At 41.3% G+C, this 113,228-nt stretch overlaps 4 protein-coding genes across 7 annotated transcripts in view; 1 reads left to right on the top strand and 3 right to left on the bottom strand.

The window, feature by feature from the left end:
- The first annotated feature begins 5,587 nt into the window (after positions 1-5,587).
- On the top strand, positions 5,588-23,869 carry LOC120517868 (PSMC3 interacting protein). 2 transcript variants are annotated; one of them, XM_039740372.1, is made up of 9 exons: positions 5,588-5,782; positions 8,661-8,777; positions 16,413-16,513; positions 16,859-16,948; positions 17,050-17,161; positions 17,682-17,827; positions 20,050-20,103; positions 22,800-22,859; positions 23,491-23,869. In XM_039740372.1, exons 4-9 carry the CDS (start codon positions 16,874-16,876, stop codon positions 23,545-23,547), a joined length of 504 nt encoding a protein of 167 aa, XP_039596306.1. In that variant the 5' UTR covers positions 5,588-5,782; positions 8,661-8,777; positions 16,413-16,513; positions 16,859-16,873; the 3' UTR covers positions 23,548-23,869. The 2 variants fall into 2 exon arrangements, with proteins under 2 accessions (XP_039596306.1, XP_039596305.1); XM_039740371.1 differs by lacking the exons at positions 5,588-5,782; positions 8,661-8,777 and adding an exon at positions 13,639-13,823.
- A 741-nt stretch (positions 23,870-24,610) lies between these two features.
- mlx (MAX dimerization protein MLX) lies at positions 24,611-44,889 on the bottom strand. Of its 3 annotated transcripts, none has more exons than XM_039739885.1 (8): positions 44,790-44,889; positions 41,480-41,516; positions 37,682-37,771; positions 34,934-35,082; positions 34,167-34,263; positions 31,815-31,914; positions 27,356-27,557; positions 24,611-26,099 (listed from the first exon to the last, which is right to left on the bottom strand). In XM_039739885.1, exons 1-8 carry the CDS (start codon positions 44,829-44,831, stop codon positions 26,043-26,045), a joined length of 774 nt encoding a protein of 257 aa, XP_039595819.1. In that variant the 5' UTR covers positions 44,832-44,889; the 3' UTR covers positions 24,611-26,042. The 3 variants fall into 3 exon arrangements, with proteins under 3 accessions (XP_039595819.1, XP_039595820.1, XP_039595821.1); XM_039739886.1 differs by having other exon boundaries at positions 34,934-35,043; positions 44,790-44,888; XM_039739887.1 differs by lacking the exon at positions 34,934-35,082 and having other exon boundaries at positions 44,790-44,882.
- Positions 44,890-54,180: 9,291 nt separating this feature from the next.
- On the bottom strand, positions 54,181-67,986 carry si:ch73-141c7.1 (coenzyme Q-binding protein COQ10 homolog, mitochondrial). Its single transcript, XM_039739888.1, has 5 exons — positions 67,790-67,986; positions 61,055-61,213; positions 59,432-59,624; positions 57,148-57,249; positions 54,181-55,022 (listed from the first exon to the last, which is right to left on the bottom strand). Exons 1-5 carry the CDS (start codon positions 67,888-67,890, stop codon positions 54,846-54,848), a joined length of 732 nt encoding a protein of 243 aa, XP_039595822.1. The 5' UTR covers positions 67,891-67,986; the 3' UTR covers positions 54,181-54,845.
- A 23,882-nt stretch (positions 67,987-91,868) lies between these two features.
- coasy (CoA synthase) overlaps positions 91,869-113,228 on the bottom strand; it is a 29,865-nt gene continuing 8,505 nt past the window's right edge. Inside the window, exons 3-10 of the mRNA XM_039739884.1 lie at positions 112,755-112,969; positions 110,939-111,070; positions 109,694-109,883; positions 109,497-109,561; positions 101,260-101,344; positions 99,452-99,549; positions 99,205-99,351; positions 91,869-92,548 (exon numbers count right to left, since the gene is read on the bottom strand). Coding sequence (XP_039595818.1) covers positions 92,483-92,548; positions 99,205-99,351; positions 99,452-99,549; positions 101,260-101,344; positions 109,497-109,561; positions 109,694-109,883; positions 110,939-111,070; positions 112,755-112,969 — 998 coding nt within the window. The 3' untranslated portion in view covers positions 91,869-92,482. The remainder of the gene's footprint in view (positions 92,549-99,204; positions 99,352-99,451; positions 99,550-101,259; positions 101,345-109,496; positions 109,562-109,693; positions 109,884-110,938; positions 111,071-112,754; positions 112,970-113,228) is intronic.

The raw sequence follows: 113,228 nt of genomic DNA on the forward strand, positions 1-113,228 counted from the left end.
AGTGTACAAATTTTATTCCAATTTTTGACTCATCAGCGTAGCCACTGATTTAACAGCCAAACACACACACACACACGTGCCATTCTTTCTGTAAGGGAAGTTGAATATTGATCAGAAAGATCTTCCTAACGCCGTTACAAACGTTTCCACAAATGTGTTGCACTTGTAGGTTGGTTTCCTTTCACCCTTCTGTCCAGTTCATCTTAGACTAACTCATTGTGGAGACTGCTGGCCAGTCCAGGTTCTGAAGTGGACCTTCTTGTTCTTTTAAGTTAGTTCTGACATAGCCTGGAGGTTTGTGTCATTGTCTAGCTGTAGGATGAACCCCAAACCTACTAGATGCAGACATGAAGGTATTGTGTGGTGCTGCAAAATACTTTGCTAACCCTTTTCATTCAGAAAGCTGGTCACTCTGCAAGTCTCCAGCAAAAGAACCCAAGACCATCACTCTTGGACAGTTGGTGTCGCACACTGAGGAGCCATCCTGTCACCAACTTGATGGCATACAAACACCTTGCGTGATGAACCGAAGATTTTAAATTTGGATTCGTTGGCCCATAAGACTTTTTCTTTCTTTCTATTTCAAGGTTATATTTTGTTTAAGGAATGGCTTTCTTATTGCCACTCACCTTGTCAGACCTGCAGCACAAAGTCTCCTCTTCACGTTAGAAACTGACTCCTGCGTATCTCAGCCTGCACTGTTAGGCTGTGCTTGAAGCTGTTGTGATGTGAGGCGTCTGTGATCACGCAAGCTGGTGACCCTCACAAACTTGTCTTCTTGATTGGCTTGTGACTTTGGCTCTGCCAGATCTCATCCTATTAGAGTTTCTTCCAGTTTCCAATTTCCTTTGGATTGCGTCGGACACCACTGGACTCACTGGCACTTGGATTTTTTTGCAACTTCACTAAATGAAAGGCCTACACTTCTAAGGGTAATAATGCTCCATCTCAATTCATTTGCTAATTGCCATTTTCTTGCTATTATCACCTGAATATTGTCCAAGTAGTATTTCAGAGGGTGTAGTAACACAGTCTGTTTCAACTCTGCTTTAAGACGGACAAAAGTTTTATTTTTTTTTTCTCTAAGTAATCAACAGAAGTTTGGACACCTGTGTAAATTGCTTCAACTTGCTTAATTTACTTTAATTGCTGCAGAACATCTGTAAGTTGTAACGTATTAGTTATTCCCTGAAGAAGGCCCATTTGTTATATTCTGAAATTCCCTTTTTTCAGTTTTTGCTAACCTAAACTTTAAATTTAAACCTCTGGCAGTCTACTGCTTACCTTTTCACCATTTTAGGTCATTCATTGCATTTCAGCTCTGAAGAAAAACTGGAAAAACAGCTGACCGGTAGTGTATACAGTGGGATGCAAAAGTGTGGGCAACCTTGTTAATAGTCATTATTTTCCTGTATGAATCGTTGGTTGTTACGATAAAAAAATGTCAGTTAAATATATCATATAGGAGACACACACAGTGATATTTGAGAAGTGAAATGAAGTTTATTGGATTTACAGAAAGTGTGCAATAATTATTCAAACACAATCAGGCAGGTGCATAAATTCGGGCACCACAAAAAAGAAATGAAATCAATATTTAGTAGATCCGCCTTTTGCAGAAATTACAGCCTTTAAACGCTTCCTGTAGGTTCCAATGAGAGTCTGGATTGTGCTTGAAGGTATTTTGGACCATTCCTCTTTACAAAACATCTCGAGTTCATTCAGGTTTGATGGCTTCCGAGCATGGACAGCTCTCTTTAACTCACACCACAGATTTTCAATTCTATTCAGGTCTGGGGACTGAGATGGCCATTCCAGAACGTTGTACTTGTTCCTCTGCATGAATGCCTTAGTGGATTTTGAGCAGTGTTTCGGTCGTTGTCTTGTTGAAAGATCCAGCCCGCGCAGCTTCAGCTTTGTCACTGATTCCTGGACATTGGTCTCCAGAATCTGCTGATACTGAGTGGAATCCATGCGTCCCTCAACTTTGACAAGATTCCCAGTCCCTGCACTGGCCACACAGCCCCACAGCATGATGGAACCACCACCATATTTTACTGTAGGTAGCAGGTGTTTTTCTTGGAATGCTGTGTTCTTTTTCCTCCATGCATAACGCCCTTGTTATGCCCAAATAACTCCATTTTAGTTTCATCAGTCCACAGCACCTTATTCCAAAATGAAGCTGGCTTGTCCAAATGTGCTTGAGCAGACCTCAAGCGGCTCTGTTTGTGCTTCCTCTTCATCACTCTCGCATACAGCATCTCCTTGTGTAAAGTGCGAATGGTTGAACGATGCACAGTGACTCCATCTGCTGCAAGATGATGTTGTAGGTCTTTGGTGCTGGTCTGTGGGTTGACTCTGACTGTTCTCACCATTCGCTCTTCTGTCTATCCGAAATCTTTCTTGGTCTGCCACTTGAGCCTTAACTTGAACTGAGCCTGTGGTCTTCCATTTCCTCAATATGTTCCTAACTGTGGAAACAGACAGCTTCAATCTCTGGGACAGCTTTCTGTATCCTTCCCTAAACCATGATGGTGAACAATCTTTGTCTTCAGGTCATTTGAGAGTTGTTTTGTGATCCCCATGTTGCTACTCTTCAGAGAAAATTAAAGGAGGAGGGAAACTTACAATTGACCCCTTAAATACTCGGATTCACCTGTGTATGTAGGTCAGGGGTCACTGAGCTTACCAAGCCAATTTGAGTTCCAATAATTAGTTCTAAAAGTTTGGGAATCAATAAAATGACAACGGTGCCCAAATTTATGCACCTGCCTGATTTTGTTTGAACAATTATTGCACACTTTCTGTAAATCCAATAAACTTCATTTCACTTCTCAAATATCACTGTGTGTGTCTCCTATATGATATATTTAACTGACATTTTTTATCGTAACAACCAACGATTTATACAGGAAAATAATGACTATTAACAAGGTTGCCCAAACTTTTGCATCCCACTGTATACTGTATGTGTGTGTATATGTATGTATGTGTGTGTGTATATATATATATATATATATATATATATATATATATATATATATATATATATATATATATATATATATATATATATATATATATATATATATATATATATATATATATATATATATATATATATATATATATATATATATATATACACACACACACACACACATACATACACACACACACACTTTGGTCTGAATACACACCAGAATGACTAAAAAGCAAGGAAATTAAAAAGAAAGAAAACTTCTGAATTGGCAGTCGCAGTTAGCCAGTGATGTGTAAACTGTGCATCAGTAATGAGCACGGATTATATAAACACCAGTAACGACACATTGCACGAATACACTTACCTTGAGTATTCCTAGTTTCCATCCTCTTTCTTTGTACGTTTACCATTCGTTTGCTCAGAGGTTGATGCGCTTGCTGATTCCTGAGCAGCTCTTCTTTACTCCACCCTAGCCGCCCGCTTCTTCTTTTCTTTCCTCGCATCTTTTACCGTTAAAACTTAATGAATTCGGTGTTTGTGTTACAATTATTTAATACGTTTTCTTTCATTTTTCCACTTAAGCTGGCACCTAAATCTTCAATCTGCCTCAAGAATGACTTAAGATATGAAGAGGTAGGGAAAGTGACGGCAAAGGTAGTAGGGATGAGAATGGCGCCCATACGCATGTGCCGCCCTGCTGAGCGCTGCCACGATTTGATTCTACAAAAAAATAAAAAGGAATAACTTTGGAGGTCACTCATCATCCCAAAAGCGGACAGTAGTGGTCATGCAGTACTGTATATGTGTAACAAATTTCAGGTCAATAGTTCAAACGGTTTGCGAGCTACAGGTGATTTAAAATCCCGAACAGACAAACTGACAGCCACAGGTAGTGTATTGTATAAGACGATCTGCAATGGATTGCCTGTTAGTGGAATTAAGAAACGTTTTAACCCATTTAACCTTTTTTTTTTTTTTTAAATGAGATAAAAGTCGTACTTTTGATTTTTTTGGAAGTCCTGTGCCTGTAATGCTTCTTGCCTTGGAGCCTTTTGCTGTACTAATGTTTAAACAATTTCTAAGCTTCATGTAACTGGAATGCCGCTGTAGTTTCACAACCAATTATCCCGATTACTGAGCTTAGATGTGATGGGTTCAGATGGAGCTTCAACTTCACAGCCAGCCTTTTCAGCCCTCATTTATCAAATCTCTGAAAACACAATCCAAATGTATTTTAATATATAGGGGATATTGCGACCCCTTCACTTTCTGCCCACTTCATTGGGTTGTAGATTTAATTCTAATTGGAGAAATTTGCCATCAGTCTACACTCTAACCCATGATGACAAAATTAAAATGCGTTTGCAGAAATCAAAAACTGAAATATTCTGACACCCTTAAATCGGTGCTTTGTGGGATTCCAGCTTCAAGTCTGCTTGGCTAAGTCGATTTGGGCAGTTTGCTCAATCCTTTTTGAGTTTTCACACTCGGGCTTGTCCTGAAGCCACTCCAGCGTTGTCTTGGCTGTATGTCATGCTGTAAAGTGACCCATCACTGTAATCTGAGATAGTTTGCACTTCAAAGCAGGTTTTCTTCAAGGACCTCTTACTGTATTTGGCGGCACTCCTCCTTCCCTCAATCCTCAAAACCAGTCTCAATGTCCCTACACCCTCATAACATGAAGCTGCCGCCACCACCACACTTCACTGTAGGGATGGTATTGGGCAGGCTGTACCACTCATCGAGCCGGCACGATTAATTTATGCGCTGCTGTCATAGAGCGGCCGCAAAGAAAAAATAAAGATTGCGGGGCGCGAGCGACCAACACCACTTCCCTACTACACCACCCCAAATACAGAAACACACCAGTGAAAGCAGAGTTAAGTTAAATTTGAATATTGTAAGAAATTATACACACTTAACAAAAACTCCTATATACATATTATCGCACTGCTGCGCTTTCCACACTACACAAATCACGGCACAAAACACTCAGCCACATATGCCACTAATACATAAATATGAGAAAGAGAAAAAGAAAAATTGAATGCATTCAGATTGCTTTAAATATTCTCCGTTAGGGATGACCATAACACTACATCTGTGGTGGGAATGATGTCCCGAACCATACCTTCTGTCAAGAGCGGCGGGTCATCATGAAAAGTAGCAAAAGACTAATAATGATAACATCAAATAAATTTGTCCATTGGTCTGTGCTATAAATTTGTTTTCTGTATGATTCCAATTATTTTTGATCATTTTTATACCGCTGAATTTGCGCATTTCCTGTTCCAATACAGGGGAGAAACACGAGGTGCGACAGCGACGAGTCTCCCCTCACCTCGGACTGCGCTCTCCTTCACACACTGGGTTGATGCTTGCGATTGGCGCGTGCCTGTCGCTGTCTCTCTGTATGTCGCCAATAAAAGGTTTGCACACACATTTATTATACACCCTGACTTTCTAATATCTTTAATGAATGTGTGTGACCTATTTAGTCTTGCTGACATAAAACCGCACTGAAAAGGCACAAGGTGAGGAAGACAGTACCGTGGCGCCCTGAAGGGGGCGCATGTGAGCCCAACAGGTGCTCGTTGCTGCTGACGCAGAGGCGCCAATAAGATGTCGATATCAGAAAGTCGAGGGCACTGCAGGGGTCCGTTTATTTTTTATTTTTGTTCAAACTGAGTGCCAAAATGCAAGATTACGACTTTTAAAACTAAAGGAAAATAAGGAGGACTTTTACAAGAAAGTGGCGGAGATTTTCGTAGAGAAGAATAGGCACATAGATCAATAAAGGTAAGACTATAAACGGTTTTCAATTTTATAAAAAATTGGATCAGCAACAAAAAACAAAAACTCCAATATCTAAGAACTAAATTTTGACAGTAAAGTATTATTTTGTTTTCTTGTTATCCTTTTGTTGAACAGTCTATTAAAATTGATCAACGCATCCAAATTTAAAAGCTTTTAAAAACAACCAAATATTTCATTTTAAGTCAAAATTGAAATCCGTTTTTTTTTTATTTTATTTTTATACACCACTCTGTAATTTCATTTGTATTGGAGGAGTATGAATTGTGGAATTGCAACGGCAAATTTAGAACACGTGGAGGTTGAGGTGCAAATGCGCTCTCTCTCCCCGCTATAAATGTAACGTTCTTTCTTATCCGCATACAGTATGAACCTTACCTATGGGAGTGTAAAGAATGCTGATGAGATATGAAACATAACCAATGTGCAGGCGGCCAATTGAATAGCGAATAAGCGACTCTTTCGGGTTCATATATTTGTAAATCTGACTCTGAAGGAGTCACCAGCCATGAACGTCACCGCACGTCAGTGGTTTGGGGGTGGCAAGTGGGACTATGGAGGCCCCGCTTTTGAGGTCCGCGCGTCCCGTTCCAGCGGATTTGTCAAGTTATATTTTCCAGTAAATATACTGTATATACATTTGAGATGCTTCTAAGAGGAACCCTATTAAAATCCCTCTTCAACGTCAAATTCCACACGTCTTTGAAAACATTCAATTGTCCACCTCCATCGCCCGAAAAGGGTCGCCAGTATAATCCCATCCTAAAATAAGTATAGCCCATTAGTCGCTGGGTTGGCTTCTCCTATCTATAGAAAAAGACATTGCAGATCCTGATTAGACTACGAAGATGCCATCAACGACTTTTCCAATCGGAAGGCAAGAAAATTGGATTTTCGTCTCTGACCCTGGAAACTGGTAAGAGATTTCATGATGATAGTTCTACGTTAATTTCACACTTCCTGTCAAAACACTGAAACTCACATTTTATTTGTAGGCCATAAACATGTCCGAATATTAATGCACCAAAACATGATAACCGGCTGACATGACATCAAGGTGAGTTATGACTGTGACATCCTGCATATTAGACTCAAAGTATTTGGGTACTTTCCTAGTTGAGGCCCTGGTAATTTCCGCATGACACCGCATTTCGCACTCTGGTGGTATCGTCATAAATTATGAATTGCACTTTTTAAATAGATTACATCGTTATATTTTGATAAAGTTCATGTGTTATCTTGCATAAATTTAGCTGAATACTGTAATGAGAAAATCCGGTTTATGTTAACATTATTTGTATTAAATTTGCGCGCAAGTTTATACAGTCCACATATACCGGTAACAGAGTTTGGCGTAACCGGCCCCGCGTGGGGTTGATCAGCCCTAAGCACCCCGCACACCCCTAAGGCCGCTGTATTAATAAACAGTCCCTTGTGCTGGCCCGTCAGGTCCTCTCCCGCATGCCTTCACCTCATTCACCAGAAAAAGGAAATTAATGTGTCCAGACATGAACCCGGGTTCACCCGACTTTTTTTCCATGCGGGGTGAATAGTTTTCCCTCTTGCCTTTTCCTTTATATGGCGTCTGCTTCTCCTTTGGCTCTGCGCAGACATCTCTCCCCTCACCTTTTTCCCGCCACCCATTGACATACAGCTGGCTTCACCCTGTACAGTCCGTTGGGTCCTTCAAGCCAGGTGCCCCCCTCCCCATGTACCATTAGCCGGCCTTACAAATTAAGTAGTGATGGGAAAATGAAGCTTTGAGGCTTTCTTTCTATTTGTGCCGATGCTTTGAATCCTCAGCCCCAGTATGAACAGCGACATCTGGTGGTTAACTGAGGTCAAGGCAAGTTCTAAGGAGCGCAAGTGAAGCAGCACTTACTGTTTCAACCTCCTGTCACCAGTAAAAGATCAGAAAGGTCTGTGTTAATTTTATTCTGCTAAGGTCCTTGTCCATTTATACTATTTAAGTTTTGAATGCCGTTTTTTGTGCTGTTAGTCGCCATCTGTCACCAAAGCTCTCCAAATCTCTCTCTCCTCACAACCCAAACTTGTTGAATGAGAATGATGCATTTTATATAGGCTACCTGTTAACTGAGCGCCAAAGCTGTCAAACTGACGAAACGCGCCGTGAAACACTGATGACGTTCGAAGCTGCAAACGTCACAGGTCACGTGACAGCGGTGTTTTGACCCAAGCTTCGACACAGTGATTCGACTCACTACGCTACAGATTGACTGACACAAGCTTCGACGCTTCGGTAGCATTGTCCCATCTCTAAAATTAAGCCATTCCACAATAATCAGGAATGGGGAAAGGTGTAAACTCACAGTGACACACACACATATTACAAGGTAATAATGCGCAGTGCCTGGTCTTCACCAGTCATAGTGCTTACAAGAGAACAGTTTTTGTCTCATCAGACCAGAGAATCTTACTCCTCAGACGCTCGAGGTCCTTTTAAACTGTCATATGCCTTTTTCTCAGGAGTGGCTTTGTCTGGCCGCTCAACCATAAACACTCAAATTTTTGTTCAGGTTTCCTTCTGAAAAGTTCTTTCATCTCAGCAGAGGGCTTCTTCTGAAGCTCATTAGAGTGACCACTGGGTTCTCCATCACCTCTCTAATCGAGGCCCATCCTGTCAGGTTACTGGGTGGTCATCTCTGTCTTAAGAGTCCTGGTGATTCTAAACTTCTTTCATTTCACAATTCTTGAGGTCACTGCGCTCCTACCAGTTCTACCAGGTCTAAAGAAATGTCTTTGGACTTCATGACTTGATTTTTGTCCTGACACGTAGTGTGAGTTTAGGGACCTTATACGCAGGTACACGTGTGCCTTTCTAAATAACATCCAACCAATTTAGTTTGCCACAGGTGGACCCCATGTCAGTTCTGGACACATCTCTAGGAGAATCGGAGCAAACGGGACGCACTGGAGTACAATTTGGAGCGACACGGCAAAGGGTCTGAATACCTCCCAGGTATGAGAGATTTTAAGTTTTGATTTTTAATAAATTTCCATACCTTTCTGAAAAACACACTTTCACTTTGTCATTATGGATTATTGACGGTAGACTGAGGGGCAGAAATAGAAAATATATCCATTTAGAAACAAATCTACAATACAAAGTGCATTTGCTTTTAGGGGAACATTCACCTTGTGTAAGAATGGGTTTTTGGTGCTGCCACCAGATTGTTAATTTTTGTCACTTTCGTCAACAGCGAAGCCCTTTCTGCATTCATCTTTTTTCCCAGAAATCACCCTGTTTTCACGTAGAATTCCAATGCCCTTTCGTCTATAGGTGTAAGTCGTTTGCCATTTGTATTCATATTGTTTATTGCAGGGTCTCCTAGATGATGAGCCCCATGAACCCACTGAATCTGAGGACTTTTTCCTCATTATATCTATTAGGTAGTAATTATTATCCACAATAATAAACAACAGGCCAGCAACAGCTTGTGTTATTTTAATTCTTGAGCTAGGACGAGAAGTAGCCGTCACAATTTTTGTTTTAAAATTCTACTATCACGGGGCCACTCAAATGAACGCAGCAGGAAATCGAAAAGGGTGGCACTCATAAAATTAAGGGTTGGTTCAAAGACATAAACTAATTGTGAGAAAGCAGCCCCCAGTATGCAGCTCTCAGCAAATCAGAAGTAAGGAAATTACCATGGGGTCTCGTTTATAAAACTCGCTGTACACAAAAAAGGGGCTTGAAATGTGTGTACAGAACATTCCACGCAAATGACAGGATTTATAAAAGTAAATTTGATGCAAACGTTTGGGTAGATTTTCGGCAACTCTGACCATGCATAGCGCCACATATCGGAGAAACTGGGAAATGATGACAATCAGGGAAATGCAGCCAAATCAGCTAAATGACGACTCTCACGTATAATAATTAACATCATCGAGACCGCTTCCTGGGTCCTCCCTGCGTGGAGTTTGCATGTTCTCCCCGTGTCTGTGTGGGTTTCCTCCCACAGTCCAAAGGCATGCTGGTTAGGTGGATTGGCGATTCTAAATTGGCCCTAGTGTGTGCTTGGTGTGTGGGTGTGGGTGTGTTTGTGTGTGTGTCCTGCGGTGGGTTGGCACCCTACCCAGGATTGGTTCCTGCCTTGTGCCCTGTGTTGGCTGGGATTGGCTCCAGCAGACCCCCGTGACCCTGTGTTCGGATTCAGCCGGTTAGAAGATGGATGGATGGATGGAGTCGTTATTATAATGTGCATTGACATGCAAACATGTTAAACCTCTGAATTGATGACTACGATATTCAGACCGTATTTTAATTATTTTTAATTATTTTTTTCCGTCAGTTTATATAAATTAGAGATTGTCAATTCTAAGGGAAACCCGGCTTACAGGCCAGGGATATCTCGGCCAACCTTTAGCTCCATCGTGCCCCCTTGTGTTGGAAGTCATTAACTGACCGGCTGAGGATGTAGGTGCACACATATAAAATATTACATGTTTTTGCCAACATTAAAATGGAATTTGCAGCAGCAGCCAGTTCTCCCAATGTAATCGGGTAATTTTATTGCAATAGGGGCATCTAATGAGAAGGAAGCTGTTTTTGTAAGCAGTGCCATTAAATTAAAGCCCAAGTCATTTGTGATGCCAACATGAGACTGACAGATATCATGTCTCGGTGGCCTGAGCCAACCTGTGATTTACTGATTTTGAGACAAAGTAGCTCTGAGTGACGTGACGGTGCCGTACGTGGTAGCTGGTTTGTTAGTCGGGTAACCGGCTGTACCCCCAGTGTTTCATGTGGCCTGTACTATTCGATTTTATCAGCAATTGTGTTCTAATATGTGCCAGGTAATTGTGGCTACCCATTATGCCAAACACCCGAGAATGCTATAGTGCTGCGCAGGATCATATGTGCTCAATTGCAGAGCAAAGCCAAGTGAGCTTGAATGCAGGGGGCGGGGTCTCTGCACGTCAGATGGGAAGCTGCTTTATCAGCCAATGAAGTTTCTACAGCATCGCGATGCATATGTATGAGGTATGATGCATATGTATGAGGTAGCATCAAGGCGCGTTCACGAACGCACATTTTACAAGATGCCTATGATTTATAAAGGCGAATTGTGTCGAAATGCGAATACGCCAAGTTTTATAATTCTGATATGTACAGTATATATTTTTGTAATCGCATGCGTTTTCCTGTTTTTGCCGTACGCATTTTTCACGTTCAAATCGACGCAGTGTTTTAAATGCGGCCTCAGCACTGCTGGCATCAATGTGTAGACAACATGTGTTCATATTTACAGCATTATTTGCAAAATTTTCTTTTTGAATAAAGCGGAGCCTCCTTTGAATTTACCTTGGGGGGCGGGGTGGGGCTGGCGGTAACTTCGTGACATTTAACTCTTCTGCTAGCCTATAGTTTTGTGATGTGTCTTCTATCATCTGTGCTTAAACGTAAAGTTGCCTGTTAAGTCATTAGAACGTATAATATTTAATTAATGTAACCTATTTCCATCCTGGCTGATGATTATACAATACAAAAAAATCAGCTCCAACTCTGTGTCCACTTTATTAGGTCCATCTGCTCAAACAGCCCATTATATGGCTGTAGCTCAGTATAACAAGACATTTAGTGTCTGACCAAATCTTAGAATGAACAAGATGCCAGTTTGACCAGGGTATGACGGATGGTTCCAGCATCTGAGAAACAGCTACTTTACCGAGATTTTAGAGTTTAAACTGCGTGGTTTCTTAAAGAAAAAGCTATTCCGGAAGCAGCAGTTCTGTGGGTGAAAACACCTTTAAAGGTCTTAGGAGAATGGACACACTCATTCCAGGGCACTAGTGATCAAATAACAGGTTCTTGCATTAGTGGTGTGCAGATGGACATCTGTAAATGAAGAGGAAAAGCCAGCTTTGGGACCCGTGGCTTACAGCAACAGAAGTTCCACTCATTCTGGCAAGACAACTAGAAGCATAATGACGTAACCTGGTCTAATCAACTCCAACTCCAGGCCAAAATGGTAATGGTGCATTGTGTGATTAAATCTTAAAAACCCAGCATGTAACAGTATACCCAACAGCAGGGCTTGCGTGTTAAATAATGAGTGTGAAGCCAGTAACAGTTAACAACAGAAGAAGAGAGCTTTCGCTGGTGAGCTTAACAATCGCAATAGTTTTCGTAATACCACCTGAAGGAAGATGCATTTTTGTTGCCATTTTGCCACCAAACCCTATACATCCTTACTAGCTGTGCTACGCGTTGGTTGAACTATAAGTAATCAATGTACACCTCTGCATTAATGTTTGCAGTGCCCCATGTATTGGAATGCATTTTGTAATGCGTGTAGTAACAAAATATATTGTATGTGTCATTCCAACAGATGGTGCATCACAAACATTTGTTGCAATTCCAACAGATGGTCATCTGTTATGGCATTTGGTATGGGATTAGCACAAGCAGTGCTATTGTCTGTGATGTTCCATCTGTTGCTTAACAGAGACACAGAAAATGGATGGACACACAGATACTCAAACTCACAGACACTTGTCCTTTTATTAAGGAAGATTAATCATGAGATGATACACACTTCACTAAATAGTGCATTCTCTTAACATTGGACAGAATTATATATAGTTTTTGCAAAGAGTGTAAATCAAATACTTAGCTTTAAAACAATAAAACAGAAAAAGCCAATATTAAAAGCAATATAAATATATAATAAGGAATTGAATGCAAAACAAAAGTCATTCTGCACGCAGCTCTGAATACGTCCGCTGTTTCTTACTGTCCTGCAAGCTACAACTAAACGCGCGGTGCAAATTTAAGAAACGTTTAATAAACATTGTGACAGACTCCTTAAACAGATTTCAGAAATAAACAAAATGATATGGAGGGGAGAATTAGCTCGGCTAAATGACCCCCTGAAGCCAGGCATGGGTTCTGATGAATCTTGATTTCTGCTACGAAATGCAGAAGGCAGTGTCAGAATTTGTCATAAACAGTAAATAGCTTCCATCGGAACAAGACAGAATACATGTGTGTAAATGAGAGGGAGGTCAGTGGAATGGTGAGGATGCAAGGAGTAGAGATGGCAACGTTTAAATACTTGGGATCAACAGTACAGAGTAACGGGGATTGTGGAAGAGAAGTGAAGAAGAGGGTGCAGGCAGGTTGGAGAAGAGTGTCAGGAGTGATTTGTGACAGACCGGTATCAGCAAGAGTGAAAGGGAAGGTCTACAGGACAGTAGTGAGACCAGCTATGTTATATGGGTTGGTGACGGTGGCACTGACCAGAAAGCAGGACACTGGAGGTGGCAGAGTTAAAGATGCTAAGATTTGCATTAGGTGTGACGAGGATGGACAGGATTAGAAATGAGGGCATTACAGGATCAGCTCAAGTTGGACGGTTGGGAGACCAAATAAGAGCGGCGAGATTGCGCTGGTTTGGACATGTGCAGAGGAGAGATACTAAGGATAGAGCTGCCAGGCAAGAGAAAAAGAGGAAGGCCTAAGAGAAGGTTTATGGGTGTGGTGCGAGAGGACATGCAGGTGATGGGTGTGACAGAACAAGATGACGAGGACAGGAAGATATGGAATCGGGTAGCGACACCCCCTAACGGGAACAGCCGAAAGAAGAAGAGTAAATAGCTTCTATCAACTAAAAACTGACTGTTGATGTTACAAAAATGAAAAATACTTAAGTTATTATCTTATGATATTTCGCCCTGATCCAAATCTTATATTTTTAAAATAGTTTGCAATTCCGAAGGCAGCTAAACGAGCCCTTTGCACCACTGCTATTACCAGGCCTGAGACTCCACAAAGTACTCCAAATCAAACAAAGGGGCGTGGTTATGACATCACACCATTTCCCACTGGCCCTTGTTGATGACGGAAACGGTGCGGGAGATGAAAATGTATCCCCATCTGAGAGGAGACGCTGCTAGGAAAGTTTCGCAGTAGCTCCACAGTTTGTTAAATCAAGTAAGGTGGCTTAATGCCGGCGTGACTGAGAAAGAGCCACAATGAGCAAAAATAAGGAGGCAGCAGGTAGGAGTCTACTTTGCTGAATGTGTTCGGTTTGGGCGCGAAGTTGTCAGCGGGATGCGCAGCTTTGGGCGTCGCGGGGCTCCCTGACTCCCGCCTTGAAACAAACCACGATGTGCGGGACCAAAGCAAAGTCACCGCTGTCCGTCCGTCCGTCGCTCGGTGCTTGCGCTGTGATTTGAACGACTCTCCGTTTTGTGCTAATGATACTCGGGCAAAATAGCTGGTTAAGTTTGTTGATAATATCTAGAATCTGTTGAATTTATTTAAGAGTTTAGGCTGCATGCAGGTTTGTGGCAGATAAAATTTAATGTAACTAAGTGTAGCCTTCTTCATGTAGGATGCAGACATATCAGATTTGACAACACAATGGGAGGTCTGAAATTTAAAGTACACCTTATGAGAAGGCCATAGGAGCTGTAGTGGACAGGTCACAGTCGACCCCCAGACACTGTACAGAAGGCTAACAGAATGTCAGGTTATATAGCGCCCTGACGTGTGCAGTACAAGTCCAAGGAGGTTCTGCCGAAGCTTAATAACACAATGGCGATACCTCCTCTGGAGGTATTAAGGACATGGACAGAATGCAGTTACTAAAAATAGACACAGCAGCGATCCTGATTCCAGGGCTGCAGAGGATGAGTTGGGAGGAAAGATTAAAGGAGTTAAACCTCTTCAGTTAAGCTAACGGGGATTAAAAGGTGACATGATTGAAGGGTTTAAAATCGGTAAAGGAACTGGTACGGTGGATCGAGACTTGTTTTAAAATCAGTTCAACAAGAACACAGTTGGAAACTTGTTAAGCTGAAATTTCATAACAAACAATACAGTAGGACGTTACAGACCTTCGAAACTCGACTTGATGTTGCTTTGGATAAGGTGGATAGGACTGGCAAGTTTTGTTAGGAATTCTTTAATGTTCTGATTGTAAAGGCCAGGTACGAAGGGCAGTGTGGTATGGTGGTGAAGATACTGGACCTCTATGTTGAGGTTATGGGTTCAAATTCCACTATTGTCACTGTGTGACCATGAGCAAATCCCTTCATCTGCTTAGAAGAACAAAAGACATTTAACCTGTTGTAACCCAAATGCAGTAATTCATCTTCAGCCAAATATATAAATGAAATAAAAGGCTGCATTGTGTGTTTTATTTATGTAGAGAGGTTGCCATTTCTACATATACAGTATACTGTAAGTGGTGAATGTGTTTATGTGTTCATGTGTGGGATCACAGGTTATGTGATTTTATTTTATTAGGCACGACCAAATCAAGGCTTGTTACATAGCGAAAAATGATCACAATGTAGTGTCAAATAAACAAATAAATCTGTGCTATAGCTTAAACAAAACTTTGAAATTCTTGGCTTGGGAGTTTATCTGCTTGATCTTAAAAGTACAGGGCAATCGAAAGAAATTATTGAACTCCATTACATTTTATGAAAGTTTGAGGTAAAACAGAAGACTAAGTTACAGTTTAGGAGCAAAGTGTCCATAGTGTCAAATTTTGACAGCCAGCTATCTGGATCAATGTGCAATATAGACATGTCACTCACATTACAGTTTAAAAATTTATGAACAAAAGGAAAATCAGAGAAAAAATTACATTTGAGCATTTAGAACCAAATATAGACTGAAACAAACCTAGGAAAAAAAAACTTGGCAAAAGTAGAAGGTGCAACACTGAGGGAGTATGGCTTGAAAGGTGCTTATTGGGGTTTATGGGGCAGTAGGGAGTCTGACACTGGAGACCCTGCTACCCCTAACAGGTAGGTCCTGTGCACAGAAGTGTTTTGGACGTTGGAATAAACTGCTTATTTAGTTCAATTTATATTTTGTATTGAACATTTAAATAATCACAAATTTAGTACAAGTCAATTTATTGTGATTTACATGTTAAATGTCTGTGCTACAGTTTATGCTTTATTTTTATTATGCATACACAACCACTCAAAAGTTTATATTTTGATCGGAAAAAGACATATCAGCATATTTAGATAGCACTAAAACTGGGGATCTTAATTTTATTAACATCTGAAATTAAAACTTTATATATAAATAATATTTGTTTTTCACATTAAGAGTGAGGAAGTCTTAATTAGAACAGTTTGTTACTGACAGGCGTTTCCAATCCATTTTTTTTTTTTTTACATTGCACTTTTTGAACTTGCATATTAGTTATTTATTTTAATAACTAATATATGAACACATTGCATTTGTTTTCAAATAATTTACTTAACATTGCATTCTTTATTAGTTTAATGCTTTATAATCTTAAACTGAATGGACAAATGTCAACTTGCTTGCAGAATTTTAGGTTTGCAACATTTATTTTTATAGAACAATTTGATGCACAGAATGGTCACAAGAAAATTAAAAAATAAAAAATTTAAAATTAGTTTGGAACCTGTATTTGAACATTTTTTTTATATACTGTAATATAATAAAAACCAATATTTGTTTCATACAAGCCTTGCATTTTTCTGTAATTGGCATGTATTCATCTTAAATTAATTTTGGATATTGAGATTTATCTTGTGACTTTATGGTTCCCTTAACTCCTTTAACAGGTTACATTGTATCTTCTGTTTTCAGCTGCATCTATAATACTTAGTTATCTAAATGAGAATAATCGACCCTACAGTACACAGGATGTGTTTGGTAACTTGCAGAAGCAACATGGCTTTGGAAAAACGGTAAGATCAACGCTACACTTAAGAGATGGATCCCAACATAATGCTGCAGCATTGCTTTATTCTTTACAGTCTGCTTTAATTGAGTCACATTGGCTTATTTTGCATTAAGATATGTCAGATTGTTCTTTTGTCATTTATAGTATTTGGATCATAGCCATGACTAGTTGTTTTGGGCTTTTTCCCTTGTCAACCTGTGCAGACACTGGCAGTGGTGGTTTACTTTTCTGTTTGGTCCTTTATTTAATGTAAGCAGTGCACCCTCCATTATTCACAAGGGACCAGTAAATGCATTATTTATGCACTGCTTTTTAATTTTTGTTTTTAATTCTCTCCTGTTAATGGAAGGCTGTGGTAAAGGTGATGGAAATGCTGGCAAGTCAAGGAAAAATAACAGAGAAGGTATACGGCAAACAGAAAATCTATTTTCCAGATCAGGTGAGGTCTCAGGTTCCATACCAATTTAAAAAAAAAAAAAGTAGTGTCTGAATTAGAGAGGTAAATCCATTCTTCTCTCATTCTCCCTTTCTTATATGCAGTCACAGTTTACAGATGTGAGTGATTCAGAATTAAAAAACTTGGACAATCAGATCTCTGAACTAAACTCTAAATCACAGTCTGTTCAGCAGAACTGTCGGCAACTGGAAACCGGTAAGTAGTAACGGAAGAATATGACCTGTCTGACCATGAGTTTCAAACAGGAGTTTAAAAAGTTGTCAAAAATTAGATTGGTGCTTTTTAAGGTGGGGTTTTTACTGCAGATTATAAAATATTTAATTCATGATCCAGTGACTGTGTATGATTTCTGCATTCTGTCCATGTCCTTAATTAATGATTTTTTTTGTGTACTTCTCTGTGTACAAATCACAAAGATGTTAACTGTTAACTATGTACACCTGGTATGCAAGAGTATATGAGTGTATAAGCAGGGGTGATTTGTGAGGGACTGGTGCTTCATCCTGCATTGTTTTTTTTTGCTTGCACCTGATATGTGGCTGTAGCTCCCTGTCAGCCCAGGATACTTGTAGGCTCAGAAAAGTCATTTTGAAAGGAGCCCTAAGTATAAATGTAATAAGATTTGTTTTTAGCAAATTAGACTCAAAAAAGTTGGCAAGCGGTAAATGCAGACAGACTGTTTTTACTTTGTGCTTTCTGTACTGACCCATTTCAGAACTGAAGGAACTAAACAGCTCCATGACAACTGAGGAGTTGATTTCAGAAACGGAGCAACTGAAAAAAGAATGTAAATCTTACCAAGAGAGGTTGCAGAAGATCAAATTAGCAAGTAACCATGTCACCCCTGAAGAAAAGGAGAAGGTGAGATTGATATGATTTCTTGTGACAGCCAGTTAGAGGCATTCCATTAGAGAAATTTTAGAAAGTTTTAAAATGGAAGATGCGGGCCTTACCTGAAATTAGGTGGGTGCACTAATTGGCAGTCAGGCTATGAGATACTGCTTTATTTAGGAGATGCTTGCCCATTTATCACATTTTTGTGTTTTAAATATATAAAATAGATTAAAATAAGGTGATCTACAATATTGTTTTTAAATAACATGGTTGAGTGCTTTTATTTATCATAGGGATTTATATATACTGCTCAAAAGAATTAAAGGAACACTTTTTAATCAGAGTATAGCATAAAGTCAATGAAACTTATGGGATATTAATCTGGTCAGTTAAGTAGCAGAGGGGGTTGTTAATCAGTTTCAGCTGCTGTGGTGTTAATGAAATTAACAACAGATGCACTAGAGGGGCAACAATGAGATGACCCCCAAAACAGGAATGGTTTAACAGGTGGAGGCCACTGACATTTTTCCCTCCTCATCTTTTCTGACTGTTTCTTCACTAGTTTTGCATTTGGCTACAGTCAGTGTCACTACTGGTAGCATGAGGCGATACCTGGACCCTACAGAGGTTGCACAGGTAGTCCAACTTCTCCAGGATGGCACATCAATACGTGTCATTGCCAGAAGGTTTGCTGTGTCTCCCTGCACAGTCTCAAGGGCATGGAGGAGATTCTAGGAGACAAGCAGTTACTCTAGGAGAGCTGGAGAGGGCCATAGAAGGTCCATAACCCATCAGCAGGACCAGTATCTGCTCCTTTGGGCAAGGAGGAACAGGATGAGCACTGCCAGAGCCCTACAAAATGACCTCCAGCAGGCCACTGGTGTGAATGTCTCTGACCAAACAATCAGAAACAGACTTCATGAGGGTTGCCTGAGGGCCCAAATGTCTACTGCGCCCTGTGCTCACTGCACAGCACCGGGAGCTCAATTGGCATTTGCCATAGAATACCAGAATTGGCAGGTCCACCACTGGCATCCTGTGCTTTTCACAGATGAGAGCAGGTTCACCCTGAGTATATGTGAAAGGCGTGAAAGGGTCAGGAGAAGCCGTGGAGAATATTATGCTGCCTGTAACATCATTTAGCATGACTGGTTTGGTGGTGGGTCAGTGATGATCTTGGAGGCATATCCATGGAGCGACTCACAGACCTCTACAGGCTAGACAATGGCATCTTGACTGCCATTAGGTATCAGGATGAAATCCTTGGACCCATTGTCAGACCCTACGCTGGTGCAGTAGGTCCTGGTTTCCTCCTAATGCACGACAATGCCCGGCCTCATGTGGCAAGAGTATGCAGGCAGTACCTGGAGGATGAAGGAATTGAAACAATTGAATGGCCTTCACGATCCCCTGACTTAAACCCAATAGAACATCTGTGGGACATTATGTTTCGGTCCATTAGGCGCCGCCAGGTTGCTCCTCAGACTGTACAACAGCTCAGGGATGCCCTCATACAGATCTGGGAGGAAATGCCACAAGACACCATCCGTCGTCTCATTAGGAGCATGCCCGACGTTGTCAAGCATGCATACAAGCTCGTGGGGGCCACACAAGATACTGAAAAGCATTTTGAGTAGCAGAAATTAAGTTTTTGAAAAAATGGACTAGCCTGCCACATCTTCATTTCACTCTGATTTTAGGGTGTCTACACAATTGAGCCCTCTGTAGGCAGAAAACTTTTATTTCCATTAAAAGACTTGGCATCCTTTTGTTCCTAAGACATTGCCCTGTCGTTATTTGTATAGATATCCAACTTCATATTGAGATCTGATGTATCTAATGTGTTTCTTTAAAGTGTTCCTTTAATTTTTGTGAGCAGTGTATTTATTTCAATTAACCATTCTCGAAGGAACCGGATATGTTTGGGAGATAATTAAAACAAAATGATCTGGAGAGATCTTTTACTAATATTTTACTTCTGGTGTGGTAAATATGACTACTTTCCTCTTTTCTGCACTATGTAAATGTAATCCATATCATTAGGGAAGGAGTTTTATTTATTTATTTTTTTCCATTTTTGAAAGTAAAATTATGTACAATCCTTTTGTCATATAGAGAATGAAGTGACCTGGTTTTTGGACTCTTGTGTAAGATGCTTCAAGCTATTAATGATAGTAAAAGTTACATTACATAGAGTATTTTAATACATGACTAAGTTTGGTTATAGTATATGCTTCTTTGATGTTCAGGTGTACAAAGAGAGGATTCATCTTGTCAAAGAATGGAAGAAGAGAAAACGAATGGTATAGTGTTTTTCTTTTCTTTTCTTTCATGGCCCACTTATCCTCTTATCCTTGCTAGCAGTGACAAGTGTATTCTCTAAGGCTGTTTTTCGTTTGCGCGGTGGTTGTTTTTTTTTTCTGTATTTTTCTGCTAATTTTTAAATGTTGAATATGAATGAACATTGAAGTCTAAAATTATGCAGAAATACTTGTACTTACAGTGCATCCAGAAAGTATTCACAGCGCATCGCATTTTCCACATTTTATGTTACAGCCTTATTCCAAAATGGATTAAATTCATTTTTTCCTCAGAATTCTACACACAACACCCCATAATGACAACGTGAAAAAAGTTTACTTGAGGTTTTTGCAAATTTATTAAAAATAAAAAAACTGAGAAATCCATGTACATAAATATTCACAGCCTTTGCTCAATACTTTGTCGATGCACCTTTGGCAGCAATTACAGCCTCAAGTCTTTTTGAATATGATGCCACAAGCTTGGCACACCTATCCTTGGCCAGTTTCGCCCATTCCTCTTTGCAGCACCTCTCAAGCTCCATCAGGTTGGATGGGAAGCGTCGGTGCACAGCCATTTAAGATCTCCAGAGATGTTCAATCGGATTCAAGTCTGGGCTCTGGCTGGGCCACTCAAGGACATTCACAGAGTTGTCCTGAAGCCACTCCTTTGATATCTTGGCTGTGTGCTTAGGGTCGTTGTCCTGCTGAAAGATGAACCGTCGCCCCAGTCTGAGGTCAAGAGCGCTCTGGAGCAGGTTTTCATCCAGGATGTCTCTGTACATTGCTGCAGTCATCTTTCCCTTTATCCTGACTAGTCTCCCAGTTCCTGACACTGAAAAACATCCCCACAGCATGATGCTGACACCACCATGCTTCACTGTAGGGATGGTATTGGCCTGGTGATGAGCGGTGCCTGGTTTCCTCCAAACATGACACCTGGCATTCACACCAAAGAGTTCAATCTTTGCCTCATCAGACCAGAGAATTTTGTTTCTCATGGTCTGAGAGTCCTTCACGTGCATTTTGGCAAACTCCAGGCAGGCTGCCATGTGCCTTTTACTAAGGAGTGGCTTCCATCTGGCCACTCTACCATACAGGTCTGATTGGTGGATTGCTGCAGAGATGGTTGTCCTTCTGGAAGGTTCTCTCTCCACAGAGGACCTCTGACAGAGTGACCATCAGGTTCTTGGTCACCTCCCTGACCTAAGGCCCTTCTCCCCTGATTGCTCAGTTTAGATGGTCGGCCAGCTCTAGGAAGAGTCCTGGTGGTTTCGAAATTCTTCCACTTACGGATGATGGAGGCCACTGTGATCATTGGGACCTTCAAAGCAGCAGAAATTTTTCTGTAACCTTTCCCAGATTTGTGCCTCGAGACAATCCTGTCTTGGAGGTCTAAAGACAATTCCTTTGACTTCATGCTTGGTTTGTGCTCTGACATGAACTGTCAACTGTGGGACCTTCTATAGACAGGTGTGTGCCTTTCCAAATCGTGTCCAATCAACTGAATTTACCACAGATGGACTCCAATTAAGCTGCAGAAACATCTTATGGATGATCAGGGGAAACAGGATGCACCAGAGCTCAATTTGGAGCTTCATGGCAAAGACTGTGAATACTTATGTACATGTGCTTTCTCAATTTTTTTATTTTTAATAAATTTGCAAAAATCTCAAACTTTTTTCACGTTGTCATTATGGGGTGTTGTGTGTAGAATTCTGAGGAAAAAATTAATTTAATCCATTTTGGAATAAGGCTGTAACATAACAAAATGTGGAAACAGTGATGCGCTGTGAATACTTTCTGGATACACTGTATATTTTCAGAATGTAGTGTGTTTGATCATTAAGTAGCCATTTCTTATATTACATGTTTTTTCTCAGGTGCAAAACTGGAGCATAGGCAGGTTTAGTAACTTGCTAACGGTCACACAGTACATATTTGTGGCTCTTAAACTGATGACTTGGCTTCCATATCTGATCACCTACTGGGGCAGTTTGGTTTTACAACAAATATTGGTAAAGTTACAGCTATGCTTAGTCAAAACAGTCTTTCAATTTGCACCGTGAGAAGACAAGCACTATACTTTTCTCAAGCAATTGTTCTTAAGATGCATTTATTATATCTTGCTATGTTTGTTTTTTTTTTGTTTTTTTTTGTTTTAGGGCTTTGTCACCCCGTCAAAATTAATGGGTGATCTATTCCAATCTCTTCTAGCTACCATTGCAATGCCTGACGTGCATGTATTGCTCTCTTCAGGTGTCCAAACCAAAGCAGTTGACTTGTTCATTAGCATACATCGGCACAATAGTCTTTTTGTTTTGCCATTTGATACCACGTGATGGTCTTTCAGAAGCACTTACTGTCAAAACCACCTATGTACATGTCCAAGCACCGCTTCATAGCCCACATTTCTGCTCCATGGTGCCAAAATCACACTGCTGTTATACTTATTTCTGTTTGTAGGCTAATCCTTCTCTATTTCCAGGTTTTATAATTTTTTAAAGGTATTTTCAATGTTTCAATTGTTGGCCTTTTCTATACTGTATATCACTTCACTTTCATTATGCACAATAAATTACTTTAAGTAGAACTATTTCTATAAATGGCTACTACTTTTTGTACAACATTTTTTTCAGATTTAAACTTTTGAGTGGTTTTTAGTTTTTAAATCCCTCCTCTAATATGTCTGTTTACAGGTGACTGACATGATGGATGCTATTCTTGAGGGTTACCCAAAAAGCAAGAAGCAGTTTCTGGTAGGTTCTCTCTTTTCTAGTCTGTTTTATCTGCTAGTCTTGCATTAGTCTGTTCTGGTGTTTCACTTGCTATGAGCCAACACTGTTCAAACTGTAGTAAAACCAAATGTACCTCCACAGCTGAAATTTTGGGTTGGGACATAGTCTGTGATCTTCCCTTAATCAAATGCTGTATCATTTAAATTTTTGACATTATGCCGCTGTGAAGAGTAGACGCGGTCGTGTTTTTTTACCTCCTCTTTGCTTGATCAGCTGCTGCCGTGCAATCTACATCTTACGTGGCGCTTCGAACATTTACAAGCCTATACAGCAGCTGTCCTACTCTTTTATTTTCTGCCCCGGGCACAAAGTCTTATCTTGTGGGACACGAGTTCTTGATATTTTTTAGTTTATAATTTAAAAATGGAATAAGAATCTGAAAATCTAACATCATCACATTACAGTTCGATAAATTCTGAGAAGAATGATACCAAACATATATATGTAGGTTTTAAAATAAGCCCAAATTTAAAGTGTGACATAAAATCATTGTACTTTTAGGCTTAGGATTTATATATGTATCTTAACAGAAATCTATTTTAAAAATAAGATGTGCTGATGTATTTTTACAACCTATTTATGTTAATTACAGGAAGAAGTTGGAATAGAAACTGATGAAGACTGTAAAGTTAAGATGCCAGATTTGTGATTTTAGACAAAAGACTGAAATCAGCATATCATGATCTTCTCGTAATTGGTTCATTATTGTTTTGTATGTTGCCACCCCCCATTACTATTAAGAAGCAAGGTAGGAATGTGCAGAGAGAACAACTTTAAAGGCAAATTATATTATATTGTAAATGTTAAGATTGTTGGGTGTATATATGTAATTTATATAGTATGATGTGACAAGTAGGCCGAGGTCTTATTTTAAAGGCCAAAATAAACAAAAGCATTTGCCTTAGCATTGTCTGGTTAATAGATTGTAAATAAGAATTTTTTGAAAATTAAATTAATTTTGAAACTTGTCATTTTGTTTGAGTAACCAGACTATTTCCTTTTATAAAATTGTTTCAAGATAACCCTTTTACTGGGCATCCCATTTCCCAGATAGAAATTTTAAACTACAATCTAATCATGTTGTTTACAAAACTGTCAGCGTGAGTAACTAAACATGCCTCGATAGGACACCCAAGTAGTAACCAGCCTACTAGAACATTTCTAATTATACAAAATAGTACACAACTGTTCTTTATGTCCATTTTCCAAACCCATTTTTCCAGTATTGTTTTGCAGGGGACCATGAGTGGTGAATGCTAGTGGTGCTATCACAGATAGGATAATACAACTACATTCTTCTTTACAAGGCAATTTCTGCTGTTAATGGAATGTCATTTTCATTGGACTGCTTGTTTATGCTTTCATTCTTCCTTGCCAAAGCGTCTGCTATTATTCTTTAAAAAAAATTTAAAAGGCTGATTTGAAATCCACTAAAAATGTAACTTTTATATAAACATTGTGACCGCTTTCATTTTAGTGGATAAGAAGAATTTGGACTACTGCTACTGTAATTCAGTTTGCTTGACCCAGATGGGTGTGTAGGTTAATTAAACATGAAATACAATTCACAAAAGAAAATCAAAAATTTGTATATGTAGCAACTCTGGCACTCTCGTGTCTGGTCTATCTTATTAGGTAGGATATTGAACACCCCATGACCCACAAATGCACTTAATGTGCAGCTGATCAGGTTTGAATAAATTCAAACAAGACACATTTATTTAAATCTTTAATTACACTTAATACAAAAATATTTTTTCATTGTACCTGAGGGCAAAGAAACAGTGACCCTTTTTCGAAATAGTAAAATGAGATTATAAATAAAAGCAGCACTGAAATCTTTCTGGCAGTATATATAAAAAAAGAAAACTCCACACACACACACACACATATATATATATATATATGCAGCTTACTTTGTACACATTACATTTATAAGGCAACTATGCTATTACTTTTACTCATAAGTACTAACACATGCACCGACTGAGAAATAGTTTCACTGTACTCTTGTAAACACATCAGAATGAGGTGCTTTATTACTTTTATTTTTAAACTTTTCCTCAATTAGGACTGCATACAGAAAGGAAATCTAAAGGCAATTTTAAGGTTTGTGTTTAAAAGTATTTAAGATGACTTGTCAATTCTGTGCTTAAATTCACTATAGTGTTAAGTAGTTTGACGATGAGGGACTGGGAGACAAGATAATAAATGGAGGGTTAACATTTGCAAAGTGCAAAAGTAGCCTAGTGGATAGACCTAATAGAGATCAATCAATAAGAGTGGTGTGAATTATAGTTTGCTAAAGTAAAAATTAGAGGTAGGTAAGAAACACATGAGGCAGATATCGAACTCGATTTCTAAGACAAAACAAGGCTCACCCTTCTCATTTTGCTTTCGCAATGTAAAGAATTATCTTCTCCCCTTGTCCTGCAAACTTTGGAATTAAAGTAGAAAGGAATTGCACTATTGCTGTCTGAACACATCACCCAAACTGCAGTTTGTGTAGAGCGCTAATCTTAAAGTGCTTCACCTTCAGCGGTAGCAGACTCGGGCAAATGCATTATCCCTCATTTTCTCAAATTATGACAGCAGTCCTGAGAAAATACAACTGCAAAGTATTTTTTTGCAGTTTCAGAGTGGAGAATTTATAATCAACTTTGTAAGTTGTTAAAATCATCTAAGCTACAAGAGATGTTTGTAAATCATCTCAGCTTCTTAGACTTCTCCACTGTTTTAACTGAATAAAATGTGTAAACCTGAACAGCATTTTTTAAATGAACACAAGCCTTTAATATATTTTAACATCTAAATGTATAAAGTTGTCTATAAATTTATTTGTACACTAACATCAAGATATCATGCTAAAATGTGTGAACAGAAATTTAAAGATTCACATCCCAGAACTATGGGATTTGTGATATGTAGTGACAGGAGGCTAAGCAGTAACACGAACACAGCTATATTGTGTCTGCAGGTATCTATGAATAAGTACACATCTGTGCTCCAGCATTTTAAAACACTTAATCTGATGTCTGAATTTTTTCTCAGCATTTTAGAATAATAAAGGATTACAACTAAAAAGGAAAACTGAGCAAACTGTGCCTCAAAAGGTCTTAATCATCTCCCGATGGCTGTTGAAATTCAGTACAGTTGTCCATTTAAGTGACTGAGAACTCCTAGCACAATGTCCCGAAGAGTCTAGAGAGGAAAGAAGGGGGGAGGATGTTAGTAATCCACTAAATTGTGAAGTATTTGCCATCAGTAGTCTCATATGCTTTAAGCTTGGGTGGGAAATCGCAGCTGTAGACAATGTAGCTTATGTAGCATTTACAATATGTTGCAAGTTCTAATTTAAAAAATTTACAAAGCCACATATTTTAAAGCTGGATGTTGCAAGCAATGTCAGCCTCATCATAACTGTCGCCCGGCAACAGTAAATTAAAGTAAGGATCTAGTGACTTGCAAGCTGGGAAATGAGAACTCATGTCAGTATGATCGTTTTTAATAATTTTAAAGGAAGAGTTTCATTTTATGCAATCACAAAAAAACAAAACAAAGTATTATGGCTTACATGAATTTTTCCTCCAGAAACTTGTGTTAATGGACACTACTTATAAATTAAAGATTCCCATCAGTGGCTTAAAACTGTGCCAATGCAAAATCACAAGAAACATGGAACAAATTTGTTAACCAAATATGTCCACTTCAAAACCAAGAATATTCCAACGTGTTAATTCACATCATGAAACTGTTTTGTTCAAGATATCATTTCTGTGAGACTGACAAATTTTTAAAGTGTGGCTTGTCTCTCAACTTCATTCATTTTCTTCATGCATCATGGACATTTCCCCAGTGCGGTGATAGTGGTAACTAACTTTTTAAGAATAATGAGGTTAGAACTTTTCTACTTTTAATAGCAACACCAAGTATACATTCTTTATTTTTTTCTGTTTATTTTCATCTGCAGTCTGAGCTATTTCAGCTGAAATACAATATAATGATAAACACCTAGATGCAGATTTAACATTTAGATTGCTTAAGATTTCTACCCCTCTGCACTTCCACTTGGCTTTGCTTACAAAAGTAGAAAACTCCAGCCACCACAGTTGTCTTGAATAGCGAAGAGAACATGTACTCAGGAAACTGAAATAGATGAAATTACTGTTTTCCTGTAATTCCTGAAATACAAAGGTCATGTTTTCTGAAACACAAAACTTTCCATACCTTGAATTGGGCAGATTTGGTACATTTTAAGATGTTTGCTTTATATTTCTAGAATTGACACACTTAAGCCAATGAAAAGTAGAGAACAACAGTGGCCCAAGTATATTACTTAAGAGTACCAGTCCTTCTTTGAAATAACAAATAGAGCAAAAAAAAAAAGCAGGTCACTAGTAGTTCAAACGCAATGTTTTTACAGCCATTAGAGTGTGTTTGATTTCACAAATGCTTACCTGTGGCTTGCAGTGTTCTTCAATCCAACTGAAAATGCAAGCAGACAGCTCCTGGAAGTTTGTCACTGAAATACTGGCATTGAATGACTCAAAAAGAGAGTCCATGATCCCTTGAAACACATTAAACTTCATCTGGTCAGACACTTGATCACGTCCTTGGTGAGGGTTGTTCTGGTGTGCCTTCACAATCTGCTCATAGTTTCTGTACATGGGAATGAGTAGCCAATTAAAACATAGCCTTGTCAGCTGATTCAACTATACATTACAGGACTCGTACAAATTACAACAGTGACATTGAAAATGGGTATTTTAATGAATATTCTGCTTTTCAATCATCAATTTATAATCTGTACATGTCTAAAAAACTTTAGTTCTGTAAAATAGCATCTACTGAAGAATTATATACCTCTATTTCCCAGTAAATGTTTGTTAAAAACATGCTGCTCAGTCTGCTAATTCAAAGCAGTAGCCTGGCATGTACGTTATTTTACCTTTTTTAATGAGTTACTTTAGTATATTTCCCAAAAATTATGTAGATTTAGTCACTGAAAAAGCTGGGATATAAGAAAACACACTCTTTAGTTGTGCCAATTTTATGTTGCTAGAATTGGTCAATTCTGATACTAGGGTTTTTTTTTTTTATTTACCCTATATTCCTGCTAACCTTGGTATTCCCTTAATTAAACTGCAGACCAAAGGTTTTAACAGTTCCGTTTTTTTTTGTTTTTTTTTTTTAACAAAAACTCATTAGGCTTATTATACAGAGAACATAAAATACTAAATAAAATTCCCTTAAACTATATACTTTAACAAGTTTACACGTAAAATTGACAAATTTGGCTCTCAATCTAACAAGCCCATTCTTTATTAAGCAGTAAAGCCACAATCTTCTTTATTTGTTCCTTTTTCTAGTTAAACTAGCTACTGTACTAATGCTAGGTTTTATTTGGACTGGGAAGTCGGACGTTTTGAATGAAACACCCTCTTAAGTCAGGCTTCCAATTCAGAAACTCAGGACTGGTCTGTCAAGCCTGATTTTTCAGACTTCAGATCATGACTTAGTCTTAAAATGGCGACTGTGAACTTTAGTGTTGGCTAAAAGCATGAAGATCTCTCCTGTCTGATGTCTAAAGGCAAAAAAGCTATTTACATCACTAAACTTAGAATTATTTTGGAAGTTTATAATTTATTCCAATAAATAGAAGGTTAATTTAGTATGTATATACACTGTGTGCACAATTATTAGGCAAGTGAGTATTTTGACCATATCATCATTTTTAATGCGTATATTCCAACTCCAAGCTGTATTAACTTGAATGCTTATTGGATTTAAGCACGTCAGGTGATGTGTATTTGTGTAATGAGGGAGGGTGTGGCCTAAGGAGATCAACACCCTATATCAAGGTGTGCAGAATTATTAGGCAGCTAGTTTTCCTCAGGCAAAATGGGCCAAAAAAGAGATTTAACTGACTCTGAAAAGTCAAAAATTGTAAAAAGTCTTTTAGAGGGATGCAGCACTTTTGGAATTGCTAAGATATTGGTGTGTGATCACAGAACCATCAAACATTTTGTTGCAAATAGTCAACAGGGTCGCAAGAAACGTGTTGAGAACAAAAGGCAAATTAGCTGCCAAAGATTTGAGAAGAATCAAGCGTGAAGCTACCAGGAACCCATTATCCTCCAGTACTTTCATATTCCAGAGCTGCAACCTACCTGGAGTGCCCAGAAGTACAAGGTGTTCAGTGCTCAAAGACATGGCCAAGGTAAGGAGGGCTGAAACCCAACCACCACTGAACAAGAAACATAAGTTGAAACGTCAAAACTGGGCCAAGAAATATCTGAAGACAGATTTTTTTCAAAGGTTTTATGGACCGATGAGATGAGAGTGACTCTTGATGGACCAGATGGATGGACCTGTGGATCAGTAATGGGCACAGAGCTCCACTCCAACGTGGAGGTGGGGTACTGGTATGAGCTGGTATTTTTAAAGATGAGCTAGTTGGACCTTTTGCATTGAAGATGAACTCAAAATCAACTCCCAAACCTACTGCCAGTTTTTCGAAGACACTTTCTTCAAACAGTGATACAGGAAAAAGACCATGATTTTTATGCAGGCCAATGCTCCATCACTTGCATCGAAGTTCTCCACTGCGTGGCCAGCCAGTAAAGGCCTTAAAGATGAAGGAATAATGACATGGCCCCCTTCCTCATCTGACCTAAACCCTATCGAGAACTTGTGGGCACTTCTTAAGCGCTAGATTTACGGGGAGAAAAACAATACACCTCTCTGAAGAGTGTCTGGGAGGCTGTAGTCACTGCTCCACAAAAGCTGATCGTCAACAGATCAAGAAACTGACAGACTCCATGAATGGAAAGGCTTATGACTGTTATTGGAAAGAAGGGTGGCTATATTGGTCATTGATTGATCGATTGATTTGTTTTGAAATGTCAGAGATGTTTGTTTGTAAATTTTGAGGTGTTTGTTTATTATTCTCACTATAACAGATGAAAAGAAACAAGTGAGATGGGAAAATGTTCATTTTCCTTTAGTTGCATAATAAATCTGCACACTAATAGTTGCCTAATAATTGTGCGCACATATGTATTCCCCTGATGATGTTCACACTCACATTTCCGTTGTGAAACATTCAGGTTTCAGGTTTATTAACATTTTGGATTGACTGATAGCACTGTGTTTGTTCCATATTAAAATTAATCCTCAAAAATACAACTTGCCTAATAATTCTGCACTCCCTGTATGGATACCAAGAAGGATGTGGAATGTGTACTGATTAGTCTCTCTTAAAAAAGTGCTTTGACACACAACAACTTAAGGCTCCTATATTGAAATATTTGTTTGCATTTGTATTGTTGTCATTTGTTTTGAAATCATGCTTCTATGTACTATTTTGAAATTTGGTTAAAATGTGTTTTTTTATGGGCGGCACGGTGGCGCAGTGGTAGGGCTGCTGCCTTGCAGTTAGGAGACCTGGGTTAAGCTTCCGGGTCCTCCCTGCGTGGAGTTTGCATGTTCTCCCGTGTCAGCGTGGGTTTCCTCCGGGCGCTCCGGTTTCCTCCCACAATCCAAAGACATGCAGGTTAGGTGGATTGGCGATTCTAAATTGGCCCTAGTGTGTGCTTGGTGTGTGGGTGTGGCGGTGGGTTGGCACCCTGCCCAGGATTGGTTCCTGCCTTGTGCCCTTATTTGGCTGGGATTGGCTCCAGCAGACCCCCATGACCCTGTGTTCGGATTCAGCGGGTTAGAAAATGGATGGATGGATGCGTTTTTTGTTTGTTTTTTTTTGGATTATTGTGAGAGCATATCAGATGCATAGACCAAGCCAAGCCTGCAATACCGTTCTCCATGAGTCAGTATGGATACATCATGTTTAGGCATAAAGGACACAACACCTTTCAGTTCTAAATTTCAATAGTTTGAGGCTAAGCCAAATGTCTGGCTCCTGGGAAGAAATGAAAGCCAGTTTTATTTAGATGATATACAGTATCACAGGTGGTTTGATGCCCAAATATGCCCTCATACATATTCTTTCTAGCTGAATGCCTACTGCATGTGTGCGTTTTTTTAATTTGTGAAAACTGTCCAACTGTCTTGATCATCAACTACTACACAGTTTGTATCTATTTCCTAGATAAGCATGAAGTAACATGAGGCATCTCATTAAAAGTATACATTTTTACTGCAAAAAAGGTGAAGGAGACTGCCTGCTTGTGCTGCTCTGAGAACTGAATCCCCGGAGACAAATGTGTGGCGAGTCTAGCAACAGGCTCAGTCACAAAACTGCCACCTCACCCAGGACATATTCAAAGTCACATGCAGGTAATAGAAAGCGGTGTGCTATTTGATTAACAGGTATTTCAACAAATAACATTTTGGTGTATAAACCTATCTATTTTACCCATGACTCAGTTGTATCACTATGGATTAAAAGTCTGGGGATAATCTGAAGAATGTCCAGGAGGTAACTATGATGTAGCACTTGGGGAAAATTAACCAGAAGTGTTATTTTTCTATTTGTTCTCAAGGGAACCCCTCTCATGAGTCACCTTATTTCTTTCTGGCATTTTCACCATAATTGCATACAAGCTTAAATCGGATCACTATAAAGTAGCAACCGGCACATTAAGCAAAAAGATTAATAAATGTTGAGTTTTTCAGGCTGATACACTGCAGTTTTTTGTATGCAGGTAATTGCGTATATCAATACACTGCAGTTTTTTGTATGCAGGTAATTGCGTATATCAATATTTTTATAGACAGGGATGTGGTTTTGTCTCAATATTGTGTACAGGTTCACGTTTCCTATTTTTGGAAGCCAGCAGTGGCCATTCAACAACCTGCAAACAATTATCTGTGAGATGTAGAATTAGTAAATTAGTGCAATTTCTAACTCGGCACTTCCTAAGCATTGTATTCAAACATCTCAATTAACACACTTACGCTTTCATGATCTTCAATCCTAAAACCTCTTTCCTGAGTGTTGAAAGTTCCTCTTCCTGTTTTTTCTTCTCTTTATGTAAAAACTGGATATAATCAATGGCTGGCAGAAAAAAAAATGTGTTGGTTAAAAAAACAAATAAGGGTGCATTTTGTTACTTATGCTGAACATGTTTACCGTTCACAGAGCAATACCAAAAGCCATCACAGATCACACCCTTATTTGGTCAGGGTAGCAGGGCAGTGGCTGGTAGTGTTGCCTCATGGCTCCAAAGTTGTGGATTTTCATTGTCACCCTAGTACTGTGTGTGTTGTGTGCAATCAGATAAATGGAAGCCTACAACCTGTAAGCATAAATGTTTTCACTACTGTAAATTGTATTGTTTTAAATAATCTGAAATGATTTGTGTTTCCAGGTCACATTATGGGACTTCTAGTCATGATGTATGTCAGATTTGCTGGCTGTAGTTACAGATCACATTGCCACACAATGTCAATTTAAAAAACTAAAATGTCACATTTACCAGCTAAGTGCAAGCACAGTCATGCTCATGAATTTTTGGGACAGCCAACAGTGTGCTGCCCGATGGTGCCTGTGCTTCATGAAGGATTTTTTTCCCCCCATTCTGTGACAGTATGTAAAACCCAAACTAAACAGAAGAACACCTGCTTTCCCTGTCACTATGTTAAATGCAATGTACGTTCAGCTTTCAAGCACACAAAGCCCACCCCTACGACTAAAGATAAAATCAGATGTTTGATTTAGGTAGGGCGAGTCACAGACTAATTGACATAAGTCGTTGGGTATGTCACAATAGGTGACCGGCTTCATTGAAGCATGCCACCAAGTGCCTCTGACTCACTAAGATTATGTAAATTAAGGCTACAACTGAGAATTAATGGCAAAGTTGTGGAACGAGACATAACATTTACAATCTTAATTTTCTCAGCTGCTGGCATACTAGTCCCTATACCATAATTCCTCTCTAAGCATTCATAGTCAATATTATCAGTTTCTGAATCTGCAGACAATTGTGAAATATTAATAAAAATGGTTGCAGTTTTATTTACGGACTCTTGCTATTGTGATTCTTTTTACCATGGACATAAAAATACTCAATGCAGTCTCCAACTTCTTAACCTCATAAGGATACTGAAGGGTTCATGGGAGTATGTCCAACCAGTCTACATGTGTTTTGTGGTCTTGGAAAATGCATATGCCTGGTGTCCTGTTTGGGGATTGGGGTGTGCTTTGGGAGCACAGGTTACTGGCCAGCTATTGTAGGCTGTACAACCAGAGTGAAAGCTTGAATTGCATCACTGGAGTAACATTCAGTAACATTCCTGAAGGGTGTGGGACTCCATCTGAACTGTCCTTTTTTCAACAATTAATTTCTTAAATTTTAATGGACAGAATTTCTAGATGTAGCTTAGGAGTGGAGGCTGTCCAGTTCAGTGGCCTCGGGATTGGATCTCTGGTTTTAGTGGATGATGATGTCCTGGCTCCTTTGGGTTGTGACCTATGACACACACTAGAGTGGTCTGTGGCTGGGATGAGAATCAGCAACTCCAAGCCTGTGGTCATCATTCTCAGACCAAAAAAGGGTGAAGGGCCCTCTCTGGGTTAGGGATGAGGTGCTGTCTTGGAAAAAAAAAAAAACAGTTTAAGTATCTCAGGATCTTGTTCATAAGTGAGGAAAACTGGTAACAGGAGATCAACAGGGAGTGTCTACAGTCTTGTGGATGTTGTACTGGTCAGTCATGGTGAAGAGGGAGCTGAACCACAAGGCAAAGGTCTCAGTTTACTGGTCTATGTTCCTACCCTCCTCTATGGCCATAAGCTTTAGGTAGTGACCAAAAAAATTAGATGGTGGATGCAAACTGTAGAAATGAGTTTCCTTAATAGGGTGTCTGTGCTCAGCTTTACAGACTGGGAAAGGAGTGCAGACATTCAGGAGGAGCTCAAAAAGACCCACTGCTCCTCTACATTGGAAGTAGCCAGTTGGGGTGGCTTGGGCATCTGATTAGAATGCCTGAATGAGTTTAAAAAAAAAAAAAAATGGTGGAAGGAGTCTCCAAATGGTGCAGATATGTGCTTACATGTATTAAATTGCAACACAGATGAGTTTATCTAGTGTCAAGATAAGAAAAGAGTAGGTCTCACCCCCAAAGGATGAAACGTTTGTCCAGAACTAATAAATAAGAGAACACTATTAGCCACTCTTTTTATTGGAATTGTAAGATAAATCCGGGCCTCCCCACATAAAACAATTATTCTTCATAAAAAAAACCAAAAAAGACAGCTACCTTTCGTCTCATAGCTAGACAAGTACATAATAGCAGTTTGTAACTTACTCTTTTGTAAAATGGTTGCTTTGCTCATTTTCTGTGATCCAAGGGGGTCCTGTTGCAGGCAAGTTGGTACTATTGACTGCAAATCACTGTAGCCTTTCTGTCAAAATAAGAGGGAAATTGTGATTTAAATGCTAGAAGTGAGATCCAGTTGTGCACATACACTTGCGTGCAAACAAACATTTTCTCAGTGTACTGTTACATCCCACATGCAGAAGAACTTTACGATCAACGCCAAGTTTAAATCGACTTGATAGGTGTGTGGTTTAGGAGTATGTGCCCAGAAATCCAAGTTTAATTCTAACCTTGCATCTGAGGTTAACGGGCATTCCTCACCTTCCTGCAACCTTGTGTTTGAGAAGGCAGATTCTGATGCTGCCCCATCCCCACTAAAGTGAAGCTTTTGCAGTAAAGAAGAATAGAAACATGCTGTTTAAGCAATGGATCACAGATACAATAATGGCCACTTTTACATTTATGAATAGTAACTTAGAAATATTGAAACAGCGCACATCAATTTCATTTTTATCAGAGATCAATTCGGAGTGCATTTATGGTGCATGCTTAGCTTTACAGTATTCTATGTAAATTAAGAGGAGAAGCATTTCCAGCTCATCTTATAAAATTCTCTGCTGTCATTATTAATTATCTCCCACAGATTTGATTCAATTTACATCATGCCACTTTAGAAGTCTTATCAACAGGTGACCTCTTCTCTACTCCATGATACTGCTTCTTAAACACACTCAGGTTTCCCAATCCCACAGCACCTTGATGGCATCCCGCCTCTTCTGCTCTGCCTGCGTGTGTGCCTGCCGCCGCCGATCTTTGTAGGACTCTGGATAGGAGGCTTCGTGCCTATAATCGCTGTCTTCATCATCTGCAGTTGAAGAACAATCATTGTCTGTCATGTACTCTGCTACAGGAAGAACACAGATGGCACCAAATCACAACAATGGAGGTACAAGTTAACACTGTCTTTAGCTTTCTAAGTGTGAGCAGGTCCCTTTGGAGTAATGTTCTTGTCATTCGGGCCGTTTAAAATCCAGAAGTGTTCCAACCTTACACGGTGTCTTTATAAGACAGCTAAGTAATACACAAAGCCATCATTAGAATAAGGGTGAGTTACTTAAATGCCATTTCCAGATTACTAATTACAAATGTGTCCTCATTTATTAATGACCTGTATTTTCTATGATGGAAAGAAAAAAATCAGCAGAAGCACAGAGGGAGAGAAAACTAGAGCTGGGGATTTACATTTGAAAGCTGTTTTTTGTGAATATTTTCCAAGTCCTGTTTTTATGTTCATGTCAATGAAGGTTTGGGAATGGGGTCCAAAAAAATAAAAATTTATATGAGTTAAGTTCAGATTCGGATTCTGTGCAGTTCAAAACACCGGGAAAAGCTGATTTTAGCATGTCTCTCTGTGGAAAATCAAATTTGATTTTCACATCTTAAAATTATAATTTTGTTAGAACATTACACATTTTTGCATTGTGTACAGCTACTAGATGACTACATCCTAATAAAGAAAGAACGTATTATAATAAGCACTTTGAGATCTTTGTCCTGAATACCAAGAAAAGTGTCCTGATTACAGCTCGAGCAGTGCCTTGGTGACGGTCTCAAAACATGTCACACAAAGGACACTTACTACATCTGCAGCAGTACAGCAGTGCGGAGTAGACAGACCTTTCCTACTGTATGCTGACATTTTGGTATTTACAGGTTTCTCTTACACATAGTAGCATTTTTACTTCTTGGGGAAACAAAATCAACATTTTTGGTTTATTTTTCCTGGGGTAAACGTAACTCTAAAGAAGTTAACAAAAACAAAAATCAGAAGGAGTGTTTGTCATGTTGCTTCAGTAAAAAACAAAGGATGAGTTTTAAAAGAACCAATATTTACTAAGCACCTTACAAAGTTAACATGTTCTTTTAAATTGGTCACTTTATTGTATGAATTATTTGTTCACCTGTATATCTGCCATAGCAAATCATTCCCATATTATGCAACCTGCATGTACTTCTACTTCCTATTTTATCTTGTGCTTCCTGTGAGTCTGTCACATTGAGAATCTCGAGTCCACACCCTACGTAAGCGGTAGAGTGGTGTGGTGGCGGAAGAAACACTAGCTGTGCAACATGTTTAATACGCTAAGTTACATTTATGAGAAAACACACTCGCTATTTCAGTTTTATGATCTGGCACATCAAGACATAGCTGATGTTCACCTAGTGCTTACCAACTCTTAAAGTCAGACAGGTCCATCTTCATTTGACAAACAACACAAAAAAGATTTTACTTTTAACAAAAATGAAAGCATTGTGCAATATGGAAGTTTATTAAATTAAATGCAATCTAACACACAACAGATTAAATTGTATTGCATTTTAAACTGACACAAAAATTGGCATAACATAGTAAAAAGCAACCAATCATTTGGTTGATATGTTTTAATTATGACACAATAAAGCTGTGCCAATATTAAATAGCCTATTTTCATTTCAGTGTAGTTAGCACATTGGATTGCATGAATAATCTTCCACAGTGCAAAGCCATAGGAGAAGAATTACACACACAGTTAATCCAGTTCTCTGGATTATCTGATAATTAAACGAAGAAAATAGCAGTGAAGTCGCCGTGCCCTTTTAATATTTAATGTAGTTTGCAACAGGGCTGTGGAGTCGGTAGATAAATCCTTCGACTCAGACTCCTGAGTTTCCGGTACTTCTGTCTCCGACTCCTCCGTTTTTAATATGCTAATGCATTTTCCATGTTGATTGAAGAAAGGCAACATACACGTCATTTAACCACAGAACTACTGGGAAGGAAGCTGACTCTCTACTCTATTGGCCAGTTTAAACAAAAGACAAGAAACCCTGAACACACATCAGGCCACAGCGCACACCTCCACCTACATCATTACACTTGTTTACACTCAAATAAACTTGTTAAACACATTGTATCTGAAATAAAATGAACACACTTTTTGTAATGTACCATAATCCAGATTACAATACGTGAATGTCAGGTTGTAGAATAGCTCATCTGAACTTCACACTAGTAGTAACACAAGTACGCACTGGGCTTTATTCTTACATCAGAGAAGTCCTTAATTATGACTACTGTTTGTGAAATGGGACATCTGAACTTGCTGTATTTTTTTTATTACAATTTAAATTTATTAGGAGTCAGAGTTGGTACATTTTTGCCGACTCCGACCCCAACTCCACATACCAAAAATTGTCTCCGATTCAGACTCCTTGACTCCACAGCCCTGGTTTGCAACCATTTTACCGTTTTCTTCCTCATCATGTAATCATTTTGTCCAAGCAGAAACAAGCCAGAAAGAGTGACATATAACCTCTCAGATAACCAATGCAGATTTATTTTCCACTGTTCCCCGTTTTCTCTAATAGATACCAAACTGGATGCTGGTGGGGTACGGGAGAACACAACAAACCAAATCTCAACTGGTTTAGCTTAAAAGAAGTCCCTGCCGCCCAAGGCTAACCTGTGTTTGGTACAGAAGAGGCACTTGTGGATCCAATGCTATTTGCTCTAGAAACGATGCTTCCCTTTCTGGTCCTTTCTGAAAAGAATGCTGTAATAGTAAGACAAAAAGATCACAGGTGAGATCATGCAGCATAAAATCATTTTAAAAAACATCCTCACAAAATGGCTTGTGTTCCTCCACTTTACTGCACACATCAAATACCATGACCATAGAGTGCTGTGAAAAAGTATTTGCCCTCCTCCTAATATTTGATTTTTCATATTTCACACAGTTAATGGCCTCAGACCTTTTGACTAAATTCAGTATTAGAAAAAGGGTATCAAAGTGAACAAATACATTTGTGCTAAAGTGGTGGCTCGGAGGCTAGGGCTCTGCACTGGCAATTGGAAGGTTGCCGGTTCGAATCCCGTAAATGCCAAAAAAGGGACTCTGTTCTGTTGGGCCCTTGAGTAAGGCCCCTAACCTGCAATTGCTGAGCGCTTTGAGTAGTGAGAAAAGTGCTATATAAATGCAAAGAATTATTATTAAAGAATTAAAAGGTCAAAGTGGGATGATTTGATATTTTTAAGAATGTCCTGGTAAAGTGCAAAACTCACTGCTCCGTAATGGCAACTCTTTCCAGGTCCCGAGGCAGCAATGCATTCTCACACCATCACACTATCAGCTCCACTGACACACTGAGGAGATCGTTCCTCCTCCACACTATGCGACTCTTCAGTTCCACCCGTGATGGGGGGGTTGTTTGGTGGTTGGGTAAACATTAACATTATACAAAATAATCATCCGTTTTACCTGCATTTTTATCACTCATATATATATATATATATATATATATATATATATATATATATATACATACACATACAGTGGTGTGAAAAACTATTTGCCCCCTTCCTGATTTCTTATTCTTTTGCATGTTTGTCACACAAAATGTTTCTGATCATCAAACACATTTAACCATTAGTCAAATATAACACAAGTAAACACAAAATGCAGTTTTAAATGATGTTTTTATTATTTAGGGAGAAAAAAATCCAAACCTACATGGCCCTGTGTGAAAAGTAATTGCCCCTGAACCTAATAACTGGTTGGGCCACCCTTAGCAGCAATAACTGCAATCAAGCGTTTGAGATAACTTGCAATGAGTCTTTTACAGCTCTGGAGGAATTTTGGCCCACTCATCTTTGCAGAATTGTTGTAATTCAGCTTTATTTGAGGGTTTTCTAGCATGAACCGCCTTTTTAAGGTCATGCCATAGCATCTCAATTGGATTCAGGTCAGGACTTTGACTAGGCCACTCCAAAGTCTTCATTTTGTTTTTCTTCAGCCATTCAGAGGTGGATTTGCTGGTGTGTTTTGGGTCATTGTCCTGTTGCAGCACCCAAGATCGCTTCAGCTTGAGTTGACGAACAGATGGCGGACATTCTCCTTCAGGATTTTTGGTAGACAGTAGAATTCATGGTTCCATCTATCACAGCAAGCCTTCCAGGTCCTGAAGCAGCAAAACAACCCCAGACCATCACACTACCACCACCATATTTTACTGTTGGTATGATGTTCTTTTTCTGAAATGCTGTGTTCCTTTTACGCCAGATGTAACGGGACATTTGCCTTCCAAAAGTTCAACTTTTGTCTCATCAGTCCACAAGGTATTTTCCCAAAAGTCTTGGCAATCATTGAGATGTTTCTTAGCAAAATTGAGGCGAGCCCTAATGTTCTTTTTGCTTAACAGTGGTTTGCGTCTTGGAAATCTGCCATGCAGGCCGTTTTGCCCAGTCTCTTTCTTATGGTGGAGTCGTGAACACTGACCTTAATTAAGGCAAGTGAGGCCTGCAGTTCTTTAGACGTTGTCCTGGGGTCTTTTGTGACCTCTTGGATGAGTCGTCTCTGCGCTCTTGGGGTAATTTTGGTCGGCCAGCCACTCCTGGGAAGGTTCACCACTGTTCCATGTTTTTGCCATTTGTGGATAATGGCTCTCACTGTGGTTCGCTGGAGTCCCAAAGCTTTAGAAATGGCTTTATAACCTTTACCAGACTGATAGATCTCAATTACTTCTGTTCTCATTTGTTCCTGAATTTCTTTGGATCTTGGCATGATGTCTAGCTTTTGAGGTACTTTTGGTCTACTTCTCTGTGTCAGGCAGCTCCTATTTAAGTGATTTCTTGATTGAAACAGGTGTGGCAGTAATCAGGCCTGGGGGTGGCTACGGAAATTGAACTCAGGTGTGATACACCACAGTTAGGTGATTTTTTAACAAGGGGGCAATTACTTTTCACACAGGGCCATGTAGGTTTGGATTTTTTTTCTCCCTAAATAATAAAAACCATCATTTAAAAACTGCATTTTGTGTTTACTTGTGTTATATTTGACTAATGGTTAAATGTGTTTGATGATCAGAAACATTTTGTGTGACAAACATGCAAAAGAATAAGAAATCAGGAAGGGGGCAAATAGTTTTTCACACCACTGTATACATATATACATATATATATATATATATATATATATACACACACACACACATATATATACATATACATATATATACACATATATATATATATATATACATATATATACATATATATATATACATACATATATATATATATATATATATATATATATATATATATATATACACATATATATATATATATATATATATATATATATATATATATATATATATATATATATATATATATATATATATATATATATATATATATATATATATATATATATATATATATATATATATATATATATATATATATATATATATATATATATATATATATATATATATATATATATATACACACACACACACATACATACATACATATATATATATATAAATAAATATATTTTTTTTATCAGTATGCTTCTGCTAGAGTATGTGAATTTCCCCTTGGGATTAATCAAGTATCTATCTATCTATTAGACCCTGTGTTTCTTGTAGGTCTAATGTTCTTACTGTTGAATACTAGACATAGTGAGGACCTGCACTGTTTGAAGAGTTCTGCTTTTGATTCGTTTGTCCATAGAAAAGACCTGGAGAACAAACAAGTGTTTCTCTGCAAATGTAACATAATCACAGACGTTTCTTTTTCAAAGCAGAGGTTTGTGCCATTGGTTTGCCCTCCTGCTCTCTCTTTCTTACTGTGAAGTCATGGCACTGTATTTTCTTAGGTTAGAGAGGCCTGCAGTACTGGGCTCTTGGAGTCATTTTGGTGGGCTGGAAGATTTATGGCTGTTCACTAAAGTTTCCATTTGAAGACAATGGCTCCCACTATGGTTCTCCTGTCCCGGAGCCTTAGAAATGGTTTTATAACCCCTTCTTGACTGATAACATTTCTTTCTCATCTTTTCTAGAATTTCTTTTGATCAAGGCCTAGTGTTATGGAAGCCGGACGACTTTAGTCTCAGGTGATGGTCAATTTGTGGTAAGGTTTGGATTCAATGGGGCCAGCTGTTATCAGTCAGCACAGCCAAAATTATCAAACTTTGGTCAGATGTTTGAGGGGGAAACTAAGGGGCAGTTGTCTTTTCACATGGGCAATATAGGTGTTGGATAATTCATTGCTTAATATGTTTAAGTATTAATTTAAATGATGGCATTATGTTGACTCTGGTTCTCTTTACTTAAAGTTGTTTTTCTTTAAAACATCTGAAGCCATTCATTGTGACAAATATAAAAAAGTGAAGATCTCAGTAAGGTGGCAAAGAAGTTTTCCATAGCACTGTGACACAAGATTTATATGAAAGAAACATGAAAGCAAGACTTACTGGGGTCAAATCCATTGTCACAGTAGGCAGGGTCGGACTGTTTCATCATAGCGGAGAGAGTTTCAATATGAAAGGGAAGGAAACAGCAGCAGTCAGACACATAATTTCATAATTTCCTCAATGTAACCAAAGCAAATACATGCTTGTGTTTTGACTTCCACTGACCGAAATGTAAAATAAAAATTACTATAACATACACACCAAGGCAAGCAGGTGGTCAGCTCACCCATGTAGTCCCACAGACTGCCGGTAATTAATCACAAGGATACGAATATAAATGTAAAGGCAGGAGATGGATCTTCAGCTCAAACCGCTCAGGTGCATCTTCATGAGTCCCGTTCAAGTTCTTGACAGTGTTTTCCGGAAGTGGTTTATTTAACAATTCTTCTTTTGGCTGCTCCCATTAGGTGTCGCCACAGCAGATCATCTTCCTCCATATCTTTCTGTCCTTGTCATCTTGTTCTGTTACCCCCATCACCTGCATGTCCTCTCTCACCACATCCATAAACCTTCTCTTAGGCCTTCCTCTTGTCCTCTTACCTGGCAGCTCCATCCTTAGTACCCTTCTCCCAATATACCCAGTATTGCTCCTCTGCACATGTCCAAACCAACACCATCTCGCCTCTCTGACTTTGTCTCCCAACCATCCAATCTGAGCTGACCCTCTAATGTCCTCATTTCTAATCCTATACAAATGTTTAAGCAAAAAAAACGTGTTTGAGATGTTGCCAGCATTCGACCAGATGACTTCAAATATGTGTATTTTGCGACATCAGTAGTGTGAATTGTTTTTTAAATTATGGGAATGCCTTTCCGGCTTATTATATATGCCGATTTCTGTGGAAGTAACTATTAATATTTTGGCAAAAGAAAAAGGGTTGGGTAGCCCAACAGCCACCCCCAATGAATCGAGGACGATCATCAAGGCATCTCCCCTGGTGAATTGAGCATGATTGTCAGAATCGGGTGGGGTGTCTTTGGTGAATCGGGGGCGATCATCTCAGGAAATCCACATGGTTTGCATGTTTTGAGCACATGATTGGACAGCCGACATGTGGATTATGCAGCCTGAGTAACGTGGGATTTTTCTCCCCCCAGTGTTTTTCCTATTGTTTGCTGTTGTACAGGTTTGATTATTTGGTAAAGGTTTTTCTCTCATTCTGCATGAAAACATGAGATGAATTAAAACGAAGCACACAAATGTTGCTTTAACAATACTTCAGCAGCAATAATTAGCATTAAAGAAAGAAACTGGGTGGGAACAAAACCCTGTTACCCTCAATGATTAAGCTTGGAGACCCCTGCTGCAGAGCACATTCGGAGAAGCTGTGTGTCCATGTGTCTGTGGTAAAAATTAGTGGACCCTGTAAATACGAGGATTCCTGGGAAATTCAGAGAACAACTTGTGCTTGTTAGTGTTAAGAGCCGATGAGTTTTTGGGCGAATTCCAACGGGAGCTTCAAGATTTTAAAGTTCAAGGTTTTTTTAATGCTGATAGCAATTCCAAGCACAGCGCAGACGTGCACAAATACTGCCAAAGACATTCATCGGCTGTAAAACAAAGGCTTTGGTGGCTTTAAAGTGAAAACTAAAAAGGCCTCTGGGCTTTTCCAGCTCAGTAATGGCAATGCATCTTGTGCATATTTGTGTAAATTGACACTGTATTCTATACTCCTGCTGTAAACATGGAGGGAGAAGTACACGGCACGTTTTATAAGGGGTATGTTAAGAGGCAGTAAACAGCACACACCAACTCAGTTATTCAAGAAAGTAACAGGCAGGCAGGCAGTGTTCAAGGATGTGGACTACAAACCCTCAGGCAGTGGGTTCAAATCCCACTACTGACAATGTGTTTGGCCCTGAGCAAGTCACTTCACCTGCCTGTGTGCCAACTTGGAAATAAAAATATAACCAAATTGTATCTATAATGTTGCAAGTCCCGTTGGATAAAGGTGTCAGCCAAATAATAAGCAAATGTACTTTGCAGTGACCACCATTGTATGGGATAACCTCTTTATGGACCCCCCCCTCCCCCTTTTGTACAGCAAACCGCATGTCACTTCATCACCTGTGCTCCAATTAGACTGTATGTCTGTTGTCATGAGCTGCCTTGGATAAAGGTGTCAGCCAAATAATAAGTAAACTACCGCACCGCGACTGGGGGACGCCCGTGGTCACCATTATAATGGGCAAATCTCTTTATGGCATGCCCCCCCATGCATCTCCCCCAGTATTTGGACCCCTGGATGGATGAACAGCAGGCAGTGTGGTGCAGTGGTTAAGGACTTGGACTTGAAATCCTGAGGTTCAAATCCCACGACAGGCACTGTGTGACCACGAACAAGTCACTTCACCTGTTTGGGCTCAAATTTGGAATAAAGGAAATGTCACCAGTTGTACCTCCAAGGTTACCATGGATAAAAGTATCAGCCAAATAAGTAAATGTAAACACTTCTCTGTGACGTGGGGACAGCCATGGTCACCATTATAATTGGCGATCCTCTTTATGGATGTCCATGCAATGTACCCTCTGCTTCACCCCTAGAATGGCAGGCAGTGTGGCGCTGTGGTTAAGGCTTTGGACTTTAAACCCTGAAGCTGTGGCTTTACATTTCGCTACGGACACTGTGTGTGTGACCCTGAGCAAGCCACTTCACCTGCCTGTGCTGCGCTTCGAAAAACAAAAGGAATGTAAACAATTGTATCTGAAATGGTGGAAGTCGCCTTGGATGGCCAAATGTGTGACTGTCAATCTCTAGCACTGAGCCGTGCGGCCGTTTCGACACTTGGTGTCCGTTTAAAAAGCAGAAGTGCGCGAGGCGAGCCTGTGGGGCGACCGACTCGATGAGGTCCTAATTACAACAGTTCGTTCGGGGGTACTTGGGGGGTCTTTTTCCTCTAATAGCCCTACACCTCACTCTGTGGTGAAGAAGGTTTGACAACATACAAAGCGAACGCGTGCGTTGACTCAAAGCAGACAAAAACAAACAAAAGTGCAGGGGGCTTCGGCAGCAGAACTCTGCCCTGCCCAACCTCGACCCCGACAATTCCTGGTGTGAATGCCCCGTCGACTGACAACATCCCTGCTTCCAATATTGTATCTTGGGTGAGCTCATCTTATTTGAGTCACGTTTTAATACAAATTTGAGTTAAAGCGACATTAAGACTGTTGTCCCTCTGCTGTTTCGTACCTTTTTACCTACCGTCACATAAACAAACCGGCAGCCTTTCTTGCATTAGTCATACTGAAATGACATCATTTAAAAAAACATAAGGGAGTAAACAATGCACATTACTTAATTTCGCTTACTTTATTCCAGGAGTCATCAGGAAGCACAGACGACTCCGCCATCTTGGGAACGACTAGCTACGCAGAGCATCCCGGGAAAAATTGGCGCATCACTCTTTGAGAAGTAGCGACCCCTGCAGACTACATCAGGTAATGCAGTGAGACAGATGGCGGAAGAGAGAGAGAATCTCAACTTGTTACATTTCATAAATCGAAATTTCTTGCAAAGTAGGCTTAGGCTAACGCAAAGAAGACAAAGTTCAGACTTGCAGATTAAGGATTTGCGGAATCATTTAATTCCTATTTCTGACTCACAGCAGCCTGTGCGAATATCCTGCTGTGCGTCACCTTGGCTAAACGTGCGATCCAAATCTTCTCTAATAATAATAAATAATAGGAGTGTAGACTTCAAGAAAAATCGTTAGACTGAAAACTATGGAAGATTGTTTGAGCCAAAATGAAATGAAATCTAACAGTTAACTACGCAGTGCATTTGCACGAGTGCCACTATTCTGAGCGCACGTAAAAAAAATATTGCAAGTGCAAGTGTTGCATTTTGAGGAGAAATTTATTTTGAGCGTACAAAAGCTGAATTTGAGTGAACAAAATTCATTGCTGCGTGCAAAAAATGTATTTCAGTGTTTGCACTTATCCATATACACACACACAATAGCACCCCCTCTCGCTCAGTTTTTCATTTTGCGCTTGCTCGCAATGTGTTGCTTGCGCTCACAACATTCTCTGCTGCAAGCGCTCAACTCTCTGTACACCGTTATAAGTGTGCCACAAAACCAACCAATCACAGACTTGGTTTCAAAAATTCTGATTGGCTCTTACGGTCTCCAATCAGCTCGCTAGCTGCTGCATTCCGGAAACAGTCCGAAATGTAGCTAAATCCAGCTAAACTCAATTAAACCCCAATTTTAAAATAAAATAATTAAAGATATTTCGGACTGTTTCCGGAATGCAGCAGCTAGCGAGCTGATTGGAGACCGTAAGAGCCAATCAGAATTTTTGAAACCAAGTCTGTGATTGGTTGGTTTTGTGGCACACTTATAACGGTGTACAGAGAGTTTAGCGCTCGCAGCAGAGAATGTTGTGAGCGCAAGCAACACATTGCGAGCAAGCGCAAATGAAAAACTGAGCGAGAGGGGTGCTATTGTGTGTGTGTATATGGATAAGCGCAAACACTGAAATACATTTTTTGCACGCAGCAATGAATTTTGTTCACTCAAATTCAGCTTTTGTACGCTCAAAATAAATTTCTCTTCAAAATGCAACACTTGCACTTGCAATCTTTTTTTACGTGCGCTCAATATTTTTTTACGTGTGCTCAGAATAGTGGCACTGAAATAACGCCATAGTTTTCAATTTTGGCAAGGTTTTATGGTGTCCTAATTTTAAAACATGGCTAGCGTAATGATCGCTTGCCTTACACGACTGGCGCGCATTTTTCGTGTTAGTTTAAAATGAATTAGAAAAGCGTATTGCACTTTAATTCAAGTGCAGAGATCGCGTATCGTAAATAAAGACATAAGGCAGAACGTGTTGCATTTAGTTCAGTGGGTTGTACTTCGATTCAAGACCACGCCTTAATCATGTCAAAAAGGAACCAAATGACCAATCAGCCTCAAAAGGTGGAGCTTCAAATAAAGCTCTGCCCCTCTCCTTCTTTCGTTGGTCAAGAATTCGTTTTTCCGCGCAAAGACAGCGTCATGGGAATGACATCTTTCACGTTTAATATGAACTCATTTTCAATTAATACTTCAGTTTTGACGCCTGGTTACATTGTGGTAAAGATTAGAGTTGGTTTTGAGTCGATTATCGGATTTTAGTCAAGATAGATAGATACTTTATTAATCCCAAGGGGAAATTCACATAATCCAGCAGCAGTATACTGATACAAAGAAACAATATTAAATTAAATAGTAATAAAAATGAAAAAAATTAAAATAAAATTAATGCTAGCATTTACTCCTCCGGGTGGAATTGAAGAGTCACATAGTGTGGGGGAGGAACGATCTCCTCAGTCTGTCAGTGGAGCAGGACAGTGACAAAAGTCTGTCACTGAAGCTACTCCTCTGTCTGGAGATGACACTGTTAAGTGGATGCAGTGGATTATTCATCATTGACAGGAGTTTGCTTAGTGCCCGTCACTCTGCCACAGATGTTAAACTGTCCAACTTTAATCCTACAATGGAGCCTGCCTTCTTAACAAGTTTGTCCAGGCGTGAGGCGTCTTTCATCTTTATGCTGCCACCCCAGCACACCACCGCGTAAAAGAGGGCACTCGCCACAACCGTCTGGTAGAACATCTGCAGCATCTTACTGCAGATGTTGAAGGATGCCAACCTTCTCAGAAAGTATAGTCGGCTCTGACCTTTCTTACACAGAGCATCAGTATTGGCAGTCCAGTCCAATTTGTCATCCAGCTGCACTCCCAGGTATTTAAAGGTCTGCACCCTCTGCACAGTCACCTCTGATGATCACAGGGTCCATGAGGGGTCTGGGCCTCCTAAAATCCACCACCAGCTCTTTGGTCTTGCTGGTGTTCAGGTGTAAGTGGTTTGAGTCGCACCATTTAACAAAGTCCTTGATTAGCTTCCTGTACTCCTCCTCCTGCCCACTCCTGATGCAGCCCACAATAGCAGTGTCATCAGCGAACTTTTGCACGTGGCAGGACTCCGAGTCATATTGGAAGTCTGATGTATATAGACTGAACAGGACTGGAGAAAGTCCAGTCCCCTGCGGCGCCCCTGTGTTGCTGACCACAATGTCAGACCTGCAGTTCCCAAGACGCACATATTGAGGTCTGTCTGTAAGATTGTAAGGTGACAAAAACCTGCAATTCAATTGGCTGTGCCTCTTGAACTTCAAGGTGGGGAAAGCAATTCAATTGAATATGTCAGTCAGTCATTGTCCAACCAGCTATATCCTAACACAGGGTCACGGGGGTCTGCTGGAGCCAATCCTATCCAGCACAGGGCGCAAAGCAGGAATAAATCCCCGGGCAGTGCACCAGCCCACTGCAGGGCACACACTAGGGACAATTTAGGATCGCCAGTGCACCTAACCTGCATGTCTTTGGACTGTGGGAGGAAACCCACACAGACAAGGGGAGAACAGGCAAATATGGAAGATATTTAACTTGAGGGGCAGCTCAGTGGTGTTGCATTGGCACCCATCAAAAGATTGCAGTGTAGGCTAAATAACGAGACTCCAATGAAGGGCAAACAGACGGATGGCCAGTGAGGTGCAGTGGGCACAGCCCTGGACTGGAACGCTCAAGACTGTTAGTTCAACCCAAGAGCGTTGTTTGGGGGTGGCAAGTGGGGCGACCACGCCTAAGGGGGCACCGCTTTTGAAGTCTGTGTGTCCCGTTCGAACGGATTTGTCAAGTTATATTTGAATAAAGTCCACGTAAATCCAGTGTATGTTAACATTATTTTTATTACATTTGCACACAAGTTTATACAGTCCACACATACCGGTAACAGCGTTTGACATAACCAGCCCCACGTGAGGTTTGTCAGTCCGGTGTCCTGCACACCCCCAAAGTCGCCCAAGGTTCAACCTGAACCCCCTAAAACCCCAGCCCCCCCCTGCCCTGATTTAACTCTGAGGAAGTCACATCACTTACTGCTGATCTACCTGTGGAAAATCTGGGACTACTGCACTGGAGCCCATGGCTAGACAGGCTGAACTTTAGTCTGACTTTTCACAGAAGCTCTTTAAATAAGTAGATGGATACATAAACACACACACTAGAATGACTTAAAATAAAGGGAATCAAAAAAAAAAAAGAAGAATGTCTGACTTGGCAGTGCCAGTCAGGCAGTATGAACTGTTGGTATAAAGGAGCCCCCCCCGTCATGTTTCTTGACCCACTTCTGCTAATAATTCATTGGCTGATAGTCCTCAGTGTTGTGGTGGCACAGAGAGGCTGTGCAGTGTCGTTCATAATGGCACTCTGTTTTGTTTTCATTCTCTCCTTCGTTGCGACCTCCGGGTGGTCCACAGTGCATCCCATAACGGAAGCCTGTCCTGTTGATTCGGTGGTCCTATCTTGACGTGATGTTACCAGCCCAGCACACCACACTGGGCATCACAGAGTTGTAGAAGATGTCACTTCCCACATTAAAGAAGAAAGAGTCTGCTCTGCCCTTTCTTATTGAGCTCCTGTGTGTTCCAAGACCACTCCAGTCTGTTATTGATGTGGACCCCCAAGTACTTGTAGGAGTGGACCACCTCTACCCCCACCCCCTGAATGGTGACCGGACGTGGAGACTCGTTGTTGCGGTGAAAGTCAATAAACTGTTTTTAGGTTTTGCTGATGTTCAGATGCTGCCAATTCTCAAAGTTCTCCCCCGACTCCTCTCCTTTGTCTCACCCCCTTATCAATAGACCCCCATAAGTGCACAATCATCTGAGAATGTCTTCAAGTGACCTGAGCTGATGTTGTATTTGTAGTCTGAGGTGTACAGAGTGAAGAGAGAAGGTGACAGGCCTGTTCTTTGTAGTGCTCCAGTGTTACTCACACAGACCTGGGGTCTCATAAACTGTGGTCAGCTGGTCCATCATCAGGACTCCACCGGCTCACCCACCTGCGTATCTCTGAGCAGACCCCTCAACAGGGATGGCTGGATGGTGTTGAAGGCACAGACGAAAATCAAAAAACAGAATCCTCGCAGTGCTGCCACCTTGTGGAGTAGAGAGGTCACTGCACCCTCCACTCCAGTCTTTAGTTTGATACACAGACTGTGGTGGGTCCAGGTGGTCTACCACAAGAGGACTCGTAAAGTCCAGGACCATCCACTCAAAGGTCTTCACCTGAAATGAAGGCTCTGGGAGTCAGAGGACAGGCAAACAGAGTATATAGCTTTAGTGCAATAAAACGCTGAGCCCCGAACAGGCCAAAAATCATAGTTTATATAATAATTCCTCATCATCCTGACCTCGCTCAAAACAGCTCATTTGCTACTCATTCCGACTCCTTTTCTGCAGCTGGTCTAATTAACCACCGGTATTTTTATTTTCTGTCATTTATCTTTACTTTTCTGCTTTGCTTATTTTTAGGTCAGCCTTGATTTTGGAGATGTTCCTCCCCTTCCACCTTTGGGCTGTCTTATCTCATCAGTCCCCCTTCCTTGGTCTTCGGGCTAATAAGCAATTGGCGGCTAGAACTAAGCTCTCATTAAAAAAAGAAATATGGCATGTGCTTTTATTTAACCATTTGCTTAGTGTGTCTGACTTGTATTAATATTTGCACTAAGGTTAATGCTTACATTTGTCTATATTTATTTTTGCTAATACATGAATAAACTAATTTTATTTTCCATATCTACCACAAGAGGACTCATAAAGTCCAGGACCACACACTCAACATTCAATCAATCAACCAACATTTATTTATATAGCACATTTTCATACAAAAAAATGTAGCTCAAAGTGCTTTACAAAATGAAGAATAGAAAAATAGAAGACACAATAAAAAATAAACATAAGTCAACATTAATTAACATACAATAAGTAAGGTGGTCCGATGGCCAGGGTGGACAGAAAAAACAAAAAAAAAAAAACTCCAAAAGCTGGTGAAAAAAAAAAAAAATCTGTAGGGATTCCAGACCACGAGACCACCCAATCCCCTCTGGTCTCCATGATGTTAGATGTTAAGGGCCACTGGTCTGTATGGTCTGTGTCTGCTAAGTGGTGGTTTAGTCCTCAGATGCCACAGAACATACTTAAGAGACAGCAGGCGGGTTGTATTAAACATAAATTCCATTTTGTTTTTAATTTTTTGAATTAATTCTCCAGTTTTTAGATTTGCAGGCTTCACTCTTAGCTGAAGGCCGTGCATCTCTTTTATTCCAAGGATGTTTTGCTCTCTTTGTCAAGGCCGGGCACTGCGGAGCGGCTGTTGTTGTTCCCTTCGTCTCCACGTGTTTTAAATACGCCAGACGAGGCCATTTTTGGGAGAGGAGTAACTCTAATAAGGAGCAAAGCACCGGGGGTCCACCGCCCGTCACACCGAACCGGGTGGCTTCTCCACATTCTCACGCCGTGTTCAGTTTCTTTAGTTAACCGTTTAGACGTTGCCTTCAGAAGGTGGATGTTGCGCCTCCTCATCTGTGATTTCACTGGTCTCGTGTGGTTCTCCGTTATCCACTCCCTTAACGGCAGTCCTTTTGCCGGAGTGCGACCCACCGTTTACTTGAGACGCAGATTTTGCTGGTATTATTCGCCATCACTTCGTTCAAACTCACAAAGATTCCCGACACCATTGCCGTCTTTGAACGTATAATCTGATGCTACTGAAAGGTTTCCCCTTGCATCAGGTTACGTTTTATTTTTAGCACGTCCAATGTTCTCTCTGCACACACGCTACGTACTTTAGAGGTCTAATTGGGGTCTTTTTAGGAGACTTTGACTGTAGACGTTCCATGGTAATCAGAACCTTCCTCTCTTTCAGATCAGATTAATGAAGGCACCTCCAAACACCGCAGTTCAAAATCCCCGCCCCTACTTTGTGCTCCGAGGTGTCAGATTGGTTTAGAAATGTGACACTCAGTGAGCCGTCTAATTGTTCCCACCCACTTTTAAGCACAATTCACTCCTGGTCGTGGATTATCCATCTGGCTACGGCGAGACCAGGTCCATGTCTTCATGATGGCATCGTGCAGTTTCTGCACATTAGTCAGACGCAGCAAATCTCCCTGTTCCACCACAGCCCAGAAGCTGTTCTCCCTTATTGAACTCATTGACGTGTTCGCGAAAAGAGTTTTAGATGGCTTTAGTTTTGTGACGTGTTGCGTGATCGTGCTGGGAGCAGCCATTAGAGCCGTCATTCTTAACATTTTTTGAGTCACGGACCCCTTTAGGAATCTGATGAAAGTGATGGGGCCTGCCAAACCCCCCGAAATATTAATTGCTTTCAAAGGGAAACCGTTGGTTAGGACGAGGATTTGGGCTGTATGGTGGCCGCCGTTTATCTCACGCCATTAATTATTTTTCTCACGCGTAAGTAAAACTCACACATTAGGCTCTGGTGAGATAAATACTTGCAAGAAAGTTCACGCGAGACAAATATCGGCAAGAGACGTAACGCACGAGAAGAGTCACGTGCCATGTAAACACCCCCCACCTGGATGATTGGGTACGTGGATTTCATGCTGTTGGTGTCACTTTCTGACCTGCACCCGTCAAGTCTGACGTCCCCTCGGACGTGTTAATGGGACGCCGGCTTTATGCTTTGTCATGGATGAGCAGTTCATCTCGAACTGGGCTCCTGCTTTCTGCTCAATCTTCTGGTTTCCTGAGATCTTCAGTTGAATTAAACGGGTTTCAGAATGTTATGGAATGTCTGGGGTCTTATTAGCACTAAAACTGTCCTCACGGGCCTCAAAGTAAATAGCAGTTTTGTAGCAGTGCTACGGAGTAAAGGGCTGCATATCCCAGCTGCCCAAAGGGTGTCGCTGTATTGGACGACAGCGGAGGACGCAGGGGCTGCTGGGAAAGAAGGCGGGCCCTTTACGTGTGGAATCGGCAAGACGTAGGGGCCACTGTTTTCCTGTTCTGTTGCTGTTTGGATTTCCCGTCGTTAATTGTCGATGATAATTGTGGATGTGTGGTCTCTCTCATACCCACCTGATCATGTGACTTGTGGAATGGAAATTACTTCATCTGTGGGTTCGTTCCCCAATTCCCTCACCCTGTTCTGTCACAGGGCGGTACGGTGGCGCAGTGGGTAGCGTCCGCTGCCTGAGTTAGGAGACCTGGGTTCGCTTCCCGGGTCCTCCCTGTGTGGAGTTTCCATGTTCTCCCCGTGTCTGTGTGGGTTTCCTCCCACAGTCCGTAGACGTGCAGATTAGGTGTATTGGCGATCCTAAATTGTCTACCTGGTGTGTGCCCTGCGGTGGGATGGCGCCCTGCCAAGGGGATTTGTTCCTGCCTCGTGCCCTGTGCTGGCTGGGATTAGCTCCAGCAGACCCCCGTGACCCTGTGTTAGGATATCGCTGGTTGGAAAATGACTGATTGGCTCTACATAAAAAGATAATTAGATAGAAGTGAAAGGCGCTATATAAAAAATGTTTAGATAGGTAGAATTGAAAGGCGCTATATAATATATAGATAGATGGACGTGAAAGGCACTATATGATATACAGACAGACAGAAGTTAAAGCAACTATATAATAAAGACATGCAGGTTAGGTGCATTGGTGATTCTAAATTGTCCCAAGTGTGTGCATGTGCCCCGCGGTGGGGTTTGTTTCCTGCCTTACGCAGGGATTGTCTCCAGCAGACCCCCGTGACCCTGTAGTTAGGATATAGCGAGTTGGATGATGGATGGATGTTCTGTTACAGGAAACTGGTAGAACAAAAACTTTACATTCCTTTCAGCGGACTGGTCGCAAGATGTTCCACTCGTCAGTCATCATCTGTTGCCGCTACATTTGGACTGCGCTTTAGATTTTGTTGTGTGAGACCGCCAGACGGGAAAATGAGGGGGGTTTGGATTGTTTTGGTTTGGTATTTATTTAGTTATATTTTACTTTCTATTTTTATTTAATACCAGGGCTGTGGAGTCGGTAGATCAATGCTCCGACTCCTCTGTATGTATATCTTATGCTACTGTATTTTCTACATCCATTGAAGGAAAGGAAGGCAACATACATGTCATTTCACCACAGAACTACTGGCTAGGAAGCCAACACTCTACTATAATGCCAGATTAAAGACAAACACAATTGATTGGCGGCCGCAGATTGCGGGTGTCCACATGGACGGGCAGATCCAGCTTGCCGAAAATCTCGACCACCGCCCCCATCCAAAGTAATGTGATGCCTCTGTCTGCTGCAGTGGCCGTCTCCTCTGTCAGCCAGCCGGAAGTTTAGTGCATTGTGTCACTCACCGGCCAGCTGATCAGCAGAACGAGCCTCTGCTGGAGACCGGTAGGGAGATCTGTGTTCTCGGCTCCTTTGGCCCCCATTACTAGCGCGCATAGCGAAGGGGAGCCGATGGAGCTGAGAACACACCAGATGATTTTTCAGGCGTTTGGCGTGATGACTCGTTGAACGGCGAAAAATCAGCAGTGCATCTGTAAATGTATGGGGGGCTTTAGGCTAGGTTCACAGTTCCCTGTAACAGTGGAACACGACACAATGGAAAGCGGTGCCGCACCTTACCTGTGCATTACATCCCATATAGTGACGCATACAGTCAATGAAAAGCACGCTTCATGGTTACTTGACATGTTCGTTTTGTGGTAACATTATGCACTGCATGCATTGGGCTTTATTCTTACAGCAGAGAAGTAGTTCATTATGACTGTTTGTGAATTGGGACATTTCAACTTACTTTTTTTAATTCCCATTTAAATTTATTAGGAGTCGGAGTCGGTTAACTTTTGCCGAGTCCGAGTACCCAAAATTGTCTCCGACTCCGACTCCACAGCCCTGCTTAATACACTACTCGATTATTGTTTTAACCCGTTGTGTAACTGTGTCTCTGTGAGTGAGCATGTGCAAATCGGGCCAAGGCTGGGTGCATTCCTGGGGTCCCCACCAAAAAATACATAAATCACCGTTCCTATGACAGTGTGAATCATACGCGAGTATATACGGTAATTGGATTAAATGGGCTGTAGAATGTTACGGAATGTCTGGGGTCTTAAAGCACTAAAACTGTCCTCACAGGCCGTTTGCTTGCTAGCTGAACTCAAGTGCCGCGTTCCTGCACCAACGTACCTGTAAGAAAAATATGAACGGCCCGAGCCGAAAAGGCGAACGACACCACAGAAGAGCTAGAGGAGTAACTTAAGACAGCCACAGAAACGTTGTAAGGGAAAAAAAAAATGTAATAAATATTTAAATAGACAAAATATAAATATTTAAATACAAATATGTGGTAAAGATATTCCCACAGTCTTTTCCTCATTTGCGACATAAATAAAAAATACCAAAATAGACATATTTACAGCATAAAGGAATTTCAGTGGCTCAGGACTTTGGTTAAAAAATAAAACAACACGGAGAGGACGTCTTCATGTCACCTTGAAAACGTCCCCGCTGTCCGCCGAGGTCAGGAGACCCCCAAACTCCGCACAGCGGTCTCGTCTTCAGTTTCCGGGACGGCAGCCTGAGGTCCGTACATTTTTGCCGCGCGCCTCTCAAAGGCGGCCACCATCTGTTTGACGACTTCATCGAAGAAGATGGTGGCGAGGCGGGAATGGAAAGCTGACTTGAACTCAAAGGAAACCTGAAAGAGAAGAGAAGAGGAGTTTGAGGTTGGATTTCAACAAAAGTGCCGCCACCTTACAGATCTGGCTTGTCGGGGGTCGAGTCTAAACCCCCCCAAAAGATGCGTCTGTCAGGGTTGTTCCTCTGGGTAATCCCATACGAGTGGAGTTAATGGAATGGATTGGCACCCTACCTTGAAATGCTTCTGGACCCTTCCAGGGTAGACCCCAGACCCCGTAACTGGACACTGAATTAATCAGCTTTCAGAATGTTGGTATAAAAAATGTAGAAAAATTTGGTGCTAAAAAATCCACATTGTGCCACCTGTCTGACGCCAGCTGTGATTAGTTTAAATTCTTGCAATATGTCACCCTGGGAGCCTAAACAGAAATATCAGCACCATTAGTCCTCATCATCATTACCACTGCTTTAAGTGCAGGGATGTGCGGTCAGGGGAGGCAGGAAAAGTAAAAAAAAAAAAACCAATAATGATAACATAAAATAAATGTGTCCACTGGTCTGTGCTATATGTTTGTTTTCTGTATGATTCCAACAACTTTGATCAATTTTATAGTCAAAAATCGCTGAATTGGCGCATTTCCTATTTAAATACATGGGAGACACGTGAGGTGCGCAGCGGCAAGCCTCACCTCAGACTGCGCTCTCCTCACACACGGGGTTGGCGCGTGCCGGTCGCTGTCTCTCTGTAGGTCGCCAATATAAGATCTGCAGACTTGTTCACTATACACCCTGACTTTCTAATATCTTTAATGAATGTGTGTGACATATTTAGTCTTGCTGATCAGACATAAAACCACAGCGAAAAGGCACGAGGTGAGGCAGACAGTACTGTGCCGCCCTGAAGGGGGCGCACGTGAGCCCAACAGGTGCTCGTTGCTGCTGTTCTTCTACGCAGAGGCTCTCGGCGCCAATAAGTTAGCGATATCAGAAAGTCAAGTGCACTGCAGCGGTCCGTTTATTTTTATTTTTTATTCTGACTGACTGCCAAAATGGAAGATTAAGATTTTTAAAATTAATGGAAAGTAAGGTGGACTTTTACAAGAAAAAGTGACAGAGATTTTCGTGGAGAAGGATAGGCGCATGGACTTCATTTACAAATAAAGGTAAGACCATAAACGGTTTTCAATTAAAAAAAATGGAATCAGACTAAGAAAAAAAAAAAAAACAATCCGTTAAATTCTGACCTTAAATAAAATATTCTTTTGATTTTCTTGTTATCCTTTTGTTGAACAGTCTGTATTAAAATTGATTAAAGCATCAGAATGAAAAGCTTTTAAAAACAACTAAATATTTCAATTAAGGTCAAAATTGAAATCCGGTTTTCTCGTACACGTCTCTACACTTTCATTTGTATTGAAGGAGTTTGAATTGTGGAATTGTGACGGCAAATTTAGAACACATGGAGGGTGAGGAGCAAATGCACTTTCTCCGCTCTCTCTCACCGCTAGAAATGTCACGTTCTTTCTTACCCAAATATGAACCTCACCTGTGTGTGTATAAAAAATGCTGATGAGATATGAAACAGAACCAGTAGCCAGTGTGCCTGCGGCCAGTTGATTAGTGAATAAGCGACTCTTTTGGGTTCGTATATTTGTAAATCTGACACTGAAGGACTCGGTGCCTCACCAGCCATGAACCTCACCGCACGTCACTGTTTAACTTCCATTTTCCCGGTCTACCCAGGTTAGCCAGCCGCAGAAGCCCCTCTTCACTTTCCCGATTGTCCTGCAGGGTGAGACGCATTCTTTCCCTATCGTCTTCATCAGCCCCACCTCGTCCCCTCAACCTCCATCTTGCCATTCATCTTCCTCTCACTCCATGACACTCCACACATTCATCTCATCCTCATCTCCATTCCTTCCAGCTTTGCTTCCATCGGCCAAGTATCCCTTGTGGAATCAGCAGTTCACCTCACATGGCCGACTTCGGGATGCTGGATGAAAACCAAAATGCACGCAGACTGCAACCGTGCACGGGATTCAAACCCAGAAGGGAGCGGCGCCCACCACCCTTTTCGCTTTCCCCTGTGAGACACGTCGTATGACGTTGAATATTCAAGTGACCCCTTTTATATGCAACAGTCTGTGCCCCATGATACCCCATTGTGTGATCACCGCACTTACATAAAACTCCAGGATGCAGCAGTCCTTCTGTTCGCAGCTCCCCGGCTTGAACCTCCAGACGGTCTCCAGGTGACTAAAGAGGGAGCCATCAGAGCAGACGGCCTGCAATACGAAACACAAACACAGATTAACATGGGACGCCAGAGATACGGCTAGGGGTGGGCAGGGGGGAGTGGGTTTGTTGATTATAGGGGAACAGGAAAATCCGCAAAAACGTTTTGGGCTCGTCATTACTGCATATTGTAAGTTTACTGCACTAAATGAGACGCAAACAGAAACGCAAGACTGAACAATCGGTGCGCCGGCAAATCACGTGTGTGTGAAGCAGGCTGCTGAGACAAAGACGCATGGCAGCCCCCCAACCAAAGTGTGTAGTTCAGCAGTACTTTGTGAAATGGCAACTTTTTACAAAACATAACTTACTGTAATACATTTGTGCATATATTTATTCTAGTAAATGACAAAATGTTCTGTATGAAAAGATGATTAGAGAGACAGGAGCGAAAGGCACTATATGATTGACAGCTAGAAGTGAAAGGCGCATATGATATATAGATAGACGTGAGAGGCACTGTATGATACAGACAGACAGACACAAGTGAAAGGCACTATATAAGAAAATGACTAGATAGGTAGAAGTAAAAGGCACTACATGATAGATAAAGTGAAAGGCTCTACACACAAAGATGATTGAATTGCTAGAAGTGAAAGGCGCTATATGATATACAGACAGACACAAGTGAACGGCACTATATAAAAAGATGATTAGATAGGTAGAATTGAAAGGCACTATATGATTAATAAAGTGAAAGGCTCTGTATAAAGTTTGCTTCCCGGGTCCTCCCTGCGTGGAGTTTGCATGTTCTCCCCGTGTCTGCGTGGGTTTCCTCCCACAGTCCGTAGACGTGCAGGTTAGGTGTATTGGCGATCCTAAATTGTCTACCTGGTGTGTGCCCTGTGGTGGGCTGGCGCCCTGCCAAGGGGATTTGTTCCTGCCTCGTGTCCTGTGCTGGCTGGGATTGGCTCCAGCAGACCCCCCCGTGACCCTGTGTTAGGATATCACTGGTTGGAAAATGACTGATTGGCTCTACATAAAAAGATAATTAGATAGAAGTGAAAGGCGCTATATAAAAAATGTTTAGATAGGTAGAATTGAAAGGCGCTATATAATATATAGATAGATGGACGTGAAAGGCACTATATGATATACAGACAGACAGAAGTTAAAGCAACTATAGAATTGATAAATTAAAAGACTCTTTATAAAAAAGATAATTCGGTAGATAGAAGTGAAAGGCGCTATATGATATACAGACAGACAGAATGGTAAATGGCTTGTATTTGATATAGCGCCTAACTAGAGTTCAAGAACCCTCCTAGGCGCTTTACAACACAACAGTCATTCACCCATTCACACACACATTCATACGCTGGTGATGATAAGCTACTATGTAGCCACAGCTGCCCTGGGGCACACTGACAGAAGTGAGGCTGCCGAACACTGGCGCCACCAATCCTTCCGACCACCACCAGCAGGCAAGGTAGGTTAAGTGTCTTGCCCAAGGACACAACAGCTGCATTCTCATGCCGGGAGCTGGACAACCCGCTCTACCGACTGAGCTACTGCTGCCCTATAGAATTGATAAATTAAAAGACTCTTTATAAAAAAGATAATTCGATAGATAGAAATGAAAAGCGCTATATGATATATAGATAGACAGACAGAAGTGAAAGGCAATATATAAAAAATATTTAGATAGGTAGAATTGAAAGGCGCTATATAATATATAGATAGATGGACGTGAAAGGCACTATATGATATACAGACAGACAGAAGTTAAAGCAACTATATAATTGATAAATTAAAAGACTCTTTATAAAAAGATAATTTGATAGATAGAAGTGAAAGGCGCTATATGATAGACAACATGCAGACAGACTGATAGATCAATGAGCCGTACCCAGAAGCCCCAGTTGTTTTCTTGACATACTTATTTTCGATAATTAATTGGCTATAAGTACTTGGTGACTGTGTGCCACAAACTGATTAATAATGGGATCTGAAAAACATTTGGTCTCTCAGAGTGACAGATAGATGAAGGCACTCAGTGACACGTAGACGGGTGTGAAAGGCGCTATATAATAAACAGACAGACTGAGCATGGCGTGTCCTCCCAAAGGGGCATATAGCTTTAATATAACAAATGAACCGCCAGGGCTGTCCAGCACACACACACACACACGTAAGCATTCCTCTGTACTCCGAGACCCCCAGACTGCTTACCCGAACCTGGCGGTGAGGCTTCAGCATGACCTGCGACGTGTAGCGCTCCACCACTGGAGGGAAGCCGATTTCCAGCTGGGCTTTTCTAACACCGTTGCAGTTGGAGGTGACTTTGGAACTCTTGCACCAAGGAACAAACTGGCAGTACTTCTCAACATCTGCAACCACGTTGTACATCTGCTCGGCTGAATACCTGGAGTGGGCGGTTCAAGACGTTACTCAACATTTTATTTTAAAAAGCGTTGGTGACACAGCTGGTACCTCAAACATCACAACTTGTTTTCTTGCACCTTCCACTGTGTATAATGGGATTGTGGTGGATGTTAGAATTGCTGTGACTGTCTGCATTGTGTTTATTTTAATGCTTCTTTGTACAGCACTTGGGCGCAACCTCCATTTTAAATGTGCTTTTATAAATCAATAATCTAATCTAACTGAGGTCACTACCGATTACTTGTAGGGGAACCTTAAAGAAAGAATGGATGAGCCACCCTGCCACAGCCTCATTTTCTATCCACTCCATGAAGCCATCACTTCAGCAAATCTGCACCCACCTGGAAACCAACTGTTGTGGGTATGAACAGCGGGCAGAGAGTCTTCAAGACGTGAAGATTAGACTTAGAGCTGCCGACAGAAGAGGTGGACACCATGTTGGCTGGTAAGTGGCATTAACCGAGATATGTCCGCCTCCACATGTCTACTTTATTGTCGTAGACCGTATGTGATATCCGAGGGGCACCTGTGTACCGTTTGTCCCCATGTGGGGGTACTGAGGAGGCTGCAATCATAATCGGTGCCAATGTGGGTCTGTTATGTATTTGCGGGAGACTGAATGGCAATCTGTAATGAAGGTGGCGAGTCCCACTTGTCCCATGATAAACCAGTCCCCTAAGGAAAGTTTCCAGCACCTTGTTAAATGCTTGCAGCTCGGGTCCTGTCTGCTAGTAGGTAGATGGACCTGACAAAGTCTGCACCTCTGAAATGCAGGGCCTGCTCTCACATGTGTTCCAGTGTTGGCTGCTGTCCATTTACACATTTATTTTTGAATTTTACTTATATTGTATTTTGATGTAAATGACAGCAGCAGGACACCAAAATAAATTTTGAGACCAGCGTAACCCAAGCCAAAATCTTCCATTTAAAGTTCCACATCAAGATGGAGATGTGAAGGACACGAAACACGGCATAAATGACAATTTTAATGAACCTGGTGACACGACATTGGGTTTTTCCTGGAGTTCAGTGCCTATCCAGGCAGTGCCGTGTGCAAGGCAGGAACCGACCTTGGATGGGGTGCCAACTTATCACAGGACCCCCTTGGGCCCACAGGTGAATCTCACTCACACTCGGGTCAATTTGGAATCACCAATTAACCGGCAGGTTTTCATGGAGACACTGGGAGAACATCCCACATCCACATGGAGCAACGCTAAACCCCAGGATGCTGGATTTGTGAAGCAGAGTCACCAACTATTGCCCTCCAGTCAAATTTGGGAATAGAATTTATGGATGGCTGTGCACACAGAGCCCCCCCATGATTATAAGGGTCGAATGGTTACAACAGGCTTCAGCTTTCTTGAACATTTACCAAAATGGTGGCTTGAACAGAATGGTCCCACTTACCCAAGGAGCTTTGCTTCAGCGTACTCCATCTTCTTGCAGCCCACAAAAGGGGCGACAACATTGAGAAAGCCCCTGGACGGCTGTTGGCTCAGCGCACTTCCATTCGGTCGAGGAACTGGAGGCGTTTGGATGGCAAGGATGCCACAGGAAGTCAGGTGTCTGCGAGGAAAGAAAGAAATGGAAGGCGGTCAAGACGTTGCCACCATTCTCCAACAGAAAGTTGTCCATCAAAACCTTTAACAAAAATTAAACCCACGCCGGTTGTTTCCCTTGGCATTTCAAGCTTTGACACGAGCGTCTAATAATATTTGACAAGTTTAGAATTTCATATGACAGCTCAGTTGATCCCATTTCAATTGTTTGTCCGGTATCGATTCAGATATGTGATTAACCAGCCAGGGCAAGAGGGGGCGCTATGGAGGAATATTTCGGACAAAATGAAATAAATAAATAAATGCGTAAATAAATAAAAGTACTGTGAAATGTGAGCATAAATAAATGTGTCATGAAATGAGAGCCTTAATAAATAAATATGTCATGAAATGAGAGCATAAATAAATAAATGTGTCACGAAATATGTTTTTCGTTGCTTATTTATTTATTTCATTTTGTCCGTAACATTCCTGCACACCGTCATGAAATAAAACTGTCACTTTCACTCGTCAAAGTTGAGAGGGTGGGCTCTAACACGCCCTCTAGTTACTGATTGGTGAATCGATAGCACAAGAATTAATTAGAAAAATGCTTACTACTGCCGATGAAATGGATTCTGCCGAAGATATTACGTATATTTCAGAGAGAGAATTGAAGATTTATTGGAAGAAATTACAATTTTGGCGGCCCGATAGACTCCGATATAGATGAAACTGTTTTTGAAATTATCGAAGAACAGGTGGAACGGACTCGACTACACTCCAGTTCAGGTGACGCAGTTCGCTACTCTGGACGTCCATCCTTTGACATTCCAGCTGAGTCAATTGAACACCTTCTGTTATGCGGTTTAAAAGTACAACAGATTGCAGATCTCTATGATGTATCAGAGAAGACGATCACAAGACGAATGAGCCAATTTGATATACGGTAAGCTGCAACGGCTGTACTGTATTAGGTTAGGTACTTTGACATGGAATGCCCAAAGCAGCTCCAACTAATATTTTGAACTGAACAACTTTGCCACTGATCAGCGCTCTACAGTTGTTTGAAAAAGTAGCTGCGAATATGCAACTGATTTTATACTCGTAAAACAAGGGTCAAATACTCAGTTCTAAAAGGGCCGCCAACATTGTAATTTCTTACGATAAATCTTCAATTCTCTCTCTAAAATATACGTAATATCTTCGGCAGAATCCATTTCATCGGCAGTAGTAAGCATTTTTCTAATTAATTCTTGTGCTATCGATTCACCAATCAGTAACTAGAGGGCGTGTTAGAGCCCACCCTCTCAACTTTGACGAGTGAAAGTGACAGTTTTATTTCAAGCCGTATTTCATGACGGTTTGCAGGAATGTTACGGACAAAATGAAATAAATAAATAAGCAACGAAAAACATATTTCGTGACACATTTATTTATTTATGCTCACATTTCAAAGTACTTTTATTTATTTACGCATTTATTTATTTATTTCATTTTGTCCGAAATATTCCTCCATAGGGCGCTGCCCCTAACTTTCTCATCTCCTCCTCCACCTCTCCCTGCATCGCCTGAGAACCCGCCCAGTGAGCGCACTTAGCCCCGCCCCTTCCTTTTTGTCAAGTCTTTCACATACACAATAGCTGAAATAAAAACCTGGAGTAACCAACCCTCCACCTGCACCATCACTGTCCTGCCACACATCTGAAGACAACATCTGCGGGGTGTCACCGCCACCACAAGTCCGCCTTTCACGTCCATAACCCAAAGCCTGTAATCATTCCAGGACGCCAGCCGCAGAACTTCAGTCATGCACACCGCTTTGCTCTTCGCTCCAGATGATGTGTTCAAAGCAAACAAGGCAGTGTACTCATCCTGCCCCAGCAGCGGTGCCCAGCCTTTATTACAGAAAATGACAGCTTTGTTAGCTGCACAATACAATCCCCCCTCATGGACTTATCTGCGCCATCAGGGCTCATGTTTCCAAAGGGGCCATGTTCACCTCTTCACGATTAATTCCTTTCAGAGTTAATTCAAGTCTCTTCACTTGTAACGCAGGGTGGCAGGCACATTAGTGCAGAGGTTAGTGCTGCTTCCTCATGGGTCGGGCACCCTGGGTTCAAATCTCCCGCCCTGTGTGACTGTACGAGATTGGGCCCTTCAATGGACTGGCACCCCACACTGAGATCCTAAACATTTGGGAAAAGGCTGGGGCTCCTCTCAACCCTGGAAGAAAACTGGAGTATAGGATAGATGGCGCCTTGATGCAGTAGCAGGGAGGGCTCAATGAAGATGATCTCAGTAGGAGTTTCTTACCAACCTCAGAAAAAGGACAAGAGGCTGTGTGTCTGTCCGATTCCTATGTCTGTCACTCCAACAGATGGCGCATCGTAAAACATTAATGCTGCTTTCACAAATCCAATACCAAATGACATCTAACTGAGACATAGGCATTACACGGTGCACTGCAAATGCTAACACTGAGGTCAATGTTTATTATTTAGATTTCAACCCATCTTGGACGGGCATCACAGCTAGTAAAAGGACAAGAGTCTATGTGTCTGAGTACGTGTGTCTCCGTCCAACAGATGGCACATCAAAAGCCATTTGTAGTAACAAAATGCATGGCATTTGTCAATCCAACACAGGATATATCAAAAACCACTTATAATAACAAAATACATTGCAGTTGTAATTCCAACAGATGGCGCCTCAAAAAAGCATTTGTAGTAATTAGAAGCATGGCATTTGTCAATCCAGCACATGGCACATCACAAACCATTTGTAGTAATAAAATGCAAAATGCACCGCTTTTGTCATTCCAACACATGGCACATTGCAAAGCGTTTATAGTAATAAAATGCATTGTTCCTGGTGCATCACAAACATTAATGCTGCTTTTACGAATCCAGTACCAAATGACATATAACAGTGACATGTGCATTGCCTGGTACACTGCAAATGTTAATATGGAGATCAATGCCCATTATTTAGATTTCAAACCCTCCTAGATGGGTAGTACAGCTAGTAAAAGGACAAGAATCTAAGTTTCTGTGTATCTGTGTGGCTGTCTGGTTGCTATGGATCTGTCATTTCACCAGATGATGCATCACAAAACATTTACAGTAATAAAATGCATTGCATGTGTCATTCCACCAGATGGTGCATCACAAACCATAGTAATAAGATGCATTGCATTTGTCATTTCAACAGCTGGTGCATCACAAACCATTTGTAGTAGTAAAATACAAAGATTTTGTCATTCCAACACATGGCGCATTGCAAACCATTTATAGTGATAAAATGTATTGCAGTGGTCATTCCAACAGATGGTGCATCACAAACACTAATGCTGCTTTTACGAACCCCATACCAAATGGCATATAACAGTGACATGTGCATTGCCTGGTGCACTGAGGTCTGCGTCATTTACTGTTTTCAAACCATCTTAGACAGGTAGCACAGCTGGTAAAAGGACAAGTGTCCGTGTGTCTGTCCAGTTGCTATGCCCCTGTCATTCCAACAGTCTTAGACGGGTAGCACAGCTAACTGATCATAAACTTCTACGTTATGATGTTAGAGCCTACTTTTAAGGCAGAATGGCTGAAAGAGGACGGTAGTTGAAATGTGGTGGCTCAGGCCAGAAAGAGCCCGAATGTGATAAAAGAAATCCGTATTTGTATGGCGGATTATCCTAGCCAATGACCCATCTCATGTAAAATGGCTGTAGGTGCCCGAGAGTCTGCACTTCTAGGCAAAGTCCGTCACTTACATTATGTCACTCGTTCAGACCGAGTGTAAACTAACTTAACAATGACATCCTCAAATAAAACCCAGGCAACAATGGGACAGCCAGCCAAGGACACACCTATTAGTCACCCACGGCTACGCACCGTTAAGAGAGCCCAAGGTCTCGTCACGTCACACCAAGTGACAGGTAGGTGCACCTCAGGTCAGTTGTGAGTCGCCGGTAACTCACCTGTAGATGCACCAGGTATTCCAGAGTGGAGACATTTCTTCCAACTTATCTTTGCCATTCTTTCTTTACTAACACCTATTCCATGTTTCCATTTAATAGTCATCGTAATTCTTTCACGTTTTAAAGTGCTCTTTGACCATCAGACAAGACAAGACTCAGTGGTGTACAGTGCCTCACTTAGATCAGCGTTTCTCGGCCACTCGGGCTGCCGCCGGTGGGCCACGAGTGCCTTTTGTTTATAACGGTGGCAGGTTGTGTTGCCCTGACGATCGCACTCGATTAACAAAAGGCTGGGATGATAGTGCTGCATCCACCAAAGCGGGACCCCTGCTAACCCACTCCAACGTTTGCCTTCCATTAGCCAGCTGCATAAGAAAAAAGCGACAGCAAAAGGCTGAGAAACGTTGACTAAAGACGCTGCACCGATGGTCTAATGGCAGTGCCATTTAGTTCTTTGCATTTTCAATACACTGGTAGATTAGGGGGGCACATAATAGGCCATTGCAGACACAGAGCTTGAAGAACGTGTCTTCCAGAGAAGGGAGAGGCACCCTGAGAATGTTCTCCGCTTTATCTCGTCATTGTGTGCAGACTCTTGCAGGTCGGACATGCTGCCCGAACAGACCATAATATAGCTGGTCCCTGCTGGGCCTTTATAGTTAAGGAAGTGGTATTGTTAGTCCATACGAGGTCCTCGGTTGCACATCGAGAAACTTGTCACTCCTTACAATTCATTATCTATAGAGCTGCATTTGTTATTTTTTTTTTATTGTTCTGCTCTGCACTGTACATGTATGTGTGTTGTGTTGACTTTCACACTAATTAGATTATAAATTTGACACTGAACTGTAAAAGCCATTAATAGCTTTATACAAAAATAATCCAACTATCCATTTTCTAAACCCACTTAAACCTGAGCAAGGTTGTGGGGGGAGTTGGAGCCCACCTGAATAAACATAGGGTACAAGGGAGAAACCACCCCTGGACATGGTGCCAGTCCTTCGCAGGGTGAACACACACGCCAGCCAAATCAGCTTCGCCAATCCACCTAACCTGCGCGTTTCTGGACTGTGGGAGGAAAACAAGCAAACTCTACACAGGGGGATGTGAACCCCTGGTCTCCTTACTCTGAGGCAGCAGGGCTACCACTGCACCACCGTGCCACCCTACAAAATAACAATTGACTGAAATGACCCTTCAAACCTGTGCAGTCTGGTATTATCTGGCTCCTTTTTTTTTTTTAGTAATTCGTCCTATCTTTCTCAAACCCGCTTAATCCACTTTAATGGGAGGCCAAAGTCTATCACCAAACAGGGCTGGGTGAAAGGCAGAAAACAGCCCTAGCCAGGTGTGCCCATCCATAGCAGTGCCCATCCATGCTTGCATTCATTCCGGAGACAGTTTTTTTTTTATTTTATTTTATTTTAAAGTGCAATTCAGCCGAACCTGCACTTCATCAGGGATACGAAGAGAAAAAAAAACAGTGGCAGACCCCCGTGGAGACGGTGCAGACATCTGCCTGCGTGAAACATCTAAACCCAGGGTACTGGTTTATCCGGAGGCTAAGGATCTGCGCTGGTATCCGGAAGGCTGTCGGCGCGAATCCCCGTTACTGCCAAAGGGGACCCTCCTACTCTTCTGGTTCCCTGAGCAAGACCCTTAACCTGCAATTACTCCAGGGGCGCTGACCCCAAGGGGTATCCGAAAACTAACAAATTCCTAATACAAGAAATTGTACAAAGCGAAATATAAAGAACAAAAAAAAAAAGGCTGCCGTGCTGTTAGGCTACTGTGCCCCCCTGCCCGTTTGTATTCTTAATTAGAAGCTGTTTGAATGATCAGAAGATGGGGAATGTGACTGATGCGTGTGTTTCCTTACACTTGTTAATATTTGTATTTATATACAAATTTGCAGGGTTAGCATTTGAGCGAATTGTACTGGGTTATCTGAAAAGCTGCAGTGCTATTAACATCATTGTTCACTTTGTAATTTTGTATTATTTAATAGAATCTATTTTAAAGATAGGGCGATAGGGGATGCGACTGATAAGCGAGCTTCCTATACTTTTACGCTATAAAATTGCCATTTATATAGCGTCCTTCACTGAGTGCTACATTAACAGGGCACTTTATAAAGCTAACTACAGTTTAATTTAACTTAATAGAAACACAATTAAAGGACATTCAGTATATATTAAAACAAAGTTTTACGACTCTTCACAGTCTAAAAATACAAAGGTTCGCCCTCAGGCGCTTTCTTGTTTCGATTTCGACGCGCTCTTTCCTACAGTGAGGAGATCCCACCCAGGTCGATTAACAGACTGCCAGACAGTCCCCCCCCCAACGCGCTTTACAGCAAGGAAGTGTGAAACTGAATGGGAAACTGCAGGCGACCCCGGGGGGCAGCGTTGGCATTCGGGCATTACTACGCTATTACAACCAAATGCCACTTTCGGGTGGCACGTTTTAAGATGCCCAATGCGGACTTTGCACTGCATTACGAGTTTTTTTATTTATTTATTGTACATGTTAATGGTGCTCACCAACCCACCCCCACAGCCCATAAAGACCCTCCGAATCGCCGTTTCTCTCTCCTCCCCCCAAACCCATCAAACCCTCACATACCTGATACTGCCTCGAGTCACACCGCTTTTTAAAGCCCGAGTTGTGTAGCCCTCCGATAAATCAACCAGCGCTTTCAGCAAAAGGCCACTCCGGCTGGCCATTCCTCTCGTCGTCCCCGTTTTCCCCTCTCGTCCGTTTCCCTTTGTTAAATCTCCCAAGTATTCTTACGCCGCTCAACGTCGTCTCATTTCCTTATAAGGAGAACGAAGGCGGCTCGCCGGCTTCTGACGTCATCGAGCCGCCGGTCCAATGACAGCCGGGGGCTCGTACTCGGGAGGCGTTTCCTGACGTTTGTATGGCTCCAGTGAAGCCGCAATTAGCTTCAGAGCAAACAAATCACTCCGGGCTGGAAAATCTGGATTGCGTTTACAAACGAGGCGGAGCTAAAGATTATGGCGTTATTTCAGTGCCACTATTCTGAGCGCACGTAAAAAAATATTGCAAGTGCAAGTGTTGCATTTTGAGGAGAAATTTATTTTGAGCGTACAAAAGCTGAATTTGAGTGAACAAAATTCATTGCTGCGTGTAAAAAATGTATTTCAGTGTTTGCGCTTATCCATATACACACACACAATAGCACCCCCTCTCGCTCAGTTTTTTCATTTGCGCTTGCTCGCAATGTGTTGCTTGCGCTCACAACATTCTCTGCTACGAGCGCTCAACTCTCTGTACACCGTTATAAGTGTGCCACAAAACCAACCAATCACAGACTTGGTTTCAAAAATTCTGATTGGCTCTTACGGTCTCCAATCAGCTCGCTAGCTGCTGCATTCCGGAAACAGTCCGAAATGTAGCTAAATCCAGCTAAACTCAATTAAACCCCAATTTGCGGATAATATCTTTAATTATTTTATTTTAAAATATATTATTTGTTAAGACTATCGTTTTACGTGCGCTCAATATTTTTTTACGTGTGCTCAGAATAGTGGCACTGAAATAACGCCATAAAAGATGGGGCTGCAGTAATAGCGATTGATGGGTCATTTATTAAAAAAACAAAGGGGTTTCCCGACAACCGCAATAAACCTTAAAGTAAAGATAATCACCGTCCATGCCGGGAAATCGAATTGTATTTACGGATGAGATTGGGGCCCTCGATGGAAACGTAATAGTATCGACTGAAAGCTCATTTATAACATAAAAAAACAAAAAGCGAAATAACGCGTGTATGACTGGGTCGAATGAATTGCTCCTCGTGGTGTTCCGATTGTGCTGTTGTCTCGTAGTAAAGAGACCAGTGCTCGTGGCCGGGATCTTCCCTGTGTGGAGTTTGCATGTCCTCCCCGTTTATGTCAGTGTTCCTTCTGGGTGCTCCCGTTTCTTGCAGTTAGGTGAACTGGCGACGCTAAGAGTGTGTGTTCACCCTGCGATTAACTGGTGCCTTGTGCCCTATGCTGGTCCATCCATCGCGTGACGTTGGTCTGAATTAAGTGGGTTAGTTAGAAAATTACATGACAAATAATAAGTGACATGTATAATATTATATGACCAGGTGTAAGAAAACGTGTCTGCACCGTCCCTGCATTTCCTCTCATACACACAAATATATATATATATATATATATATATATATATATATATATATATATATATATTATAGATATACAGTATATCTCTCTCTATTGTTAAAAAAAAATCTTGAGACGACTATTGCCAAGAGATTTTCTCAAGTCCTGCCCTCCTCTCAACCATTTACGGTTAAAGGCCCACGCCCGCGGTCCTCTCACCTCACATTCGTGTGAATGCTTTTGTCAGACAGTTCCCGCAAGACCAGCTCTTAAAAATGTTTACGTTTTCCTCACTTTAAGTTCCCAATAAAAGAAGACATATTATGTCCAAATCTTATTGAAGAATTTCATCACGGAGGATTATCAACAGAAGAAATGACTACACGGGCAATCCTAGCACCGAGAAACGATGAAGTCAAACGAATTAACGCAAAAATTGTAGATGCTTTACACTACAAATTGGTTAAATGCGTATCAAGAGACTAAGCTGAAACAGTTATTGGCGATGGTGCAGAATATGAAAACATCAACTTACAACACGTTATTGCGTAATTTATGTCTGAGTGATGGGCTATGCAATAGGACAAGATTAGTTGTATTCAAAATCAGTCAAACAATTCTAAACATGTAAAATTTTAACAGGAGATAAGAAAGGTAATATCTTCAGGGGATAACAGACACCAAAGGAGATCTCGATATGCCATTTGTATTTAAAATGTTTACAATTTCCCGTTAGAATAACTTTTGCTATGACAATTAACAAATCACAGGGACACACATTCGAAAAAGTCAGCTTATTTATTAGAGAGAAAGAAACGAAATTCACTCACAGGCATGCGTGGCGTTGTCACAATGAAAGTCCAAACATGGAATCAAAATTCAGTGCGATATTGATGAAAAGTTAATTCCAGATATTGTTTTTACTTACGTTTTACAGTAAAAGTGTAAGTTTAAAAAGTATTTGCGTGTTAATTTCAAAGCCAAAGAGAACACAAACGTATAAGGCAATGAATACCTCTAACGCAACATGAAACATAATTTTCTTTCAATTTATTACGTTTTACTATTTTTTTTACTATGGTACAGTGATTACTCACTGTAATGTAAAATAGTAAGTTCTATTATATATAAGTAACAATTCCCATGAAAATAACACTGTTTAATTTCCCATCAACTTACAATATCACGGAGAATATTTACAATCGTTAACACCGTCCAGTCTTCCACCGCATGAATTACTGTTGAAAGAAGGACGTACCCAAGAAAGGTAATGTAGTACATCGTCAGGGTGTTGGCCAGGGAAGAGAACAGGGGCAGAGCCCCCTAGTGTGTGCATATATAGTCTTGAGAGAAAAGACTACTCAAGTACTGAGTAACTGATCATAATGAATGATTTATTTTTTTTGAAATGTAATAAGACAGACAAAAATACAAAATAATGGGCAAATTCTGCTATTTCCAGATAATAAAATAAAAAAATGAGTAAAAATAAACAACATCTTTACAAAATAAAGATGCACAAATAACACAAAGTTCCAAATATCAGTTTTTGAAGCCGATACCTACAGTAGGCAACATGTACAGGGTGAGGCAGAAAGGATGGACTTTTTTACAAAATCACAAAATTGTTCATTTTTTCCTACAAAGAAACTTATTGAAAGATTTGAGTTCATATTGAAATAGCATTTGACAATTTGTAGAGATGGAAATGCAGGTCCAAATGCAAAATACGCCTTACTGAGGCCAAGTTCAGAACCACTAGGTGGAGTGACAGATGTGCGGTAGGTGGCGTTAGGTTCGCGAAGTCTTAGCATTTTTTTTTATCTTCATTTTAGTTGAAGCTGTGGACTACAGAACACCGCGTTTTTGCGTACGACTGTTTTGTCAAGAACAACCAATCTATTACCGCAGTTCAGCGTGAGTTTCGTTGCAATTTCAATATCCACAGAAATAAAGCTGTTCCCGCTCGTAACACTATCCTACGTTGGGTTAAAGCACTTTGTACACGAGGTACACTAATGAATACGTACCCCTGAAAATGTGGAAAGCGTACAACTAGCCCTGCTGCGCAGTCCAAGTCGATCTGCTCGGAAACATTCTTCTGAACTTGGCCTCAGTAAGGCGTATTTTGCATTTGGACCTGCATTTCCATCTCTACAAATTGTCAAATGCTATTTCAATATGAACTCAAATCTTTCAATAAGTTTCTTTGTAGGAAAAAATGAACAATTTTGTGATTTTGTAAAAAAGTCCATCCTTTCTGCCTCACCCTGTATTGTTTGAACTGTGCAGACTACTTACAGTGACGAGATACGCTGTACGTACACTGACAGTATGATACTACAGCTGAAAGAAAATCACATTAGAACACGGCAGCTTGTGCACGTCCAACAAGTCTCACTTTACCAGGACTGTCTGTGTCTGTGCAGGTTTGGTTAAAACGTGCGTGTTCTTCGCTCAATGAAGTGATGGTTAAGCTTCAGCAGGAGTTGGCTCTCATTTTTCATGTGTTCTTTCTTTCTCTGTTCGCAGTCTGTGAGGAGTTTGTGCCGCTATGAAGCCACAGTTTGTGTGTGGTCATGTGACTGCATGGCTACGTCTGATTGGTGAAATACTCATGCAGTAGATCCACTGGCGGCTTCTCTCTGGCAAAAATATCTATCTATATATATAATTCACTAAGGCAAGACGACCATGGAAAGCACGCCGGAAGGGGCATGGATTCACTAAGCCGCAGACAAGTGAGACACCTATGGCGCACGCAGGAAGGAGCCACGCCCACCAACTCCAAGACCATTGGATACGACGACAACTCGCAGAGCCACGCCCACCAACTCAGACGCGACGACACAGAAAAAATGGCGTCATTTATATTCGTCTGTCGTAGAGGTCACATGCAGCTCCGACCCACGCTGACTGTTCATACAGGCGTGTTTCTCGCGGAGGTGAATCGCCATATGCAGCATGTAAAACGGTTTGCGAGGGGTATCCCATGGGATCTTTAAAACATTCCTTTACAACTGAGGTTAAAACACAATGAAGTGAGCAGTCTTTAAAAAACGAGTTTTCGGTTACGACGCACGACCGCGTGCACTATAGCAAACTGTTTTACACGCTACATACAACAATTCTCATCTGCGACAAACATGCGTCTTCTTAGATACTCCTGCACTTTGTACAGACCCCCCTCCTACCTCGCTACTACCGTGGTCGGGTGTCTTGGTGGATTATATATAGAAAGGCAGCCAAAACCGCACAGAGCAATGAAAAGTCTACTTGAGTCACAGGCGCATCTGGACTGTACAAAGACGACAACGACTCGAGTGACGAGTTGAAGGTGGGCACATGAGCAGGCAGTGTATACTGAACGAGAAATCAGCAGACTAGCATGACGGAGGGAGCGGAGTGGATGTCCTTCTCCTCTCCTCCCGTTCCACCCTCCGCGCCACACGGACGATTGTGTGTTGGTTCGTTCCGTGCATTGGTTAAAACCCAATGAAGGAAGCAGTCTTTAAAAACCAATAAGCCCTGTGCCTCTGTTTCATTACCGTCTCACCTGCTTCACCAATGCAGGCCCCGCAACAGGGCAGCCAACCAGGTAACCAAAGTCTTTGGGTTCAGGGGGGAGTATGGTTACAAAGCTGAAACTTAAAGGAATTGACGGAAGGGCACCACCAGATGTGAAGCCTTTCGCTTCATTTGACTCAACACAGGAAACCTCACCCGGCCGGCCACGCGCAGGATTGACAGATTGATAGCTCGTTCTCGATTCTGTGGGTGGTGGTGCATGGCAGTTCTTAGTTGGTGGAGCGATTTGGCTGGTTATTTCCAAAGCGAACGAGACTCCGCCTGCTAAATAGTTACACGACCCAACAGCGGTCGGCGTCCAAATTCTTAGAGGGACAAGTGGCTTTCAGCCACGTGAGATTGAGCATTAACAGGTCTGTGATGCACTTGTATGTCCGGTACTGCACGCGCGCGCTACACTGAATGGATCAACGTGTGTCTACCCGGCGCGGGTAAGCCGTTGAACCCCATTCGTGATGGAGACCGTGGCTTGCAGTTGTTCCCCACGAACGAGAAATTCCCAGTACGTGCGAGTCATACGCTCACACTGATTACGTCCCTGCCCTTTGTAAAGCCCCCCATGGTCGGGTGACTTGGTGGATTATATATAAAAAAGCAGCCGGAACCGCAAAGAACAATGAAAACTCAACGTGGAAACCGACTGAGGCGGTGTTTGGAAAATTAACAGTCAACGTGACTCACAGGTGCGTGTGGACTGTACACAGACGAAAGCGACTCAGGTAGGGAGTTGGGGGCGGGCACATAAGCGGGCAGTGCGTACTGAACGCGCCGCTCAACCCGCCCTTCGCTTTGGAAGGAGAAAGCGCGGCGCTCCTCCGGTTTTCAGTCACTGACAAATTGTATGTTGGTTTGTAGCGTGCATTGTTGCAATGTTACTTTTCTTGGTGGTTTATTAAATTACGGATTTTTCAAATGTTTATTTTTTCCTCTGTGCTTAAAAATCATTTAAACAGCGGCCTGATTATGCGGCGTATGCTACGCCGTGGGTTGGCTAGTAGTACTGTATATTTAATGGGAAAAAGTAACGATTCGAGCGTTGCCCAATGTAGCGTTAAGAGTAAGAGTAGCGTTTCTTCTTCACAGATGTACTCAAGTAAAAGTAAAAAGTATGGTGCAGTAATAGAAGTACAATTTTTTTAAAAAAGTTACTCAAGTAAAAGTAACTCGTCACTACCCACCTCTGCTTTCTGGTATGCACAGTACAGAGAAAGTATAGGAATCATGAAAGAAATCTGACCTTGAGATTTTCGGCATAATGGGTATTCCTGAATTTATTTAAATGAAAGAGTTATGAAAATATTGTTAAATTACTTGAAGAAGTGACTTATTACTTGATCAACTGATAACTAAAAAGATATTGCATTTATATGACAGAATAAATGTGTGATTTGTTTTTAATTAACTGAAACTGTAATAGCTGACTCATTTATTTACAATTATAAATCCATTTTGGAACAAGGGGTGGTAATAACAATATTTTTCATTCAAATATTGCAAAGCAGCGCTTACTCGCACCAAAATACGGTGGACTGTACCTGGATGTATCACATTTCTTGTTTAAATAAGCTGCTCAAAGAAGATGTGAAAATAAAATCTCACATAGAAAATGTGAAATTGTAATTTTGATTTTAAATAAATTCACTTAGGGTGAATTAGGATTACAAATAATTAAGGAAAGGAACAACATTTATAATGCACTGTCTACTCACCAAGAAGATAAAGCTGAATTCATAAAATGAAGTGAAAAAGCCAAGTTGGACAGATAGACGATTCTCATCAATATCTGCGTTGTTTGGTACCGGAATGGAACGGAAGATTCTGGGGAAAAAATGTGTGCACTACGTCCGCAAACGCTGATTGGTGTACGGCTTTCATTTTTTAGCAATGATAAGGATATGGAGATTTTCAAAGTTTAGGAACCAAAATTGAGGACATTTTCAAAACTGTATAAATTTCTCCTGGACTGGCCATAGCACGTTACAAATGAGGACGGTTGGGCAGCCCTGTATAGAGGAGAACAACCAAGTGCATCATGGGACTTTACTGTGACACATAGACATATATAGGTTGATGGCGCATTCACTGTGTTGCCCAGTTGACACGATACGTCAGCGCGTCCGCCATATTGCGAGTGGCAAAAGTGCCATTTAAAGTAATACAAGTAGACGTGGAAACCGGGTTTTCTGATGAAAAAACAATAACGTTTAAAACAGTATCGTTTACATACAACAGATTTAGGCAAATCGTTTAAATGCAATTATTTATATCCATTTATACACTAATAATGGCAATTAATTAAATATTATTATTAAATAATTCCTCCCATATAAGTAACATTTCTTGGACTGCCTTCTTCCATCTCCAAAACATTTCTAGACTTCGTCCTCTTCTTACCCAACACAGCACTGAAGTATCGTTAATGAGTCCCGAGTCACCTCACGTACAGACTACTGTAATGCTATTCTATCTGGCATCTGTGACGATGCGAGTTCGGCTCCATACTCCCATCACTGTTCGGGAGCCCTTGAACCCTACACCGTCGATAATGTCACCGAGATGAGCTAGACAGTGGAGGCAACGACATAGCAAGGGGATGGCTCAAAAAGTGCAAAGTGCTTTTATTAAAAAGACAATCAAAACAATGTTCAAAGTAAAGTGCAGGGCTTCAAAATTCTTCATTAAATAAATAACCCAACAATAGTCAAAATGTGGAGGTTAAAAAAAAAAAAAAACACCTTTTAAAACGAGGTTAAAATGTTCATACGGAAGCAGTCTTTAAAACAATGCCAAGCCCAGTGCTTCTTTTCAACTAGCGTCTCACCTGCTTCTCCCATACGGGCCCTTCAACAGGCGAGACGCTCTCTCTGCAGCTGCCCTTTCCTCCTACTTCCATCCACACGGGTCTGGAGACCTCCCAATCCCTGGCTTCAGTCTGGCACTCATCCCAGTCCCGAGACTTGGTTCACGCCCAAGTTGGGGAATCCAACCACCAAGCCTCCCGACTCCCACTGCCATTCGCCTTTCCTTGGTCACTCCCGCTACCTGATCGCTCAGCGACTTCAACTTCAACTCCTGGGTGTCGGCCAAACACCCAGGCTTCCTCGCAGCTGCCCACAAGCGCTCGTTTGCCCACACGCTCCTGGTCTGTCTTGCTCCTTCGCTCCCTGTAACCTCCGTCCTTTACTTTTCTCTTCTTTCTCTGATCTTTCTCCTCTCTCCCTAACCGACTCGCGCTTTTTATACAGCGAGGGGCCATAGCAGCTGCAGCACATTAGCCACGGGAACAATCACGGATGTGGGCAGTCCTTCACCTGTGCACTAGGTGAGAAACGCCCACACACCGCAGATCGCCCCGTGGCTTGCTATGGCCACCACGTCCCCTCACTAAGCCGCTGTGAGTGCGGTGATTATTTATTTAAAAAGAAACGGCCTTTGCTGAATGAGCTGTGGACTCAATAACACCACAGCATCCCACAAAAACGTATCCATCGCTTACAACTTCTTCAAAATTCTGCTGCCAGGATAATAACCTGCTGTTCTAAATCCACTGAACATATCACACCGATTCTCCCTCAACTTCACTGGCTCCCTGTTAACTACAGAATACGATACTAAATACCGCTCTGAACATTTAAAGCTCTCCACAACCTCCCTGATCTCCTCCAGACTTGAACTCCTCTCACTCACTCAGATTCTCATCTGCAGCTCCACTTTCTGTACCGCACATCAGACTCAGTGCTATGGGAGCTCGAGCGTCTCTCATAGTGCTCCTCAATTCGGGAATTCTCTTCTCTCTCATATACGTCAGCTCGATTCAATAACACATTTTAAAACTGCCCTCCAAACTGGCATACCATTTGTGAATTTTGCACTGGCACTGCCAGTTATCTTTGTTTGTTTGCTAATTATTGCTTTTTGATTTATCATTCTCTTGTTTTAATTTTACTAATGTTGTTTCATTTTATTGTAAGGTGACCTTGAGTGCTAAGAAAGGCGCCTATTAAATAAAATGCACTATTATTATTATTAATTATTGAGACGAAAACTTGTCCAATGTCTGAAAGTCAAAATAGTAAAACGGCAACCGACAGTCTGGTCTTTCTTTTAATAGTGAAATGATACACTCAGTGACAAAAATAAACAATTTTATTGTATGCAAAATGGCTTAATAATTTCTGAAAATATTTCACTCATTTTTTTCTCGCTCTTTCACACACACGCACAATGTGGTTACTTAAATATATACAGGATAGGATCTAAAATCCTTGAAACATAACTTCTTCCATGCGTTGCCACTCTGTAATTTAAGAGTATTCAGTCTGACAATATGGTGCAGCCTTAGTTTGTGGAAGTTAGACACAACTAAAGACATGAGTGTGAAATGATGGCTGTCAATTTCAAACTGTGTTTCCTCGATGTGCTCCATGAGAAAAAACACCTCATCTGAACCAATCTCAGCCCAAACAAACTGACTGATCAAAGATCCACTGACAGCTTGCCCTAATGTCGACTGGCAGATAACACACTCAGCTACTTTGACCACCTTGACTGTACCCTCAGAAGGAATCATCAGACCTCCTTTGTTTTTTAATGTGAGTGAGTGGTAGCTTTGATCATATGATGCCGGTACAGCATCTGTCACCAAACTAGCACGGCATACATCACAGGACAGCTTTCTCAAAATCCCATCTAAGGGCTACCTGACCTCCTACTGCTTCTTGAGGTGGATTTCTTTGGGAAAAGTTAACAGCTAACAACAATCTACATAGTTAGTGATTATAAATACGTTCACTTGAGCACATAAATGCAAATCTTTGCTATCTTAGCCTGGTGCAGCTAAAGTAGAGATTATAAACCGGGATTTTCTAATGGCCAAGTTTAACCAAAACAATTGTGCAGCCTTACCTATGAAATGTAATCCTCCGGGATCTGGTTTGGAGCGTACAGCGGTTTGTAAAATCCCAAGTAGCACACGCATGAGGCATCTTTATCCATTACTTCACTCCACAGCAGTGCCACTCACAATATGGCGGCGACGTTGACTTACGATGCTGCTGGTCATGCGGCGTCTTGTAATTCTACGTCTATGCTCTGACCTCTGGAGACTGCATGGCAGTGATGTGCGGTGAGGTTCATGGTTGGTGACTCCTTCAGAGTCAGATTTACAAATATATGAACCCTAAATAATCGCTTATTCACTATTCAATTGGCAGCATGCACACGGACTACTGGTTATGTTTCATTTCTCATCAGCATTCTTTACACACACGTGGCTAAGAACGTTACATTTCTAGCGGCGAGAGAGCGGAGAGAGCGCATTTGCTCCTCCCCCTCCACGTGTTCTAAATTTTCCGTTGCAATTCCACAATTCCTTTAAAACAAATGAAAATATAGAGTGGTGTACAAAAAAAAAAAAAACGGATTTCAATTTTGACCGTAATTTAAATATTTAGTTGTTTTTGAAACCTTTAATTCTGAAGCTTTAATCAATTATAATACAGACTGTTCAACAAAACAAAAAAAACAAAAGAATATTTTACTTAAGGTCAAAATTTAGTTTTTAAATATCGGATTGTTTTTTTTCTCAGTCTAATCCCATTTTTTTATAAAACTGAAAACCGTTTATGGTCTTACCTTTATTTGTAAATGAAGTCCATGCGCCTATCCTTCTTCATGAAAATCTCCGTCACTTTCTTGTAAAAGTCCTCCTTATTTTCCTTTAGTTTTAAAAGTCTTAACCTTCCATTTTGGTAGTCAGTCAGTTGGAACAGAAAATAAAAACAAGCGGACCCCTGCAGTGCCCTTGACTTTCTGATATTCCTAACTTATTGGCGCTTCTGCATCAGCAGCAACGAGCCACAAGCACCTGTTGGACTCACATGCACCCCCTTCAGGGCGGCACAGTACTGTCTGCCTCACCTCGTGCCTTTTCACTGCGGTTTTATGTCTGATCAGCAAGACTAAATATGTCACACACATTCATTAAAGATATTAAAAAGTTAGGGTGTATAATAAAACGTGTCTACAAACCTTATATTGGCGACATACAGAGAGACAGCCAATCGCACGCATCAACCCCGTGTGCGAGGAGAGCGCAGTCCAAGGGAAGGTGAGGCTTGTCGCTGCCGCACCTCTCGTTTCTCCCGTGTATTTGAACAGGAAATATGCAAATTCAACGAGTTTAATAATAAAAATGATCAAAATTATTGGAATCATACAGAAAACAAATTTATAGCATATTTATTTTATGTTATCATTATTAGTTTTTTTTTTTTTAACTTTTCACGAGGACAGGTGAGACACTCACCTGCCTCCCCTGATTGCACATCCCTGCTGCATGGCGACCTCATCCAGGTCTTCAGAATCAAAGGCATCGATAAAGCAGAACCAGCAGAATTCTTTCAAGTGAACGGTAAATCGCATATTCATGGACACCATTAAGAGAAAGTGCATTTAGGACTGAAGCCAGGATGCAAAGAGTTGTGGGACTCTGGAACAAAACTACCGAGACATGGAGTTGAAGCAGAAACCTTTACAATCTTTCAGAAGAATCTGGAGATGTTAGGACAGCTTAGCTATTAGCTAAACTAATGGAGTATTGATGGAGTGAATGGCCTCCTCTCGTTTGTCACATTTCTTATGTTTTAGTCCATGTATCCATTGTCACTGGTGTAAAGAAAATGCTTTTAAAGTTTGAGCACATTTTCGCCTTGTTTTATTCTATCTGTGCCTCTGCGCTCTACTTTAAGTACTCACCTTAACGTAAAGACTGGATTCCACACAACTAATTCGTTTCATAATTTTAAATAATTCTCTCATTGCTTAAATGGAAAAACGTTCAGGCCTTTCAAACTGACTCATAACCCACAGGCCTATATAGAATCAGCCTGGCTGTACCTTTTTGGTGCTGGAAAGTCTTTTTTGTAATATGGAGACCTATAAAAAATGCACGACACTGTGGATGAGACCTCTGAAGAAGTTTATAGAGCTTTAGGATAACACGAGGATGAATCAAAAAGTAAAACAAATTGAAATTCAACCCCAATGCATAGAAACTGACGCAAAACACCACATTTGCAATGACTTATGGGTAGTTTGACCACGCACAGCGCAGCGCAGCGCTCTGCCGTTACTCTCGTTGAAGCCAGGTGTCAACTGCTCAAGGACGCTCATTGGTGGGATTGCACAGATGCTGAACAACGCGCCGTAGTGGGCAAGGGGAGTTAAATCTGCTGAAATTCACCGCGGGATGTCAGCTTAACAGGTCTTAACGAGAGGTTTCTGAACGGGTACAAAGGCGTAAAGCGGGAAAGACAAGTGTAAGTGATGAAGCTCGAGCTGGTGGACCATCAACGTCCCACAAGCCCACATCGACATGGCGAGCGCCTTCATCAGAGAAGACCGACGGATTAAGTGGGTTACCACTTTTAATACAAAAAAAATAAGGGACGCATGCTGCAGCAGGGGCCACATCCCTTGGGGGCCAAGCGCAATTTCATTCTCAAATACGGGACGATTCCGTATTTTAAAGGATGGGTGGCAACCCGTAATTTACGCTGTCCGCTGTTGCTGCACACTTGGGTATCAGCTGTGGATCTGCACCGTAAGTTTCGTTTAAGATGGGAGCCCAAACAACTTACTGATCTGCATGAGCCAACATCCTTCAGTGAATTTCAGCAGGTCTCCCTCCCTCTGCACAAAGCAACCTCACTGCTACACTCCGAGTGCGTGTGTGTGTGTGTTCGAACTACCCAGAAGCCATTGCGAACACGGTGTACTGCGTCAACTTCTAGCCATTACGAACACTGCGTAATTTTCAAGCTGCCTTTCCGTTTTGATTTACCCTCCTCATTTTTTCGTCTTTGTATCCTAAACGTCTTTTGCATTTCTTACTCTTCTTGCTGCCTGTAAGTGAATAGAAGAGTTCACTAGAACTAACACGTCTTGTCCTAGAGGCCTGCTTTAAGTTTCATAACCCTCATAGTGTAATTACATCAGATATTTACTTAGATGAATTTGTGAAGTGCTTCCAACTATGCCTGCCTGTTGTCACCAAGACATTCCGTATCTGTCAATTCCAGCACATTTACATTTACAGGGGCCACGGCCGTCCATCACACAGGCAAGATCAGGAGGTGAGTAAATTTATGGAAGTGTAGCTGCCATCCTGAATTTCCAGGTCAGGTCAGGTTCGGGCGCACACTGGCACAGCACGTTGGTGCACCCACCTCATGACGAAACAGCTCGGGACCCTGGTTGGCAACCCTCCGGCAGACACACGGTCCAGTCCCACCCTCTGGAAATGACCTTCTATCTGCCGCAGCCAGGTGTTTACGTATGTGTCCCCTTGGCCTGGTCCATCCTCTCGTGTCCTCAACAATGAGCCGGATCACCCTCGCGAAAACACGCCTCATGGCCGTAGTGTTGTAACTGACGCTCCCTCACAATGCAAGTCATGTGCCTCATTCGGGACTCCGTGAGCAACACAAAGTCAAACCAGCGGGACCCAAGGATTCTCTGAAGAGACACAGTACTGAAGGATTCCAGTCTATTTCCCTATGAGATTAATAAATAATAAGATTAATACACTTTATCTAATCTAATTCTGCTCATTTTTTCCCACACAGGCGGGGTGACCGGGTGATTTTCACCATTGGCAGACAGTGCAGTACGTTTACTCTGCTACCTTGCTTTAGTAATGCAGTTCAAATAAATCTTTGTCACTTTGCCCAACTATGTACTGTTACACAATGAGTGCTGCGTAAAATGCACTTTGACAGTCATCACGTCTGGTGTGTAAGGGCAAGGACAGCACTGCTGCTGGTTTATCAAGTGCAGCCTACTGAGTTTATTAACCCAAAAGAAAGGTTAAGTACACGAAAAAAGTGACAAAACTCAACAAGTGCCAAGCTTCGGCCAAATGCTTAGCTAAGTGCAACTCTGTCCGGTTAAGATAAGCTCCATGACACTGAGCACAAAAGAACAGATTAGAAAAGATCATGGCTAGCCATTTACAGAGCTGACATAACCACTCACCGCAGTGTCCTGCTCTGGCCGAGTCCTCTGCCTGGATTATGACGACTAATCTCCGCACATCAGCAGACATCCATTATCTCAAAGTCAAAAATACCGAGTAGCCTTGAAGGAAAAAGGTGAGTCTGGTGATGTAACAGTCACTTGAACTCCATCCATCCATCCACTTCATTCTGCTTCTCTTATTGAGCCGAGCAGAGCAGAGTAGGCCAGACTTCTAAATCTCTAATAATCAAATATTTACAGGGAAAAAAGAGTGGTGTGCAAAAGTCATCCTAATTTTCTGCACGACAAAAAGTTTAATGTTAATGTGAACTCTTCTGCTGTAACAAGACATTTGCCAAGTCCAAATAAACCAGATATTCAACTGAAGAAGAACAACTCCAAAGTTTATGTTTGCCTGAGCATTCAAGGCCTACATGTTATCAAGCAGAATCAAATCTAAACAGACCTCAAATATCCATATGAAAATTTTTTAGGAGCCATCTCCACTCCCTTCATAGAAATGAGATGGCACTCATAGTCCATTAGTCAATAATTTAAAAAGGCACTATATAGGGTGGTCCAGATCTAAGTATGCAATTTTCATTACGCTATAACGTAAGTTTATTACATAGAAAAAAAAAAAAAAGCCAGACCATCAAGAAGTGTGCGAACTGACGACATAAAAAAATCGTCTTCACGCCGAACTGGAATCGTCCCTGCATAAATCGGAGTGGTAGCTCTGAGGCCAAGGATCTGGGCTGGTATCCCGAAGGTTGCCGGTTCGAATCCCCGTCACTGCCAAAAGAGATCCTACTCTGCTGGGCCCTTAACCTGTAATTTGCTTTACAATGGCTGACCCTGCACTCTGACCCCAAGGGGTAGAAGAAAACTAACAAATTCCTAATACGAGAAATTGTACAAGGTGCAATAAAGAAAAAAAAAATCAAAGTCATCCAGATGATCAGGATCTGCATAATTAGATTTGGACCACCCTTAAACATAAGGATCAATAGGGTTAAATTTAGGTCCCAGGGGCTTATTTAACTTTAGGGTCCGGTTAAGATTAGGGCTTTAACATACAAATGTTAAGATCAGGATAGGGATGGGGTAGATATTAAAAGTTGGACCCTGAGGAGTCAACCTTAACATCTAGGGCCTTACCATCAACTTTTTAGCATACATTGTCGAGACCCCTTTTGCTGCAATAACAGCCTTCATTCTTTTGGGTATGTAAGTACGTCCAAGTTATATACAATATGATTTATTCACCATTCTTCTTGGTAGAACTGATCGAGATCCTCTAGGGTGGTGGGGTGGCGCCACTGGACAGCAGTTTTCAAATCGTGCCACAGATTCTCAGTAGGGTTAAGATCAGGGCTTTGACTCGGCCATTTCAAAATATTCAGCTTTCTGTTTCTGAGCAATTCCGGTGTCGCTTTGGCCTCACTCATGCTGAGGGTCAGTCAGGCTGAAAGAAGAATCTTCCCCTGAGCCAGACATTCATAGCCGACTGGTTCAAGCTCTCCTGCAATATTGTGTGGTTTTTGTGTCCATCCATCATCCCTTCAACTCTGACAAGATTCCCAGTCTCCATAGCCCGATGCGGCCCCCACCATATCTCACTGTAGGCCTGGAATTTCTTGAGGCCCGGGCAGTATCAGTTTTATACCACATATCCCTCTTTAAAGTCGGGCCAGAAAGTTCTGTGTTGGTCTCCTCTGACCATAAAACCTTCTCCCTCATCTTAACAGGGTCTTTCTCATGCTTTGTAGTAAACGCCATACATGTTTTATATGGAACTTCTTAAGGAATGGCTGCTTTCTTGCTACCTTCCCATAGAGGCCTGTTTTATGTAAAGCTTTTGAAATTGCGGACCCCTGCACCTTCATTCCAGCCGCAGACTTCTGAGAGTGACGGTTGGATTTTTAGTAACCTCTGTCACCAGTCGACATCTCGCTCTGATGTTTCGTTTTGATGGACGGCCTGTTCTAGTAAGAGTTGGGGTTCTGTGATGGACCTTCCACTCTCTGATGATGGACCAGCAGTGTGTGGCGGGACATTCAAACTCTTCGATTTTTTTTTTTGGTGTGCCATTTCACTGACTTTGTTTCTCACATCAGCTGAATGCTCCTTTGTCTTTATTTTTTTTTAGTGATTGTCCAACATATGGCCTTACAAAGGGGGCTTTTTATATCCAGAGAGACGTAAAGGACTCACAAGTAGGACCTCATTACGTTTACTTATGGCTGTCACCTTTGTGTCGTTTGTGAGTCATTTGTGTGAACCTGCAGCTTCCAAAGCCCAGAGGTTTAAATACTTAGGCAAACACGGACTTTGGAGTTGTTCTTCTTCAGTTAAATATCTACAGAAAATGGTTTATTTGGACTTTACGAGTTCACATTAAAAATACTGAATGGATAAATATGAGGACAAACCTTTGGTCGTGCAGACAGTGATGATGACTTCCAAGCGTGTTGAGTGATTTTGCACACCACTACAGCTCTACAGCCTTTTGTACCAAAGAGACACAAATATACAACCTTAAAAAGTTAAACAGAGGGGAAAATTAAAAACGGTAAAGAAGCATCCGCTAATTTCCTGCCCGAGTTTTGTAACATTAACAAGTTTGTCTGTACTTTCAAGACAGACATTTAACACAAAGAAATCCTTTCATCTAAATTTCTGAAAACAGAAGCTTTTACCTTAGGGTGGCCACATTGGTTTTGAAGTTGCATTCACTACAACTGGCATGTCCAACACCACCATGTCAAGATACAAATTCAACACAATACTGCTGGATGACTTTAAAGGTATACTCTGCTTAAAAGTTATATATATATATATATATATATATATATACACACTGCTCACAAAAATTAAAGGAACACTTTTTTATTGGGCCTGGCATGAAATCAATTAAACCTGTCTGATAATTTTCTGGTTGGTTAAGCAGCTGAGGTCATTGTTAATCACTTTCAGCTGTATTGGTGTTCATGGACTTAACGACAGGTGCACTAAAGTGGCAACAATTAGAAAACCCTCAAAACAGGACTGGTTTTACATGTGGAGGTCATTTCAAGTTTCTCCCTCTTGATCTTTTTGGCTGGTTTTCCACTCGTGCTAGTTTTGGCTTGAGTAATCATCTCTACTGGCAGTATGAGGCGATTCCTTAACCCTACAGAAGTTGCACAGGTTGTCCAACTTCTCCAGGATGGCACATCCACACGTGCTGCAGCAAGAAGGTTTAATGTGTCTCCCAGCACAATCTCCAGAACATGGAGGAGATTTCAGGAGACTGGCTGTTATTCTCGGAGAGCTGGACAGGGCCGTAGAAGGTCCTCAACCCATCAGCAGGACCGATACCTGCTCCTTTGTGCAAGGCGGAACAGGCTGAGCACTGCTCGTGCCCTACAGAATGACCTCCAGAGGGCCACTGGTGTGAATGTCTCTACCCAAACAATCAGGAACAGACTTCATGAAGATGGCCTGAGGGCCCGGCGTCCTGTAGTGGGCCCTGTGCTCACTGCCCAGCACCGTGGAGCTCGACTGGCATTTGCTCAAGAACACCAGAATTGGCAAGTCCGCCACTGGCCCTGTACTTTTACAGACGAGCAGGTTCACCCTGAGCAGCTGTGATAGACGTGAAAGAGTCTGGAGAAGACAAGGAGAACGATATGCTGCCTGCAACGTCGTTCAACATGACAGGTTTGGTGGTGGGTCAGTGATGGTCTGGGGAGGCATATCCATGGAGTGACGCACAGACATCTACTGTGTAGGAAATGGTGCTCTGACTGCCATAAGGTATCGAGATGAAATCCTTGAACCCATTGTCAGACCCTACGCTGGTGCAGTAGGTCCTGGTTTCCTCCTAATGCATGACAATGCCCGGCCTCATGTGGCAAGAGTATGCAGGCAGTACCTGGAGGATGAAGGAATTGAAACAATTGAATGGCCTTCACGATCCCCTGACTTAAACCCAATAGAACATCTGTGGGACATTATGTTTCGGTCCATTAGGCGCCAGGTTGCTCCTCAGACTGTACAACAGCTCAGGGATGCCCTCATACAGATCTGGGAGGAAATGCCACAAGACACCATCCGTCGTCTTATTAGGAGCATGCCCCGACGTTGTCAAGCATGCATACAAGCTCGTGGGGGCCACACAAGATACTGAAAAGCATTTTGAGTAGCAGAAATTAAGTTTTTGAAAAAATGGACTAGCCTGCCACATCTTCATTTCACTCTGATTTTAGGGTGTCTACACAACTGAGCCCTCTGTAGGCAGAAAACTTTTATTTCCATTAAAAGACTTGGCATCCTTTTGTTCCTAAGACATTGCCCTGTCGTTATTTGTATAGATATCCAACTTCATATTGAGATCTGATGTATCTAATGTGTTTCTTTAAAGTGTTCCTTTAATTTTTGTGAGCAGTATATTTTTATATGTTACTTACCCCATGCACTTTGTAGTGGTGAAAAAGAAAAAATATTCCCTCTCATGTTTTAGGTGGAGTGGAGGCTCTGAGGCTGGTGATCTGCACTGGCAATCGGAAGGTTGCAGGTTCGAATCCCGTAAACGCCAATAGGGACTCTGGTCTGTTGGGCTCTTGAGCAAGGCCCTTAACCTGCAATTGCTGAGTGCTTTGAGTAGAGAGAAAAGCGCTATATAAGTGCAAAAATTATTATTTCATGCAGAATGGACAGAGTTTATCACATAGCAGAACTCAGTGGTCAACAGTCCTGTACAACAGCAAACAAGCAAAGTGATAAACACCTGGGAAGGAAGAAAAAATAAATCTGTTACTTGTACGGCATAATCCACGTCTTTTATCCAGTCGGATGCTCAAAACCTGAAAAACAAATGCTTTATTGCTTTGCCTAACCTATCGTCTACGGGGGAGAAGCAAAAGCTTTAGATTTGTCAAGATCTCCAGTTTTGGACGGATCTCAATGATTTAGGGTCCCCTGCTATCGACAGATCTCGATGATGGGTGTCTGTTTGTCACGGTTTCTTCAGGACGGTCTAGAGCTAAAATGGCTGGATGGAAAAATACCAAACTGGAAACTTAAGCCTGTTATGAGATGACGATGTGCTGATTTATTTTTGAGTCAAATCGTGCAAGAGAAAGAGGCACTCGAGAGGAGCCTTCAAATGCCGTAAATTCTGCAGTTAATGATGAATTCTCATCAATTGCTATTGTTATGATCTATTTTATGATCAGAAAGATCAGCATCAGGGCGGTAAATAATGACTGCAACGTTCTAGGATAGTTCAGGTAACTTGGTTCTTACAGAGTAAAGCCTACTGACGCTCACGTACACATTTTTTTGCCAAAACACTGTAAATGATCAGCTTGTGCATAAACAGTACGTGAAAGCCTTTTTGACTTGAAGACCTGCCATTCCAATACAACTCGAAGTCCTGCCAAGTGCAGATGTTCACTGACAACACGGCTATCGTGGGCTGCATCAGAAGTGGGCAGGAGGAGGAGTATAGGAAGCTAATCAAGGACTTTGTTAAATGGTGCGACTCAAACCATCCACAACTGAACACCAGCAAGACCAAGGAGCTGGTGGTGGATTTTAGGAGGACCAGGCCCCTCATGGACCCCGTGATCATCAGAGATGACTGTGTGCAGAGGGTACAGACCTATAAATATCTGGGAGTGCAGCTAGATGACAAACTGGACTGGACTGCCAATACTGATGCTCTGTGCAAGAAAGGACAGAGCCGACTATACTTCCTTAGAAGGCTGGCGTCCTTCAACATTTGCAATAAGATGCTGCAGATGTTCCATCAGACGGTTGTGGCGAGCGACCTCTTCTACACGGTGGTGTGCTGGGGAGGCAGCATAAAGAACAGGGACGCCTCACGCCTGGAGAAACTGGTGAGGACAGCAGGCTCTATTGTAGGCACGGAGCTGGACAGTTTGACATTCGTGGCAGAGCGACGGGCGCTGAGCAGGCTCCTGTCAATAATGGAGAATCCACTGCATCCACTGAACAGGATCATCTCCAGACAGAGGAGCAGCTTCAGCGACAGACAGACTGCTGTCACCATCCTGCTCCACTGACAGACTGAGGAGACCCCACACTATGCGACTCGGGGGGTAAATGTTAACATTATACAAAGTTATTGTCTGCATTGTTATCACTCTTTAATTTAATATTGTTTTTTACAAGTATGCTGCTGCTGGAGTATGGGAATTTCCCCTTGGGATTAATAAAGTGTCTATCTATCTATTTATTAAGTTGGCCCTTTTTTCTTTTTCAAGACTTCTGCAATCCGCCCTGACAAGCTGTCCATCAACTTCTGGGCCCAATCCTGACTGATGGCATCCCATTCTTGCAGAATCATTGCTTGGAGTTTGTCAGAATTGGTGGGTTTGTTTGTTTGTCCACCTGCCTCTTGACCACAAGTTCTCAATGAGATTAAGGTCTGGGGAGTTTCCTGGCCATGGACCTCAAACTTCAATTTTTTTCTTCCCCGAGCCACTTAGCTCTCACATTTGCCATCATGTTGGTCACCAAACTGTTTTTGGATGGTTGGGAGAAGTTGCTCTTGGAGGATGTTTTCATCCCATTCTTCAGTCATGGCTCAGTATTGGGGGACAACACCAGTGCAGTGTTTGCTCAGGAATGACAGCAGGCAGGTGCGAGTGAGGTGAAGACTTTTGGAGGATGGCGTGGTGGGTACCAAGAAGGGCAAACAAGAAAAACATCAGGGACAGACTGATATTCTGTAAAGGGGACAGGGATTGGACTGCTGGGGTCAAGTCGTTTTCTCTGATGAATCCCCTTTACGATTGTTTGGGGCATCCAGAAAAAAGAAAAGGTGAGCGACGCTACCATCAGTCCTGTGTCAGGCCAACAGTAAAGCATCATGAGACCATTCATGTCATGTGGGGTAGCTTCTCAGCTAAGGCAGTGGACTCACTCACAATTTGGCCTAAGAACACAGCCATGAATAAAGAATGGGACCAAAACATCCACTGACAGCAACTTCTCCCAACCATCTAAGAACAGCTTGGTGACCAACATGATGGAGCACCGGACCCATTAGGCTGGGGGATCAAAACATTGAAATGTTCAGTCCATGGGCAGGACACTCCACAGAACTTAATCCCATTGAGCACTTGTGGTCAAGAGGTGGGTGGACAAACAAAAATCCACCAATTGTTATTATGCAAGAATGGGCTGCCAGTAGTCAGGATTTGGCCCAGATGTTGACTGCCAGCCTGCCAGGGTGAATTGCAGGGGTCTTGAAAAAGAAAGAAGGGCCAACACTATGGACTCTTTGCATAAACTTCATGTCATTGTCAATAAAAGCCTTTCAAGTCAAGTTGGGGAGCATTCACTGGTACAGCGCGTTGCCGCACCCACTACACGACAGAAGAACTCGGGATCCCGGTTTGCAACCCCCCAGGCAGACATGCGGTCCAATCCCACCCTCCGGAAATGACCCTCTAACTGCCGCAGCCAGGTGTTGTGTGGGCGACCCCTTGGCCTGGTCCAGCCACTCAGGTACCCAGCAATGAGGATCTTATGAGCTGGATCACTCTTGGGAAAACGCGCCACATGGCCTTTGAAACTTCTGAAATGCTTGTAATTCTCTAATTCTGCTTTTAATAACTATGACGGCCATATCCTTTAGGTTTGTCAATGGTAAATTTACCTTAGTTTTTGGTTAGTTTGAAACTGAATAAAATGTAGATTTTAACACAGATAACGGAAGATTTTCTTCCATCTCAATAATTTAAGGATTATGAAATGTTCTTAATGACAATAGTACACTCACGTAAAGGATTATTAGGAACGCCATACTAATACGGTGTTTGACCCCCTTTCGCCTTCAGAACTGCCATAATTCTACGTGGCATTGATTCAACAAGGTGCTGAAAGCATTCTTTAGAAATGTTGGCCCATATTGATAGGATAGCATCTTGCAGTTGATGGAGATTTGTGGGATGCACATCCAGGGCACGAAGCTCCCGTTCCACCACATCCCAAAGATGCTCTATTGGGTTGAGATCTGGTGACTGTGGGGGCCATTTTAGTACAGTGAACTCATTGTCATGTTCAAGAAACCAATTTCAAATGATTCGAGCTTTGTGACATGGTGCATTATCCTGCTGGAAGTAGCCATCAGAGGATGGGTACATGGTGGTCATGAAGGGATGGACATGGTCAGAAACAATGCTCAGGTAGCCCGTGGCATTTAAACGATGCCCAATTGGCACTAAGGGGCCTAAAGTGTGCCAAGAAAACATCCCCACACCATTACACCACCACCACCAGCCTGCACAGTGGTAACAAGGCATGATGGATCCATGTTCTCATTCTGTTTATGCCAAATTCTGACTCTACCATTTGAATGTCTCAACAGAAATCGAGACTCATCAGACCAGACAACATTTTTCCAGTCTTCAACTGTCCAATTTTGGTGAGCTCGTGCAAATTGTAGCCTCTTTTTCCTATTTGTAGTGTAGATGAGTGGTACCCGGTGGGGTCTTCTGCTGTTGTAGCCCATCCGCCTCAAGGTTGTGCGTGTTGTGGCTTCATAAATGCTTTGCTGCATACCTCGGTTGTAACGAGTGGTTATTTCAGTCAAAGTTGCTCTTCTATCAGCTTGAATCAGTCGGCCCATTCTCTTCTGACCTCTAGCACCAACAAGGCATTTTCGCCCACAGGACTGCCGCATACTGGATGTTTTTCCCTTTTCACACCATTCTTTGTAAACCCTAGAAATGGTTGTGCATGAAAATCCCAGTAACTGAGCAGACTGTGAAATACTCAGACCGGCCCGTCTGGCACCAACAACCATGCCACGCTCAAAATTGCTTAAATCACCTTTCTTTCCCATTCTGACATTCAGTTTGGAGTTCAGGAGATTGTCTTGGCCAGGACCACACCCCTAAATGCATTGAAGCAACTGCCATGTGATTGGTTGATTAGATAATTGCATTAATGAGAAATTGAACAGGTGTTCCTAATAATCCTTTAGGTGAGTGTATATACATGGGCTCGAAAATTGAAGTTAGATAGGCGAGGTTGGGACCATGGGCACCCACCACACCACGAGCCGCCTGGACTGTGACCCGAGTGCAGCAGGTGACCCCTCAACACCACTCTGGAACAGTGTGAAGTTTTTTGTTTATGGTGGCTGGTGTGCCAATCCTGCCACCAACCCCCAAGTTGGAAGTAGCTAGAGAGAGAAATATGAACTGTTGGTCAGACTGGCACTAAGAGCACAGAGTTTTGTAGCCATGTGCGCGGATGTGATAATACTGTATACAGAAACCTTACCATTAAGCCTCAAGCGGCATACCATAGATAAGAAGTTATCGTTTATTTGTATGTATTATCCACTTTTTTCCTTTATTTTGTGTTCACAGTTTGCTTTGAACTTCACTAAAATATATCAAACAAAGTCACTTGGACTTGAGGGTTTTTTTGTACAAGTCATACTGTTGTTGGAATGTCTTTCTGCATTAGAATGATTTTGAACTATTTGAAAACCCTCAACAAACACAATTATAATGACATTTAAAGACAAAGTATCATTTCTGACCTGGTCACCGAGTAGCGTTATGTTACACCTTGTCTGTCTGGATTTTCTCCAAAAAAATGTAAGCTATGTTAATTGGCAGCTCTAACCCGTTCTCAAGTCTGGGCTCATTCTAGCCGGCCTGTTTCTCTGGGGCACTCCTCAAATCCCATCAAAGACAGCAACTGAGTGCCTGCGGTTCTGAATCAAGACGATCGCACTTGAAGCCGCCAGCGATGAGTCACTCGCCCTCAGTAGTCAAAAAAACAGTCCAGTAGCCACCTGTCAATAAACAAAGGGAGACAAAAGCAGCCACAAAATTTATGTGTGTGATGATACACAATCCGGTCATCTGCACTATTTGGCAACACCTTAACAGAAATAGAGCAAAATAAAAAAACGCAAAAACAATGAAAACTTCCATAAAATCTGTTAACCTTTAATCCAACAGTATTGAATGTCACATTACCAGGCCAAAATTAAAATAAAACCATTACTAAGATTAAAAAGGTCTCAGAGTCAATTGATTTCCATCTTATCCAACATTCCCTTTTCAGGAAGGTGAAACAAGTTAAAATCCCAGAGAATAATACAATTCTGGAAGTCATCAAATTTAAATTCAGTCCACTGCAGAAATCCAACATGACAATGGTGGGCTGCTAGTTTGAACAAATGAGAAGATCCTCAGGCTGATCCTAAGGCAGATTTCTCTCTTTTTGGTGATGTATACTTACTGGCACTTCATGATAACTAACTGCATGACAATGTGTCACAATGGATTCTTCTCTCCCTCTCAACATATTCTGTGGTTCAAGTCATCTCGCCTAAAAATATTCAGCACCTTCAATTATGAGCACAAACATTCTAGCTGTCACGATGTGACACACTATTCCCATGACAAACCTGGTTTACCCAAGTTTCACCAAGAATTGAGCAAATTTTAAAAAAAATTCACATTCATTTCGACAATCTTTTTCTTTTGTTCAATCAATATTTTGTAACATTAAGCACTCCAGTTGCTCGCAGGCCTTTTCAGGACAGGTTCCCGTTTCTTTGGTTTCTTATTCTCTCCTGTAGGAGATCCCAAGCTTTCTGTACCTGCAAAAAATAGCAAAGGTATGCATTTATGCCAGCGTTTCTCAACCTTTAAGTATTTGCGACCCGAGTTTTCATAACAGTTTTAAATCGCACCCCCATAACATTTTTTTGAAATGTAGATGCATATTTTATTATACCTACTCAACTTTTATCAAACTCTATATTTATTGTTCTACTATCAGCATGTACTTTAAGTTAATTTGTTTTGGTTTCAACAGATGTTTTTTTCATATTTTTGATTCTTGTTTTCTTTTTTTTCACATCTTCCCACAGGTTGAGAACCACTGCATTATGCTATTGGTGTACTCGTCTCAAAAAATACCCAGCGTTCTGAAAGAAATCTGTATTACTGCTGCCTCTAAAATCATTCAGGGAAAATGACCAGGAAATTTTAAAATTTGTGTGTGAGCAATTACAGATTTAAAAGTAGGATGTGAAATCTAATAAATTAGACACATGAAGTAATACATTAATGAGAAGGTACTGGCACTAAGAAGAGCTTCCATTTAATGTAAAATATTACAGGCTTTATTTTCCGTTTCAAACATTTCAGAAAACTCGAGTGTGAACAATGTGTACATAGATATACATATTTTCATCGATATCTCTGTATATCTATCTATTTATATATCGTGTAACAAAGGCGCTATATAGGCGCCTGACCCGACACAGAAAGACACGGAGGCACGTATAAAACACAAAGACTTTATTTCTTTCTTCACCCATGGCTGCATGTCTTCCCCGTGCCACACTGCCCAAATACAGTCTCAAAGCACCAACACTAAATCACAACACACTCTTCTTCCTCTACCACCACTCCTCCACAAGCGTAGTCCTCCTCCTCCCGATCCTGGCTCCTCGAGTGGTGGTGGCTGGCCCTTTTTATAACCCACTCGGAAGTGTTCCAGGTGCTTGACCACCTGGTCCTAATTGCACCTGTGGGTGGAGCTGAAGATTCGTCCAGCCAGGCTGCCGAGTCCATGCAGCTCCCCCGAGCGGCCGTCCGAGCCCCCAACCAGGCTGTGGAGGACTCCATCTCCCATGGAGTCATGTGGGTGGTTGGGGAATCACTGTCAGCCATGGAGGCTGCCACCAAGCGTCCCAGGGAAGGTACTGGAGTGCCCATCGTGGCTCCCCTGGAACATAAGCAGCAGGGGCGTCCCTGCCGGGCATGGGACCCGGCTGTCCTTCACAATCTATATCTATCAATATCCCTAAATCTATTTCTCTCTATATCTATCTCTATATACAGTGTCTCTGTATTTATCTCTGTATATCTCTGCATTTATATATCTACATCTATCTCTATCCCTATATCTATCTCTTTGTATTTATATATCTAGCTCTATACTGTGTCTCTGTATTTATATAACTATATCTCTGTATCTCTATGTCTATATCTTTATACTATGTCTCTCTATTTATATCTCTATATCTCTATAGTATGTACAGTGCATCCGGAAAGTATTCCCAGCGCATCACTTTTACCACATTTGTTATGTTACAGCCTTATTCCAAAATGGATTAAATTCATTTTTTTCCTCAGAATTCTACACACAACACCCCATAATGACAACGTGAAAAAAAGTTTACTTGAGGTCTTTGCAAATTTATTAAAAATAAAAAAACTGCGAAATCACATGTACATAAGTATTCACAGCCTTTGCTCAATACTTTGTCGATGCACCTTTGGCAGCAATTCCAGCCTCAAGTCTTTTTGAATGTGATGCCACAAGCTTGGCACACCTATCCTTGGCCAGTTTCGCCCATTCCTCTTTGCAGCACCTCTCAAGCCCCATCAGGTTGGATGGGAAGCGTCGGTGCACAGCCATTTTAAGATCTCTCCAGAGATGTTCAATCGGATTCAAGTCTGGGCTCAGGCTGGGCCACTCAAGGACATTCACAGAGTTGTCCTGAAGCCACTCCTTTGATATCTTGGCTGTGTGCTTAGGGTCGTTGTCCTGCTGAAAGATGAACCGTCACCCCAGTCTGAGGTCATGAGCGCTCTGGAGCAGGTTTTCATCCAGGATGTCTCTGTACATTGCTGCAGTCATCTTTCCCTTTATCCTGACTAGTCTCCCAGTTCCTGATGCTACCACCACCATGCTTCACTGTAGGGATGGTATTGGCCTGGTGATGAGTGGTGCCTGGTTTCCTCCAAACGTGACGCCTGGCATTCACACAAAGAGTTCAATCTTTGTCTCATCAGACCAGAGAATTTTGTTTCTCATGGTCCGAGAGTCCTTCAGGTGCCTTTTGGAAAACTCCAGTTGGGCTGCCATGTGCCTTTTACTAAGAATTGGCTTCCGTCTGGCCACTCTACCATACAGGCCTGATTAGTGGATTGCTGCAGAGATGGTTGTCCTTCTGGAAGGTTCTACTCTTTCCACAGAGGACCTCTGGAGCTCTGACAGAGTGACCATCGGGTTCTTGGTCACCTCCCTGACTAAGGCCCTTCTCCCCCGATCGCTCAGTTTAGATGGCCGGCCAGCTCTAGGTAGAGTCCTGGTGGTTTCGAACTTCTTCCACTTATGGATGATGGAGGCCACTGTGCTCATTGGGACCTTCAAAGCAGCAGAGATTTTTCTGTAACCTTTCCAGATTTGTGCCTCAAGACAATCCTGTCTCCGAGGTCTACAGACAATGCCTTTGACTTCATGCTTGGTTTGTGCTCTGACATGAACTGTCAACTGTGGGACCTTATATAGACAGGTGTGTGCCTTTCCAAATCATGTCCAATCAACTGAATTTACCACAGGTGGACTCCAATGAAGCTGCAGAAACATCTCAAGGATGATCAGGGGAAACAGGATGTACCTGAGCTCAATTTGGAGCTTCATGGCAAAGGCTGTGAATACTTATGTACATGTGCTTTCTCAGTTTTTTTTTTTTATTTTTAATAAAATTTGCAAAAATCTCAAGTAAACGTTTTTTACGTTGTCATTATGGGGTGTTGTGTGTAGAATTCTGAGGAAAAAAATGAATTTAATCCATTTTGGAATAAGGCTGTAACATAACAAAATGTGGAAAAAGTAATGTGCTGGGAATACTTTCTGGATGCACTGTATATCTCTATATCTATCTCTCTGTATTTATATATCAATCTCTATATCTCTGTATATCTATAATATGGTGCCTTTCCATATCTATCTATCTATATACAGGGGTGGGCTAAAGTAGTCTTACAGTTTGTATGTGAAAGATTATTCTTGTATTATTGTTTATTAATTATTGAATTATTTATTTGTAGTATTTGTACTTTATTTGTTGTTGTCTTCATCATATTATTGTTATTATTTCATATCCTTACTTATGATTTATCTTTTAGGTAATGATGGCTGGTAATTTAACCAACAACTAATGAAAGTGGACACTTAAACATACTGGAAGGAAGAGAACAAACTTAATAAAGCTACCGAGTTAATAAAGCTATTGTAATAATCATAGCCTGCACGTCTTTTTCCATACAAACAACTGTAAACCTACATTTGTCCTCCCTTGTGTATATATGGGTCCTACTGGTGCTCTGTCCAGGGTTTCCTCCTGCCTTTGTGCCCAACACTGCCTGTATAGTCTGTGGCCCTACACAGCTCTGAACTGAACTAAGCAGCCTTAATGGAATACTTGACTCAAAAATGATTTATTTTTTTTATACATTACTTACCCCATGTAGTTTAAGTGATGACCGACAGAGATAACATTTTTGATACACTAGGCATCAATGGCAACCACTGCTGCAGTGGAGCAAACAATATCAAAAACATCCATGAAAAAATGTGTTACTTGTGCCTCAGAATTCACAGGTCAAGTTGTCCAGTCATGTACAGTGGAACCTCAGTTCACGACCACAATTTGTTCCAAAACTCTGGTCGTAACCCGATTTGGTCGTGAACCGAAGTAATTTCCCCCATAGGATTATATGTAAATACAATTAATCCGTTCCAGACTGCACGAACTGTATGTAAATATATATTTTTTTAAAGATTTTTAAGCACAAATATAGTTAATCATACCACAGAATGCACATCGTAATAGTAAACTAAATGTAAAAACATTGAATAACACTGGGAATACCTTGAACAACAGAGAAAACTAACACTGCAAGTGTTTGTGCTATAGCGCTACCAACTGCTCTCTAAAAACACTTTTTTTTTTAATGAGTTTTAAGCACAGGGAAAAAAATGAACATTTGTAAAATCCGTAATTAATAAACCACCGAGAAAAGTAACATTGCAACAATGCATGCTACAAACCGATCGCTGTAAACAGAAGTGAAGTGGAGATTAAAATCCAATAGAAAAAAGTCTTCATTAAATACGAGATTAAAACAATGCTCGAAGCAGTCTCTTTAAAAACAAGCCTGTGCATTCTTTAACTGCCTTCTTGGCCTTATGCGTCCAGCCCGCTTTCTCTCTCGTGTGTGTGTGTGTGTGTCTCTCTCTCTCTCCCTTCCTCCCTCGGGAATGCACAGGGAGAGACTGAACACGTACAGAAATCATCGGCGTGCACAAACCAAAAGGGAAACTGGCTTGTTCATATACAGAGTGTGTGGTCGTGAACAGATGCAAAAGTTTGGCAAACTTTTTGGTCGTAAACCGATTTGTACGTGTTCCGAGACGTTCGTGGACCGAGGTTCCACTGTAATCACAATGTTCCAAACACATATGCTTTTACTAAAATATTGTTAAACCACTCCAGGATAATGTCTTTATGAAAAATAACTGGACAGGTTATGCGAATGCGTATTTGATAGAGCTACTCTTGGACAATTGTAACGACATACGAAAAAACCCTGGTGACAATTTGGTTTAATTCCAAGTACGCATGCAAGTTGTTGTTTCTACAAGATTCATTTTCTCTTTTATTACCACTAATGCATGAAATACTTTGAAGTGTTAAATGCCATAATCTTTTTTAGTCTTCACTGCTATGTACAGTAAAGTGATAAACTTTATGCCTGTGAAATGTTCCAACATTCTGAAGATAATGCAACCCACCCAGAACCACCTTTTGGAGAAAGTGACTCTCCTCTTGCTTCAATGTCTTCTATTTTGTTTCTTTACTCAACAACACACCGATGAGTGTGAGAGTGTTTAAAAAAAAATGTAAAAACAAAAATTCTGCCACGACATGCTGTGGACAAATAGAATAAGCAAGGTTTAACAGTATTATGTTCCGTTTTGTTCATTGTCCGTTATATGCAAAACACAAAGGATAACAATAAAAATCCCCTTTGGTGTTAGTGCTGTCCTATACGCATAGTCTACTATGAGTGAAGTGATAGTAAATTACAGTAGTGAAAGTTGAAATTGAGGTGCCACCTCCTACCCAAAGTCTACAGTTAATCGAGTTCACTTTTGTACTCCTGTCTACAGGCAAATTAACTCTTTCAAGGCGGGTGTCAACTTTTGTCATCAGGAGCGGTTGAGAGCAGCAAGCAACTGCAAATGGTGACAAAACCAACCATTACGATTGAGTTCAACTCTCTTTGCTAAAAGGAAAGTTAGCTTTGTTGGTTTGACCGAGATTCCCATGCGCTTGTGGGAGTAGAGAAGAGCAAACAACGGCAAAAATGGCATCAATGTCTGGCGACAGATCAAAGTACTCCATGGACGACTTGGACTCTGACCTGTCGGACTCCGATTCTGATGCAAGTGATCTGGAGATTGAGATCGAAAACGAAAGTGAGGTACCGGCAGCAGCTGATCGATCTCCGGCTCATCGTGCTGCTGAACACGTTTGTGTAGATGAAGACCGTCACTCATAATGACACAAGGTACAAACCAGATTGCGCTGCACTGTGACCGCGACTGCCGGCCTGCCACACATTCCATGTCAGCTTTCATGCCACCCGTGAGCATCTCGAGCCACAAGAGACTGTGAACTGGCGAACCACAACGCCCAGCAACTGATATTTTAGGTTGATTTATGTGTGAGACCCTTTGCTTTGGGTGCTTTTAAGAAAACTGCATGCTTTGGAAAAAAAATTCAGCCCTCAAAGAGTTAAAAGTTCAATGACACTCTCAGGCACAGGCAATCCTTCTTCACCTGCTCCAAAGCAGGTATGGGCCATGTAGTACTCCAAGCTGTCAGCTTACCGGAGCCCATTGCATTCCCTCATCTGATAAGGCAAAGTGTTTGTCCTTTTATAATATGGAAAAGAAAGCTATAAATAGTTATTCCATTATTCCAAACTAAACAGTGTGAAGTGACCGATCACAGATTGTGCCCGATATGTATTCCTCTGATGGTGCCTCTTTTCATACTGTGTTTGCCAGCTCTTTTCAGTTTTAATGACTAAGCAAAACCATGACTTGAGGTGAACAGGTAAGTCAGAATATAGGAGAGCTACAATTTGTGTTGCAGGATATTTAATAAGAGATGCTTGAAAGTTAGAGAGAGGGGTTACATTATTATTTTTCACTGTTCCTTTCAAATAAGAAATTCTGTGGATACCTTCTTATTTGTATATTAGAATAAATTCCCAGTGTGCTTCTTTCATCGCAATAAATGAATCTTACATCAAGCTTGTCTGCGTTCAGTCGTATCAGCTGAACAAGATCATCAAGATGTTCCACATGAACTCTGATTAATTTAAATTCTTGTATATTCAGATATTTCCAGTTGCTAAAACTGTCCGACACCATGGCTCTCACCTGTCTTTGTGTAACCTCTGGCTCCCAGGATGTGCAAAGGACAACATTTGCTCTCTCCACTCTTTGTTCATTGGTCCACTGATTATCCAGCCGCTTTTGTGCATTCTCCTTACTTACACCATCTCTGCTCATTATGCGGGCAATTGCCTAATGAAGCAAAAATAAATAATGAAAGTTAAAAAAAAAAACAGGCTACCTGAACTTTCCTACAACTGTATAGTGGGGAGAAAAAAAAATGTTGACCTACCTCGCCTTCTGGGATGATTGTTACCCAGACCTCATGGACCATATCAGTCCAACCAGCCTCCAGTAGAACTGCTGCATCCAGCACACACACAGTCTTACCTGACAAGAAAAACGATGACAAATGGCTTTAACTTAACAACCAGAGAGAGAAAGAAAACACAGGAGTCACGTTATTACTCAAGGCTGGGACACAGATATTTAAAATCAACACCTCAACTACACACATCAAAATGTCCAAAAATCAAATGAATACACTCATTTTAGAATAAATTACAGATTATGAAAGACAACACTGCTGAACCAAAAAGAAGAGCCTGCAAAAGTTGCAGTAGGTGCAAAATGAAAATGGAATGTCTCCTGAGGAGGGTGAAGCCCATATGATTTGATGGTAAATTAGGCCCTTAATCTCAATGGGCACAGCTGGAAGCTTGGTTGTGCTTTCTAGTGATGAGCAAACCCTGCGGAGTTTGCTTTGCCTGGAGTTTCGTAAAAACATGGAAATATTCTGGAATTTCAACAAACTTTGCTATTTGCACTGAAGTCAATGGGGAAGAAGAAACTCAACTAGTTTTGAGTGGAATAAAATGGTGCAATGCCTCACTGTGACGGCTCTGTTTATCTTTAGCAAAGTTATTCTGATGTGTATTTGAGAGTAGGTTTGTTGTATGTTATAATAATAACTATTATCATTATTTATAAAGCTTCTATAAAAAGCCAGACTTCCCCTGGGGACAAAAAAAGATCTGTCTGTCTGTGGCATCACTAATGTTGACATCACCCAGTGCAGTAACCAAGGCCAAAGTTAAATGCTGCCCAAACCCCCCACATGCTCCTGGGCCACTTGATCTTACTTTAAACAGTTCACATGGTGGCTAGGGAAGTGAGCACCAACTATGCGGGACCGATTGTTACATCCAAAAATGTGATCTGAGCTGTGAGGATGTGTGCCACTATGCCTACCTGAGATAAAAAGTATACGCCAAGTCTTTTCCTTAACTCCTATCACTACCCATACAGCCTGTGACGAAAGTATTCGGCATTACATACCCCGGGTCTATCCTGGTCACTACCTGATAGGTACTACATAACAAAGAGTATAAATGCTTAATCTAGCAGTGAAGACATAACATACAATGAAACAATGCACAAAAATGAAGTATTTTCAAAATGCTATACTCTCATTATGGTCAGCTAAGGTACCCCCTCAAATAAAATACTGACATTTTATTTATTTTATATGCATGCAAGGTGTAAATCCAGCTGAGGTACAGATCGGGTAGTGACGTATACACCATAAATTATTTAACCATGTGCAAAGCAGATCAGGCAGCGCTGTAAAGTGTGTGATGTCTGCTTATGGGATGCATGTGTGAAAGTTCTGCTCTTGTGCTATGTAAATTAGGCAGGTAGTGCAGACTGGGTGGTGACACCCCACATTCAACATTGCTGCTACAGCTCTGATGCCATGCTGGAATTGCAAGGCATCATGGGCCACTAGGGGAACAGAATTTGTCTAAGCCTACTACACAGCAGATTTGTAGGGAAAAATTCAGTGAAGGAGGACACAGGAAAATTTTGAAAATCAACACCAGTGCTGTCCAAAACAATAAAAAAAAGACAGTGAATCGACAGGTCAGAGGAAAATAAAAATAGAAAAGACACGCATGGTTTTGAATTATTTTTTTCATTACACTTGCAATCCAGAGCTTAAAATGATAAGTGGAAACATTTTAAACAAAATCCAAAGGCAACACTTTAACCATGGATGTGCCAGTCATTACCAGTAATTAAAACAGCTATTGAACATACCCTGAGATGCAGCCTCCAATATTTTCTTTGTAGAAAGCTTTGCTATTTCGGGCCACACAATATCAGTCAAACACTTCAGTTTCTCCTGAATAATAAAATGAAAGTAAAGAAATTAATAATACATTGGCAAAAAATGAAAGGAGGATTTCTCAAAGTATAAGATGATGTACATGACCTAAAATGAAATGAAAAAACTCTGCTGTATTCCATCAAGTTTGTGAGAGCACGGTCATGAGACAGGTCAACACGAGACTGACACCAACCATTTTCTAAATCCATAGTGTGTGTGTGTTCTGATTTGTTTTAATTAAAGGTTACAGAAAATGTGCTTAAAATGGCAGCACTGAACACAAGGCAAATGTCCACCCTGACTGTTTTTCATATTGTGTGCTTCACGGGGTCACCATCATTCTCAAGTAACATGGGAGGCAGCTAAAGGGCTTGAGCAAGGGCAGTTCCGAGTCCATTCACGGGAGATTCCACCTGGTCCTCTTGACGTCACTTCCGGGACCGAGCCTATGGAAGTAGTCCTTGGCGGCTCCGGCCCCTGTGATGTCACGTCCGGGCTCAAACCTATGGCTGATGACCTTCATGAGCCCGGCCCCTTTGATCTCACTTCCTGTCTTCCCCTTTAAAAGCCTCCACCTTTTTCCTCAGTTCTGTTTTGGACTCAGTTTTCTGAACATCAGTGCTGTATACATTTTATGACTTTGCAGCCAGGATACCAATTACATGGGAGGCTGCCCCAAAACTTTCTATGTCTCTGAGTCAAGTTTGTGACAATGTGCATTATAAGAACATTGACAAATGAGAGGAGATGATTCAAGCTTGTTTGTTTAGTCAATAGATACGCTTTCCCAATATCTCATATGTGTACTTTGTAAAAGTAGTGAAGTTTTCTGCTTCAACTCCATGTCTCAGTAGGTTGTTCCAGATTCCCACAACTCTTTGCGTGAAGAAGTGCTTCCTGACTTCAGTCCTAAATGCACTTTCCCTTAATTTCCACTGGTGGATTCACTGTTTACCTAAAAGAGTATGACTTAATGGATGCCTTCGAAAATTTTGAAGACCTGCGTCAGGTCCCCACTCAGTCTCCTCTGCTCAGACTAAACAGGTTGAACTCTCTGTTGCAGAAGGACACGTCCTTAAGTCGTCAGATACACTTAAATGCTCCCCTCTGCACAAGCTTCAAATGTTGCCATGTCCTGCTTGTAGCACAGTGACCAGAGCTGCACACAGCACTCTAGCTGTGCTCTCACCAGTGCAGGACATAGTCTGAGCAAAATGTCCCTTAACTTCAGTTTTTACAATATAACCTAACATTTTATTGCCTTTTTATTTGCTTTTATGTATTGCTTAGATCAGTGGTCTCAAACCTCAGTCCTGGAGGGCCGCAGTGGCTGCAGGTTTTCATTGTAACCCCTTTTCATTAGTTTCAGATTACATTAACATGGCATTGCTTCATTTTAGTTTGATGCTTTGTATGCTCTGTATATTCAATTAATTATCATTATCATTCAAGGTGGCTCAGAAATTCGTACTAACCCCTACTTTTTCTGCTGTTCTTTTTCCGGATTTCTGTGGTGGCGATCTGATCAAAGACCACCACCTGATCAAAGCAGCATGATGTCCCTACATTGACGGCCAGAAGTCCACATGACCATCATCATTAAGTTCTTCCATTTGAACCCTGAATACAATGAGGACTGATTGAGGTCATTTATGTTAGATAGAATACCTAGAGGGGGCTGGGTGGTCTCGTGGCCTCGGAACCCCTACAGATTTTTTATTTTTTTTTCTTCTCCAGACGTCTTGAGTTTTTTTTGTCATCCTTGGCCATTACTTACTTTTATTCTGTTAATTAGTCCTCCCTAATTTTATTTTCTTATTTAATTTTGCCTTTTTTCTCTTTCTTCATCATGTAAAGCACTCTGAGCTACATTTGTATGACAATGTGCTATAGAAATAAATCTTATTGCTTTCTTAATTAGTGACCTGTTTTTACTGCTCATTAACTTCTTTTGAATTCTTTTTTTTGAATTCATCCGTGGCAGAGCGGCGGGCGCTGACCAGGCTCCTGTCAATAATGGAGAATCCACTGAACAGGATCATCTCCAGACAGAGGAGCAGCTCCACTGACAGACTGCTGTCACCGTCCTGCTCCACTGACAGACTGAGGAGACCCCACACTATGAGACTCTTCAATTCCACCAAAGCGTTAACATTATACAAAGTTATTGTCCGTTATACCTGCATTGTTATCATTCTTTAATTTAATATTGTTTTTTATCAGTATGCTGCTGCTGGAGTATGTGAATTTCCCCTTGGGATTAATAAAGTATCTTTTTTAATTGACTTGTTCTTGAAGACTCAGACCCCTTAATTGTTTCTTTTTCCTTAATTAGCAGTCAAACAATAATGAGACATAAAATGAGCCAAAACATGGGCAGGAAACTGTGACCATCATACAATACCTGAAAATAAATAAAGATGAAGGTCTCAGGAATGCTGATCTGCTCAGGTTCACAAAACATTCCAACAGTGCTCTTAGAAAAGGCAAAATCAACAATTTTGGAAATGTATGCCACTGCACAATGAGAGCAGCAACAAGTCATGGAATTAAAGAGCGGGTTTAATTAACAACAAGAATCAGCTCCTATTTAAGCAACTGGTTGGAGTTTGAGACTCTGACTTAGTTGGTTTTCTGTTAGTTGACTCACTTCACATTTCATTTCTGTTTGGGTGCCATTTAAGGAAAGAAATGAAGCAATTCAGAGGAACGATGAAGAAATTCAGGGGAACAAATCTCGAAAAACAAGTCAACTAAAAAGAAAGGAAAATAATTTAATTAGCAGCAAAAACTGGTCACAAATTAAAAAAAGAGTTAGCCACGGTGGCCCTCCAGGACTGAAGTTTGAGACCACGGACTTAGATGATGAAAATTTTTTGTCAACATAAACCGCCAAGTCCTTTTCAGAGGTTCAGTATGACAGGGTCTCCCATCTTGTATTGATAATTAACTTGCCTTTTGCCCACATGTAGCACTTTGAACTTTTCTAAAGTGAACTGCATTTTCGCCCAGTTCTGAAGATTCTTTCTGAGTTGCGATTGCTGCCTCCTCAGTGTCTGCCATTCACCAAGTTTTAGAGTTATCTGAAAACTTTCTTCTCAAGTTTACTAACAATACCAAAGTCTATGTTATCAATATAAATCAGAAAAAGCATTATGAATACAGCAGGCTTAATTTTAGGTAAGGTAAAGTAATTGACAGAAGATAGAAGAATCAAAAGAAACTCTTTTTGTCTCACTTGTGCCATGGCAACAGGATATTTCTAAGGTCTGGGTCATGGGGGTCTGAGGGCTCTCCCGGCAACACTGGGAAGAGGGTGGGAGCCACCGCTGAACAGGGTGCTAGAGCTGCTGCACTCACATGCATTAGCATTTACATTTAAATACAGTACAGGCCAAAAGTTTGGACAGACCTCCTCATTCAATGTGCTTTCTTTATTTTCATGACCATTTACATTGGTAGATTCTCACTGAAGGCATCAAAACTATGAATGAACACATGTGGAATTATGTACTTAACAAAAAAAGGTGAAATAACTGAAAACATGTTTTATATTCTAGTTTCTTCAAAATAGCAGAGTGAAGGCAAAGGGGCTAACAAGTGCTAAACACCTCTGGGAACTCCTTCAAGACTGTTGAAAAACCATTTCAGGTGACTACCTGTTGAAGCTCATCGAGAGAATGCCAAGAGTGTGCAAAGCAGTAATCAGAGCAAAGGGTGGCTATTTTGAAGAAACTAGAATATAAAACATGTTTTCAGTTATTTCACCTTTTTTTGTTAAGTACATAACTCCACATGTGCTCATTCATAGTTTTGATGCCTTCAGTGAGAATCTACCAATGTAAATGGTCATGAAAATAAAGAAAACACATTGAATGAGAAGGGAGGCATGTTCATAACCCATTCAGAAGTTTTGATGCAGATCAGTGAAACTGCTGAATACAACTGTCAATGCTTCAATGAGTGAAAGAAGGCTTTAACCTACAACTATTAGACAGTGGAACTCGTATGAGCAGTAGTTCCTGCAGTAGACTGCTTGAAAACAAGACCTGGTTCAGTGCTTCAGCCTTATGAACCAGAAGAAGAGGCTTTATACAACTGAGTTCACATGAAGTTCACATGAGTGCAGAAGGCTCCGAGAGCTGCTGGAACATGAACGAGGAAAGCTGGTACAAGTGCACAAGCTGAAAGAAGAAGGGCTGTTATCAACTGGCTGACTCAAGCATGTAGTAAGTGAGTCAGTAAGAGAACAGGTCATGCTAGGATGCTAAAGACAGACATGGTTAACAAGTGGACAGAAGCTGGACAAAGAAAGTTTCATGAAGATCTGATCCACTGGTCAGTGTCTCAGAAGGAGCACTCGTAGACAGCTTGAAGCAGTCAGTAGCTACATCGACTACAGCACTGAGGAGTGTCGATGGCACTAAGCAACTCTTCTTCACTCAGGAGAATGTATACATTAAGTTATTTTAAGCAGGAGTTCTATTGTACTATTAAATTGACAGTTTACATTGTCAGAAGCGGCACTATGCAATTTCACACATGGGATATGATAACATACATTTCTATCTAATTGATTTCATGCTAACTTCTATAATGAATTCCGTTTACATGACTAGATATAATCAATTAAACACGATTTCTAAGTAACTCAATTGCAAGCTGGATATCTGAATTCTAACCTCCATTGATATTTAAAAGATTTTAAAAAATAAACATCTGTTGATATGAATTTAAACAAAAAGAATGTCACAGAATCTTGAACTATTTTAAAGTCATACAATGACCAAACTTATATATATCAACACATAGTTGAAAAGAATTCAAGACTGATTCAACCTCCAAACATTTTACTTTAAAGGTGAAGCTCTGTTATAGGTTACATCTTATTTAAAATAAAAGTTGTAGCGATAAAATTACAAAATGACTAAGCCACCTCAGATTTAAATCTTTTAAAAGTTTTAGCCCACATCTTCAAGAACTAGCAAGATTGCGTTTCAGGCTACTGACAGATTTACAACTGTTGACTACTATTTGTGTTCAGGTCATCATTCTAAGAGCACATTAAAGGAACATGAAGATTTGTACTGTCTCTAAACGTATGCTGTCCCTATGCCAGCTCTATGATAGCCAGAAAGCTTAAGCGCTCAGAGTCTGCAAACCCCTAAACTCTGATCATCCAAGTCATTTGCAACCGAGTCTTCATCCCTTTAAGAAACTGTAAACTGAAAAGAAGTAAACAGATCTTTGGCTGTAGCAAGAAACGTATGTAACTTTCAACTTGGAAAGTGCCACAATGTAAAGGAATTGAACTTAAGGATTGTGTAATGTATGCTAACAATAATACTTAATTCATATATAAGCCCTAGTGTGAAAATCGGACATCAAAAAAGCATTTAAGCCACAATGCAAGCCTGAACCACGGTCGAAACCCTAAAGCTGGACAGACAACCTGGAGTTAATGCAACTTCAGATCCAGTTAAAAGCGTCAACCGAAAAACTGCCAAGTACACCAAAGCTCGGTAACTAAGCCAATACTTGCTGGAGTGGTTTACTTGTGATGGAATTACTAAGGACAATGGTTGTATGAGAATTGTTAAAAGCTATCAACAACTATTAATCGGCAGAAACTCGGACCACAATTGTAAATATCAGAAAGCCAAAGAATCCATGAAGATGCAGGAAAATCTAACAGTGAAACTGTTCTGTGACAATTTGAACACTGTATGGTTCATACATGTACCAAGCATGCTAAATGGATGAACAATTCGCCCAGAGCGATAAACTGCTGCAACTGATCTTATTCTTTAGAGTGACATTCATTGTGATGGTTTATCTTAAGAGAATTTTCCTAAACAGAAATTTCTATAATTAGAAACTGTATCCCATAAATTCAAAACTACTTTTACAATCGAACTAGGAATCAAAAAATTTGAAAAATAAAGAAATACATTGATCGTATAGAACGGTGAATGAAATAATCAAACTTTTGGCCTTTAAAGTTGATTCAATAAGCACCAACTTTACCACATTGTGTTAACATCCAAACATGGTATTTTCATTTTGAATGTACACTTACTCCCATCGAAGTGAAAAATTTCTGGATTTTAAAATCCATATAAATGAAAAATTCAGGAGCCTTTACAAAGTATAAATTATATTTGTATTGCACTTCATCGCAGTCACTTTCTAAAAGTCCAAATATAGGTGCACAAATTTTAGTATTCGTTGCACATCTTATTGCATTTATTAAAAATGGCAGTAAATAATGAAAATAAAAGAAAACATTGAATGAAGGTCCAAACAGCACGCTGTCAGAGCACAGACAACCATGAGAAGATCAAACTGGCTGATTTGCCAAATGATTGAACGCCTTATCCATGAATGGATAAATTCATTTTTTGTCAATGACACACATCACCCCATAATGCCACGGAAAGTTTAGTGAGACTTGCAATTAGAGCAATAAAATCAAAAAGAAGCATGAGTTGCAGCAGCCTTGCTCATGATGACTGGGAGCAGGTGCATCCAGACCTGATGCGTTCATGTTCATCTGAGAAACTGCTAAGCACCCAAGTAATCAGTGGCATGATTGAACCACCTGTATGAACCGTCCCACAGCCAGATATCATGCAGGCTCAGACAACATGAAGTTAACTGGCCCGCCTGTTTCCTAAAGGCTTGAAGGACTCGAGACATGAGAAAAGATTGCATGGTCTTACCAACTGTGGACTGGCTTAAAAGATGAAGGGAACTGCTAGTAGGGGAAAGCAGAGCTCAATCAAACCATCAGCCTTAATTGAGCATGTGGTGAGCAATTTTGGAAAAGCTGTGAATACCAGAAAATGAACCTTTTATTGGGAAAAATGATAAACCATGAATGCTCTGTGTCCAAACTTTTGGCCTGTACTGTATGTTTTAGGATCTTTCTAGTAAGGAAGACATACGTTTTGAGGCAAAGTAGTTATAACCCATTAGTCACGGAAAACTTGTTTGTTGAAAAAGCAGATCATAACCTGGTTCTGCTTCAGCCTCAATACAAACCAAGAGTGAGGGCGCTACCTACAACTACACGCTCATTCAGGAAGTGGTCCACTGATGCAGAGCAGGCTCTGAGAGACTGCTTTGGAACTACAGACTGGGATATATTGCTTGTGTCACATAGTGAGAACATTGAAGAGGCTGTTGAATGCACAACTGATTACATCAACTTCTGTATGGACATTGTAGTTCCAGTAAGAACAGTATGCTGCTATGCTAACAACAAGCCATGGGTTACAAGTGACATCAAGGGCCTTTTGAACCAGAAGAAAAGGGCTTTTAAAGGTGGTGATCAGCATGAGCTCAAGTGCGTGCAGAAGGAACTCCGAGTCCAGCTTAGGGCGGCGAAAGAGCAGTACAGGAGAAAGCTGGAGCAGAAGTTGCAGAACAACAGCATGAAGGAAGTGTGGGATGGGATGAAGATTATCACTGGCTGCAGCTCGAAGCGGGGTGGTGGCATAAAGATGAAAGAACTTGTTAAGAAGGCAGGCTCTATTGTAGGATTAAAGTTGGACAGTTTAACATCTGTGGCAGAGAGACGGGCACTAAGCAAACTCCTGTCAATCATGAAGAATCCACTGCATCCACTTAACAGTGTCATCTCCAGACAGAGGAGCAGCTTCAGTGACAGACTTTTGTCACCGTCCTACTCCACTGACAGACTGAGGAGATCGTTCCTCCCCCACACTATGCGACTCTTCAATTCCACCCAGGGGAGTAAATGCTAACATTAATTTTATTTTAATTTTTTTCATTTTTATTACTATCTAATTTAATATTGTTTCATTGTATCAGTATACTGCGGCTGGATTATGTGAATTTCCCCTTGGGATTAATAAAGTATCTATCTATCTATCTGAATTGAATTTCACTGCCTCAAGAATTCTTCCTTTCATTAGGGAAGTGTAACAAGACAACCACCATTTCTATCAGACCTCAAGTTGCAAGTGGAATTAGCGTTCTAACCTCCATCGTGATATTTAAAAAGGAAATGTTTAAAAAAAAACACTGTATATTTAAAAAAAAAAAAAAGTGTCAAACGAAAATACTTGAAATTTTTAAAGTCTTAAAAACCAAACTATATTGTCACCCACCATAGTCCCTGAAAAGTTTCAAGACTCCTCACCTTATTCCCAAACACTTTTTTTCCAAGTAAAGATCTGTTGATCGTACCATCTTCATTTAAGATATCTGGAACAAAGAAGTTCAGTCACGTCAGAGCTTAACTGCAGGATTTAAACAACAATGACTACTATGTGCTCACAGGCTCTTAGATATGTAATATCTAAAGAAGCCCAAAAGAACTAAGCACAGATTACGCACCATTACCGAACACCTCTTTTACTTTGTGATAGGTGGGTCCTCCTGGATTATAGGTTTCGTGTCCCAGGCGGTCGCTGTCGATATGGGCGGCCCCCAGAGCTTCTAGGCGCTTTGCAATGGAAGTCTTGCCGCTCCCACTACCTCCTGTCAGGCCAATCACATAGGGAAAGAGTGGAATGTTTGGATTTTTCTAAAAAGAAAGTGGAAACATGAACAGGAAATTTTAAATCAGATTCTTTGGTTGTATTCTTGTCATGAATTCAGTTATCACTACTTGGTCACCCTTGTGGTAAAAGAGTGCCACAACTGTAAAGGTAAAGACAATGAAGGATTTGTAACGGGTGTGCTGCATACACACCCAGTTATAGGCTGTCCCACTATGTCCATCAAGACCTCTTGGGTGCACATCGGACATCAAAGAAGAAGCATTTAAGTCCTGCCAATGCCTCAAAGCCTGCATACCACACGGTGCTGGAAACACCCTAAAGCTGCGATTGTCAATCCCGAAGATTCTTATGCACACCTTTTACAGTCTCCACACCCTTTACTGAATGCTGTCAACCTGAAAAACTGCCAGGTGAACCAGAAAGCCACGGGTAAGCTAAGCTCAATAACTTGCTGGAGTGGTTAACAAATACTGTATACAGTGGAATCTGAACCTATCAAGGAGTGTGTGATATGTATTGTCTACAATAATATCTTAATCAATGTCTTAATGACGCGCGAGTTGAAATTATCGGGTATGCCACTTACTTTGCAAAAAAACAATCAAAAACACGCCTTGAGAGTCCATGCATCCACTGTCTCGCGTAACCTAACAGGACAGACCACGTTGTGTGTGTATAATGCGAGCGCACAGGCATGCATGGTCAGTTAAAGTAGCATAGCTGTCTAAAAATGAGTGAACAAACGGCACCAGGCGATAAAACAGCCTAGCAATCTACATCATTAGATTTAGTTGTAAGATGTGGATCATCTTCACTTGTGTGGAGGTGGTTTGGCTTTGAAGAGAGAGATTTTGCTCAAAAGACAGCAATCTGCATACTATATCGGAAATCGGCCGCCGTTAAAGACAGCTCGACAACTAACTTGTTTCACCATCTGAGAACTAGGAACCACAAAGAATATGAAGAATAGTAGGAAAAGAGCACAGTAATCTACTAGAAAAGATGTTCTCACAGGACAAAGGTTTTGGAACAGTTGTAGTGCTGAATTCAATAATTGTGACCAAGAGCTTCACCTCACCTTAGGTGGCGCCAACAGTGTGCCAAGCAGGCGACTACGGAGACTGGATGAACTGATCTTTTCTTCCTCAGTGTCGCTATGGTGGGCATCTTTGATGAGCTTAATCTCATAGATGACCAATTCAGGGTGTCCCTATCACAAAAGAAGAGTTTTTTTTTTTTTTGTTGTTAACCTTCTGATCTCCAGTACACTTTCTCAAAAAAAAGTACAGAAACATGATGGTCACACTAAATTTTTTAGTACTGTTCTGTATGCCAATCATCCTTATGTGACATTTATTAAAAAATGGAAGCAAATGACAATGAGAATAAAAAACTATGACATAGCCTTAAAGTTTTGATGCAGTAAGCAACAGCACTTGCTTCTGACCTACAGTGCATCCGGAAAGTATTCACAGCGCATCACTTTTTCCACATTTTGTTATGTTACAGCCTTATTCCAAAATGGATTAAATTCATTTTTTTCCTCAGAATTCTACACACAACACCCCATAATGACAACGTGAAAAAAGTTTACTTGAGACTTTTGCAAATTTATTAAAAATAAAAAAATTGAAAAAGCACATGTACATAAGTATTCACAGCCTTTGTCATGAAGCTCCAAATTGAGCTCAGGTGCATCCCGTTTCCCCTGATCATCCTTGAGATGTTTCTGCAGCTTAATTGGTGTCCACCTGTGGTAAATTCAGTTGGACATGATTTGGAAAGGCACACACCTGTCTATAGAAGGTCCCACAGTTGACAGTTCATGTCAGAGCACAAACCAAGCATGAAGTCAAAGGCACATGGCAGCCCGCCTGGAGTTTGCCAAAAGGCACCTGAAGGACTCTGAGACCATGAGAAACAAAATTCTCTGGTCTGATGAGACAAAGATTGAACTCTTTGTGTGAATGCCAGGCGTCACGTTTGGAGGAAACCAGGCACCGCTCATCACCAGGCCAATACCATCCCTACAGTGAAGCATGGTGGTGGCAGCATCTTGCTGTGGGGATGGAACTGGGAGACTAGTCAGGATAAAGGGAAAGATGACTGCAGCAACGTACAGAGACATCCTGGATGAAAACCTGCTCCAGAGCGCTCATGACCTCAGACTGGGGTGACGGTTCATCTTTCAGCAGGACAACGACCCTAAGCACACAGCCAAGATATCAAAGGAGTGGCTTCAGGACAACTCTGTGAATGTCCTTGAGTGGCCCAGCCTGAGCCCAGACTTGAATCCGATTGAACATCTCTGGAGAGATCTTAAAATGGCTGTGCATCGACGCTTCCCATCCAACCTGATGGAGCTTGAGAGGTGCTGCAAAGAGGAATGGGCAAAACTGGCCAAGGATAGGTGTGCCAAGCTTGTGGCATCACATTCAAAAAGACTTGAGGCTGTAATTGCTGCCAAAGGTGCAAAGACAAAGTATTAGGCAAAGGCTGTGAATACTTATGTACATGTGATTTCTCCATTTTTTTATTTTGAATAAATTTGCAAAAACCTTAAGTTAACTTTTTTCACGTTGTCATTATGGGGTGTTGTGTGTAGAATTCTGAAGAAAAAAATGAATGTAATCCATTTTGGAATAAGGCTGTAACATAACAAAATGTGGAAAAAGTGATGCGCTGTGAATACTTTCCAGATGCACTGTACATGTAAAGCCACAACGCAAATGCACTGTTCCATGAACTTAACATTACTTGTGTCTCTATTGACACACTTAGTTATTCTTGCTCTATTAAGATTTAAATTGTTCTTCTACTGTGTTTCACTCGCCTTCTCTTCAGTTCTATCCTATAGTACTTTACTAGGCCGTAATGCATTTTGCTAGGATTACATTTTCTACTCTCTTTTTGTTCACTGCTTGCCCCCCTTTGCGGGTTTCTTCGCTGACCACAATACACTGGAGATCAGGATAGGTGATGGATGGACCGTAGGGGTCGGACAGTGGTACAATCTCATAGCGGAGGGCTGGCTTGACATCTTGTAGGAACTCGAGGAGTTTTTCCATGCGGAGGGCATAAGGTTCAATCAGCTCCTTCAGGACTTTGTCTGCGGGGTAGACAAGAAAATAATTAGCAATTTGAGTTACTGCTACACAGACAGGCTGAAGAACCTGACACCAAATGTACAAGGAAGCAAAGTCAGAAGTCACCAAAGATGTTGTTCTTGTGCTAAATATGTCAAACCAGCAAAGCTTTTGTTTACACAACAACAGTGCTGGTGAAAGTTAAGTGAACACATGTTTAGGAAACTCTTTAGAGGCAAATTAACACAAGAAACAGATGGCACACTTCAGGAGCAGGTGAGG

The sequence above is a fragment of the Polypterus senegalus genome, chromosome 17 (assembly GCF_016835505.1).
Source record: "Polypterus senegalus isolate Bchr_013 chromosome 17, ASM1683550v1, whole genome shotgun sequence".
Lineage (NCBI taxonomy): Eukaryota > Metazoa > Chordata > Cladistia > Polypteriformes > Polypteridae > Polypterus > Polypterus senegalus.

Coding starts and splice junctions, on each gene's coding strand:
- LOC120517868 (XM_039740371.1), top strand. CDS start 13,799: ATGAGCAAAAATAAGGAGGCAGCAG. Junction 16,949..17,049: donor AAATCTATTTTCCAGATCAG/GTGAGGTCTCAG, acceptor TCTTATATGCAG/TCACAGTTTACAGATGTGAG. Junction 22,860..23,490: donor AAAGCAAGAAGCAGTTTCTG/GTAGGTTCTCTC, acceptor TGTTAATTACAG/GAAGAAGTTGGAATAGAAAC.
- mlx (XM_039739885.1), bottom strand. CDS start 44,831: ATGGCGGAGTCGTCTGTGCTTCCTGATGACTCCTGGAATAAA. Junction 27,558..31,814: donor GGATTGAAGATCATGAAAGC/GTAAGTGTGTTA, acceptor TCCCATGTACAG/AAACTATGAGCAGATTGTGA. Junction 26,100..27,355: donor AAGAACACTGCAAGCCACAG/GTAAGCATTTGT, acceptor TTTCCTCTCTAG/ACTCTTCGGGACATTGTGCT.
- si:ch73-141c7.1 (XM_039739888.1), bottom strand. CDS start 67,890: ATGGCCAGCCGGAGTGGCCTTTTGCTGAAAGCGCTGGTTGATTTATCG. Junction 59,625..61,054: donor GCTGAAGCAAAGCTCCTTGG/GTAAGTGGGACC, acceptor CGCCCACTCCAG/GTATTCAGCCGAGCAGATGT. Junction 55,023..57,147: donor GCTGCATCCTGGAGTTTTAT/GTAAGTGCGGTG, acceptor CTTCTCTTTCAG/GTTTCCTTTGAGTTCAAGTC.